Raw genomic sequence first — 132,500 nt, forward strand, 5'->3', positions numbered from 1 at the left:
CTGACACAGATACTGATACAGATACTGACACAGATACTGACACAGATACTGATACAGATACTGACACAGATACTGATACAGATACAGATACTGACACAGATACTGACACAGATACTGATACAGATACTGACACAGATACTGATACAGATACTGACACAGATACTGATACAGATACTGATACTGATACAGATACTGACACAGATATTGACACAGACACTGACACAGATACTGATACAGATACTGATACAGATACTGATACTGATACAGATACTGATACAGATACTGATACTGATACAGATACTGACACAGATACTGACACAAACACCTGCCTGGAGGTTAAAAACATAGAGACCCAGAAAACCTACAGAAAAAGAAGGAACAGCACATCAGAAATTAGCTCAATGTAAATGAAGAATCCATAGACTCTAACCACTTCTGGGGAAATTGGAAAACACTAAACAAACAACAACACAAAGAAGTATCTATCCAAAATTGGGATGTATGGGTAAACCACTTTTTCAATCTTTTTGGCTCTATAACAAAAAACTAACAGCAAAAACATATACATGATCAAATACAAATCTTAGAATCAACTATTAAAGACTACCAGAACCCACTGGATTCTCCAATTACCTTGAATGAGCTACAGGACAAAATAAAAACCCTCCAACCCAAAAAGGCATGTGGTGTTGATGGTATCCTCAATTAAATGATCAAATATACAGACAACAAATTCCAATTGGCTATACTAAAGCTCTTTATCATCCTTAGCTCTGGCATCTTCCCCAATATTTGGAACCAAGGACTGATCACGCCAATCCACAAAAATGGAGACAAATTTGACCCCAATAACTACCGTGGGATATGTAAAAATGTAATAAAATGTATGCACTCTACTGTAAGTCGCTCTGGATAAGAGCGTCTGCTAAATGACTAAAAAAAATGTAAATATGTGTCAACAGCAAACTTGGGAAAATCCTCTGCATTTTCATTAACAGCAGACTCGTACATTTCCTCAGTGAAAACATTGTACTGAGCAAATGTCATATTGGCTTTTTACCAAATTATCGTATGACAGACCACGTATTCACCCTGCACACCATAATTGACAAACAAACAAACCAAAACGAAAGCAAAGTCTTCTCAGGCTTTGTTAACTTCAAAAAACCCTTCAACTCAATTTGGCATGAGGGTCTGCTATACAAATTAATGGAAAGTGGTGTTGGGGGAAAAACATACGACATTATAAAATCCATGTACACAAATAACAATTTTGCAGTTAAAATAGGTAAAAACACACACACATTTCTCCCTGCAGGGCTGTGGGGTGAGACATGGATGCAGCTTAAGCCCCACCCTCTTCAACATCAACGAATTGGCAAGGGCACTAGAAAAGTCTGCAGCACCCGGCCTCACCCCACTAGAATCTGATGTTTAATGTCTACTGTTTTCTGATGATCTGGTGCTTCTGTCACCAACCAAGGAGGGCCTACAGCAGCACCTAGATCTTCTGCACAGATTCTGCCAGATCTGGGCCCTGACAGTAAATCTCAGTAAGACCAAAATAATGGTGTTTCAAAAAAGGTCCAGTCGCCAGGACCACAAATTCAAATTCCATACCAATTAGGATCTGGCTAAAAATACTTGAATCAGTTATAGAATCCATTGCCCTTTATGGTTGTGAGGTCTGAGGGTCCACTCACCAACCAAGAATTCACAAAACGGGACAAACACCAAATTGAGACTCTGCATGCAGAATTCTGCAAAAATATCCTCAGTGTACAATGTAAAACACCAAATAATGCATGCATATTTCATTCAGATTACACAGATCCACAAATAATTTGAAAACAAACCCGATTTTGATAAACTCCCATATCTACTGGGTGAAATACCACAGTGTAACATCACAGCAGCAAGATGTGTGACCTGTCACAAGAAAAGGGCAACCAGTGAAGAACAAACACCATTGTAAATACAACCCATATGTATGCTTATTTATTTTCCCTTTTGTACTTTAACCATTTGTACATCATTACAACACTATACAGTATATACATAATATGACATTTGAAATGTCTTTATTATTTTGGAACTTCTGTGAGTGTAATGTTTACTGTTAATTTGTATTGTTCATTTCACTTTCGTATATTATCTACTTCACTTGCTTTTGCAATGTTAATATATGTTTCTCATGCCAATAAAGCCCCTTGAATTTAATTGAATTGAATTGAATTGAGAGAGAGAGAGAGAGAGAGAGAGAGAGAGAGAGAGAGAGAGAGAGAGAGAGAGAGAGAGAGAGAGAGAGAGAGAGAGAGAGAGAGAGAGAAAGAGAGAGAGAGAGAGACAGACAGAGAGACAGAGACACAGAGAGACAGACAGAGATAAGGTGCCTCCCCTCCCTCTCTCCCTCTCTCTTTTTCCCTCCCTCCCTCCCTCCCTCCCTCTCCCTTCCTCCCTCTCTTTCCCTCCCTCCCTCTCTCTCTTTCCCTCCCTCTCTCCCTCCCTCTCTCTTCCCCTCTCCCTCTCTCTCTCTCCCTCCCTCTCTCTCCCTCCCTCTCCCTCTCTCTCTTCCCCTCTCTCTCCCTCCCTCCCTCCCTCCTCTCCTCCCCTTGGGGATGGGATGTTCTCAGCAGTTGTAAAGCAGGCTGGCGACTAGCAGACGGTCTGGCTCCACTGGCTGGCTGGGCATAGACACACAGCCAGACATTCTGTCATGGGCTTCACTTTCACTGGGCTCAGCTAAACAAGCTCCCCCAGCACCATACACACACACACACACACACGCCTATACACACACACACACACGCCTATACACACAGGCAGGCAGACAGACAGGGAGGCATGAACACACATACACACACACACAAACGCCTATACACACAGGCAGGCAGACAGGGAGGCATGAACACACAGAGACACACACACACACACACACACACACACACACACACATACAAACACTTCCTTCCCCGATGCCGGAACATGATACTGAACACAGGAGCTGTTTACTCTGTCCTACTTGTCCAAACACACATTGATTTACGAGGAGAGAGACACAGATAGGGCCTGACGGATGACAATGTATTTACTGTCAGACCCTACAGCAGATGTGTGTATTCTGACAGATGCTCATGCTGTGAGACTGCTTGGTGTGTATTACAGTAGCCTCCTATCCCTGCCTCCTTCCCTGCCTCCTTCCCTGCCTCCTATCCTTGCCTCCTATCCGTGCCTCCTATCCCTGCCTCCTATCCCTGCCTCCTATCCCTGCCTCCTATCCCTGCCTCCTATCCTTGCCTCCTATCCTTGCCTCCTATCCCTGCCTCCTATCCCTGCCTCCTATCCCTGCCTCCTATCCCTGCAATAGACACCTGAGACCAAACACACAAACACACTATGTCATGTTGTTTCAATCCACACAGAACGATTATTATTTTTCTGGAAATAAGTCTTATAAGATATACAGGTCTGTAATATAGTTAAGATGAATCAATTGATGGATCAATATAGATACAGTGGCGTCAATGATTTCTCTCTCTCTCTCTTTCTCTCTCTCTCTCTCTCTCTCTCTCTCTCTCTCTCTCTCTCTCTCTCTCTCTCTCTCTCTCTCTCTGTCTCTCACACACACTTTCTCCCTCTTTCCCTCTCCTCCCCTCTCTCTCTCCCCCTCTCTCTCTCCTTCTCTATCTCCCCCTCTCTTTCTCCCTCTCTCATCCTCTCTCTCTCCCCTGTCACTGCGTGGGGTGGTGTAACAGGAGAATGTGGCAGGCCTTCCCTAGACGGCTCCCTCTTCAGTTCTCCCTCACTAGGTAGAATTAGAGTACCACTAGTTCAACCCTGTCATTCTCCCTGACCATGATGGGTAGCTGTAGAAGTAGGTACAGGGTATATCTCTCAGCACTTCTACAGACAGTTTACTGTGATAACCACTCACCACCGCAGTATTACAATATACTAGAAGTCAATACAGGATATGTCTCTAGGGCTTGTGGTGAATGTGTATCTGCCTGACTAGTTCATATATGCTTAGTAGGCTTTACAGTAGTCGGCATCCATGGTTCTATAGACAGAGCTACCGGGTGTGCAGGACATTGTTTCAGCCCAACACTACCACCCCTGGTTTGATTTATTTGAAGGTTCATCTAGCATAGATTTAGGATACCCATAACCCATAATACAATATCTATTTCCAATTGAAAATGTCAGAAAAGGACCACTGTAGTACAGACCGAGATATGGAACCTAGGCCGGGATTCACTACGATCCACGTCAGATCTGCGTTATAGCGCGCTAAACAATTAAATGTAATTTCCGATTGAGCCGACTGTACAGAGCGCTGCGACATGAATTTAATCCCGGCCCTGTTTTTAGGACAATTATCACTCTCTGCTGCCATCTTGTGGATGAAGCAATGAACTACGTTATTGCTTCGATTTGTCTCATGGCGCATTCGCTCCGATTTCCTTCTCTGCCGTAGACTGTCTATCTACAATAGACTGCGTATTTTCCATTTGCAATAAAAGATAGAGAGAAATGACGCATGGTAGAGAGTGATGCTGCATGACCAAGTATAACACATGGATACAGAGACGTAAGTATCCTATGGCTAGCCTGATAAATCCAGCCTATGAGTGACAGGCCATCCATACTTCTTACTGGGCGTTGTCGGGCACACATGTAACCAAACAGTGATCCTAGGCGTTGTCAGGCACACATGTAACTACTCAGTGATCCTGTGGCTGGCTTTGATGGAGAGTACCCCACTGAGATTATTTCAGGGCCCTAAAGACATGATGACATGGGGGTGCCACACACACGCGTGCGCCCTGGGGCAGGAAGGGGGAGATAAATGAGACGAAGTGGCTTAGCCAAACAGAACAGCCTCGGGGGTAGATGTTCAACCCCAAACAGCCCCACCCGGGCTAACATCAGCATGTTTATAGAGGTTGGATGTGTTTGTTTACATTCCACTGCCCCTCGAATCACCTTTTGATGAAACCTATTAAGAGCAAAGGACCTTGGAAGAAGTCAATGCTCTGTGATGAAGTCGAGCATACGAATGCTAGCGTTGTGCTCACATCGATGTGTACCAAACAACCCTGCTTTTCAACCCATAGATGATCTGAAGACATTGTTACAGTCATTTCATGTTGTTGTTGGGGATATCTCAGTGTCAGAAAGCCTGTGTTTCTAACATTTGTTTTACAACGACCGACACAACAAGGACCAAACACCGGCTTACCAAAATGATTTTCTTAATGACATCTCCATTTGCTAAACTCTGGCAATATAATAAGGTCTCATATCTAAGAACAAAATTCTATGTTGCAGAAGAAGAAAAATGTCTTCCATTATATGACAATATGTGTGGAGGCTTATCGAATTGACTGAGAATAGCAATAATAACAGTGTTCCCAGTCATATTTCACAACCGCTGAAATACAACGGCAGCCCAGGGACGTTATTTGCATATTGTAGAGGGTGTGTGAATGGGCCTAGGAGAAATGATACAAAGCACAGAGAGAATCAATGGGCTGTGACCAGATGTGGTGTCATTTATGCATGTAATGTCTCAGATGGACCAAAGGCTTTAGATCATAGAAATACAGATGTGGGATTATTATTATACATGATATGAAGTTGAATGGTGTTTATGGTGCAGAGAGGGGCTTTTACAGAAGGTGAGGGGCCTGGAACTGCTACTCAAACGGTCTTTGTGTTGGCTGTACCTCGGTCTAGTTCGAGTCTAATGGCCTTTCATGTACAACCAAACAGTGCTAATGGTTCAAAATGGTAAGTATATACTTACTGCAGCGTTTCCCAATCCTGGTCCGGGGACCCCGAGAGGTGCAGAATCTTGTTTTTGCCTTAGCACTTAGTACTAATACAGCGGTAATGTCTGTTTTTAGACAAATACATACATTTTAACAATTGCAGCAATGAATGAATGAATGAATGACTGGGGACTTTAAGGAGGCTAAACAGTAGTTTTAAGTCTGTACGCGGTCTTACCTATAACCTACTGAGTCTACATGACAGAGGAAAATGTATTTTTAGACAGCAACCTTTCAAGAACGCATGTTGAGAGCTGCAGTATCCAACTTTAGCCACTGGGAGGCGCTAGAGGACCTCTCTTGTTGACACCACTGCAACTCCAGAGGACATTAACACAAAGCAAACTGAACGAGAAAAGGCATGTGTTGTAAAATAATAATAATGTCTCACCCACTTAAATGTTTGATTATTGATGATATCAGCTATCACAAAATGGAGGAATTGGAATATACAGTTTTGTTCAATACAGATTGGAGCAATTCATTTCTAACATATTATAATCATATATTTACACCAGATTATAACCTAAGCCTATTCATATAAAACGATGTCTCTTCCTCGTGTGTTGTGACTGAGAAAACTATGTTAATAAAAAAAAATATGAGGAATGTCTAATGTTGTTTTGCCACAGTATAAATTGCTTATTTAAAATAGGAGATTGAAAAATCATTGAACTATGCAAAAATAAGTACAACTAAACAGTGATACATTCAACTCTGGCTTCCTGGTTTTATTTGAGTCACAGTAAAATGAAACATGAAAAGCATAAAGAGCAGCCATATAGGATAAGTCCCCGTGTTGAAGGCGTGCCCCGTTAAAATACCTAACATGTGACTGATCCAGTTGTTGCGCAACAGAACACATTTTTTTCCCGTCAATCATTTATCTAGGCAGGTCAGTTAAGAACAAATTCTTATTTACAATGACAGCCTACCAGGGAACAGTGGGTTAACTGCCGTGTCCAGGGGCAAAACAAAACTTTTTTATCTTGTCAGCTCAGGGATTTGATAAAGGGTGACAACATCTCTCTTTCCTGACCACTATCAGAAACAGTGCTCTGTCCTACTCTATCTGAAACAACAGGAAATTAGCCCGCCACTCTGACCTCACCCGTATTGACCGACAGTCATGTTGGACATGAGTCATGTTATAGTTGGGAGTGCATCGTCAGCAGGACCATACATGGGGCTCTGTAGGACTCTGTGGGGCTCTGTAGGACTCTGTAGGACTCTGTGGGGCTCTGTAGGACTCTGTAGGACTCTGTGGGGCTCTGTAGGACTCTGTAGGACTGTAGGGCTCTGTAGGACTCTGTAGGACTCTGTGGGGCTCTGTAGGACTCTGTAGGACTCTGTGGGGCTCTGTAGGACTCTGTGGGGCTCTGTAGGACTCTGTAGGACTGTAGGAATCTGTAGGACTCTGTGGGGCTCTGTAGGACTCTGTAGGACTGTAGGACTCTGTGGGGCTCTGTAGGACTCTGTAGGGCTCTGTGGGGCTCTGTAGGACTCTGTGGGGCTCTGTAGGACTCTGTGGGGCTCTGTAGGACTCTGTAGGACTCTGTAGGACTGTAGGACTCTGTAGGACTCTGTAGGACTCTGTAGGACTCTGTAGGACTGGGAACTGGGGTATGACTGACTAATCCATAGCTGTGTGTGTGTGTGTGTGTGTGTGTGTGTGTGTGTGTGTGTGTGTGTGTGTGTGTGTGTGTGTGTGTGTGTGTGTGTGTGTGTGTGTGTGTGTGTGTGTGTGTGTGTGTGTGTGTGTGTGTGTGTGTGTGTGTGTGTGTAACTTGTCTGTCTGACTCAGGTGAACATTCACCTCACCCTCAACACATACAGTACTCCAGAACGGTCCTGTCAGCAGACTGAGATGAGCTCTGAGAGGACAGACTGAGATGAGCTCTGAGGGGACAGACTGAGATGAGCTCTGAGAGGACAGACTGAGATGAGCTCTGAGAGGACAGACTGAGATGAGCTCTGAGAGGACAGACTGAGATGAGCTCTGAGAGGACAGACTGAGATGAGCTCTGAGGGGACAGACTGAGATGAGCGCTGAGGGGACAGACTGAGATGAGCTCTGAGAGGACAGACTGAGATGAGCTCTGAGAGGACAGACTGAGATTAACTCTGATAGGACAGACTGAGAGGACAGACTGAGATGAGCTCTGAGAGGACAGACTGAGGGGACAGACTGAGATGAGCTCTGAGGGGACAGACTGAGATGAGCTCTGAGAGGACAGACTGAGATGAACTCTGAGAGGACAGACTGAGACGAACTCTGAGAGGACAGACTGAGAGGACAGACTGAGATGAGCTCTGAGAGGACAGACTGAGAGGACAGACTGAGATGAACTCTGAGGGGACAGACTGAGATGAGCTCTGAGAGGACAGACTGAGATGAACTCTGAGGGGACAGACTGAGATGAGCTCTGAGAGGACAGACTGAGATGAGCTCTGAGAGGACAGACTGAAATGAGCTCTGAGAGGACAGACTGAGATGAACTCTGAGAGGACAGACTGAGATGAGCTCTGAGAGGACAGACTGAGATGAGCTCTGAGGGGACAGACTGAGATGAGCTCTGAGAGGACAGACTGAGATGAGATCTGAGAGGACAGTGAGATGAGATCTGAGAGGACAGACTGAGATGAGCTCTGAGGACAGACTGAGATGAGCTCTGAGAGGACAGACTGAGATGAGATCTGAGAGGACAGACTGAGATGAGATCTGAGAGGACAGACTGAGATGAGCTCTGAGAGGACAGACTGATGAGCTCTGAGAGGACAGACTGAGATGAGCCTTGAGAGGACAGACTGAGATGAGCTCTGAGAGTACAGACTGAGATGAGCTCTGAGAGGACAGACTGAGATGAGCTCTGAGGGGACAGACTGAGATGAGCTCTGAGAGGACAGACTGAGATGAGCTCTGAGAGGACAGACTGAGATGAGCTCTGAGAGGACAGACTGAGATGAGCTCTGAGAGGACAGACTGAGATGAGCTCTGAGGGGACAGACTGAGATGAGCTCTGAGGGGACAGACTGAGATGAGCTCTGAGAGGACAGACTGAGATGAGCTCTGAGAGGACAGACTGAGATTAACTCTGATAGGACAGACTGAGAGGACAGACTGAGATGAGCTCTGAGAGGACAGACTGAGGGGACAGACTGAGATGAGCTCTGAGGGGACAGACTGAGATGAGCTCTGAGAGGACAGACTGAGATGAACTCTGAGAGGACAGACTGAGATGAACTCTGAGAGGACAGACTGAGAGGACAGACTGAGATGAGCTCTGAGAGGACAGACTGAGAGGACAGACTGAGATGAACTCTGAGAGGACAGACTGAGATTAACTCTGATAGGACAGACTGAGAGGACAGACTGAGATGAGCTCTGAGAGGACAGACTGAGGGGACAGACTGAGATGAGCTCTGAGGGGACAGACTGAGATGAGCTCTGAGAGGACAGACTGAGATGAACTCTGAGAGGACAGACTGAGATGAACTCTGAGAGGACAGACTGAGAGGACAGACTGAGATGAGCTCTGAGAGGACAGACTGAGATTAACTCTGATAGGACAGACTGAGAGGACAGACTGAGATGAGCTCTGAGAGGACAGACTGAGGGGACAGACTGAGATGAGCTCTGAGGGGACAGACTGAGATGAGCTCTGAGAGGACAGACTGAGATGAACTCTGAGAGGACAGACTGAGATGAACTCTGAGAGGACAGACTGAGAGGACAGACTGAGATGAGCTCTGAGAGGACAGACTGAGAGGACAGACTGAGATGAACTCTGAGGGGACAGACTGAGATGAGCTCTGAGAGGACAGACTGAGATGAGCTCTGAGAGGACAGACTGAGATGAGCTCTGAGAGGACAGACTGAGATGAGCTCTGAGAGGACAGACTGAGATGAGCTCTGAGAGGACAGACTGAGATGAGCTCTGAGAGGACAGACTGAGATGAGCTCTGAGGGGACAGACTGAGATGAGCTCTGAGGGGACAGACTGAGATGAGCTCTGAGAGGACAGACTGAGATGAGCTCTGAGAGGACAGACTGAGATTAACTCTGAGAGGACAGACTGAGAGGACAGACTGAGATGAGCTCTGAGAGGACAGACTGAGGGGACAGACTGAGATGAGCTCTGAGGGGACAGACTGAGATGAGCTCTGAGAGGACAGACTGAGAGGACAGACTGAGATGAGCTCTGAGAGGACAGACTGAGAGGACAGACTGAGATGAACTCTGAGGGGACAGACTGAGATGAGCTCTGAGAGGACAGACTGAGATGAAATCTGAGGGGACAGACTGAGATGAGCTCTGAGAGGACAGACGGAGATGAGCTCTGAGAGGACAGACTGAGATGAGCTCTGAGAGGACAGACTGAGATGAACTCTGAGAGGACAGACTGAGATGAGCTCTGAGAGGACAGACTGAGATGAGCTCTGAGGGGACAGACTGAGATGATCTCTGAGAGGACAGACTGAGATGAGATCTGAGAGGACAGACTGAGATGAGATCTGAGAGGACAGACTGAGATGAGCTCTGAGGACAGACTGAGATGAGCTCTGAGAGGACAGACTGAGATGAGATCTGAGAGGACAGACTGAGATGAGATCTGAGAAGACAGACTGAGATGAGCTCTGAGAGGACAGATTGATGAGCTCTGAGAGGACAGACTGAGATGAGCCTTGAGAGGACAGACTGAGATGAGCTCTGAGAGTACAGACTGAGATGAGCTCTGAGGGGACAGACTGAGATGAGCTCTGAGGGGACAGACTGAGATGAGCTCTGAGAGGACAGACTGAGATGAGCTCTGAGAGGACAGACTGAGATGAGCTCTGAGAGGACAGACTGAGATGAGATCTGAGAGGACAGACTGAGATGAGCTCTGAGAGGACAGACTGAGGGGACAGACTGAGATGAGCTCTGAGAGGACAGACTGAGAGGACAGACTGAGATGAACTCTGAGGGGACAGACTGAGATGAGCTCTGAGAGGACAGACTGAGATGAACTCTGAGGGGACAGACTGAGATGAGCTCTGAGAGGACAGACTGAGATGAGCTCTGAGAGGACAGACTGAGATGAGCTCTGAGAGGACAGACTGAGATGAGCTCTGAGAGGACAGACTGAGATGAGCTCTGAGGGGACAGACTGAGATGAGCTCTGAGAGGACAGACTGAGATGAGATCTGAGAGGACAGACTGAGATGAGCTCTGAGGGGACAGACTGAGATGAGCTCTGAGAGGACAGACTGAGATGAGCTCTGAGAGGACATACTGAGATGAGCTCTGAGAGGACAGACTGAGATGAACTCTGAGAGGACAGACTGAGATGAACTCTGAGAGGACAGACTGAGAGGACAGACTGAGATGAGCTCTGAGAGGACAGACTGAGGGGACGGACTGAGATGAGCTCTGAGGGGACAGACTGAGATGAGCTCTGAGAGGACAGACTGAGATGAACTCTGAGAGGACAGACTGAGATGAACTCTGAGAGGACAGACTGAGAGGACAGACTGAGATGAGCTCTGAGAGGACAGACTGAGATGAACTCTGAGGGGACAGACTGAGATGAGCTCTGAGAGGACAGACTGAGATGAGCTCTGAGAGGACAGACTGAGATGAGCTCTGAGAGGACAGACTGAGATGAACGCTGAGAGGACAGACTGAGATGAGCTCTGAGAGGACAGACTGAGATGAGCTCTGAGGGGACAGACTGAGATGAGCTCTGAGAGGACAGACTGAGATGAGATCTGAGAGGACAGACTGAGATGAGATCTGAGAGGACAGACTGAGATGAGCTCTGAGGGCACAGACTGAGATGAGCTCTGAGAGGACAGACTGAGATGAGATCTGAGAGGACAGACTGAGATGAGATCTGAGAGGACAGACTGAAATGAGCTCTGAGAGGACAGACTGATGAGCTCTGAGAGGACAGACTGAGATGAGCCTTGAGAGGACAGACTGAGATGAGCTCTGAGAGGACAGACTGAGATGAGCTCTGAGGGGACAGACTGAGATGAGCTCTGAGAGGACAGACTGAGATGAGCTCTGAGAGGACAGACTGAGATTAACTCTGAGAGGACAGACTGAGAGGACAGACTGAGATGAGCTCTGAGAGGACAGACTGAGGGGACAGACTGAGATGAGCTCTGAGGGGACAGACTGAGATGAGCTCTGAGAGGACAGACTGAGAGGACAGACTGAGATGAACTCTGAGGAGACAGACTGAGATGAGCTCTAAGAGGACAGACTGAGATGAACTCTGAGGGGACAGACTGAGATGAGCTCTGAGAGGACAGACTGAGATGAGCTCTGAGAGGACAGACTGAAATGAGCTCTGAGAGGACAGACTGAGATGAACTCTGAGAGGACAGACTGAGATGAGCTCTGAGAGGACAGACTGAGATGTGCTCTGAGGGGACAGACTGAGATGAGCTCTGAGAGGACAGACTGAGATGAGATCTGAGAGGACAGACTGAGATGAGATCTGAGAGGACAGACTGAGATGAGCTCTGAGGACAGACTGAGATGAGCTCTGAGAGGACAGACTGAGATGAGATCTGAGAGGACAGACTGAGATGAGATCTGAGAGGACAGACTGAGATGAGCTCTGAGAGGACAGACTGATGAGCTCTGAGAGGACAGACTGAGATGAGCCTTGAGAGGACAGACTGAGATGAGCTCTGAGAGTACAGACTGAGATGAGCTCTGAGGGGACAGACTGAGATGAGCTCTGAGGGGACAGACTGAGATGAGCTCTGAGGGGACAGACTGAGATGAGCTCTGAGGGGACAGACTGAGATGAGCTCTGAGGGACAGACTGAGATGAGCTCTGAGAGGACAGACTGAGATGAGCTCTGAGAGGACAGACTGAGATGAGCTCTGAGAGGACAGACTGAGATGAGCTCTGAGAGGACAGACTGAGATGAGCTCTGAGAGGACAGACTGAGATGAGCTCTGAGGGGACAGACTGAGATGAGCTCTGAGGGGACAGACTGAGATGAGCTCTGAGAGGACAGACTGAGATGAGCTCTGAGAGGACAGACTGAGATTAACTCTGAGAGGACAGACTGAGAGGACAGACTGAGATGAGCTCTGAGAGGACAGACTGAGGGGACAGACTGAGATGAGCTCTGAGGGGACAGACTGAGATGAGCTCTGAGAGGACAGACTGAGAGGACAGACTGAGATGAGCTCTGAGAGGACAGACTGAGAGGACAGACTGAGATGAACTCTGAGGGGACAGACTGAGATGAGCTCTGAGAGGACAGACTGAGATGAAATCTGAGGGGACAGACTGAGATGAGCTCTGAGAGGACAGACTGAGATGTGCTCTGAGGGGACAGACTGAGATGAGCTCTGAGAGGACAGACTGAGATGAGATCTGAGAGGACAGACTGAGATGAGATCTGAGAGGACAGACTGAGATGAGCTCTGAGGACAGACTGAGATGAGCTCTGAGAGGACAGACTGAGATGAGATCTGAGAGGACAGACTGAGATGAGATCTGAGAGGACAGACTGAGATGAGCTCTGAGAGGACAGACTGATGAGCTCTGAGAGGACAGACTGAGATGAGCCTTGAGAGGACAGACTGAGATGAGCTCTGAGAGGACAGACTGAGATGAGATCTGAGAGGACAGACTGAGATGAGATCTGAGAAGACAGACTGAGATGAGCTCTGAGAGGACAGATTGATGAGCTCTGAGAGGACAGACTGAGATGAGCCTTGAGAGGACAGACTGAGATGAGCTCTGAGAGTACAGACTGAGATGAGCTCTGAGGGGACAGACTGAGATGAGCTCTGAGGGGACAGACTGAGATGAGCTCTGAGAGGACAGACTGAGATGAGCTCTGAGAGGACAGACTGAGATGAGCTCTGAGAGGACAGACTGAGATGAGATCTGAGAGGACAGACTGAGATGAGCTCTGAGAGGACAGACTGAGATGAGCTCTGAGAGGACAGACTGAGAGGACAGACTGAGATGAACTCTGAGGGGACAGACTGAGATGAGCTCTGAGAGGACAGACTGAGATGAACTCTGAGGGGACAGACTGAGATGAGCTCTGAGAGGACAGACTGAGATGAGCTCTGAGAGGACAGACTGAGATGAGCTCTGAGAGGACAGACTGAGATGAGCTCTGAGGGGACAGACTGAGATGAGCTCTGAGAGGACAGACTGAGATGAGCTCTGAGAGGACAGACTGAGATTAACTCTGAGAGGACAGACTGAGAGGACAGACTGAGATGAGCTCTGAGAGGACAGACTGAGGGGACAGACTGAGATGAGCTCTGAGGGGACAGACTGAGATGAGCTCTGAGAGGACAGACTGAGAGGACAGACTGAGATGAGCTCTGAGAGGACAGACTGATGAGCTCTGAGAGGACAGACTGAGATGAGCCTTGAGAGGACAGACTGAGATGAGCTCTGAGAGTACAGACTGAGATGAGCTCTGAGAGGACAGACTGAGATTAACTCTGAGAGGACAGACTGAGAGGACAGACTGAGATGAGCTCTGAGAGGACAGACTGAGGGGACAGACTGAGATGAGCTCTGAGGGGACAGACTGAGATGAGCTCTGAGAGGACAGACTGAGAGGACAGACTGAGATGAGCTCTGAGAGGACAGACTGATGAGCTCTGAGAGGACAGACTGAGATGAGCCTTGAGAGGACAGACTGAGATGAGCTCTGAGAGTACAGACTGAGATGAGCTCTGAGGGGACAGACTGAGATGAGCTCTGAGGGGACAGACTGAGATGAGCTCTGAGGGGACAGACTGAGATGAGCTCTGAGAGGACAGACTGAGATGAGCTCTGAGAGGACAGACTGAGATTAACTCTGAGAGGACAGACTGAGAGGACAGACTGAGATGAGCTCTGAGAGGACAGACTGAGGGGACAGACTGAGATGAGCTCTGAGGGGACAGACTGAGATGAGCTCTGAGAGGACAGACTGAGAGGACAGACTGAGATGAGCTCTGAGAGGACAGACTGAGAGGACAGACTGAGATGAACTCTGAGGGGACAGACTGAGATGAGCTCTGAGAGGACAGACTGAGATGAAATCTGAGGGGACAGACTGAGATGAGCTCTGAGAGGACAGACTGAGATGAGCTCTGAGAGGACAGACTGAGATGAGCTCTGAGAGGACAGACTGAGATGAACTCTGAGAGGACAGACTGAGATGAGCTCTGAGAGGACAGACTGAGATGAGCTCTGAGGGGACAGACTGAGATGAGCTCTGAGAGGACAGACTGAGATGAGATCTGAGAGGACAGACTGAGATTAGATCTGAGAGGACAGACTGAGATGAGCTCTGAGGACAGACTGAGATGAGCTCTGAGAGGACAGACTGAGATGAGATCTGAGAGGACAGACTGAGATGAGATCTGAGAAGACAGACTGAGATGAGCTCTGAGAGGACAGACTGAGATGAGCTCTGAGAGGACAGACTGAGATGAGCTCTGAGAGGACAGACTGAGATGAGCTCTGAGAGGACAGACTGAGATGAGCTCTGAGGGGACAGACTGAGATGAGCTCTGAGAGGACAGACTGAGATGAGCTCTGAGAGGACAGACTGAGGGGACAGACTGAGATGAGCTCTGAGGGGACAGACTGAGATGAGCTCTGAGAGGACAGACTGAGAGGACAGACTGAGATGAGCTCTGAGAGGACAGACTGAGAGGACAGACTGAGATGAACTCTGAGGGGACAGACTGAGATGAGCTCTGAGAGGACAGACTGAGATGAAATCTGAGGGGACAGACTGAGATGAGCTCTGAGAGGACAGACTGAGATGAGCTCTGAGAGGACAGACTGAGATGAGCTCTGAGAGGACAGACTGAGATGAACTCTGAGAGGACAGACTGAGATGAGCTCTGAGAGGACAGACTGAGATGAGCTCTGAGGGGACAGACTGAGATGAGCTCTGAGAGGACAGACTGAGATGAGATCTGAGAGGACAGACTGAGATTAGATCTGAGAGGACAGACTGAGATGAGCTCTGAGGACAGACTGAGATGAGCTCTGAGAGGACAGACTGAGATGAGATCTGAGGGGACAGACTGAGATGAGCTCTGAGAGGACAGACTGAGATGAGCTCTGAGAGGACAGACTGAGATGAGCTCTGAGAGGACAGACTGAGATGAGATCTGAGGGGACAGACTGAGATGAGCTCTGAGAGGACAGACTGAGATGAGCTCTGAGAGGACAGACTGAGATGAGCTCTGAGGACAGACTGAGATGAGCTCTGAGGGGACAGACTGAGATGAGCTCTGAGAGGACAGACTGAGATGAGCTCTGAGAGGACAGACTGAGATGAGCTCTGAGGGGACAGACTGAGATGAGCTCTGAGAGGACAGACTGAGATGAGCTCTGAGAGGACAGACTGAGATGAGCTCTGAGAGGACAGACTGAGATGAGCTCTGAGGGGACAGACTGAGATGAGCTCTGAGAGGACAGACTGAGATGAGCTCTGAGAGGACAGACTGAGATTAACTCTGAGAGGACAGACTGAGAGGACAGACTGAGATGAGCTCTGAGAGGACAGACTGAGGGGACAGACTGAGATGAGCTCTGAGGGGACAGACTGAGATGAGCTCTGAGAGGACAGACTGAGAGGACAGACTGAGATGAGCTCTGAGAGGACAGACTGATGAGCTCTGAGAGGACAGACTGAGATGAGCCTTGAGAGGACAGACTGAGATGAGCTCTGAGAGTACAGACTGAGATGAGCTCTGAGAGGACAGACTGAGATTAACTCTGAGAGGACAGACTGAGAGGACAGACTGAGATGAGCTCTGAGAGGACAGACTGAGGGGACAGACTGAGATGAGCTCTGAGGGGACAGACTGAGATGAGCTCTGAGAGGACAGACTGAGAGGACAGACTGAGATGAGCTCTGAGAGGACAGACTGATGAGCTCTGAGAGGACAGACTGAGATGAGCCTTGAGAGGACAGACTGAGATGAGCTCTGAGAGTACAGACTGAGATGAGCTCTGAGGGGACAGACTGAGATGAGCTCTGAGGGGACAGACTGAGATGAGCTCTGAGGGGACAGACTGAGATGAGCTCTGAGAGGACAGACTGAGATGAGCTCTGAGAGGACAGACTGAGATTAACTCTGAGAGGACAGACTGAGAGGACAGACTGAGATGAGCTCTGAGAGGACAGACTGAGGGGACAGACTGAGATGAGCTCTGAGGGGACAGACTGAGATGAGCTCTGAGAGGACAGACTGAGAGGACAGACTGAGATGAGCTCTGAGAGGACAGACTGAGAGGACAGACTGAGATGAACTCTGAGGGGACAGACTGAGATGAGCTCTGAGAGGACAGACTGAGATGAAATCTGAGGGGACAGACTGAGATGAGCTCTGAGAGGACAGACTGAGATGAGCTCTGAGAGGACAGACTGAGATGAGCTCTGAGAGGACAGACTGAGATGAACTCTGAGAGGACAGACTGAGATGAGCTCTGAGAGGACAGACTGAGATGAGCTCTGAGGGGACAGACTGAGATGAGCTCTGAGAGGACAGACTGAGATGAGATCTGAGAGGACAGACTGAGATTAGATCTGAGAGGACAGACTGAGATGAGCTCTGAGGACAAACTGAGATGAGCTCTGAGAGGACAGACTGAGATGAGATCTGAGAGGACAGACTGAGATGAGATCTGAGAAGACAGACTGAGATGAGCTCTGAGAGGACAGATTGATGAGCTCTGAGAGGACAGACTGAGATGAGCCTTGAGAGGACAGACTGAGATGAGCTCTGAGAGTACAGACTGAGATGAGCTCTGAGGGGACAGACTGAGATGAGCTCTGAGGGGACAGACTGAGATGAGCTCTGAGAGGACAGACTGAGATGAGCTCTGAGAGGACAGACTGAGATGAGCTCTGAGAGGACAGACTGAGATGAGATCTGAGAGGACAGACTGAGATGAGCTCTGAGAGGACAGACTGAGATGAGCTCTGAGAGGACAGACTGAGAGACAGACTGAGATGAACTCTGAGGGGACAGACTGAGATGAGCTCTGAGAGGACAGACTGAGATGAACTCTGAGGGGACAGACTGAGATGAGCTCTGAGAGGACAGACTGAGATGAGCTCTGAGAGGACAGACTGAGATGAGCTCTGAGAGGACAGACTGAGATGAGCTCTGAGGGGACAGACTGAGATGAGCTCTGAGAGGACAGACTGAGATGAGCTCTGAGAGGACAGACTGAGATTAACTCTGAGAGGACAGACTGAGAGGACAGACTGAGATGAGCTCTGAGAGGACAGACTGAGGGGACAGACTGAGATGAGCTCTGAGGGGACAGACTGAGATGAGCTCTGAGAGGACAGACTGAGAGGACAGACTGAGATGAGCTCTGAGAGGACAGACTGATGAGCTCTGAGAGGACAGACTGAGATGAGCCTTGAGAGGACAGACTGAGATGAGCTCTGAGAGTACAGACTGAGATGAGCTCTGAGGGGACAGACTGAGATGAGCTCTGAGGGGACAGACTGAGATGAGCTCTGAGGGGACAGACTGAGATGAGCTCTGAGAGGACAGACTGAGATGAGCTCTGAGAGGACAGACTGAGATGAGCTCTGAGAGGACAGACTGAGATGAGCTCTGAGAGGACAGACTGAGATGAGCTCTGAGAGGACAGACTGAGATGAGCTCTGAGGGGACAGACTGAGATGAGCTCTGAGGGGACAGACTGAGATGAGCTCTGAGAGGACAGACTGAGATGAGCTCTGAGAGGACAGACTGAGATTAACTCTGAGAGGACAGACTGAGAGGACAGACTGAGATGAGCTCTGAGAGGACAGACTGAGGGGACAGACTGAGATGAGCTCTGAGGGGACAGACTGAGATGAGCTCTGAGAGGACAGACTGAGAGGACAGACTGAGATGAGCTCTGAGAGGACAGACTGAGAGGACAGACTGAGATGAACTCTGAGGGGACAGACTGAGATGAGCTCTGAGAGGACAGACTGAGATGACTCTGAGGGGACAGACTGAGATGAGCTCTGAGAGGACAGACTGAGATGAGCTCTGAGAGGACAGACTGAGATGAGCTCTGAGAGGACAGACTGAGATGAACTCTGAGAGGACAGACTGAGATGAGCTCTGAGAGGACAGACTGAGATGAGCTCTGAGGGGACAGACTGAGATGAGCTCTGAGAGGACAGACTGAGATGAGATCTGAGAGGACAGACTGAGATGAGATCTGAGAGGACAGACTGAGATGAGCTCTGAGGACAGACTGAGATGAGCTCTGAGAGGACAGACTGAGATGAGATCTGAGAGGACAGACTGAGATGGCTCTGGAGGACAGACGAGATGAGCTCTGAGGGACAGACTGAGATGAGCTCTGAGAGGACAGACTGAGATGAGCTCGGAGAGACAGACTGAGATGAGCTCTGAGGGACAGACTGAGAGAGCTCTGAGGGGGACAGACTGAGATGAGCTCTGAGAGGACAGACTGAGATGAGCTCTGAGAGGACAGACTGAGATGAGCTCTGAGAGGACAGACTGAGAGGAGATCTGAGAGGACAGACTGAGATGAGCTCTGAGAGGACAGACTGAGGGGACAGACTGAGATGAGCTCTGAGGAGGACAGACATGAGAGACAGACTGAGATGAACTCTGAGGGGGACAGACTGAGATGAGCTCTGAGAGGACAGACTGAGATGAACTCTGAGGGGACAGAGCTGAGATGAGCTCTGAGGGACAGACTGAGATGAGCTCTGAGAGGACAGACTGAGATGAGCTCTGAGAGGACAGACTGAGATGATCTCTGAGAGGACAGACTGAGATGAGCTCTGAGGGGACAGACTGAGATGACCTCTGAGAGGACAGACTGAGATGAGATCTGAGAGGACAGACTGAGATGAGCTCTGAGGGACAGACTGAGATGAGCTCTGAGAGGACAGACTGAGATGCGCTGAGAGGACAACTGAGATGAGCTCTGAGAGGACAGACTGAGATGTAACTCTGAGGGACAGATGAGATGAGACTCTGAGAGGGACAGACTGAGAGGACAGCTGAGATGAGCTCTGAGGAGGACAGACTGAGGGGACAGACTGAGATGAGCTCTGGGGGACAGACTGAGATGAGCTCTGAGAGGACAGACTGAGATGAGACTCTGAGAGGACAGACTGAGATGAGCTCTGAGAGGACAGCTGAGAGGACAGACTGAGATGAGCTCTGAGAGACAGACTGAGAGGACAGACTGAGATGAACTCTGGAGGGGACAGACTGAGATGAGCTCGAGAGGACAGACTGAGATGAACTCTGAGAGGACAGACTAGATGAGCTCTGAGAGGACAGACTGAGATGAGCTCGAGAGGACAGACTGAGATGAGCTCTGAGAGGACAGACTGAGATGAGCTCTGAGAGGACAGACATGAGATGAGCTCTGAGAGGACAGACTGAGATGAGATCTGAGGGGACAGACTGAGATGAGCTCTGAGAGGACAGACTGAGATGAGATCTGAGAGGACAGACTGAGATGAGATCTGAGAGGACAGACTGAGATGAGCTCTGAGGACAGACTGAGATGAGCTCTGAGGAGTGGACAGACTGAGATGAGATCTGAGAGGACAGACTGAGAGAGCTCTGAGAGGACAGACTGAGAATGAGCTCTGAGAGGACAGACTGAGATGAGCTCTGAGAGGACAGACTGAGATGAGTCTGAGAGGACAGACTGAGATGAGCTCTGAGAGGACAGACTGAGATGAGCTCTGAGAGCAGACTGAGATAACTCTGAGAGGAGAGAGAGACTGAGAGGACAGACTGAGATGAGCTCTGAGAGGACAGACTGAGAGGGACAGACTGAGATGAGCTCTGAGGGGACAGACTGAGGGGGCAGACTGAGATGAGCTCTGAGGGGACAGGAATGAGGAGCTCTGAGAGGACAGACTGAGAGGGACAGACTGAGATGAGCTCTGAGAGGACAGACTGAGAGGAAGACTGAGATGAACTCTGAGGGGACAGACTGAGATGAGCTTGAGAGGACAGACTGAGATGAACTCTGAGAGGACAGACTGAGATGAGCTCTGAGAGGGACAGACTGAGATGAGCTCTGAGAGGAAGACTGAGAGAGTTGAGAGGGACAGACTGAGAGAACTGAGAGAGACGAGATGAGCTCTGAGAGGACAGACTGAGATGAGTCTGAGAGGACAGACTGAGATGAGATCTGAAGGACAGACTGAGATGAGATCTGAGAGGACAGACTGAGAGAGCTTGAGGACAGACGAGAGAGCTCTGAGAGGACAGACTGAGATGAGATCTGAGAGGACAGACTGAGATGAGATCTGAGGAGACAGACTGAGATGAGCTCTGAGAGGACAGACTAGATGAGCTCTGAGAGAGAAGACTGAGATGAGCCTGAGAGACAGACTGAGATGAGCTCTGAGAGACAGACTGAGATGAGCTCTGAGGGGACAGACTGAGATGAGCTCTGAGGGGACAGACTGAGATGAGCTCTGAGAGGACAGACTGAGATGAGCTCTTGAGAGGACAGACTGAGATGAGATCTGAGAGGACAGACTGAGATGAGCTCTGAGGGGACAGACTGAGATGAGCTCTGAGAGGACAGACTGGAGAGCTGAGAGGACAGACTGAGATGAGCTCTGAGAGGACAGACTGAGATGAGCTCTGAGAGGACAGACTGAGATGGAGCTCTGAGAGGACAGACTGAGATGAGCTCTGAGAGGACAGACTGAGATGAGCTCTGAGGGACAGACTGAGATGAGCTCTGAGGGACAGACTGAGATGAGCTCTGAGAGGACAGACTGAGATGAGCTCTGAGAGAGGACAGACTGAGATGAGCTCTGAGAGGACAGACTGAGATGAGCTCTGAGAGGGACAGGACTGAGATGAACTCTGAGAGGACAGACTGAGATGAGCTCTGAGAGGACAGACTGAGATGAGCTCTGAGAGGACAGACTGAGATGAGCTCTGAGAGGACAGACTGAGATGAGACTTGCGGGGACAGACTGAGATGAGCTCTGAGAGGACAGACTGAGATGAGCTGAGAGGACAGACTGAGATGAGCTCTGAGAGGACAAGGACTGAGATGAGCTCTGAGAGGACAGACTGAGATGAGCTCTGAGAGGACAGACTGAGATGAGTCTGAGGGACAGACTGAGATGAGCTCTGAGAGGACAGACTGAGATGAGCTCTGAGAGGACAGACGAGACAAGCTGAGAGGACAGACTGAGATGAGCTCTGAGGAGGACAGACTGAGAGGACAGAGATGAGATGAGCTCTGAGAGGACAGACTGAGATGAGCTCTGAGAGGACAGACTGAGAGATTGAGCTCTGAGAGGGACAGACTGAGATGAGCTCTGAGAGGACCAGACTGAGATGAGCTCTGAGAGGACAGACTGAGATGAGTCTGAGAGGACAGACTGAGATGAGCTCTGAGAGAGACAGACTGAGATGAGCTCTGAGAGGACAGGACTGAGATGAAGCTCTGAGAGGACAGACTGAGATGAGCTCTGAGAGGACAGACTGAGATGAGCTCTGAGAGGACAGACTGAGATGAGCTCTGAGAGGACAGACTGAGATGAGCTCTGAGAGGGACAGACTGAGATGAGCTCTGAGAGGACAGACTGAGATGAGCTCTGAGAGGACAGACTGAGATGAGCTCTGAGAGGACAGACTGAGATGAGCTCTGAGAGGACAGACTGAGATGAGCTCTGAGAGGACAGACTGAGATGAGCTCTGAGAGGACAGACTGAGATGAGCTCTGAGAGGACAGACTGAGATGAGCTCTGAGAGGACAGACTGAGATGAGCTCTGAGAGGACAGACTGAGATGAGCTCTGAGGGGACAGACTGAGATGAGCTCTGAGAGGACAGACTGAGATGAGCTCTGAGAGGACAGACTGAGATGAGCTCTGAGAGGACAGACTGAGATGAGCTCTGAGAGGACAGACTGAGATGAGCTCTGAGAGGACAGACTGAGATGAGCTCTGAGAGGACAGACTGAGATGAGCTCTGAGAGGACAGACTGAGATGAGCTCTGAGAGGACAGACTGAGATGAGCTCTGAGAGGACAGACTGAGATGAGCTCTGAGAGGACAGACTGAGATGAGCTCTGAGAGGACAGACTGAGATGAGCTCTGAGAGGACAGACTGAGATGAGCTCTGAGAGGACAGACTGAGATGAGCTCTGAGAGGACAGACTGAGATGAGCCTTGAGAGGACAGACTGAGATGAGCTCTGAGAGGGACAGACTGAGATGAGCTCTGAGAGGACAGACTGAGATGAGCTCTGAGAGGACAGACTGAGATGAGCTCTGAGAGGACAGACTGAGATGAGCTCTGAGAGGACAGACTGAGATGAGCTCTGAGAGGACAGACTGAGATGAGCTCTGAGAGGACAGACTGAGACATCCTGGTCTAAAACAACACGGTGTTGCTGTGTGTGTATTACAGTAAATAGTATGTGGATGATGTGTACAGTCTAACACCTAAAGGTTGGGACACTGTTTACCTGGCAAGATGATGATTGAACTAGGTAACTGATCGTTGATGATTGATTATTTTACCTACGTAATAACCTAAATGTACCCATTCTTACTTCATACTTTCTTATATTAATAGGTCAATATTACATGATATAGGACCAACCACCAAACCAACAGAAGCATAACATGTTCTGGATGTTTCGTAATACTTTCAGTTCTGCAAACTGCTCAAGGCTTTACGACGGCCCATTACAGTAAAATTACCCCCCAACAGTTTTTATGGGTATTCATAGCCCAACACACCAAATTGCGCAACACTGTAAGTTTACAAATATTTGTTAGTCAAGAAGTATAAATTCCGTATTGCTTCCTGTACTGGAACGGATCGACTGGTGTAAACGATGAGTCAGTCACACCATCCTCATTATGCAGAGGTAAAGTGACTCCTTACTGAAATAAACAGAGAGAGGAGGGAGTGAACGACCGTGAGGCCTTGGAGAAAGAAGTGGGTGTACACCATGTGCTGCCTCAGACCTGGAGCTGTCAGATGCTGTGGAGAGATTGATGGCTTTTAGAGGGAGAAAACATCATGTCATACTATTGCCAAGGAGATTTGTGAAGACACTGCTTGACAGCTCTCAACAGTTCGCCCTGAGCCCCATCATGTCAGAAATGGACTGGAATAACAAGCTGTGGTGTCTCATACAGCTAGCTCATAAGCATACAAACACACACGCACGCACGCACATACAGACACACACACACACACACACACAGACCCACACATACAAACACAGACACACACACACACACACACACCAACACACACAGACACAGACACACACATACAAACACAGACACACACACACACAGCACATAACAGAAAACACACCCACAATAACACTAGCGTCAGCATCATAAACCTGAGATGGGGGTCAATGATCAAATGTTGGCATGGTAATATCACTGATGTTAGCTACGCTAGATACTAAACTTTTCACTATGAAACATCCTGGACACTGAGATAACATGCTCTAAAATCTATTTCCCGCTACATTGTTTAGTTACATGACGACAAAAGCGCTCTGGTTGTTGGAAAGCGGTTTTGGGCCTTTAGGGACTTTGATTCTGCGGAAGGCTTCAGTGTTTAATATGACAAGTAATGAAAGTTTGACAATATTTTGTCATTTGAAATGGAATAATGATGAAATGAAGTACTATACTTTTAGTTGAGTTGTTTGCAGCACAAACTTGATGTGATGTGTAAGCAAGCGATGCACACCAGAACAAAGAGGTTTTATCAGGTTAGCTCCAGTGTTTTCATCTAATCAGAGCAGCACAAAGACCCAGCTTCCTTTTATTCTGCCGTCTCATCCTGCTCTGGGACACCAGCTGACATAACACACACACCCGCCCCATCCTCATCCCCAAGTGTCCCCAGAGTCCAGTCCACCACAATGCCATTATCGTCCATCGGATTGTACATGGTCATTACCCATTCAGCTCTGCCGACGTGCCTTTTGTGCTGGGTAATTCTTCAGAGCATCCCCCTACCCTGCTCCCACCCCATCGCGCTCCCGTCTACTGCAGTCCATCTGTTGAGCCCATCCCCCACCCCCCATATCCATCCCCATACTCCAAACCAAAGCAGCTGTCTTGGCCGTCCCAGTCCCGGAGGGGATGAACAGGTGCCAGCCTAGTGTGGGACAGCTCTCTCTCTCTCTCTCTCTCTCTCTCTCTCTCTCTCTCTCTCTCTCTCTCTCTCTCTCTCTCTCTCTCTCTCTCTCTCTCTCTCTCTCTCTCTCTCTCTCTCTCTCTCTCTCTCTCTCTCTCTCTCTCTCTCTCTCTCTCTCTCTCTCTCTCTCTCTCTCTCTCTCTCTCTCTCTCTCTCTCTCTCTCTCTCTCTCTCTCTCTCTCTCTCTCTCTAGCCTGTCAATATAGCACATTACACAGTGCGTGCTGGGAGAAAGTAAGTGCTCTTATTATTGTCCATGCTGTCTCTAGCTTGGTTGTAACCACAGACCCGGAGGTGTTGCTGCTTCGCTGCAAACAGAGAAACAAAGAGGGCCTGCAACTGACTCCTGTGGGATACCCTTAAACACTTGAGCACATTTGGTTGTTACTACACACAAAAAAACAGATAAAACACATTGCTGGATGGTATGAGTTGTTGCTTATTTATTTCAGGTATGATCCATGTAATCAGGATAACTGATAACACAAAGATAATATTAAACAGATGTATTATTTAAAGGTGTAATCTGCAGTTCAAACAATAACAAAGTGGGACACCGCACCACTGATTTGGTGAATAGCTGAGGGATGAGTCTGGAGAAATGGAACCACTCTCAAATTCATAGACAGAGTTATGGACTGACCTTCCATGAGATCCTAATGACAGTTTCAACCATGTTTTAAGACTGTAGAGTGTTTGTTTACATTTACATTGTTTACCAACAAAGGAGTAAAAATAAGCTCATATTCTGATGGGCCTAGACAATTCATCTAAGCTCATAAGGCATTTATCAATTCTAATCTTCAAGAATCAATTGACATATATTATGAATTTAAAAGTCCAAAAAAGGATGTAGCAATCGCAGATTTCCCCTTAAAGAAGAAGAAGTCCAACAGTTTTACTGTGGAACTGGCTGTTATGTTGATAGAATTCTATTTATTAAAGGTTCGGAGGATCTTCTGACCGCAGGTTTGAAGGAAGAGGAGGACACGCCTTTAGCTGATGTAAAAATATACATTACCGTCTCAGGGAAATAGATCCAAGGGAAAGGGGCTGTCGTGCTGAGCTTTAAGGGAGCTGTATTTTTACAACAGGCTATGCAGTGTGTTAAGGGACGAAGACAAGTTGGACGCTGGTCAACACGCCAGTACACACACACTAAAATAGCAACAAGCGGGTCAATGTTACTATTCTTGGAAGACTGTGAACTGTCAATTGTTGGATTGATCAACGGTTGGAGCTTGGAGGAGATTAATCTGCACACGGACAGTTCTTTCTGTTTCTGATTCTAAGGAAAAAGTACAGACGACTGGTACAGTGATGAAGTTAATAGATATGACTAGAGAAAATGACAGTAGGCCGAATATAGCAAATGATTTGAAACACTTCAACCTTGAGAAATCACCCACTAATCCTCTCAGCGGTGCTGCTACTTACAGACAGTACCAGTCAAACGTTTGGACCCACTTACTCATTCAAGGGTTTTTCTTTATTTTTACTATTTTCTACATTGTAGAATAATAACACATATGGAATCATGTAGTAACCAAAAAAAGTGTTTAACACATCAAAATATATTTTATATTTGAGATTCTTCAAAGTAGCCAACCTTTGCCTTAATAACAGCTTTGCACACTCTTGGCATTCTCTCAACCAGCTTCATGAGGTAGTCACTTGGAATGCATTTCAATTAACAGGTGTGCCTTGTTAATACTTAATTTGTGGAATTTCTTTCCTTCTTAATGCGTTTGAGACAATCAGTTGTGTTGTGACGAGGTAGTGGTAGTATACAGAAGATAGCCCTATTTGGTAAAAGACCAAGTCCATATTATGGCAAGAACAGCTAAAATAAGCAAAGAGAAACGACAGTCCATCATTACTTTAAGACATGAAGGTCAGTCAATACTGAACATTTCAAGAACATTGAAAGTTTCTTCAAGTGCAGTCGCAAAAACCATCAAGTGCTATGATGAAACTGGCTCTGATGAGGACCGCCACAGGAAAGGAAGACCCAGAGTTACATCTCAAATCAAATCAAATCAAATTGTACTTGTCACATGCGCCGAATAGAACCTTACAGTGAAATGCTTACTTACAAGCCCTTAACCAACAATGCAGTTTTAAGAAAATCCCTAAAAAAGTAAGAGATAAGAATAACAAATAATTAAAGAGAAGCAGTAAATAACAATAGCGGGGCTTTATACAGGGTATTACAGTACAGAGTCAATGTGGAGGCTATATACAGGGTGTACCGGTACAGAGTCAATGTGGAAGCTATATACAGGGTATTACGGTACAGAGTCAACGTGGAGGCTATATACATGGTATTACGGTACAGAGTCAATGTGGAGGCTATATACAGGGTGTTATGGTACAGAGTCAATGTGGAGGCTATATACAGGGGGTACCGGTACAGAGTCAATGTGGAGGCTATATACAGGGGGTACCGGTACAGAGTCAATGTGGAGGCTATATACAGGGGGTACCGGTACAGAGTCAATGTGGAGGCTATATACAGGGGGTACCGGTACAGAGTCAATGTGGAGGCTATATACAGGGGGTACCGGTACAGAGTCAATGTGGAGGCTATATACAGGGGGGGGCAAGGCAAATAGTCTGGGTAGCCATTTGATTAGCTATTCAGGAGTCTTATGGCTTGGGGGTAGAAGCTGTTTAGAAGCCTCTTGGACCTAGACTGGGTGCTCTGGTTCCGCTTGTCATGCGGTAGCAGAGAGAACAGTCTATGATTAGGGTGGCTGGAGTCTGACAATTTTTAGGGCCTTCCTCTGACACCGCCTGGTATAGAGGTCCTGGATGGCAGGAAGCTTGGCCCCGGTGATGTACTGGGCCGTACGCACTTCCCTCTGTAGTGTCTTGTGGTCGGAGGCCGAGCAGTTGCCATACCAGGCAGTGATGCAACCCGTCAGGAAGCTCTCGATGGCGCAGCTGTAAAACCTTTTGAGGATCTGAGGACCCATGCCAAATCTACTGAGGGGGAATAGGTTTTGTCGTGCCCTCTTCACGACTGTCTTGGTGTGTTTGGACCATGTTAGTTTGTTGGTGATGTGGACACCAAGGAATTTGAAGCTCTCAATCTGCTCCACTACAACCCTGTCGATGAGAATGGGGGCGTGCTCGGACCTCCTTTTCCTGTAGTCCACAATCATCTCCTTTGTCTTGATCACGTTGAGGGAGACGTTGTTGTCGTGGCACCACACGGTCAGGTCTCTGACCTCCTCCCTATAGGCTGTCTCATCGTTGTCGGTGATCAGGCCTACCACTGTTGTGTCATCAGCAAACTTAATGATGGTGTTGGAGTCGTGCATAGCCGTGCAGTAATGAGTGAACAGGGAGTACAGGAGGGGACTGAGCATGCATCCCTGAGGGGCCCCCGTGTTGAGGATCACCGTGGCAGATGTGGTGAGGGTCGGTAACAACACCTGGGGGCGTCTCGTCAGGAAGTCCAGGATCCAGTTGCAGAGGGAGGTGTTTAGACCCAGGGTCCTTCGCTTAGTGATGAGCTTTGAGGGCACTATGGTGTTGAACGCTGAGCTGTAGTCAATGAATAGCATTCTCACATAGGTGTTTATTTTATCCAGGTGGGAAAGGGCAGTGTGGAGAGCAATAGAGATTACATCATCTCTGGATCTGTTGGTGCGGTATGCAAATTGGAGTGGACCTAGGGTTTCTGTGATAATGGTGTTGATGTGAGCCATGACCAGCCTTTCAAAGCATTTCATGGCTACAGATGTGATTGCTACGGGTCAGTAGTCATTTAGGCAGGTTACCTTAGTGTTCTTGGGCACAGGGACTATGGTGGTCTGCTTGAAACATGTTGGTGTTAGAGACTCAGACACGGAGAGGTTGAAAATGTCAGTGAAGACACTTGCCAGTTGGTCAGCGCATGCTCGGAGTACACGTCCTGGTAATCCGTCTGGCCCAGAGGCCTTGTGAATGTTGACCTGTTTAATGGTCTTACTCACATTAACTGTGGAGAGGGTGATCACACAGTCGTGCAGAACAGCTGATGTTCTCATGCTTGTTTCAGTGTTACTTGCCTCGAAGCGAGCATAGAAGTTATTTAGCTCGTCTAGTAGGCTTGTGTCACTGCGCAGCTCTCGGCTGTGCTTCCCTTTGTAGTCTGTAATAGTTTCCAAGCCTTGCCACATCCGACGAGTATCGGAGCCGGTGTAGTACGTTTCAATCTTAGTCCTGTATTCATGCTTTGCCTGTTTGATGGTTCGTTGGCGGGCATAGCGGGATTTCTTATAAACTTCCGGGTGAGAGTCCCGCTCCAGAAGATAAGTTCAGAGGATAAGTTCATCAGAGTTACCAGCCTCAGAAATTGCAGCCCAAATAAATGCTTCACAGAGTTCAAGTAACAGACCCATCTCAAAATCAACTATTCAGAGGAAACTGCGTGAATCAGGCCTTCATGGACAAATTGCTGCAAAGAAACCACTACTAAAGGACACCAGTAAGAAGAAGAGACTTGCTTGGACCACGAAACACGAGCAATGGACATTAGACCAGTGGAAATCTGTTGTTTGGTCTGAAGAGCCCAAATTTGCGAGTTTTGGTTCCAACCGCCGTGTCTTTGTGAGACGCAGAGTAGATGATCTCTGCATGTGTGGTTCCCACCATGAAGTATGGAGGAGGAGGTGTGATGGTGTGGTGGTGCTTTGCTGGTGACAGTGTCAGTGATTTATTTAGAATTCAAGTCACAGTTAACCAGCATGGCGACCACAGCATTCTGCAACGGTACGCCATCCCATCTGGTTTGCCGTTTAGTGGGACAATCATTTGTTTTTCAACAGGACAATGACCCAACACACCTCCAAGCTGTGTAAGGGCTATTTGACCAAGAAGGAGAGTAATGGAGTGTTGCATCAGATGACCTGGTCTGCACAATCACACAAACTCAACCCAATTGAGATGGTTTGGGATGAGTTGGAGCGCAGAGTGAAGGAAAAGCAGCCAACAAGTGCTCAGCATATGTGGGAACTCCTTCAAGACTGTTGGAAAAGCATTCCTCATGAAGCTTGTTGAGGGAATGCAAAGAGTGTGCAAAGCTGTCATCAAGGCAAAGGCTGGCCACTTTGAAGAATCTAAAATATTAAATATAATTTGATTTGTTGAACACTTTTTTGCTTACTTTATGATTCCATATGTGTTATTTCATAGTTTTGATGTCTTCACTATTATTCTAAAATGTAGAAAATAGTAGAAATAAAAATAAAAACCCTTGAATGAGTAGGTGTTTCCAACGTTTTGGCTGGTACTGTATATATCTGTATACAGTTGAAGTCAGAAGTTTACATACACTTAGGTTGGAGTCATTAAAACTCATTTTTCAACCACTCCCCAAATTTCTTGTTAACAAACAATTGTTTTGGCAAGTAGTTTAGGACATCTACTTTGTGCATGACACAAGTCATTTTTCCAGATATTGTTTACAGGCAGATTATTTATCTTATAATTCACTGTATCACAATTCCAGTGTGTCAGAAGTTTACATACACTAAGTTGACTGTGCCTTTAAACAGCTTGGAAAATTCCAGTCAAGGCTTTAGAAGCGTCTGATAGGCTACTTTACATAATTTGAGTCAATTGGAGTGGTACCTGTGGATGTATTTCAAGGCCTACCTTCAAACTCAGTGCCTCTTTGCTTGACATCATGGGAAAATCAAATGAAATCAGCCAAGACCTCAGAAAAAAACATTGTAGACCTCCACAAGTCTGGTTCATCCTTGGGAGCAATTTCCAAATGCCTGAAGGTACCACATTCATCTGTACAAACAATAGTACGCAAGTATTAACACCATGGGACCACGCAGCCGTCATACTGTGTCACGAATCCCGCCGAGGATGGTGCCTCTTCCTGTTCGGGCGGCGCTCGGCGGTCGTCGTCACCGGCCTACTAGCTGCCGTCGATTCTTTTCTTTTTGTTTCTGTTAGTTTGGGCTGATTGGGTGCACCTGTTTTGAGTTTAGTTTGGTGGGTAGGCTATTTAAGGGCAGGTAGCCCGCTGGCTTTTGTGCGGGCTTGTTTATCTGTTATTTGGTGTTGGATTGTGATGTGGATTTTATTATTTTCTCGGGACAGTTTAGTCCGGTGTTTTTGGACTCGTCTTTTCATGCGCCCGTGTGTTTAGGGCATGATCGTTTTCCCTGTCAATTGGAAAATAAATCCACTTTCTTGAAACCCTGCTCTCTGCGCTTGACTCCTCCACCCAGTACTCCTAGCAGCTCTGACATACTGCTCAGGAAGGGGACGCGTTCTGTCTCCTAGAGATGAACGTACTTTGATGCGAAAAGTGCAAATCAATCCCAGAACAACAGCAACGGACCTTGTGAAGATGCTGGAGGAAACAGGTACAAAAGTATCTATATCCACAGTAAAACAAGTCCTATATCGACATAACCTGAAAGGCCACTCAGCAAGGAAGAAGCCACTGCTCCAAAACCGCCATAAAAAAGCTAGACTACAGTTTGCAACTGCACATGGGGACAAAGATCGTACTTTTTGGAGAAATGTCCTCTGGTCTGATGAAACAAAAATAGAACTGTTTGGCCATAATGACCATCACAATGTTTGGAGGAAAAAGGGGGAGGCTTGCAAGCCGAAGAACACCATCCCAACCGTGAAGCACGGGGGTGGCAGCATCATGTTGTGGGGGTGCTTTGCTGCAGGAGGGACTGGTGCACTTCACAAAATAGGTGGCATCATGAGGCAGGAAAATGGTGTGGATATATTGAAGCAACATCTCAAGACATCAGTCAGAAAGTTAAAGCTTGGTCGCAAATGGGTCTTCCAAATGGACAATGACCCCAAGCATTCTTCCAAAATTCTGGCAAAATGGCTTAAGGACAAGGTATTGGAGTGGCCATCACAAAGCCCTGACATCAATCCTATAGAACATTTGTGGGCAGAATTTTAAAAGCATGTGTGAGCAAGAAGGCCTACAAACCTGACTCAGTTACACCAGCTCTGTCAGGAGGAATGGGTCAAAATTCACCCAACTTATTGTGGAAAGCTTGTGGAAGGCAACCCGAAACGTTTGACCCAAATTAAACAATATAAGGGCAATGCTACCAAATACTAATTGAGTGTATGTAAACTTCTGTGTGATGAATGTGATGAAAGAAATAAAAGCTGAAATAAATCATTCTCTCTACTATTACTCTGACATTTCACATTCTTAAAATAAAGTGGTGATCCTAACTGACCTAAGACAGGGAATTATTACTAGGATTAAATGTCAGAAATTGTGAAACTGAGTTTAAATGTATTTGGCTAAGGTGTATGTAAACTTCTGACTTCAACTGTATATCTGACCCTCGCTACCCCACTCTATGACTATTCTACACCCTTCACATGTGCGGGTGTGTGTGCTTGTGCGTGCGTATGTGTGTGTGCGTGTGTGTGCATGTGTGTGTGCGTGTGTGTGCGTGTGTGTGTGTGTGTGTGTGTGTGTGTGTGTGTGTGTGTGTGTGTGTGTGTGTGTGTGTGTGTGTGTGTGTGTGTGTGTGTGTGTGTGTGTGTGTGTGTGTGTGTGTGTGTGTGTGTGTGTGTGTGTGTGTGTGTGTGTGTGTGTGCGTGTGTGAGTACTGCCCATTAAATGTATCTTGCTTGAGCTAGGGTTATGTTAGCCTGGCCTCGACAAGCTGGGGCAGGTTGTGTGCATGCCTGCCTTCACCATACTACTTATAGCAACTAGTACATACTCACTTCACTACTACTGTTGGAGGCTGGGAGAAAGGAGAGATACTACTACTGGAGACTGGGAGAAAGGAGATATACTACTACTGGAGGCTGGGAGAAATGAGAGATACTACTACTGGAGGCTGGGAGAAAGGGGAGATACTACTACTGGAGGCTGGGAGAAAGGAGAGATACTACTACTGGAGGCTGGGAGAAAGGAGAGATACTACTACTGGAGACTGGTAGAAAGGAGAGATACTACTACTGGAGGCTGGGAGAAAGGAGAGATACTACTACTGGAGGCTGGGAGAAAGGAGAGATACTACTACTGGAGGCTGGGAGAAAGGAGAGATACTACTACTGGAGGCTGGGAGAAAGGAGAGATACTACTACTGGAGACTGGGAGAAAGGAGAGATACTACTGCTGGAGGCTGGGAGAAAGGAGAGATACTACTACTGGAGGCTGGGAGAAAGGAGAGCTACTACTACTGGAGGCTGGGAGAAAGGAGAGATACTACTACTGGAGACTGGGAGAAAGGAGAGCTACTACTGCTGGAGGCTGGGAGAAAGGAGAGATACTACTACTGGAGGCTGGGAGAAAGGAGAGATACTACTGCTGGAGGCTGGGAGAAAGGAGAGCTACTACTACTGGAGGCTGGGGGAAAGGAGATATACTACTGCTGGAGGCTGGGAGAAAGGAGAGATACTACTGTAAAGTCCATACCAGGGTGATGCATTACATGCTCAGTCTACACTGGTAAATCCCCGCCTCTACCCCTCCCCCCATTATCCTAAACACAATAACAACACTATACTATAGACCTACTCTCCTCTCTCTACACCCCCCCACCCCCCACAATATCAACTCTATACTATAGACCTACTCTCCTCTCTCTCTACACCCACCCCACAATATCAACACTATACTATAGACCTACTCTCCTCTCTCTACACCCCCCCCCCCCCCCCCCCCACAATACCAACAGTACACTACAGAACTATTCTCCTACATCTCTATACCCACATCTCCCCCCCCCCCCCCCCCCCCCCCCCCCCAGGCAAGCGGTACCGGAGCGCCAAGTCTGGAACCAAAAGGCTCCTGAACAGCTTCTACCCCCAATCCATAAGACTGCTGAACAGTTAATAATTTATCTACCATGACTATTTACATTGACCCTCTTTGTATTTGCACGGACTCTATGCACACTCACTGGACTATACCCACACACTCACACATACTACACTGACAATGCAACACACACACACACACACACACCCCGCTATTTATACTGATTGCCAAGTCACTTTTACCCCACCTACATGTACTGTACATATTACCTCAATCCCCTCCACTACCTCGTACCCCTGCACATTGACTGGGTACTGGTACTCCTTGTATATAGCCTCGTTATTACCTCCACTACCCCGTACCCCTCCACATTGACTGGGTACTGGTACTCCTTGTATATAGCCTCGTTATTACCTCCACTACCCCGTACCCCTCCACATTGACTGGGTACTGGTACTCCTTGTATATAGCCTCGTTATTACCTCCACTACCCTGTACCCCTCCACATTGACTGGGTACTGGTACTCCTTGTATATAGCCTCGTTATTACCTCCACTACCCCGTACCCCTCCACATTGACTGGGTACTGGTACTCCTTGTATATAGCCTCGTTATTACCTCCACTACCTCGTACCCCTCCACATTGACTGGGTACTGGTACTCCTTGTATATAGTGTCATTACTGTTGTTTTATTGTGTTACTATTTCCTTTTTGGCACATTTTTCTTACTGTTTAACTTTGCATTATTTGGAAAGGGCTTGTAAGTAAGCATCTCACAGTAAAAGTCTACACCTTTTGTTTTCGGCATGTGTGACAAATACAATTTGATTTGATTGCCACCGTCTTGTAGCAATCACAGTTTTAGGACTGTGTTCTACGGAGAGGAAAGTAGGACAGGTACTTCAGTGGTGTGTTGTGTGGATTCTGTCCAATCATCTGGAACACATTGGGAGTGGACCCCTTCAAATAGTTTCCCAAATGCTTAGACAAGAGCAAAGCCTCTCCTGAGTTCTGGACTGAAATATTGTTTATGTTATTTTTTTCTAATAATGAGCAGAGATTATACACTTTATGCAATATGCATAAGGTTGTTGTGTACAATGTCAGTTCTCATTGATGAAAGGAACCTTGTGATCTTCTATAGGCCTCTGTTTTATTAAGTGATGGTGCTGCATGCATTGTGGAATGTTACATAATGTATCAGACATGAGTGTTATGTGGAGTTTTTATCACAACTGTTGGCAATTGGCATGGGCGGGGACCAGGGACGGTGGGCCGGGCGAAAGGCAGGGCCCATGCAATGCAGATGCAGCACATTTTGGTCAGCTGCAGCCTACGGGCTTACACAGATCTACTTTGCAGTCTGAATGGGGAGTCTACGGAGGGTAGTCGTCCTGCGTTTGCATCTGAAGCAGATTTTTTAGTAGACTTCAGACGGAGCCTACGACGGCGGATGACTATGAACTTGGCCAAACTTCCTTGATAATCACACGTATACCAACGCGTGGGAAGCCATATTACATATTTTTTTATTCTATATCCTTAATCCAAAATGACGAATGTTCTTTGGTTTTCACCTACGGCTTTAATTTAGGCGAGGATGAAGAATGCATTTAGAATCGACTAGATCGAACTACGTTTCGCCGCGGAGTGTTACTGATTTTAATAGTGTGCAACAGTGTAGTGGTGCAGTGTGCGGTAATCACTGAGCAGGAGCTAGTCTGTGCGCTAAAATTGGTAGCTACAAATGAACTTTGTTTGTGCAGCATATGTGTGCATTTAACAAAGTCGTTGTTAAATCGCCCACTTAATTTTGTCCTTTGGATAGTTTTACATCTGTATCTTGCGAAACCAAGGACCACAGTACTGGAAGGACTTTACTGACCTCAAGATGTCAATTCTGCCTTTTACTCCCCCAATTGTGAAAAGGCTTTTGGGTTGGAAAAAAGGCGAACAGAACGGACAAGAGGAGAAATGGTGTGAAAAAGCTGTGAAAAGCCTGGTGAAGAAGTTGAAGAAAACAGGGCAACTGGATGAATTGGAAAAAGCCATCACGACACAGAATATCAACACGAAATGTATTACTATACCAAGGTAGGCGACTATAAACATACATTGCAATGTTTGCGCAAGAAATAGAATCGATTGAATGTGACAGTTTTCAAACACAAAACTGGCTAGGTAGTTAGGTTGGACTTTCCAATTGTAGCTTTCCCTTCCTCGCAAACAATTTGATATTGTAGCCATTGAATATTTCTCATTCAAGAATAGTTTGGCTTTTGGGCATCCTGCACAAACCATGGGTGGGTAACTAGCCAGCTAGCTAACGTTAGCTAGCTAGCTAACTGAACAAGTTATACAGTGAGCTGCCTCTTGTCTGCATCAGCATTCATAATACAGTAAACATAGCTAGGTAGCAAATTTAGCTAGCTTGCGAGCGTTGAATGTTTTGAGGGTTGCCCATGTACTGTTTTCAACAATCATCATTGCATGCCACTTTTGTTGCACAACGAATTCTAGTGCACTGTCCTAGTTAGCAAACTACACACTACGCTCGGTAGATATATTTATGATACGGAAAACGAGGCGAATCTGCATAGTGCAATAGACAGCTGTAAAATTCTAAACACAAATAGGTGACGAAGTTATATAATTTGGCCTTAATCTGGGGCGCTTTCTACTAGGGTGGTGCGTAGGCGAGACTGAATCATCGTTTTCGCCATGCAGTGCAATACATCCACTGCTGTCTTGACAGATTTCAACCCTTACACAGTACCCAAACGTACTCTCCTTGAAACCATCAATTAGGCCTAGTTCCTCAGCTGCATCCTTGTAAGCTTGTCATGTCACTGTAATGCTGAGAAGCTAGCATCTACTCACACCTCCTTGTCAGCTCAGTCAATGTGTTGTTTGTAAACTCATCCATGTTTATTGTTCAGAGAGCTTTCATGTCCTGTTTGGTTTATTTACAGCCACACTAGTATGTAATGCTTAAGTTTGGGTCACTTCTGTGACCCGACTGCTGTCGCTGTTATTTCAGAACCTCACAACAAAGCAGACCTGTGATTGGCTGAAACTTTCGTCAATGTCAGTGATGTTGTCCCTTGAATTTCAGCAGTTAATACACACGTTTTTCTTCTTATGTCTACAACAAAATAACATCTCACATCTTTATCAATGAATCGGCCTTCAAAATCCCATCTCCACTATTGTCTGACATGGACTGTGGGTTAGCAAGCTGCGCGGGCGGTGGTGTGGGCCGAAGTTGGATATATTTAGCTAATCAGACACTCCCACATTCTTGTTTGACCATCACAAGTGTTGTGCATTCTTCAGTCAATTGAATATCCTCTTAGCCAGGCTTGTAGCGCTGAAGATATCCGGCCCGGAAGTATAATATGCTAATATCTCCCTAATACCCTGGCTGTAGTGCAAAAGCCCTTGTCACAGACCAGTGTCATATAGTCAATGCTGGGACTGGAATGGGGAAAGCTGATCCTAGAGCAGTGCGTAGGGGGACTTCCTGCCCCTGAATAACGGCCCACATTGCCCGGGAGGTCTGTTCCTATTTATTCCCCTGTGGTGGGGCTGACAGCAGCTGCTTGCTCAGGCCTGTCGAGGTGGTCATGGGGGAGCTCTCCTGGCTGACACATGAATTCCCCAGCGCCTCATCATCACTATCCTCACAGCTGATGAGCTAGCTAAGCTACGGTAACTCACCACGCTCTCTGTACTGTGCGCCGGGTTTCACTGAGTCACAGCTGGCTTGATAGAGCTGATGGTGGTGGACTTGTATGGAACGGTAACATGTGTAGCCTATAGGACAGGTGTTTGTGAGGAGACCCTAATTGACAAATGAGAATTTAAAAATGTCTGTAAAATGTTGTCATATTGTTATATTCAATTGAGAATTGAACTCCCAGTAAATAGGCCTACTTTGAATCATTTACTATGAACAATGGTTATTACCCACTTAGGCTTTCTGTTTTTAGAGTAGGGCAGTTAATTCCAGATTGGCCCAAAATAAATATATGTATGATGTTTAGGATCCTTCTGAGATGAAATCTGTGGAAAGATCCATTGGGGAAAGTCTATACATGGGATTCCCCAGTAACACATCAGATCAAGGTACTCACTGATCTAGACCCCAAATCCTAAACCTGAGGAAGTTGAGCAACTGACCTACCAGATCTAGACCCCAAATCCTAAACCTGAGGAAGTTGAGCAACTGACCTACCAGAACTAGACCCCAAATCCTAAACCTGAGGAAGTTGAGCAACTGACCTACCAGATCTAGACCCCAAATCCTAAACCTGAGGAAGTTGAGCAACTGACCTACCAGATCTAGACCCCAAATCCTAAACCTGAGGAAGTTGAGCAACCGACCTACCAGATCTAGACCCCAAATCCTAAACCTGAGGAAGTTGAGCAACCGACCTACCAGATCTAGACCCCAAATCCTAAACCTGAGGAAGTTGAGCAACCGACCTACCAGATCTAGATCCTAAACCTGAGGAAGTTGCGCAACTGACCTGATCTAAATGAAGCACAATTATTTCATATTGAAACAGGAGCTGTGTTAAACACTAAAGCCTCGGTGCCCGGTGTGGATTTAGAGGCCCTGAGTTGTTAGATAACGTTTCAAATGGGTTTAACAGCAGCAATCTCCTCTAAGAAGCTGTGTAATCAGAGAGAATTCTAGCCTATAGCTGGCCTGGTGGGTCATGGCGTGTCATAGAGCACTTTTAGGCCTCATGATTCTTTTTTCCCTCCTGATTGTCTGAATACAAAACATCAAAATAATGATTTGTTTGTTTGGAAACCAGTAGTCTTATTTCCTGTTTACATTTTTCTTTTCTAAAATGTTGCGCAACAAATGGCAGTTTTCTACCCAGAGTTTGTCTTATTTTGTGGTGCAAACCTATTGCTCGGCATACTTCTTTGCCTCTACACTTTTGTGGTTTTGACAGTCATCTTTGCTTTTTAAATAATGGGTAGCTCTGAGAAGCTAGGGCTCTGGGCCAAATACATGTCTTAGTCATTCTGCAGTGTGTACTTATGGCTTTGTGATGGCTCTCACACTCTCTCGCCTGAGCAATGCTGATGGCACTGGCAGGAACTTCGGTATGAGAGGCCTGCTTCGAGGTCCACTTCCGCCTAAAACAAACATTCTTGCATCTGTCAAGTCATTTAAGAGTGACTTTCTCAGAGCCAGTGGAGGCGGCTGTTAAGTGACCGAGCCTGCTCTGTTTGAGTGGGGAGAAGACTAATGTTCTCTCCCTGTCTTTTTAAATGTGGTTTAGTGAACTGTAGGCTAGATGAGTCCCGTGACACGTGTGGCCTTCCTAAAGCAAAATGGACAACACTATCGTTTTCATGGGAGTCTCCCCTTTCCATAGTGGGGTCATATTAGTTTGTATCTCAAACAGTCCGGACGCTACAGACAGAAGTTGGCACATCGGCGGTACCGGCTTCAGACGAGTCCGTAGCTTGTGGGGGTCTTAGAGCAAAACGGAGAACACCATGGTGTTGGTGAGAGGCTCACCATAGTGGTCATATCAGTTATTAGGTCAAACTTTACGCTCGCTGTAAACGTTTAAGGATATCCCCTGGTCTGACAAACAGCACTGTAGCTCTGCCACTTTCCACCACAGATGCGGAAGGCCGACATGGAGGATGCAGTGTATTGAGATGCAGCCCATTGAAAACAAACAGCCATCCCTAGTTTAAACTGCCTGATTTTGATGGCGATGTTTTTATTATGTTAGATTTTTGCATCAACAATTTCGAGGTGGCAGGTAGCCTAGTGGTTAGAGAATTGGGCCAGTAACCAGCAGGTAGCCTAGTGGTTAGAGCATTGGGCCTGTAACCAGCAGGTAGCCTAGTGGTTAGAGCATTGGGCCTGTAACCAGCAGGTATGCTCCTGTAACCAGCAGGTAGCCTAGTGGTTAGAGCATTGGGCCAGTAACCAGCAGGTAGCCTAGTGGTTAGAGCATTGGGCCTGTAACCAGCAGGTAGCCTAGTGGTTAGAGCATTGGGCCTGTAACCAGCAGGTAGCCTAGTGATTAGAGCATTGGGCCTGTAACCAGCAGGTAGCCTAGTGGTTAGAGCATTGGGCCAGTAACCAGCAGGTAGCCTAGTGGTTAGAGCATTGGGCCAGTAACCAGCAGGTAGCCTAGTGGTTAGAACATTGGGCCAGTAACCAGCAGGTAGCCTAGTGGTTAGAGCATTGGGCCAGTAACCAGCAGGTAGCCTAGTGGTTAGAGCATTGGGCCAGTAACCAGCAGGTAGCCTAGTGGTTAGAGCATTGGGCCAGTAACCAGCAAGTATCCTAGTGGTTAGAGCATTGGGCCAGTAACCAGCAGGTAGCCTAGTGGTTAGAGCATTGGGCCTGTAACCAGCAGCTAGCCTAGTGGTTAGAGCATTGGGCCTGTAACCAGCAGCTAGCCTAGTGGTTAGAGCATTGGGCCTGTAACCAGCAGCTAGCCTAGTGGTTAGAGCATTGGGCCTGTAACAAGCAGGTAGCCTAGTGGTTAGAGCATTGGGCCAGTAACCAGCAGGTAGCCTAGTGGTTAGAGCATTGGGCCAGTAACCAGCAGGTAGCCTAGTGGTTAGAGCATTGGGCCAGTAACCAGCAGGTAGCCTAGTGGTTAGAGCATTGGGCCAGTAACCAGCAAGTATCCTAGTGGTTAGAGCATTGGGCCAGTAACCAGCAGGTAGCCTAGTGGTTAGAGCATTGGGCCTGTAACCAGCAGGTAGCCTAGTGGTTAGAGCATTGGGCCTGTAACCAGCAGGTAGCCTAGTGGTTAGAGCATTGGGCATGTAACCAGCAGGTAGCCTAGTGGTTAGAGCATTGGGCCTGTAACCAGCAGGTAGCCTAGTGGTTAGAGCATTGGGCCTGTAACCAGCAGGTAGCCTAGTGGTTAGAGCATTGGGCCAGTAACCAGCAGGTAGCCTAGTGGTTAGAGCATTGGGCCAGTAACCAGCAGGTAGCCTAGTGGTTAGAGCATTGGGCCAGTAACCAGCAGGTAGCCTAGTGGTTAGAGCATTGGGCCAGTAACCAGCAGGTAGCCTAGTGGTTAGAGCATTGGGCCAGTAACCAGCAGGTAGCCTAGTGGTTAGAGCATTGGGCCAGTAACCAGCAAGTATCCTAGTGGTTAGAGCATTGGGCCAGTAACCAGCAGGTAGCCTAGTGGTTAGAGCATTGGGCCAGTAACCGAAAGGTTGCTAGATCGAATCCCCGAGCTGACAAGGTAAAAATCTAGTTAAATAGTTAAATAATAAATATATAAAATCAACAGTTTTAAGGATTAGGAGGAAGACACTTCCAGAGTCAATTCCATCTCAGCGGCTGTCAATACATTAAAATGAATAAAATAGAATGGAATTGACAATCCTATTTGAAAATTAGGAGCAATTGTCAAATAGTTTCATGAGTTGACTATTTGAACTGGTCTTCCCTCTTGACCTGTCCCAAACTGTAGGCCTTTACTGTGGAGCAGAGCTGAGAGAGCAGAACTCTAACAGACGGCACAGAATTCTCTCTCTCACTCTTGGTTCGGGGCCAGGACCCGGGAGCAGCAGTCTGTCTTGTCCACACACGTCTCTCTGGCTGCAGGGCTGCAGTCTGGTGCCACCGACTCACACTGCAGCATGTTTGAGCATGAGAAACACAGTCCCTGAGTTTGTGTCTGGGTTAAGGGCCATTCTGGGACTTTGGCTAATATGCCTTATTTATTTACTGTGGTTTTGGTAAAGAGTATTGAGTATTGTTACTTAACCTGGTATCGGTATCGAAGTCAAAATTCTGGTATCGTGACTAGAGGTCGACCGATTATGATTTTTCAACGCCGATACAGATACCGATTATTGCAGGACAAAAACAGCCGATACCGATTAATCGGCCGATTTAAATAAAATTTAAAAAAATATATGTGTGTGTATATATATATATAATCATACACACACATACACATTTTTGTAATAATGACAATTGCAACAATACTGAATGAACAATGAACACTTATTTTAACTTAATATAATACATAAATAAAATCAATTTAGTCTCAAATAACATGAGAACATGTGTTAAAACGAACCACCAGCTTTCATGGGTCTTCAATATTCCCAGTTAAGAAGTTTTAGGTTGTAGTGCAGAAAGCAGAGCTTGTCTGCATGGTCCCCTGTCAGTCTGCTCCTCTGCGAAACACAGACCTTATTTGAAGTAGATCAAGACATTCTCTATGGAAGACATGAAAGGTAAAATAACGAAGGAACCCCTTTCAAGTTCAGCCGCAAGTTATTACAGGAATTATAACGCGTCGACTATTTCTCTCTAAACCATATACCTTTGACTAATCCGGAAACTATCACCTCGAAAACAAAACGTTTATTCCGTTCCGTATTTTATCTAACGGGTGGCATCCATGAGTCTAAATATTCCTGTTACGTTGCACAACCTTCAATGTTATGTCATAATTACGTAAAATTCTGGCAAATTAGTTCGCAAAGAGCCAGGCAGCCCAAACTGTTGCATATACCCTGACTCTGCGTGCAATGAACGCAAGAGAAATGACACAATTTCACCTTGTTAATATTGCCTGCTAACCTGGATTTCTTTTAGCTAAATATGCAGGTTTAAAAATATGTACTTGTGTATTGATTTTAAGAAAGGCATTGATGTTTATGGTTAAGTACACATTGGAGCAATGACAGTCATTGATTGATTGTTTTTTATAAGATAAGTTTAATGCTAGCTAGCAACTTACCTTAGCTTACTGCATTCGCGTAACAGGCAGGCTCCTCGTGGAGTGCAATGTAATCAGGTGTTAGAGCATTGGACTAGTTAACTGTAAGGTTGCAAGATTGGATCCCCCGAGCTGACAAGGTTAAAAAGCTGTCGTTCTGCCCTTCCTAGGCCGTCATTGAAAATAAGAGTGTGTTCTTAACTGACTTGCCTAGTTAAATAAAGATTAAATACAGGTGTAAAAAAAACAAAACAAAACAAATCGGCCCCCAAAAATACTGATTTACGATTTGTTATGAAAACTTGAAATCGGCCCTAATTAATCGGCCATTCCGATTAATCGGTCGACCTCTAATCGTGACAACACTAAGGGAGAGGAAGCGGGGAGAGAGAGACGGGAGAGGGAGCAGGAAGAACAGAGGGAGGAACTTGAGCTGATAACAAAATGATTAAACAGATTGGTTTCCCCACCACAAGTGGTCTACAGTGCTGTTGTACATCAATAGAAGTGTGGGTACTTAATTCAGAAGACACGGTATAACTCAAGTTGATCTGAATGAATATTCCCATGAAAGTGTTTGGGGGAGGGGAGGGGGTTACCTGCAGATCCGCAGCCTCTGACAAGTTAAAAAGCATTGGATTGTCGTCAACTTGGGCGAGAGTTTCATTCCACCATATAAGTCACATTGAGCTTGGCTTTATAATTTAAACTGCCCGCCCCCATTGCAAGAAGCGACATGCTCCAAAAACACTATACAACACGTCTCCTAGCCTCCCAGCATGCTTTCTTTTCGCTTACACTAAATAATAGAAAATATTTTTAAACCAAACTAAATCAAAAAGCATATCAGGTCTAAAAACTAACAAACAGATTTACGAATTAAAATCGAAAAATGAACAGTAAACTTGGCGCACACATGTAAAGTACTGAAAAATGTATATAAACACATGTAAAGTACTGAAAAATGTATATAAACACATGTAAAGTACTGAAAAATGTATATAAACACATGTAAAGTACTGAAAAATGTATATAAACACAACATGTAAAGTACTGAAAAATGTATATAAACACAACATGTAAAGTACTGAAAAATGTATATAAACACAACATGTAAAGTACTGAAACATGTAAAGTACTGAAAAATATATATATAAACACAACATGTAAAGTACTGAAAAATACAAGCGCATCATGTAAAGTGTTGGTTTCATGAGCTGAAATAAAATATCCCAGAAATTCTCCATACGCACAAAAAGCTTATTTCTCTCAAATGTTGTACACATTTGTTTACATCCCTGTTAGTGAGCATTTCTCCTTTGCCAAGATAATCCATCCACCTGACAGATGTGGCCTATCAAGGTCAATCATCCACCCAGACAGCTGATGAAACAGGAGTATTTCTGTCTGTAATAAAGCCCTTTTGTGGTGAAAAACTCATTCTGATTATCTGGGCCTGTCTCCACAGTGGGTTGGCCTATGGCTGTGCCCTTGCCCAATCAAGTGGCCGGTAGGTAGCCTAGTGGTTAGAGCACTGGGCTAGTAACCAAAAGGTTGCTAGATCGAACCCCAGAGCTGACAAGGTAAAAAAATCTGTCGTTCTGCCCCTGAACAAGGCAGTTCCTAGGCCGTCATTGTAAATAAGAATTTGTTCTTAAACTGAGTTGCCTAGTTAAATAAAGGTTCAATATTATTATTATTTTTAAATGTGACATCCAGATCAATGTATTTAAAGTGACTGATTTCCTTATATGAACGCTAAGTCAGTAAAATGGTTGAATGGTTGCGTTTAATATGTTTGTTCAGTATGGTGGTGCTGGTGGTTGTGGTTGTAGTCGTGGCCAATAGGACACAAAGCAGGCTTGTTGTCTGTGTGAGGAGGTAGTGTTCCTCTCCCCCACAGATAGTGGTCAGGCCAAGGCAGAGTAGAGCTTTCTCTCACTAATATAACCTAACTCCTGCTGCCTCCACACTGAGCAGCGGTTGCTAACCAAACAGCAGCCCACACCCTCCCCAAGGCCCCAGCAACCAGCCGCAGCACATTCCTCTGGGCTGACTAACCACGCCTCACACACACACACACACACACACACACACACACACACACACACACACACACACACACACACTCAGCGCATGGAGGGAGCGTGGAGACCACAATTGGGGCACTCGCACTTAATACCACGACCAGACTTGGCACAGCGCACACACACACAATACCCATGATGCCCTCTGCTTGGACACACATAAGCAGTCAACAAGCCGAACATGCAGATGACCCGGTGCCCACACACACTGGGGAGTCGTCACACAAACCCCTCCTGGTTCTGGATGAATGAGGTACGGTGATGGTACACGCTGGAGCTACCAGGCACAGCAGACAGGCAACACTGTGTCCATCTGTACCCATCTGCCAAGACTACACACACACACACACACAGACGGAGACACACACCGAAGGAACAGAAAGAGAGACGTCTCAGACAGCAGTATCCACTTTCTGTCAGACAAATCAAACAATGAGTTGAGCAGCCAGTGGTGATTACAGCACAGAGATGCCAGACACAGACAGACAAACTCTCAGTGAACCAGTGTGTATCACATCACTAGAGAACAATACAGTCTGGACTGTGACTCAGGTACCTGCTTTGAAATGTGTGGGTGTGTGTGAGGAGGAGACATTTTGATGGCTCTGAGGGGTCTGTCCCAGACAGATTGAGATTAAACACCTTTGTTGAGCGAGTCAACCAGTATGTGTGTCTCTGTCTGTTTGTTTTTAGTTGCAGTGCTCAGGCTAGTCTCTATGTCTGTTTGTTTTTAGTTGCAGTGCTCAGGCTAGTGTCTCTGTCTGTCTGTTTTTAGTTGCAGTGCTCAGGCTAGCGTCTCTGTCTGTTTGTTTTTAGTTGCAGTGCTCAGGCTAGTCTCTCTGTCTGTTTGTTTTAGTTGCAGTGCTCAGGCTAGTCTCTGTCTGTTTGTTTTTAGTTGCAGTGCTCAGGCTAGTGTCTCTGTCTGTTTGTTTTTAGTTGCAGTGCTCAGGCTTGTGTCTCTGTCTGTTTGTTTTTAGTTGCAGTGCTCAGGCTTGTGTCTCTGTCTGTTTGTTTTAGTTGCAGTGCTCAGGCTAGTGTTTCCTTGGCAATATTAGGTTAAGCATTAAGCAAAGGCCCTAAAGCAACATCCAGGGTGGTCTGCAACATCCAGGGTGGTCTGCAATACCTTTTATCAGTTGAAATCAAATGACGCACAACGTATTTTGGTCCAGGCTAGATCCTCCCTGCCTATCTAATGGTTGAACCTTTTTAACTTTCAGTTAGCGTTGCATCTTGGCTGAACGAACATTAGCCTTTTCCCCGTGTGTTTGATGTTGGTGTTGAGACCGCCCCAGACGCAGGCACACACACATTGTCTCTACTCCAGCTGTGCTCACTGAAACAGGATGTGTTTGCTGTTTTGAGCTGAGGGGAAGAGAGGAGATATCTAACTAGCTAGCAGGTGAATGACTGGCAGGGCAGGTGCACACACCCTTAGGATTTCCTCCGGACATGGAAGCTGTAAAGGTAGAGTTCAGGAAGTGTTTGGTATCATTTGCTTGCTGATACAGTGTCATTTACCAGGCTACCACTGACTGCATCCAGTCAGATTGGACACTTTGGCTGGCCACAAGCTTTTATAATGGGGCACAATGCTTGGAGGGTGGAGAGGAGAAGTAGTCGGGGCAGGGGGACAGACGGAGGGGGGGGGGCAGCAGACACTCTGAGCCGCCCTGATCTATTGAGACAGTCTGTCATTCTTTACCCCCCTTTTGTCCTGCTCTCTCTCTCCCTGCTCTCTCTCTCCCTGCTCTCTCTCTCTCTCTCCTTGCTCTCTCTCTCTCCTTGCTCTCTCTCTCTCCTTGCTCTCTCTCTCTCCTTGCTCTCTCTCTCTCCTTGCTCTCTCTCTCTCCTTGCTCTCTCTCTCTCTCTGCTCTCTCTCTCTCTCTCTCTGCTCTCTCTCTCTCTCTCTCTGCTCTCTCTCTCTCTCTCTCTCTCCTTGCTCTCTCTCTCTCTCTCTCTCTCCTTGCTCTCTCTCTCTCCTTGCTCTCTCTCTCTCCTTGCTCTCTCTCTCTCCTTGCTCTCTCTCTCTCTCCTTGCTCTCTCTCTCTCTCCTTGCTCTCTCTCTCTCTCCTTGCTCTCTCTCTCCTTGCTCTCTCTCTCCTTGCTCTCTCTCTCTGTCTCTCTGCTCTCTCCCTTCTCTCTCCTCTCTCTCTTCTCTTTCCCTGCTCTCGCTCTCTCTCTCTCTCGCTCTCTCTTTCTCTCCCTGCTCTCTCTCTCATATTTCTGTATAAGGACATGGCCATTCTGTTATTGTAGATCAGTGTCTGTAGTTAATGGACATTAGAGACAGGCAAGGTAGTCTTTGTTGTGTTGCGAGACTGTAGTTAGTCATTATGAGGCAGCAGAAATGGAATGTTTAGTCTAACTAGATTCTATATCAAACCATAGCCTTATAGGCTAGACCAACCGGGATTAGGATTATTAGTGAATAAACTGTCATTCATTTAAATATCTTAAATAAGTACAATGATGTAGCCTGGTGGATGTTTTTCTTCCAGTCAAACTTCCTTTTGACTCACTGTAGCAGTGTGCTGAGTGAGTTGAAGAAAGTTTTGGCCTTGGTCCACAGAGGTGTGTGTGTGTGTGTGTGTGTGTTCAGTGGCGCTTGGAGCACAGAACCGTAGCCAGTGTGTGACTGTTCGTGCTTCAAAGTGTTTGTTTTGCCCCCTCAGATTAGTGCAGCTCAGCCTGGGCCAGTCGGAGTCTCTGATCTGAGGCAGACGCACACACACACATCCTTCACACACACCCCACCAACCCCTTAAATCTGAGAACCCCCGCTCACACAACCAGCAGCAGCAGCTGTACCAACCCACAAATCTGGGCCCTTCTCCATACTACACAAACATAGACAACACACACAACAGCAGGCGACGTGGGTGAGGCAGGGGGATTTAGGGGGCAGGTCTCCCATCTCCTCCAGGGTTGTGAGGGGGCTCCGGGTCAGTCTCTGTTGGAGAGCCACAGAACCCTCCATCTCCTCCAGGGTTGTGAGGGGGCTCCGGGTCAGTCTCTGTTGGAGAGCCACAGAACCCTCCATCTCCTCCAGGGTTGTGAGGGGGCTCCGGGTCAGTCTCTGTTGGAGAGCCACAGAACCCTCCATCTCCTCCAGGGTTGTGAGGGGGCTCCGGGTCAGTCTCTGTTGGAGAGCCACAGAACCCTCCATCTCCTACAGGGTTGTGAGGGGGCTCCGGGTCAGTCTCTGTTGGAGAGCCACAGAACCCTCCATCTCCTCCAGGGTTGTGAGGGGGCTCCGGGTCAGTCTCTGTTGGAGAGCCACAGAACCCTCCATCTCCTCCAGGGTTGTGAGGGGGCTCCGGGTCAGTCTCTGTTGGAGAGCCACAGAACCCTCCACCCAGTTCCCCCAGAGCAAAATCAACGTATAACCCTTTCCCTTTTCACATCAGTTCAACAGCTACATTTACATGTCCACATTGTAAACACATTTCCTTTGTCACGCTTTAATCAAATGCCTGAATGCATTCTGCAAACGGTGGAACAGGCTACATCTGATAACACAACAACTTAGCTACAGTAGTTGGCTACTGACATTATCTAGCCAGCTGACCTCTGTAACTAGCCGGCAAGCTAGCGAGCAAAGCTAAAGGGATTGCAAACAGGTTAGAATAACTCTAGCCAATGCAACTTTTGTTGCCCTAGACCCGTCTTTTCAATGCTGTCTTCGTATTCTGATATAGGCCTAGCTGTATCGGAAGGGAACCGGGACTGCTGTGGGGCTAAACATGAATAACCATGCTCCTTTAGCTAAGCCTAGTGACTCACCGCTTCTCACTAGTTTTCCCCCTAGATACACTCTAGATAGGCTTTTGAAAGTAGGCTGGTTGGAAGGTCATGTACTTGTTTACCCAGTTTCTGTCACTGAAAGGATATGACTTCTGTATATGGCCTGTCCCCCCCCCCCCAGTGCGGTGGTGCTGAGAGTGTCAGTCAGTGTAACTAGCCTGAGTCACACAGCCATACCTAGGGCCTGGCAATAACTGTTCTGCTGTCCTGGAGCCATGGAGGGCTTGGACTCCGGATCCTTCCTGAACCCATTTGGTGTTTTCCATTACCCAGCACCCGAGCCATCTTTCATGTCTTGTCAGAGTTGTAGCCCACCACCACCACCACCGGCAGGGCATACAGGGTCAAAGCCATTCCTCCACTGCCATCCTGGAACATATTTGAAACACAACGCTCTCCACATACTCATAAAGCATTTGAAGAGTGTGAGGTCATCTGGGGCTCGGTATGGCCCCTCCAACAACATGGTAGTCGCTCAGGGACGGTGGCATGTTATGAATGGCTGGGGGTTGTTCTGGGCAACGTTTCACTCCTATCGCTGTGGTAAATGTCTTGAACAGTGACTCAGTGGCTGTATGTGAAGTTGTTGGCGTTTTTGTCTAGGGCTTGTTGTATGGTCCCTTCCTCCCTCCCTGGACTGTGAAAGTGGAATCCCTCACGTTAGAACAGCACATGAAGTCTGCGTCTGAATCTGTGTGTCTTGTGTTTCCTGGACCGGAGTTGGTCCAGACCAGAAAGCTGTTGCGCGGGTGCAGTGATGAGAGTAGTGTCCCAGTGAAGGACTGAGTCAGGGAATGAGAATGGGCAATTCCAAGGTAACGGAATTATGCAGAGACTCCGATTTTTTCATTTTAAAATGTATTCCAAACAAAAACGATTGATTTTCAAAGTTTAACAAACCATACAATTCTATGCACAAAGACTACTTTTAACAATTACCATAGTAAATAAAACTAAAAACATTTACTGGAAATAACGGTAAAATCTCCCTCTGGTTTATTCTGTTACCAAACGTTGTATCTGCACAGTTCTGCTGTAAATGTGGTTTTGCCACACACCGTAATAGTTTTGGTAAATAGGATGTTTTTGTCTGTTCCATGTTCAGTGTCAACCCCCAGCCTAAACCCCAAAGGAAAACACCCACTGTAGAGCATGGGCCTGAGACGCAGTTATATCACCTCAGCCCAGTCTGTACACACACACACACACACACACACCCCTACACACACACACACACACACACACACACCCCTACACACACACACACACACACACACACACACACCCCTCCCCCCTAAACCTGGGTTCCCTATTTCTATTACATTTCAATACATTTCAAAACAATTATTCTGATAACTAAAGGTTATCTAGTTAGTTTAAAAAACAATTATTCTGATAACTAAAGGTTATCTAGTTAGTTTAAAAAACAATTATTCTGATAACCTTTAGTTATCTAGTTAGTTTAAAAAACAACTAGTAGTTGAATATTGGGATGTATTTGATACACTTTTTGAAAATACTACACTGACTCATAGACGCCCAAGCCTAACCTTAAAACCCCTTAACCCATAACCCTAAAACTATACCGAACTCCTAAACCTACCTGTACCCCATAGCCTTAATTATAACCCTAAAACTATACCGAACTCCTAAACCTACCTGTACCCCATAGCCTTAATTACAACCCTAAAACTATACCGAACTCCTAAACCTACCTGTACCCCATAGCCTTAATTACAACCCTAAAACTATACCGAACTCCTAAACCTACCTGTACCCCATAGCCTTAATTATAACCCTAAAACTATACCGAACTCCTAAACCTACCTGTACCCCATAGCCTTAATTATAACCCTAAAACTATACCGAACTCCTAAACCTACCTGTACCCCATAGCCTTAATTATAACCCTAAAACTATACCGAACTCCTAAACCTACCTGTACCCCATAGCCTTAATTATAACCCTAAAACGATACCGAACTCCTAAACCTACCTGTACCCCATAGCCTTAATTATAACCCTAAAACTATACCGAACTCCTAAACCTACCTGTACCCCATAGCCTTAATTATAACCCTAAAACTATACCGAACTCCTAAACCTACCTGTACCCCATAGCCTTAATTACAACCCTAAAACTATACCGAACTCCTAAACCTACCTGTACCCCATAGCCTTAATTATAACCCTAAAACTATACCGAACTCCTAAACCTACCTGTACCCCATAGCCTTAATTATAACCCTTATTTTAACCTTAAATGTAACCCCTAAGCCTAAAATAGCATTTTTCCTCGTGTGGACCGGAAAAATGTCCCCACTTATCCAAATTTTCCTTGTTTTACTATCCTTGTGAGGACTTCTGGTACCCACAAGGATAGTTAAACACACACACACACACACACACACACACACACACACACACAGAACACGAGAGAGTGAGCTGAGCTAACCCAGCCCCCCATTAACCTTAATTCTTTATGATGGCCACAGGACTCACTGATGTGCAAAGCCCCAGGAAATGGCTGCTCGTTTACGGGCTGTGGCAACAGCAACCCACTGACTCCTTTTCAGCCAATTGGGGCTCATAAAAGGGGGCCTTGCCCTGTGCCATGCGCTGTGTGAAATAACTTTTTTGTTTAATAAGAACCGGAGGATGTGTTTGAGTAGAACCGAGAGCTCGTCGGGATAGAGAACTGAATGCTCTGTGTGACAATGCGATTTCTGATTAGGGACTGTATGTTATAGATTTTCTGCTGTTGGATACACACACAGGTTTTCACGGTTTAATTATTTAGTTTGGTTTAAGGCAACATTGTTGAATCCCAACCCCCCCACACACACACACACAAACACACCTGTCCTCCACCACCACACACAGGGGGATTCTGCTTGTAACACCCCCCCCTCCCCTTTCTCAAAATGCCAAGACAGTGAAAAGCCGCTATGAAATATTAAAGGCCCTGATGTTTTCCCTCCGGAGGCACAGTAGTTGGCTGAGACTAACACACACGCGCTCAGTCTGGCTGAGTACAACTGAAGGCTCCTCCAATCACATTACAGCATGGAGCCTTGGTACGGTGAGGTCACTGGTTAGCCGGCCAGACTCCTCGTTGCTCCGCTGAGACTCTCCTGCTGACGTACAGGCTTCTAAAGAGCTTAATGGGGGACCAGGTTGAACCCTAACAGGGAAAAAAATAGAGGTTGACCGATTATGATTTTTCAACGCCGATACCGATTTATTGGAGGACCAAAAAAAGCCGATACCGATTAATTGGCATATTTTATATATATTTGTAATAATGACCAATGAACACATATTTTAACTTAATATAATGCATAAATAAAATCAATTTAGTCTCAAATATATAATGAAACATGTTCAATTTGGTTTAAATAATGCAAAAACAGTGTTGGAGAAAAAAGTAAAATTGCAATATGTGCCATGTAAAAAAAATAAAACTTAAAAAAAATAAAAAGCTAACGTTTAAGTTCCTTGCTCAGAACATGAGAACATATGGAAGCTGGTGATTCTTCAATATTCACAGTTAAGAAGTTTTAGGTTGTAGTTATTATAGGACTATTTCTCTCTATACCATTTGTATTTCATATACCTTTGACTATTGGATGTTCTTATAGGCACTATAGTATTGCCAGCCTAATCTCGGGAGTTGATATGCTTGAAGTCATAAACAGCGCTGTGCTTCAAGCATTGCTAAGAGCTGCTGGCAAACGCAGGAAAATGCTGTTTGAATGAATGCTTACGAGCCTGCTGCTGCCTACCACCGCTCAGTCAGGCTGTTCTATCAAATATCAAATCATAGACTTAATTATAATATAATAAACACACAGAAATACAAGCCAATCATTAATATGGTCAAATCCGGAAACTATCATTTCGAAAACAAAACGTTTTATTCAGTGAAATGCTGAACCGTTCCGTATTTTATCTAACGGGTGGCATCCCTAAGTCTAAATATTGCTGTTACATTGTACAACCTTCAATGTTATGTCATAATTATGTACAATTAATTACGGTCTTTGTTAGGAAGAAATGGTCTTCACACAGTTTGCAACGAGCAAAACTGCTGCATATACCCTGACTCTGCTTGCACAGAACGCAAGAGACACAGGTTAAAAAAATATATACTTGTGTATTGATTTTAAGAAAGGCATTGATGTTTATGATTAGGTACATTGGTGCAGCGATTCATCACCCATTTGGTGAAGTTGAAGTAGGCTGGGATTCGATGATAAATTAACAGGGACCGCATTGATTATATGCAACGCAGGACAAGCTAGTTAACCTAGTAATATCATCAACCATGTGTAGTTAACTAGTGACTATGTGAAGATTGATTGTTTTTTATAAGATAAGTTTAATGCTAGCTAGCAACTTACCTTGGCTCCTTGCAGCCACCAGGTCCTTTTGATGCTGCACTCGGGGTAACAGGTGGTCAGCCTGCCACGCAGTCACCTCGTGGATTGCAATGTAATCGGCCATAATCGGCGTCCAAAAATGCCGATCACCGATTGTTATGAAAACTTGAAATCGGCCCAAATTAATCGGCCATGCCGATTTTAATTGGTCGACCTCTAAAAAAACATCACCAGATTCACAGAGAATATATTACATAGGATGACGAAACAATACTCCAAACCGCAGCTCCATACTTTATTTATTTTATTTTTTATTTAACCTTTATTTAACCAGGAAGGGCTCATTGAGATTTAAAATCTCTTTTTCAAGAGCGTCCTGGCCAAGATAGGCAGCACCAAGTCATTACAAAAAATTACAGACAGACAACATGAAAAACTACAAGTAATCTAGTAAAAACCATTCATGAATTCACAAGAGTATAACAATATCAAAAACAGCAAATTAAAAACATTGACAGGTCAGGGAATCAGCCTCAAAATCCTTCATCAGTGATTTAAAAACACCAATCGGGACAAGTTCTTCCAGTTTAAAATTATTTTGTAAGGTGTTCCAAGACGATGGCGCAGAGTACATAAAAGACCTTTTACCAAATTCAGTTCGGACATTTGGAACAGTTAGCAGGATAAAGTCCAGTGAACGAAGAGAGTACCCACCACATTTCTGAACAATAAAAATGCCCAAATAAAAAGGTAGTAAACCCAAAATGGCTTTGTAAATAAAAGTATACCAGTGACTGAGCCTACGAGTGACTAGAGAAGGCCAGCCAACCCTGGTATACAAAGTGCAGTGGTGCGTAAGGGTTTTGCAGTTTAAAATAAATCTCAAAGTGCCATGGTAAAGAGTGTCAATTGATCTCAAACACTGAGCGGAAGCATTCATATATAAAATATCCCCATAGTCTAGTAAAGGCATAAATGTAGCTGATACTAGCCTCCTTCTAGCTTCAAAAGAAAAACAGGCCTTATTCCTAAAATAAAATTCCAATTTCAGCTTCAATTTTTTTGTAAGTTGTTGAATATGCAATTTAAAAGAGAGGCCGTCATCAATTAGAATTCCAAGATATTTGTATGAGGTTACAACCTCAATCTCCTTGCCCTGACAGGTAGTAACAGGTGAAAGGTTCAGAGGTCTATTTCTTGCATTAGAAAACACCATTAGTTTAGTTTTGTCAGTATTGAGGATAAGCTTCAATTGACACAAGGTATGTTGAACAGTATAAAAAGCAGTTTGCAAGTTCTGGAAAGCTTTTGTAAGAGATGAGGCACAACAGTAAATAACAGTATCATCAGCATAAAAATGAAGTTGTGCATTTTGGACATTTCTGTCTAAATCATTTATATAAATAGTGAATAAGAGAGGACCAAGTACAGAGCCCTGGGGCACACCATTCAGGACAGACAATTTAACAGACATAAGCCCATCAAATTGAGTGCACTGAGTTCTATCAGACAGATAGTTAGCAAACCATGCAACTGCATGCTCCGAAAGACCTACACTCAACAATCTCTGCCTTAGTATAGCATGATCAACTGTATCAAAAGCCTTAGAGAGATCAATAAAAAGTGAGACACAGTGCTGTTTTTTGTCAAGGGCTTCAGTGATATCATTTAAAACCTTCATGGCTGCTGTAATTGTGCTATACTTCTTCCTGAAGCCCGATTGGTACATTGATAAAATAGAGTTAGTAAATAAAAACTCTTTTAGCTGTTCACTTACAAGGGTTTCAAGTATTTTCACCAGGGGTGACAGCTTTGAGATTGGCCTATAATTATTTAAAAGAGTTGGATCTCCCCCTTTTAAAAGTGGTAGGACAAATGCTGATTTCCAGATCTTTGGAATTTCATTACATTCCAGGGTTAGATTGAACAGATATGTAAGTGGTTCAGCTATGAAATCAGCTGCCAGATTTAAAAAGCAGGGATCCAAAAGATCAGGACCTGCAGGCTTTCTTTGATCTAAGGATTTCAGGGCTTTATGTACCACCTGCACTGAGAATGGCAGAAAGCTAAAAGTTTGACCAGCTCTCACTGGTTCATCCACACAGGGTTGTACAGAGACAGAGGACACTGGTTCATCCACACAGGGTTGTACAGAGACAGAGGACACTGAATCAAACAGCCTACCAGATGATACAAAGTGCTCATTGAAACAATTCAGCATTTCAGTTTTGTCATATATAGCAACAGAGTCCTTCAAAACACATGACGGTAATTCATTAACATTACTGTTACCAGACATAGACTTAATAGCATTCCAAAACTTTCTAGGGTCATTCAGGTTATCAGTGGTAACAGACATAAAATATTCAGACTTGGCCTTCCTGAGAAGAAAAGAACACTTGTTTCTTAACTGCCTAAAAATAAGCCAATCAGCATCAGAACAAGATTTCCTTGCTTTAGCCCAGGCTAGATTACGGTCGTGAATAATACAAGACAGCTCAGAAGAAAACCATGGATTATCCCGCCCTTTAACCCTGAACCTGCGGAATGGTGCATGTTTGTTTACTATTTGGAAAAACCCATCATGAAAGAATTTCCAGGCAGTTTCCACATCAGGGATAAGCTCAATCTTGCTCCAGTCAAAATAAAACAAATCATGAAAGAAAGCCTGCTCATTAAAACACTTCAAATTTCTCTTACGAATAAAACGTGGATTTGTCTTTGGAACCTTAGTATTTCTAACAGCAACAACAGCACAATGGTCACTTAAATCATTACAAAAAACACCAACCGCAGAATATTTATGTGGAACATTTGTCAATATCAAATCAATCAGGGTAGATTTATCTGGGCATTTAAGATTTGGGCGAGTGGGTGAATTAATCAACTGGGTAAGATTCATAGAATTACAAAACATTTTTAAATCATCAGACACCGGCTTTAACCAACACCAGTTGAGATCACCAATCAAGATCATTTCACTGTAAAGAAGTTTAGACATAAGGTGCGTCAAAGAAGAAAATGCATCACCGAGAGCAGAGGGGGGTCTATAACAGCCAATCACAGTTATAGAGAGGCCCTTTGAAACCTCAATATTCAAAGCAAGAAATTCCAACTGTTTACAAATAGTTTCAGACTTTGCCACACTTACATGGAATTTAGATTTTACATATATAGCCACACCCCCACCTTTCTTAACCCGATCTGTGCGATAAACATTGTAACCACTTATACAAATATCCTTATCAAAAATTGACTTGCTGAGCCAGGTTTCAGAAAACACAATTACATCAGCATCAGTTGATTTAGCCCAAATCCTAACCCCATCAATTTTTGACAACAGGCTGCGTACATTTAAATGAAAAATACCAAAACCAGATCTTGATTTAAAATCAGAGGGGGTTTGGAGACATTGCATATCAGGGCCAGGGTTAGGTTGCACGTTACCTGATATCAACAACAGAATAATAACTAAGCACCTCTGTTTAATAACCTTGCACGGCTTCTCTTTTTTAAGAGACCTACTGCAAGCGAATTCTACAAGTGAGTTTCCAGACAATACAAAACAGTCATTTAAAACCATTAGACTTTGGTAGTGACACATTCGTACTGTTCACATCATGCCACAAATGCATCGGCACTTGGACGAGTGGACCGAGTGAAAAAGAGCGAGTTCCTGCAGACAAAATATCTAATGGACGCGAGAGTACATTGTCAGATGTACTCACCCTGCGACAATGTTCGTTTTCTCCAGAGTTCAGTAAAGTCAGTGCACAAAGCAATACCACGTAAATTGTCATTTTCTCTGACCAAAAAACAAGAGGCCAACGATACTACTTGTTAAATATAGAGAATTGATAGTGTATACTGGTTGTTGGATTGTCATAGGGTCCTTGGGTATCTTTTGAAATAAGAAATGGATTCTTCATGTCTTACTCATTTGTAGGAAGAAGTTTGGTCCAAATTGGATGTTGGGTATTATATTTGCTGAATATTATCTGAATCCTATAAATTCAAATGGCCAATTTGGTTGCAATCAATTAGCTAAATTTCTCTGCGATAAAATGTCAACAAAATGTTTCAGGAATGGCAATCTTATCTGTTTCTAACTACAGAAACTATTTCAGACCAATCTGAGATGGTGGGTGTCATGGCAGGCTGAAATGACATGAAATGACCTAATGTTCTCATCGTTTGCTTTGGACCGTCAGCAGGATAATGTCTCTTTACCAAGATGATAATAATTCAACTCAGAATTTCAACCATGTAATTGTAACCAGAGAATTAACAGTTAAGTTACAAAAAAAGGTGAAATTCAGTCGTGATGAATCAGCTGCACGTTTCCTAACCCCCACCACAAGTTCTCCTACTAATAACAAGCTGAAAGCCATGTGTAGCTTCTCCTTTACACTTCCTGTCTCTGAGTTAGTGATATCATTGCCACTTATTATTATTATTAGAGCTAAAACCCTTATCACACAGCTCTGACCCATGACAATAAGGGGTTGTATTAAACCAAACATTCACAAGCTGTGGTGTGACTGCTGTGTAGTTTGATTTTATACACCGTGAAGATGTCTTTCTGACTGTCTGAAATTCTATGAAGGAACATTTTTGATTCCATTGGTAATGGTTTGAATGTTTACATGGTTATAATGGAATCATTTTTGTTCAGTTCAAGAGTGCAGGCTGTTTACCCTACATGTACCCTGGCTGAGTGGTCTACATGTTTCACTGACAACAGATGGCCATGGGGAGAAACCCTGTCAGTATTGTAACCTAGTAACTGGTCTTCTGTGGCCTAGACAGCCTCCCTCTGCTACTGGGATCCTAAATCAGGGTGCATCAGAATGAGACAGCAACATGAGCATATTTAATACATGTTATATAGTCAGCCCAGGGATGGGCAACTGCCCCCCCTTCTATAATATCTATCTATCGGTTGAAGTTGGAAGTTTACATACACTTAGGTTGGAGTCACTAGTTTTTCAACCACTCCACAAATTTCTTGTAAACAAACTATAGTTTTGGCAAAAATTGTAGACCTCCACAAGTCTGGTTCATCCTTGGGAGCAATTTCCAAACGCCTGAAGGTACCACATTCATCTGTACAAACAATAGTACACAAGTATAAACACCATGGAACCATGCAGCCGTCATACCGCTCAGGAAGGAGATGTGTTCTGTCTCCTAGAGATGAACGTACTTTGGTGCGAAAAGTGTAAATCATTCCCAGAACAACAGCAAAGGACTTTGTGAAGATGCTGGAGGGAACAGGTACAAAAGTATCTATATCCACAGTAAAACGAGTCCTATATCGACATAACCTGAAAGGCCGCTCAGCAAGGAAGAAGCCACTGCAACAAAAACCGCCATAAAAAAGCCAGACTACGGTTTGCAACTGCACATGGGGACAAAGATCGTACTTTTTGGAGAAATGTCCTCTGTTCTGATGAAACAAAAATAGAACTGTTTGTCCATAATGATCATCATTATGTTTGGAGGAAAAAGTGGGAGGCTTGCAAGTCAAAGAACACCATCCCAACCGTGAAGCACGGGGGTGGCAGCATCATATTGTGGGGGTGCTTTGCTGCAGGAGGGACTGGTGCACTTCACAAAATAGATAGCATCATGAGGGAGGAAAATTATGTGGATATATTGAAGCAACATCTCAAGACATCAGTCAGGAAGATTAAGCTTGGTCGCAAATGTGTCTTCCAAATGGACAATGACCCCAAGCATACTTCCAAAGTTGTGGCAAAATGGCTTAAGGACAACAAAGTCAAGGTATTTGAGTGGCCATCACAAAGCCTTGACCTCAATCCCATAGAACATTTGTGTGCAGAACTGAAAAAGTGTGTGCGAGCAAGGAGGCCTACAAACCTGACTCAGGTACACCAGCTCTGTCAGGAGGAAAATTCACCCAACTTATTGTGGGAAGCTTGTGGAAGGCTACCCAAAACGTTTGACCCAAGTTAAACAATTTAAAGGCAATGCTACCAAATACTAATTGAGTGTATGTAAACTTCTGACCCACTGGGAATGTGAGGAAAGAAATAAAAGCTGAAATAAATCATTCTCCTTTCTATTATTCTGACATTTCACATTCTTAAAATGAAGTGGTGATCCTAACTGACCTAATACAGGGAAGTTTTACTAGGATTAAATGTCAGGAATTGTGGATAAACTGAGTTTAAATGTATTTGGATAAGGTGTGTGTAAACTTCCGACTTCAACTGTATGTACTACATTACTAAAGGTATGTGGAAACCTGCTAGTCCAACATCTCATTCCAAAATCATGGGCATTAATATGGAGTTGTTCCCCCCCTTTGCTGCTGTAATAGCCTCCACTCTTCTGGGAAGGCTTTCCACTAGATGTTGGTACATTGCTGCAGGGACTTACTTTCATTCAGCCACGAGCATTAGTTAGGTCGGGCACTGATGTTGGGCGTTTAGATCTGGCTCGCAGTCGGTGTTCCAATTCATCCCAAAGGTGTTCGATGGGGTTGAGGTCAGGGCTCTGTGCAGGCCAGTCAAGTTCTTCCACGCCGATCTCGACAAACCATTTCTGTATGGACATCACTTTGTGCACAGGGGCATGCTGAAACAGGAAAGGCCCTTCCACAAAGTTGGGAGCACAGAATCGTCTAGAATATTATTGTATGCTGTAGCATTAAGATTTCCCTTCACTGGAACTAATGGGCCTGGCCCAAACCATGAAAAACAGCCCCAGACCATTATTCCTCCTCCACCAAACTTTACAGTTGGCAGGTAGCGTTTTCCTGGCATCCGCCAAACCCAGATTCGTCCGTCGGACTGCCAGATGGTGAAGCTTGTTCTCTGGAGTGATGAGTTTCCACTGCTTCATTGTCCAATGGCGGTGAGCTTTACACCACTCCAGCTGACGCTTGACATTGCTCATGGTGATCTTAGGCTTGTGTGCGGCTGCTCGGCCATGGAAACACATTTCATGTAGTGTATAAAATTGCACACTCTTCTATATAATTGTGGGTGGGGGTGGGGGCGCTTTAAAGTGTTTAGCTCTCAAGGTGAAATGTTTTTGCCTATACTCAGTGTATGGGGTGTGATCTTCTCTGTACACTCGCAGTCGTGAGATTGTGAACTTACCTTTTTGGAGTTGGTCTGCTTGGCCATTTTGAAGAACAGCAAACTATTCAAGCAATGTGCCAAAAGGCAAAACAGTTGATGAACTTATAACTCCAAAGCAGTAACAACAAAACAAACCTCTCTCTGTCTCTGCCAGGTCCCTGGATGGACGGTTACAGGTGTCCCACAGGAAGGGCCTCCCCCACGTCATCTACTGCCGCCTGTGGCGCTGGCCCGACCTGCAGTCCCACCACGAGCTGCGGGCCGTGGAGCTCTGTGAGTACGCCTTCCACACCAAGAAGGATGAGGTGTGTGTCAACCCCTACCACTACCAGAGGGTGGAGACGCCAGGTACGGACAACTGTCCCCTTTCATTAAAAACCACATGATGTTCAATGAGCTTCACCTCAATAGCATGTATTGCACATCTTGTAAATGTATTGGCTCTGTGACTACTAGTTTGACAGGTGTGAGAGGCTCAGCTCTTTTATGTTTTCACAAATGACAGTTGAGGCTATCTATACCTTTTGGTGTGTTAGAGAAACAATGCACTGTATCTGTGCATTTGTGTTCTTTGTGTTTCTGTCTGTGTGTGTGATGTCTAATTGTGTTCTTTGTGTTTCTGTCTGTGTGTGTGGTGTCTAATTGTGTTCTTTGTGTTTCTGTCTGTGTGTGTGGTGTCTAATTGTGTTCTTTGTGTTTCTGTCTGTGTGATACATGTCTAATTGTGTTCTTTGTGTTTCTGTCTGTGTGTGTGGTGTATAATTGTGTTTGTGTGTCTGTCTGTGTGTGGTGTCTAATTGTGTTCTTTGTGTTTCTGTCTGTGTGTGATGTCTAATTGTGTTCTTTGTGTTTCTGTCTGTGTGTGATGTATAATTGTGTTTCTGTCTAATTGTGTTCTTTGTTTCTGTCTGTGTGGTGTCTAATTGTGTTTCTGTGTGTGATGTCTAATTGTGTTCTTTGTGTTGCTGTCTGTGTGTGATGTCTAATTGTGTTCTTTGTGTTGCTGTCTGTGTGGTGTATAATTGTGTTTCTGTCTGTGTGTGGTGTCTAATTGTGTTGCTGTCTGTGTGGTGTATAATTGTGTTCTTTGTGTTTCTGTCTGTGTGTGTGATGTCTAATTGTGTTCTTTGTGTTGCTGTCTGTGTGTGTGGTGTCTAATTGTGTTCTTTGTGTTTCTGTCTGTGTGTGGTGTCTAATTGTGTTCTTTGTGTTTCTGTCTGTGTGGTGTCTAATTGTGTTCTTTGTGTTTCTGTCTGTGTGTGATGTCTAATTGTATTCTTTGTGTTTCTGTCTGTGTGTGGTGTCTAATTGTGTTCTTTGTGTTTCTGTCTGTGTGTGATGTCTAATTGTATTCTTTGTGTTTCTGTCTGTGTGTGGTGTCTAATTGTGTTCTTTGTGTTGCTGTCTGTGTGTGATGTCTAATTGTGTTCTTTGTGTTTCTGTCTGTGTGTGATGTCTAATTGTGTTCTTTGTGTTGCTGTCTGTGTGTGATGTCTAATTGTATTCTTTGTGTTTCTGTCTGTGTGGTGTCTAATTGTGTTCTTTGTGTTTCTGTCTGTGTGTGGTGTCTAATTGTGTTTCTGTCTAATTGTGTTCTTTGTTTCTGTCTGTGTGTGGTGTATAATTGTGTTTCTGTCTAATTGTGTTCTTTGTTTCTGTCTGTGTGGTGTCTAATTGTGTTTCTGTGTGTGATGTCTAATTGTGTTCTTTGTGTTGCTGTCTGTGTGTGATGTCTAATTGTGTTCTTTGTGTTTCTGTCTGTGTGTGGTGTATAATTGTGTTTCTGTCTGTGTGTGGTGTCTAATTGTGTTGCTGTCTGTGTGTGGTGTATAATTGTGTTTCTGTCTAATTGTGTTCTTTGTTTCTGTCTGTGGTGTATAATTGAGTTCTTTGTGTTGCTGTCTGTGTGGTGTATAATTGTGTTCTTTGTGTTGCTGTCTGTGTGGTGTATAATTGTGTTCTTTGTGTTTCTGTCTGTGTGTGTGGTGTCTAATTGTGTTCTTTGTGTTTCTGTCTGTGTGTGATGTCTAATTGTATTCTTTGTGTTTCTGTCTGTGTGTGGTGTCTAATTGTGTTTCTGTCTAATTGTGTTCTTTGTTTCTGTCTGTGTGTGGTGTATAATTGTGTTTCTGTCTAATTGTGTTCTTTGTTTCTGTCTGTGTGGTGTCTAATTGTGTTTCTGTGTGTGATGTCTAATTGTGTTCTTTGTGTTGCTGTCTGTGTGTGATGTCTAATTGTGTTCTTTGTGTTGCTGTCTGTGTGTGGTGTATAATTGTGTTTCTGTCTGTGTGTGGTGTCTAATTGTGTTGCTGTCTGTGTGTGGTGTATAATTGTGTTTCTGTCTAATTGTGTTCTTTGTTTCTGTCTGTGTGGTGTATAATTGAGTTCTTTGTGTTGCTGTCTGTGTGGTGTATAATTGTGTTCTTTGTGTTTCTGTCTGTGTGTGTGATGTCTAATTGAGTTCTTTGTGTTGCTGTCTGTGTGGTGTATAATTGTGTTCTTTGTGTTTCTGTCTGTGTGGTGTATAATTGAGTTCTTTGTGTTTCTGTCTGTGTGGTGTATAATTGTGTTCTTTGTGTTTCTGTCTGTGTGGTGTCTAATTGTGTTCTTTGTGTTGCTGTCTGTGTGTGATACATGTCTAATTGTGTTTCTGTCTGTGTGTGGTGTATAATTGTGTTCTTTGTGTTTCTGTCTGTGTGTGGTGTATAATTGTGTTCTTTGTGTTGCTGTCTGTGTGGTGTCTAATTGTGTTCTTTGTGTTGCTGTCTGTGTGTGATACATGTCTAATTGTGTTTCTGTCTGTGTGTGGTGTATAATTGTGTTTCTGTCTGTGTGTGGTGTCTAATTGTGTTCTTTGTGTTGCTGTCTGTGTGTGTGATGTCTAATTGTATTCTTTGTGTTTCTGTCTGTGTGTGGTGTCTAATTGTGTTCTTTGTGTTTCTGTCTGTGTGTGGTGTCTAATTGTATTCTTTGTGTTTCTGTCTGTGTGGTGTATAATTGAGTTCTTTGTGTTTCTGTCTGTGTGTGATGTCTAATTGTATTCTTTGTGTTTCTGTCTGTGTGTGATGTCTAATTGTGTTATTTGTGTTTCTGTCTGTGTGTGGTGTCTAATTGTGTTCTTTGTTTCTGTCTGTGTGGTGTATAATTGTGTTTCTGTCTAATTGTGTTCTTTGTTTCTGTCTGTGTGGTGTATAATTGTGTTTCTGTCTAATTGTGTTCTTTGTTTCTGTCTGTGTGGTGTATAATTGTGTTTCTGTCTAATTGTGTTCTTTGTGTTGCTGTCTGTGTGGTGTATAATTGAGTTCTTTGTGTTTCTGTCTGTGTGTGGTGTCTAATTGTGTTCTTTGTGTTGCTGTCTGTGTGTGATACATGTCTAATTGTGTTTCTGTCTGTGTGTGGTGTCTAATTGTGTTGCTGTCTGTGTGGTGTCTAATTGAGTTCTTTGTGTTGCTGTCTGTGTGGTGTATAATTGAGTTCTTTGTGTTTCTGTCTGTGTGTGGTGTATAATTGAGTTCTTTGTGTTGCTGTCTGTGTGGTGTATAATTGAGTTCTTTGTGTTTCTGTCTGTGTGTGATGTATAATTGTGTTCTTTGTGTTTCTGTCTGTGTGTGATGTCTAATTGTGTTATTTGTGTTTCTGTCTGTGTGTGGTGTCTAATTGTGTTCTTTGTTTCTGTCTGTGTGGTGTATAATTGTGTTTCTGTCTAATTGTGTTCTTTGTTTCTGTCTGTGTGGTGTATAATTGTGTTTCTGTCTAATTGTGTTCTTTGTTTCTGTCTGTGTGGTGTATAATTGTGTTTCTGTCTAATTGTGTTCTTTGTGTTGCTGTCTGTGTGGTGTATAATTGAGTTCTTTGTGTTTCTGTCTGTGTGTGGTGTCTAATTGTGTTCTTTGTGTTGCTGTCTGTGTGTGATACATGTCTAATTGTGTTTCTGTCTGTGTGTGGTGTCTAATTGTGTTGCTGTCTGTGTGGTGTCTAATTGAGTTCTTTGTGTTGCTGTCTGTGTGGTGTATAATTGAGTTCTTTGTGTTTCTGTCTGTGTGTGGTGTATAATTGAGTTCTTTGTGTTGCTGTCTGTGTGGTGTATAATTGAGTTCTTTGTGTTTCTGTCTGTGTGTGGTGTATAATTGTGTTCTTTGTGTTTCTGTCTGTGTGTGGTGTCTAATTGTGTTCTTTGTGTTGCTGTCTGTGTGTGATGTCTAATTGTGTTCTTTGTGTTGCTGTCTGTGTGTGTGGTGTATAATTGAGTTATTTGTGTTTCTGTCTGTGTGTGATGTCTAATTGTGTTCTTTGTGTTGCTGTCTGTGTGGTGTATAATTGTGTTCTTTGTGTTTCTGTCTGTGTGTGGTATCTAATTGTGTTCTTTGTGTTTCTGTCTGTGTGTGGTGTCTAATTGTGTTCTTTGTGTTGCTGTCTGTGTGGTGTCTAATTGTGTGTCTGCAGTGCTGCCTCCTGTGCTGGTTCCCAGACACACAGAGATCCCCAGTGAGTTTCCTCCTCTGGACGACTACAGCCACTCCATCCCAGAGAACACCAACTTCCCCGCCGGCATCGAGCCACAGAGCAACTACATACCAGGTGACATATCAGTCATGTAACTAGTGAGACAAGTCTACATACCAGGTGACATATCAGTCATATAACTAGTGAGATAAGTCTACATACCAGGTGACATATCAGTCATATAACTAGTGAGACAAGTCTACATACCAGGTGACATATCAGTCATATAACTAGTGAGACAAGTCTACATACCAGGTGACATATCAGTCATATAACTAGTGAGACAAGTCTACATACCAGGTGACATATCAGTCATATTACTAGTGAGATCAGTCTACATACCAGGTGACATATCAGTCATATAACTAGTGAGACCAGTCTACATACCAGGTGACATATCAGTCATAACTAGTGAGACAAGTCTACATACCAGGTGACATATCAGTCATATAACTAGTGAGACAAGTCTACATACCAGGTGACATATCAGTCATATAACTAGTGAGACCAGTCTACATACCAGGTGACATATCAGTCATATAACTAGTGAGACAAGTCTACATACCAGGTGACATATCAGTCATAACTAGTGAGACAAGTCTACATACCAGGTGACATATCAGTCATGTAACTAGTGAGACAAGTCTACATACCAGGTGACATATCAGTCATAACTAGTGAGACAAGTCTACATACCAGGTGACATATCAGTCATATAACTAGTGAGACAAGTCTACATATCAGGTGACATATCAGTCATAACTAGTGAGACAAGTCTACATACCAGGTGACATATCAGTCATATAACTAGTGAGACAAGTCTACATACCAGGTGACATATCAGTCATAACTAATGATACAAGTCTACATACCAGGTGACATATCAGTCATATAACTAGTTAGACAAGTGTACATACCAGGTGACATATCAGTCATATTACTAGTGAGACAAGTGTACATACCAGGTGACATATCAGTAATATAACTAGTGAGACCAGTCTACATACCAGGTGATATATCAGTCTGATAACTAGTGAGACAAGTGTACATACCAGGTGACATCAGTCATATAACTAGTGAGACCAGTCTACATACCAGGTGACATATCAGTCATATAACTAGTGAGACCAGTCTACATACCAGGTGACATATCAGTCATATAACTAGTGAGACAAGTCTACATACCAGGTGACATATCAGTCATATTACTAGTGAGACCAGTCTACATACCAGGTGACATATCAGTCATATTACTAGTGAGACCAGTGGTAAAGGGGGTGAAACTAGTCCTCACACAGATTCCTAGAGCAGGTGAGACCAGTCAGGATTTCTGAAGCATGTTATAGAAAAGTCTTACAGTGGGCGAGACTGGTTTAAGTGAGACAAGTTTAAAATGAGTGGAAGGTCGGTGAGAAAAGTCTTAAAACAAGTTAAAACCCCGTTCAACCGGACAAGACAGGTGAGTAGGGGAGACTGGCCAAGAGTTTGCAATGCATGACCTTGTTTCACACAGCTGAGTGTCTGGGATTTGGTCTTGTCTGCCCACTCTCACACAGTCTAGTTGTGACAGCCAAGGGTTTTTATCCAGACACTTTTCCTTCAGTTCTCCTCCTTCCTTCTCAGTGAGTTTGGGTGACGGCCACCTAGACCCCTCTCCTTCCTTCTCTGTGAGTTTGGGTGACGGCCACCTAGACCCCTCTCCTTCCTTCTCAGTGAGTTTGGGTGACGGCCACCTAGACCCCTCTCCTTCCTTCTCAGTGAGTTTGGGTGACGGCCACCTAGACCCCTCTCCTTCCTTCTCAGTGAGTTTGGGTGACGGCCACCTAGACCCCTCTCCTTCCTTCTCAGTGAGTTTGGGTGACGGCCACCTAGACCCCTCTCCTTCCTTCTCAGTGAGTTTGGGCGACGGCCACCTAGACCCCTCTCCTTCCTTCTCAGTGAGTTTGGGTGACGGCCACCTAGACCCCTCTCCTTCCTTCTCAGTGAGTTTGGGTGACGGCCACCTAGACCCCTCTCCTTCCTTCTCTGTGAGTTTGGGTGACGGCCACCTAGACCCCTCTCCTTCCTTCTCTGTGAGTTTGGGTGACGGCCACCTAGACCCCTCTCCTTCCTTCTCAGTGAGTTTGGGTGACGGCCACCTAGACCCCTCTCCTTCCTTCTCAGTGAGTTTGGGTGACGGCCACCTAGACCCCTCTCCTTCCTTCTCAGTGAGTTTGGGTGACGGCCACCTAGACCCCTCTCCTTCCTTCTCAGTGAGTTTGGGCGACGGCCACCTAGACCCCTCTCCTTCCTTCTCAGTGAGTTTGGGTGACGGCCACCTAGACCCCTCTCCTTCCTTCTCAGTGAGTTTGGGTGACGGCCACCTAGACCCCTCTCCTTCCTTCTCTGTGAGTTTGGGTGACGGCCACCTAGACCCCTCTCCTTCCTTCTCTGTGAGTTTGGGTGACGGCCACCTAGACCCCTCTCCTTCCTTCTCTGTGAGTTTGGGTGACGGCCACCTAGACCCCTCTCCTTCCTTCTCTGTGAGTTTGGGTGACGGCCACCTAGACCCCTCTCCTTCCTTCTCTGTGAGTTTGGGTGACGGCCACCTAGACCCCTCTCCTTCCTTCTCTGTGAGTTTGGGTGACGGCCACCTAGACCCCTCTCCTTCCTTCTCTGTGAGTTTGGGTGACGGCCACCTAGACCCCTCTCCTTCCTTCTCTGTGAGTTTGGGTGACGGCCACCTAGACCCCTCTCCTTCCTTCTCTGTGAGTTTGGGTGACGGCCACCTAGACCCCTCTCCTTCCTTCTCTGTGAGTTTGGGTGACGGCCACCTAGACCCCTCTCCTTCCTTCTCAGTGAGTTTGGGTGACGGCCACCTAGACCCCTCTCCTTCCTTCTCTGTGAGTTTGGGTGACGGCCACCTAGACCCCTCTCCTTCCTTCTCTGTGAGTTTGGGTGACGGCCACCTAGACCCCTCTCCTTCCTTCTCTGTGAGTTTGGGTGACGGCCACCTAGACCCCTCTCCTTCCTTCTCTGTGAGTTTGGGTGACGGCCACCTAGACCCCTCTCCTTCCTTCTCTGTGAGTTTGGGTGACGGCCACCTAGACCCCTCTCCTTCCTTCTCTGTGAGTTTGGGTGACGGCCACCTAGACCCCTCTCCTTCCTTCTCTGTGAGTTTGGGTGACGGCCACCTAGACCCCTCTCCTTCCTTCTCTGTGAGTTTGGGTGACGGCCACCTAGACCCCTCTCCTTCCTTCTCTGTGAGTTTGGGTGACGGCCACCTAGACCCCTCTCCTTCCTTCTCTGTGAGTTTGGGTGACGGCCACCTAGACCCCTCTCCTTCCTTCTCTGTGAGTTTGGGCGACGGCCACCTAGACCCCTCTCCTTCCTTCTCTGTGAGTTTGGGCGACGGCCACCTAGACCCCTCTCCTTCCTTCTCTGTGAGTTTGGGCGACGGCCACCTAGACCCCTCTCCTTCCTTCTCTGTGAGTTTGGGCGACGGCCACCTAGACCCCTCTCCTTCCTTCTCTGTGAGTTTGGGCGACGGCCACCTAGACCCCTCTCCTTCCTTCTCTGTGAGTTTGGGCGACGGCCACCTAGACCCCTCTCCTTCCTTCTCTGTGAGTTTGGGCGACGGCCACCTAGACCCCTCTCCTTCCTTCTCTGTGAGTTTGGGCGACGGCCACCTAGACCCCTCTCCTTCCTTCTCTGTGAGTTTGGGCGACGGCCACCTAGACCCCTCTCCTTCCTTCTCTGTGAGTTTGGGCGACGGCCACCTAGACCCCTCTCCTTCCTTCTCTGTGAGTTTGGGCGACGGCCACCTAGACCCCTCTCCTTCCTTCTCTGTGAGTTTGGGCGACGGCCACCTAGACCCCTCTCCTTCCTTCTCTGTGAGTTTGGGCGACGGCCACCTAGACCCCTCTCCTTCCTTCTCTGTGAGTTTGGGCGACGGCCACCTAGACCCCTCTCCTTCCTTCTCTGTGAGTTTGGGCGACGGCCACCTAGACCCCTCTCCTTCCTTCTCTGTGAGTTTGGGCGACGGCCACCTAGACCCCTCTCCTTCCTTCTCTGTGAGTTTGGGCGACGGCCACCTAGACCCCTCTCCTTCCTTCTCTGTGAGTTTGGGCGACGGCCACCTAGACCCCTCTCCTTCCTTCTCTGTGAGTTTGGGCGACGGCCACCTAGACCCCTCTCCTTCCTTCTCGGTGAGTTTGGGCGACGGCCACCTAGACCCCTCTCCTTCCTTCTCGGTGAGTTTGGGCGACGGCCACCTAGACCCCTCTCCTTCCTTCTCGGTGAGTTTGGGCGACGGCCACCTAGACCCCTCTCCTTCCTTCTCGGTGAGTTTGGGCGACGGCCACCTAGACCCCTCTCCTTCCTTCTCGGTGAGTTTGGGCGACGGCCACCTAGACCCCTCTCCTTCCTTCTCGGTGAGTTTGGGCGACGGCCACCTAGACCCCTCTCCTTCCTTCTCGGTGAGTTTGGGCGACGGCCACCTAGACTCCTCTCCTTCCTTCTCGGTGAGTTTGGATGACGGCCACCTAGACCCCTCTCCTTCAGACAGACTCTAGCAGAGGTGTGAGCTACATCAGCAGACCGGATGAACAGTTGCCAAACACACACACTGAGTCCAGAGGAGGTGGGCAGCCTCTGCCTGGCACAAATGGTGGCTTGAGAGGCCGTCAGAAGCAGACACTGCCTCATGGAGACCAGACCAGCACATGATCTGTTACTACCTCTGGAGGACAAGTAGAACTAACTCAGTCAATACATTCAGCCTGTCGAGAGTAGAACTAACTCAGTCAATACATTCAGCCTGTCAGGAGTAGAACTAACTCAGTCAATACATTCAGCCTGTCGGGAGTAGAACTAACTCAGTCAATACATTCAGCCTGTCTGGAGTAGAACTAACTCAGTCAGTATATTCAGCCTGTCAGGAGTAGAACTAACTCAGTCAATACATTCAGCCTGTCGGGAGTAGAACTAACTCAGTCAATACATTCAGCCTGTCTGGAGTAGAACTAACTCAGTCAGTATATTCAGCCTGTCAGGAGTAGAACTAACTCAGTCAATACATTCAGCCTGTCGGGAGTAGAACTAACTCAGTCAATACATTCAGCCTGTCAGGAGTAGAACCAACTCAGTCAATACATTCAGCCTGTCAGGAGTAGAACCAACTCAGTCAATACATTCAGCCTGTCAGGAGTAGAACTAACTCAGTCAATACATTCAGCCTGTTTTCTACTGGGTTCCTCTTCCCTGAATAAAATCATTGGCTGCGAGCGCGATGATGAAGGGCGTTGTTAATATGCATATGTGGAGCAGTGTAGGGGCCTTTGGTTGGTAGGTTCCTTCTAACACGTACCAATCATTGTTGACTCTATTTGCTGTGGTTTACTAATGGTGTGTGTGTTTCAGAGACTCCTCCACCTGGCTATCTCAGTGAAGATGGGGAGACCAGTGATCACCTGATGAACCACAGCATGGACACCAGTTCACCTAACCTGTCACCAAACCCAGTGTCTCCAACACACAGCAATTTAGGTAAGCGTTAGGACTGGGTATGGCCAGGGACCTCACAATACAATATTATCACCATACGTAGGTGCTGATTCTGTATGTATTGCGATTCAATACTGCAATTTGATACTCCCAACATATTGCTCACCAAATGTCTGCTGCAGAGAGATGAGGGCATGAGAATGTATTGTTTGTTGGTGCAGTTACCTCGAACAAAACACACAAAAAACAATTGCTAGCTGGTTGTCTTTTTGGGGATGTTTATTTGTGAGATTGAGACACTGTGTGTGTGTGTGTGCGCGCTAACTAGCGGACAAGCGTTGCACCGCAGCCCTCCCTCGGGAAGCCAGTCCACTGCTCCGTACTGTAACAGAGGAAACCCGGTCTGCTCATGAAAGGCCTTTGTGTCGGTCCCATCTGAGCCCAGAGTGACTCAGTCAGCCCACACTGACATCAATATCCTGTTGTTTATTAAATCACTGTTTCTGGCCCAAGCTACTATAGAAACAACAAATAGACTGGGCCTTCACATGGACACAGACAGTTCACTGTACTTCAAATAGACCGGGCCTTCACATGGACACAGACAGTTCACTGTACTTCAAATAGACCGGGCCTTCACATGGACACAGACAGTTCACTGTACTTCAAATAGACAGACAGTTCACTGTACTTCAAATAGACTGGGCCTTAACATGGGCCCAGACAGTTCACTGTACTTCAAATAGACTGGGCCTTCACATGGGCCCAGACAGTTCACTGTACTTCAAATAGACTGGGCCTTAACATGGGCCTAGACAGTTCACTGTACTTCAAATAGACTGAGCCTTCACATGGGCCCAGACAGTTCACTGTACTTCAAATAGACCGGGCCTTCACATGGGCCCAGACAGTTCACTGTACTTCAAATAGACCGGGCCTTCACATGGGCCCAGACAGTTCACTGTACTTCAAATAGACCGGGCCTTCACATGGGCCCAGACAGTTCACTGTACTTCAAAGGTAAATGTTGGAAGTAGTTAGAATGGAAAAGTAAAAATAAATCTTTGCTGTTACGAGAACTGTGCAAGCGTTTGCCGAATGTTAACGGAACCCTGTAATTTTCCGTTGTCTCCACTGTCGCCGCGTGAGGGCTGAGTTCCCACATTTCTGGGTTGTGCTTCTGGGAACTGGCAGACTTTGTCCTTTTTGTTTTTCTCCCTCTTTTCTTTTTCCATATTCCATCTTTATATCCTCTACTCCCCTGGCTCTGTTGTTATCTCTCTCTTCAGTCTCCCTCCATCTTTATATCCTCTACTTCCCTGGCTCTGTTGTTATCTCTCTCTTCAGTCTCCCTCCATCTTTATGTCCTCTACTTCCCTGGCTCTGCTGTTATCTCTCTCTTCAGTCTCCCTCCATCTTTATGTCCTCTACTTCCCTGGCTCTGCTGTTATCTCTCTCTTCAGTCTCCCTCCATCTTTATATCCTCTACTTCCCTGGCTCTGCTGTTATCTCCCTCCATCTTTATCTCTAGCTATGTCTTTATCCTCACTTCTGTTTCCCTTTTTCTTCCCTCTATCTTTACATTGTATCCCTCTTTCTCTACCTTTCCTCCTGTCCTTACCCACCTCTCTCTCTCTCTCTCTCTCTCTCTCTCTCCTCCCTCCTGTCCTTACCCACCTCTCTCTCTCTCTCTCTCTCTCTCTCTCTCTCTCTCTCTCTCTCTCTCTCTCTCTCTCTCTCTCTCTCTCTCTCTCTCTCTCTCTCTCTCTCTCTCTCTCTCTCTCTCCTCCCTCCTGTCCTTACCCACCTCTCTCTCTCTCCTCCCTCCTGTCCTTACCCACCTCTCTCTCTCTCCTCCCTCCTGTCCTTACCCACCTCTCTCTCTCTCCTCCCTCCTGTCCTTACCCACCTCTCTCTCTCTCCTCCCTCCTGTCCTTACCCACCTCTCTCTCTCTCCTCCCTCCTGTCCTTACCCACCTCTCTCTCCTCCTCCCTCCTGTCCTTACCCACCTCTCTCTCCTCCTCCCTCCTGTCCTTACCCACCTCTCTCTCCTCCTCCCTCCTGTCCTTACCCACCTCTCTCTCCTCCTCCCTCCTGTCCTTACCCACCTCTCTCTCTCTGTCTGTTCTGTCTGTTCTGTCTGTGTGTGTGCCTGTTCTGTCTGTCTGTCTGTCTGTCTGTCTGTCTGTCTGTGTGCCTGTGTGCCTGTTCTGTCTGTGTGCCTGTTCTGTCTGTGTGCCTGTTCTGTCTCTGTCTGTCTGTCTGTCTGTGTGTGTGCCTGTTCTGTCTGTCTGTCTGTCTGTCTGTCTGTGTGTGTGCCTGTTCTGTCTGTCTGTCTGTCTGTCTGTGTGTGTGCCTGTTCTGTCTGTCTGTCTGTGTGCCTGTTCTGTCTGTCTGTCTGTGTGCCTGTTCTGTCTGTGTGCCTGTTCTGTCTGTCTGTCTGTGTGCCTGTTCTGTCTGTCTGTCTGTGTGTGTGCCTGTTCTGTCTGTCTGTCTGTGTGTGTGCCTGTTCTGTCTGTCTGTCTGTCTGTGTGCCTGTTCTGTCTGTCTGTGTGCCTGTTCTGTCTGTGTGCCTGTTCTGTCTGTCTGTCTGTGTGCCTGTTCTGTCTGTGTGCCTGTTCTGTCTGTCTGTGTGCCTGTTCTGTCTGTCTGTTCTGTCTGTCTGTCTGTCTGTTCTGTCTGTTCTGTCTGTCTGTCTGTCTGTCTGTCTGTCTGTCTGTCTGTCTGTCTGTCTGTCTGTGTGCCTGTTCTGTCTGTCTGTCTGTCTGTGTGTGTGCCTGTTCTGTCTGTCTGTCTGTCTGTGTGTGTGCCTGTTCTGTCTGTCTGTCTGTCTGTCTGTGTGTGTGCCTGTTCTGTCTGTCTGTCTGTGTGTGTGCCTGTTCTGTCTGTCTGTCTGTCTGTCTGTCTGTGTGCCTGTTCTGTCTGTCTGTGTGCCTGTTCTGTCTGTCTGTCTGTCTGTCTGTCTGTGTGCCTGTTCTGTCTGTGTGCCTGTTCTGTCTGTGTGCCTGTTCTGTCTGTGTGCCTGTTCTGTCTGTGTGCCTGTTCTGTCTGTCTGTCTGTGTGCCTGTTCTGTCTGTGTGCCTGTTCTGTCTGTCTGTCTGTCTGTCTGTGTGTGTGCCTGTTCTGTCTGTCTGTCTGTCTGTCTGTCTGTCTGTCTGTCTGTCTGTCTGTCTGTCTGTGTGTGTGCCTGTTCTGTCTGTCTGTCTGTGTGTGTGCCTGTTCTGTCTGTCTGTCTGTGTGTGTGCCTGTTCTGTCTGTCTGTCTGTGTGTGTGCCTGTTCTGTCTGTCTGTCTGTCTGTGTGCCTGTTCTGTCTGTGTGCCTGTTCTGTCTGTCTGTGTGCCTGTTCTGTCTGTCTGTCTGTGTGCCTGTTCTGTCTGTGTGCCTGTTCTGTCTGTGTGCCTGTTCTGTCTGTCTGTTCTGTCTGTCTGTCTGTCTGTCTGTCTGTCTGTCTGTCTGTCTGTCTGTCTGTCTGTCTGTCTGTGTGTGTGCCTGTTCTGTCTTTTACTCTGTTAAATATAATTGATCGTTTACATGAAAGAAGCAATCCAAAGTTGCCAAAGCAATACAGTACAAGTCTCTCGTTCACACTGTGAATAGTCCCATATAGATGATCTTGGTAAAGGTTAAGGGTTAGTAATTCAACATCCTACAAAGCATCCTACTTGGGACTATCTAAATAAAGTGTCTCTCCTCTGTCTGTCAGACCTACAGCCTGTGATGTACTGTGAACCAGCCTTCTGGTGTTCTATCTCCTACTACGAGCTGAACCAGCGGGTGGGCGAGACCTTCCACGCCTCCCAGCCGTCCCTCACCGTGGACGGCTTCACCGACCCCTCCAACTCAGAGCGCTTCTGCCTGGGCCTCCTCTCCAACGTTAACCGTACCGCCGCTGTGGAGCTGACACGCAGACACATCGGTACTGACACCTGATACTAGGTCATTGACATGAGGGGAAAGTGAAATGGAACAGCTTTGTTAGATGGGATAACTGGTCAACTTTAGGAGTACCCCTACTTCCAACCTGAACCACCTGTACTGGCCACACATGGTAGCACCTTGAAACAGAATTCTGTTTACAAGGTCATTCACACCAAAGTACAGAGAAAGAGAGATGTCTTATTAGCCAATACCTTAGGTCGGGGGGTTTGGGCCTTAGGTCGGGGGGTTTGGGCCTTAGGTCGGGGGGTTTGGGCCTTAGGTCGGGGGGTGGGGCCTTAGGTCGGGGGGTGGGGCCTTAGGTCGGCGGGTGGGCAAATAGATTCACACCGCGGGACGATTTTTGTCAGAGAATGGTCAAGGAGCCAGAACATAATTATAATATTTTGTACACTGCTAAGCCCAAAATGAGATTGTTATTTTCAAATACAATAATTTCATACCTTGATTACAGTGAGACACTGAGGGGGGAAATACTTGGGAACAAGTTTCCTAAATACAGTGCATTCTGAAAGTATTCAGACATCTTGACTTTTTCCACATTTTGTTACGTTACAGCCATATTCTAAAATGGATTCAATTACACACAGCACCCCATAATGACCAAGCAAAAACAGGTGTTAGAAATGTTTGCAAATGTATAAAAAAATTAAAAACAAATACCTTATTTACATAAGTATTCAGACCCTTTGCTATGAGACTCGAAATTGAGCTCAGGGGTATCCTGTTTCCATTGATCATCCTTGAGATGTTTCTACAACTTGATTGAAGTCCACCTGTGGTAAAGTCAATTAATTGGACATGATTTGAAAAGGCACACACACCTGTCTATATAAGGTCCCACAGTTGACAGTGCATGTCAGGGCAAAAACCAAGCCATGAGGCACAGATCTGGGGAAGGGTACCAAAAAAATGCCTACAGCATTGAAGGTCCCCAAGAACACAGTGGCCTCCATCATTCTTAAATGGAAGAAGTTTGGAACCGCCAAGACTCATCCTAGAGCTGGCCGCCCGGCCAAACCGAGCAATTGGGGGAGAAGGGCCTTGGTCAGGGAGGTGACCAAGAACCCGATGGTCACTCAGACAGAGCTCCAGAGTTCCTCTGTGGAGATGGATGTCCTTCTGGAAGGTTCTCCCATCTCTGCAGCACTCCACCAATCAGGCCTTTATGGTAGAGTGGCCAGACAGAAGCCACTCCTCAGTAAAAGGCACATGACAGCCAGCTTGGAGTTTACCTAAAGGCACCTAAAGGACTCTCAGACCATGTTCAACTAGATTCTCTGGTCTGATGAAACCAAGGTTGAACTCTTTGGTCTGAATGCCAAGCATCACGTCTGGAGGAAACCTGGCACTATCCCTACGGTGAAGCATGGTGGTGGCAGCATCATGCTGTGTGGTTGTTTTTCAGCTGCAGGGACTGGGAGACTAGTCAGGATCTAGGGAAAGATGAACAGAGCAAAGTACAGAGATCCTTGATTAAAACCTGCTCCAGAGCGCTCAGGACCTCGACTAGGGAAAAGGTTCACTTTCCAACAGGACAACGACCCTAAGCACACAGCCAAGACAACGCAGGAGTGGCTTTGGGACAAGTCTCTATGTCCTTGAGTGGCCCAGCCAAGGCTGGACTTGAACCCGATCAAACATCTCTGGAGAGACCTGAAAATGGCTGTGCAGCGACGCTCTTCATCCAACCTGACAGAGCTTGAGAGGATCTGCAGAGAAGAATAGGAGAAACTCCCCAAATACAGGTGTGCCAAGCTTGTAGCGTCATACCCAAGAAGGATCGAGGCTGTAATCGCTGCTGAAGGTGCTTCAACAAAGTACTGAGTAAAGGGTCTGAATACTTGTGTAAATGTGATATTTCATTTTTCTATTTTTAATACATTTACAAAAATGTAAAATTAAAAATGTTGCTTTCTCATTATAGGTTATTGTGTGTAGATTGATGAGGGGGGTATTTAATCCATTTTAGAATAAGGCTGTAACGTAACAAAATGTGGGAAAAGTCAAGGGGTCTGAATACTTTCCGAATGCACTGTATTTAGGTATACATCACATGTTCATTATCATCAATGTTCAGAATTGAATGGACGTCTGTGTGTACACATCAGGGGTGGTTCTGGTCCTAGACTGATGGTTCTCTGTATGTCTGCAGGCAGAGGGGTGCGTTTGTACTATATTGGAGGAGAGGTGTTTGCAGAGTGCCTCAGCGACAGTGCCATCTTCGTCCAGAGTCCCAACTGTAACCAGCGTTATGGCTGGCACCCCGCCACGGTCTGCAAGATCCCCCCAGGTGAGAGCTGAGAAGGGGGGGGGGGGGTGGGTGACAAAGAGAGCGAGACAAAAGGTTGAGACACAGCAGGTTAATTTCCACAATGACTGGCGTACTGTAGTTACTCACCAACACACGTACGACACACACACACCTCATTGATTGTGTCTTGACGGTAACGGTTGTCGGACGGTTGTGTGACGGTTCTGTAGGCTGCAACCTGAAGATCTTTAACAACCAGGAGTTTGCTGCCCTGCTGGCCCAGTCGGTGAACCAGGGCTTCGAGGCCGTCTACCAGCTCACCAGGATGTGCACCATCCGCATGAGCTTCGTCAAGGGCTGGGGAGCAGAGTACAGGTAACGCACAGTCCACAGCGATCCGCACGCTCTCATTAAGGTTTCATGTATTCAACAAGAGTCAACCCTGTCAGTAGTTGATACCATGCTCCTACCTGATTAGCTGACTAGTTGATTCAGGTGAGACGGTACAGGAATGGAGAAACTATGTAGATGGCTGAGGGGTCCAGGGTTAAGTAACAACTATGGGATGGCTGAGGGGTGCAGGGTTAAGTAACAACTATGTGGGATGGCTGAGGGGTGCAGGGTTAAGTAACAACTATGTGGGATGGCTGAGGGGTGCAGGGTTAAGTAACAACTATGTGGGATGGCTGAGGGGTGCAGGGTTAAGTAACAACTATGTGGGATGGCTGAGGGGTGCAGGGTTAAGTAACAACTATGGGATGGCTGAGGGGTGCAGGGTTAAGTAACAACTATGTGGGATGGCTGAGGGGTGCAGGGTTAAGTAACAACTATGTGGGATGGCTGAGGGGTGCAGGGTTAAGTAACAACTATGTGGGATGGCTGAGGGGTGCGGGGTTAAGTAACAACTATGTGGGATGGCTGAGGGGTGCAGGGTTAAGTAACAACTATGTGGGATGGTTGAGGGGTGCAGGGTTAAGTAACAACTATGTGGGATGGCTGAGGGGTCCAGGGTTAAGTAACAACTATGTAGATGGCTGAGGGGTCCAGGGTTAAGTAACAACTATGTGGGATGGCTGAAGGGTGCTGGGTTAAGTAACACCGCTTCTCGTTGTCGTCATCAACTAAACCACCCCACAGATTATCAGAAGGTGCTGATTGGTCTACCCATATGGTGGGTGGAAGGGCTCAGATGGTTTGAATGTGGTCGTGGCCAGACTGTATCCGTGTAGTGAAACAGAACGTAAGCTCATGTGATCTGGATGGATTGTACCAGGCTAGTGTCTCCCCTCTCTTCTCCATAGAAACAGGTCTGTTTCACCCAAACACACATGTGCTGCGTCAAAGGGAGCTGTCAGTCCCCCGTCCCCCCCCTTCTCATCCTCTTCTCCATGCTGTAGTCTGACTCATCTGCTCGGAGAAGAGAGGGGAGAGCCCTCAGGGGCTTCTGTACTGTTAGTCAGTGATTGCTTTCCACCGGGGAGATCCCCAGTGTGTGTGCGCACACATGTGGAGACACTTAGGTGCAGAGTCTCTCTCTTTCTCTCGCTCTCTCTCTCATTGAATCTCAATGATTCCTGTGGGGTCATACGATTACTCAGCTTATAACCTGTCCACAATCTGAAATGTATGTACACTGAGTAAAAATATAAACGCAACAAGTAAAGTATTGGTCCCATGTTTCATGAGCTGAAACAAAATATCCCAGAAATGTTCCATAATTACAAAAACCTTATTTCTCTCAAATTTGGTAACATCCCTGTTGGTGAGCATTTCTCCTTTGCCAAGATAATCCATCCACCTGACAGGTCGGACATATCAAGAAGCTGATTAAACAGCATGGTCATTACACAGGTGCACCTTGTGCTGGGTAAAGTAAAAGGCCACTCTAAAATGTGCAGTTGTGTCATACAACACAATGCCACAGATGTCTCGTGTTTTGAGGGAGCGTGTAATTGGCATGCTGACTGCAGGAATGTCCACCAGAGCTGTTGCCAGAGAATTTAATGTTAATTTCTCTACCATAAACCGCCTCCAATGTCGTTTTAGAGAATTTGGCTGTACGTCCATCTGGCCTCAAGACCACGTGTATGGCGTCGTGTGGGCAAGCGGTTTGCTGATGTCAGCATTGTGAACAGAGTACCCTGTGGTGGAGTTATGGTATGGGGCAGGCATAAACTACGGAAAACAAACACAATTGCAATTTATCGATTGCAATTTGAATGCACAGAGATACCGTGACGAGATCCTGAGGCCCATTGTTGTGCCACTCATGTTTCAGCATGATAATGCACAGCCCCATGTCGCAAGGATCTGTACACCATTCCTGGAGGCTGAAAATGTCCCAGTTCTTCCATGGTCTGCATACTCACCAGACATGTAACCCGTTGAGCATGTTTGGGATGCTCTGGATCGACATATGACAGGGTGTTCCAGCTCTCGCCAATATCCAGCAACTTCACACAGCCATTGAAGAGGAGTGGGACAACATGCCACAGGCCACAATCAACAGCCTGATCAACTCTATGTGAAGGAGATGTGTCACGCTGCAAATGGTCCCACCAGATACTGACTGGTTCTCTGATCCACGCCCCTACCTTTTTTTTAAGGTATCTGTGACCTACCGATGTTTATCTGTATTCCCAGTCATGTGAAATCCATAGAACTGTAACTCAGTAAAATCTTTGAAATTATTGCATGTTGCATTTATATTTTTGTTCAGTGTATCTTTATACCTACAAAAACAATCCATTCTATCCCCTATCACACTTTCTGGTAAAAACTCTAAACGGTAGCAGAGACAGTCTGGGATATTAAATAGAACACCCTGATAGGTTCTTGTATACAGTGGCTCATGCAGAAGTCTGATGGTAGCAGAGACAGTCTGGGATATTAAATAGAACACCCTGATAGGTTCTTGTGTACAGTGGCTCATGCAGAAGTCGGTCCCTACACACTAGACACCTTTCAAGTCCTTGCCTCCCCCTCTGTATTCCTAGAACAATAAGTATTCATCTATTGTGATCACAGCTACCCACCTCTCGTCTCCTCCTCCTCTTCTTCTCCTCCTCCTCTTCTTCTCCTCTTCTTCTCCTCCCCCTCTTCTTCTCCTCCCCCTCTCTTCTTCTCCTCCTCCTCCTTCTCTCCTCTTCTTCTCCTCCCCCTCTCTTCTTCTCCTCCTTCTCTCCTCCTTCTTCTTCTCCTCCTCCTCTCTTCTCCTCTATAAAGATGAAGTGCTCTGACAGACAGAGCTGCTGTCTTGATGTATCATTCACCACTGTGTACCGTGCTGGAGATTGGCTGCTAGTAGTTGTCTGGCCTGGCAGACACACAGTGAGAGAAGCAGGAGTTTGTCTGTTAGTAGTATTCTGGCCTGGCAGACACACAGTGAGAGAAGCAGGAGTTTGGCTGTTAGTAGTATTCTGGCCTGGCAGACACACAGTGAGAGAAGCAGGAGTTTGGCTGTTAGTAGTTCTCTGGCCTGGCAGACACACAGTGAGAGAAGCAGGAGTTTGGCTGTTAGTAGTATTCTGGCCTGGCAGACACACAGTGAGAGAAGCAGGAGTTTGGCTGTTAGTAGTTCTCTGGCCTGGCAGACACACAGTGAGAGAAGCAGGAGTTTGGCTGTTAGTAGTATTCTGGCCTGGCAGACACACAGTGAGAGAAGCAGGAGTTTGGCTGTTAGTAGTATTCTGGCCTGGCAGACACACAGTGAGAGAAGCAGGAGTTTGGCTGTTAGTAGTTCTCTGGCCTGGCAGACACACAGTGAGGGAAGCAGGAGTTTGGCTGTTAGTAGTTCTCTGGCCTGGCAGACACACAGTGAGAGAAGCAGGAGTTTGGCTGTTAGTAGTTCTCTGGCCTGGCAGACACACAGTGAGAGAAGCAGGAGTTTGGCTGTTAGTAGTATTCTGGCCTGGCAGACACACAGTGAGAGAAGCAGGAGTTTGGCTGTTAGTAGTATTCTGGCCTGGCAGACACACAGTGAGAGAAGCAGGAGTTTGGCTGTTAGTAGTATTCTGGCCTGGCAGACACACAGTGAGAGAAGCAGGAGTTTGGCTGTTAGTAGTTCTCTGGCCTGGCAGACACACAGTGAGGGAAGCAGGAGTTTGGCTGTTAGTAGTTCTCTGGCCTGGCAGACACACAGTGAGGGAAGCAGGAGTTTGGCTGTTAGTAGTTCTCTGGCCTGGCAGACACACAGTGAGAGAAGCAGGAGTTTGGCTGTTAGTAGTATTCTGGCCTGGCAGACACACAGTGAGAGAAGCAGGAGTTTGGCTGTTAGTAGTATTCTGGCCTGGCAGACACACAGTGAGAGAAGCAGGAGTTTGGCTGTTAGTAGTATTCTGGCCTGGCAGACACACAGTGAGAGAAGCAGGAGTTTGGCTGTTAGTAGTATTTTGGCCTGGCAGACACACAGTGAGGGAAGCAGGAGTTTGGCTGTTAGTAGTATTCTGGCCTGGCAGACACACAGTGAGAGAAGCAGGAGTTTGGCTGTTAGTAGTTCTCTGGCCTGGCAGACACACAGTGAGAGAAGCAGGAGTTTGGCTGTTAGTAGTTCTCTGGCCTGGCAGACACACAGTGAGAGAAGCAGGAGTTTGGCTGTTAGTAGTATTCTGGCCTGGCAGACACACAGTGAGAGAAGCAGGAGTTTGGCTGTTAGTAGTATTCTGGCCTGGCAGACACACAGTGAGAGAAGCAGGAGTTTGGCTGTTAGTAGTTCTCTGGCCTGGCAGACACACAGTGAGAGAAGCAGGAGTTTGGCTGTTAGTAGTTCTCTGGCCTGGCAGACACACAGTGAGAGAAGCAGGAGTTTGGCTGTTAGTAGTATTCTGGCCTGGCAGACACACAGTGAGAGAAGCAGGAGTTTGGCTGTTAGTAGTATTCTGGCCTGGCAGACACACAGTGAGAGAAGCAGGAGTTTGGCTGTTAGTAGTTGTCTGGCCTGGCAGACACACAGTGAGAGAAGCAGGAGTTTGGCTGTTAGTAGTTCTCTGGCCTGGCAGACACACAGTGAGAGAAGCAGGAGTTTGGCTGTTAGTAGTTCTCTGGCCTGGCAGACACACAGTGAGAGAAGCAGGAGTTTGGCTGTTAGTAGTTCTCTGGCCTGGCAGACACACAGTGAGAGAAGCAGGAGTTTGGCTGTTATTAGTTCTCTGGCCTGGCAGACACACAGTGAGAGAAGCAGGAGTTTGGCTGTTAGTAGTTCTCTGGCCTGGCAGACACACAGTGAGAGAAGCAGGAGTTTGGCTGTTAGTAGTTCTCTGGCCTGGCAGACACACAGTGAGAGAAGCAGGAGTTTGGCTGTTAGTAGTATTCTGGCCTGGCAGACACACAGTGAGAGAAGCAGGAGTTTGGCTGTTAGTAGTTCTCTGGCCTGGCAGACACACAGTGAGAGAAGCAGGAGTTTGGCTGTTAGTAGTTCTCTAGCCTGGCAGACACACAGTGAGAGAAGCAGGAGTTTGGCTGTTAGTAGTTCTCTGGCCTGGCAGACACACAGTGAGAGAAGCAGGAGTTTGGCTGTGAGTAGTTTTCTGGCCTGGCAGACACACAGTGAGAGAAGCAGGAGTTTGGCTGTTAGTAGTATTCTGGCCTGGCAGACACACAGTGAGAGAAGCAGGAGTTTGGCTGTTAGTAGTTCTCTGGCCTGGCAGACACACAGTGAGAGAAGCAGGAGTTTGGCTGTTAGTAGTATTCTGGCCTGGCAGACACACAGTGAGAGAAGCAGGAGTTTGGCTGTTAGTAGTTCTCTGGCCTGGCAGACACACAGTGAGGGAAGCAGGAGTTTGGCTGTTAGTAGTTCTCTGGCCTGGCAGACACACAGTGAGAGAAGCAGGAGTTTGGCTGTTAGTAGTTCTCTGGCCTGGCAGACACACAGTGAGAGAAGCAGGAGTTTGGCTGTTAGTAGTATTCTGGCCTGGCAGACACACAGTGAGAGAAGCAGGAGTTTGGCTGTTAGTAGTATTCTGGCCTGGCAGACACACAGTGAGAGAAGCAGGAGTTTGGCTGTTAGTAGTATTCTGGCCTGGCAGACACACAGTGAGAGAAGCAGGAGTTTGGCTGTTAGTAGTATTTTGGCCTGGCAGACACACAGTGAGGGAAGCAGGAGTTTGGCTGTTAGTAGTATTCTGGCCTGGCAGACACACAGTGAGAGAAGCAGGAGTTTGGCTGTTAGTAGTATTCTGGCCTGGCAGACACACAGTGAGAGAAGCAGGAGTTTGGCTGTTAGTAGTTCTCTGGCCTGGCAGACACACAGTGAGGGAAGCAGGAGTTTGGCTGTTAGTAGTTCTCTGGCCTGGCAGACACACAGTGAGAGAAGCAGGAGTTTGGCTGTTAGTAGTTCTCTGGCCTGGCAGACACACAGTGAGAGAAGCAGGAGTTTGGCTGTTAGTAGTATTCTGGCCTGGCAGACACACAGTGAGAGAAGCAGGAGTTTGGCTGTTAGTAGTATTCTGGCCTGGCAGACACACAGTGAGAGAAGCAGGAGTTTGGCTGTTAGTAGTATTCTGGCCTGGCAGACACACAGTGAGAGAAGCAGGAGTTTGGCTGTTAGTAGTATTTTGGCCTGGCAGACACACAGTGAGGGAAGCAGGAGTTTGGCTGTTAGTAGTATTCTGGCCTGGCAGACACACAGTGAGAGAAGCAGGAGTTTGGCTGTTAGTAGTTCTCTGGCCTGGCAGACACACAGTGAGAGAAGCAGGAGTTTGGCTGTTAGTAGTTCTCTGGCCTGGCAGACACACAGTGAGAGAAGCAGGAGTTTGGCTGTTAGTAGTATTCTGGCCTGGCAGACACACAGTGAGAGAAGCAGGAGTTTGGCTGTTAGTAGTATTCTGGCCTGGCAGACACACAGTGAGAGAAGCAGGAGTTTGGCTGTTAGTAGTTCTCTGGCCTGGCAGACACACAGTGAGAGAAGCAGGAGTTTGGCTGTTAGTAGTTCTCTGGCCTGGCAGACACACAGTGAGAGAAGCAGGAGTTTGGCTGTTAGTAGTATTCTGGCCTGGCAGACACACAGTGAGAGAAGCAGGAGTTTGGCTGTTAGTAGTATTCTGGCCTGGCAGACACACAGTGAGAGAAGCAGGAGTTTGGCTGTTAGTAGTTGTCTGGCCTGGCAGACACACAGTGAGAGAAGCAGGAGTTTGGCTGTTAGTAGTTCTCTGGCCTGGCAGACACACAGTGAGAGAAGCAGGAGTTTGGCTGTTAGTAGTTCTCTGGCCTGGCAGACACACAGTGAGAGAAGCAGGAGTTTGGCTGTTAGTAGTTGTCTGGCCTGGCAGACACACAGTGAGAGAAGCAGGAGTTTGGCTGTTAGTAGTTCTCTGGCCTGGCAGACACAGTGAGAGAAGCAGGAGTTTGGCTGTTATTAGTTCTCTGGCCTGGCAGACACACAGTGAGAGAAGCAGGAGTTTGGCTGTTAGTAGTTCTCTGGCCTGGCAGACACACAGTGAGAGAAGCAGGAGTTTGGCTGTTAGTAGTTCTCTGGCCTGGCAGACACACAGTGAGAGAAGCAGGAGTATGGCTGTTAGTAGTATTCTGGCCTGGCAGACACACAGTGAGAGAAGCAGGAGTTTGGCTGTTAGTAGTTCTCTGGCCTGGCAGACACACAGTGAGAGAAGCAGGAGTTTGGCTGTTAGTAGTTCTCTAGCCTGGCAGACACACAGTGAGAGAAGCAGGAGTTTGGCTGTTAGTAGTTCTCTGGCCTGGCAGACACACAGTGAGAGAAGCAGGAGTTTGGCTGTTAGTAGTATTCTGGCCTGGCAGACACACAGTGAGAGAAGCAGGAGTTTGGCTGTTAGTAGTTCTCTGGCCTGGCAGACACACAGTGAGAGAAGCAGGAGTTTGGCTGTTAGTAGTATTCTGGCCTGGCAGACACACAGTGAGAGAAGCAGGAGTTTGGCTGTTAGTAGTTCTCTGGCCTGGCAGACACACAGTGAGAGAAGCAGGAGTTTGGCTGTTAGTAGTTCTCTGGCCTGGCAGACACACAGTGAGAGAAGCAGGAGTTTGGCTGTTAGTAGTATTCTGGCCTGGCAGACACACAGTGAGAGAAGCAGGAGTTTGGCTGTTAGTAGTATTCTGGCCTGGCAGACACACAGTGAGAGAAGCAGGAGTTTGGCTGTTAGTAGTATTCTGGCCTGGCAGACACACAGTGAGAGAAGCAGGAGTTTGGCTGTTAGTAGTTCTCTGGCCTGGCAGACACACAGTGAGAGAAGCAGGAGTTTGGCTGTTAGTAGTATTCTGGCCTGGCAGACACACAGTGAGAGAAGCAGGAGTTTGGCTGTTAGTAGTTCTCTGGCCTGGCAGACACACAGTGAGAGAAGCAGGAGTTTGGCTGTTAGTAGTATTCTGGCCTGGCAGACACACAGTGAGAGAAGCAGGAGTTTGGCTGTTAGTAGTATTCTGGCCTGGCAGACACACAGTGAGAGAAGCAGGAGTTTGGCTGTTAGTAGTTGTCTGGCCTGGCAGACACACAGTGAGAGAAGCAGGAGTTTGGCTGTTAGTAGTTCTCTGGCCTGGCAGACACACAGTGAGAGAAGCAGGAGTTTGGCTGTTAGTAGTTCTCTGGCCTGGCAGACACACAGTGAGAGAAGCAGGAGTTTGGCTGTTAGTAGTATTCTGGCCTGGCAGACACACAGTGAGAGAAGCAGGAGTTTGGCTGTTAGTAGTTCTCTGGCCTGGCAGACACACAGTGAGAGAAGCAGGAGTTTGGCTGTTAGTAGTATTCTGGCCTGGCAGACACACAGTGAGAGAAGCAGGAGTTTGGCTGTTAGTAGTATTCTGGCCTGGCAGACACACAGTGAGAGAAGCAGGAGTTTGGCTGTTAGTAGTTCTCTGGCCTGGCAGACACACAGTGAGGGAAGCAGGAGTTTGGCTGTTAGTAGTTCTCTGGCCTGGCAGACACACAGTGAGAGAAGCAGGAGTTTGGCTGTTAGTAGTTCTCTGGCCTGGCAGACACACAGTGAGAGAAGCAGGAGTTTGGCTGTTAGTAGTATTCTGGCCTGGCAGACACACAGTGAGAGAAGCAGGAGTTTGGCTGTTAGTAGTATTCTGGCCTGGCAGACACACAGTGAGAGAAGCAGGAGTTTGGCTGTTAGTAGTATTCTGGCCTGGCAGACACACAGTGAGAGAAGCAGGAGTTTGGCTGTTAGTAGTTCTCTGGCCTGGCAGACACACAGTGAGAGAAGCAGGAGTTTGGCTGTTAGTAGTTCTCTGGCCTGGCAGACACACAGTGAGAGAAGCAGGAGTTTGGCTGTTAGTAGTATTCTGGCCTGGCAGACACACAGTGAGAGAAGCAGGAGTTTGGCTGTTAGTAGTATTCTGGCCTGGCAGACACACAGTGAGAGAAGCAGGAGTTTGGCTGTTAGTAGTTCTCTGGCCTGGCAGACACACAGTGAGAGAAGCAGGAGTTTGGCTGTTAGTAGTTCTCTGGCCTGGCAGACACACAGTGAGAGAAGCAGGAGTTTGGCTGTTAGTAGTATTCTGGCCTGGCAGACACACAGTGAGAGAAGCAGGAGTTTGGCTGTTAGTAGTTGTCTGGCCTGGCAGACACACAGTGAGAGAAGCAGGAGTTTGGCTGTTAGTAGTTCTCTGGCCTGGCAGACACACAGTGAGAGAAGCAGGAGTTTGGCTGTTAGTAGTTCTCTGGCCTGGCAGACACACAGTGAGAGAAGCAGGAGTTTGGCTGTTAGTAGTTCTCTGGCCTGGCAGACACACAGTGAGAGAAGCAGGAGTTTGGCTGTTAGTAGTTCTCTGGCCTGGCAGACACAGTGAGAGAAGCAGGAGTTTGGCTGTTAGTAGTTCTCTGGCCTGGCAGACACACAGTGAGAGAAGCAGGAGTTTGGCTGTTAGTAGTTCTCTGGCCTGGCAGACACACAGTGAGAGAAGCAGGAGTTTGGCTGTTAGTAGTTCTCTGGCCTGGCAGACACACAGTGAGAGAAGCAGGAGTTTGGCTGTTAGTAGTATTCTGGCCTGGCAGACACACAGTGAGAGAAGCAGGAGTTTGGCTGTTAGTAGTTCTCTGGCCTGGCAGACACACAGTGAGAGAAGCAGGAGTTTGGCTGTTAGTAGTTCTCTAGCCTGGCAGACACACAGTGAGAGAAGCAGGAGTTTGGCTGTTAGTAGTTCTCTGGCCTGGCAGACACACAGTGAGAGAAGCAGGAGTTTGGCTGTGAGTAGTTTTCTGGCCTGGCAGACACACAGTGAGAGAAGCAGGAGTTTGGCTGTTAGTAGTATTCTGGCCTGGCAGACACACAGTGAGGGAAGCAGGAGTTTGGCTGTTAGTAGTTGTCTGGCCTGGCAGACACACAGTGAGAGAAGCAGGAGTTTGGCTGTTAGTAGTTCTCTGGCCTGGCAGACACACAGTGAGAGAAGCAGGAGTTTGGCTGTTAGTAGTTCTCTGGCCTGGCAGACACACAGTGAGAGAAGCAGGAGTTTGGCTGTTAGTAGTTCTCTGGCCTGGCAGACACACAGTGAGAGAAGCAGGAGTTTGGCTGTTAGTAGTTCTCTGGCCTGGCAGACACACAGTGAGAGAAGCAGGAGTTTGGCTGTTAGTAGTATTCTGGCCTGGCAGACACACAGTGAGAGAAGCAGGAGTTTGGCTGTTAGTAGTTCTCTGGCCTGGCAGACACACAGTGAGAGAAGCAGGAGTTTGGCTGTTAGTAGTTCTCTAGCCTGGCAGACACACAGTGAGAGAAGCAGGAGTTTGGCTGTTAGTAGTTCTCTGGCCTGGCAGACACACAGTGAGAGAAGCAGGAGTTTGGCTGTGAGTAGTTTTCTGGCCTGGCAGACACACAGTGAGAGAAGCAGGAGTTTGGCTGTTAGTAGTTCTCTGGCCTGGCAGACACACAGTGAGAGAAGCAGGAGTTTGTCTGTTAGTAGTATTCTGGCCTGGCAGACACACAGTGAGGGGGTTTAATGTCAAGGAGACGTGGGGGAACCGGGAGGAGAGGGATTGAGATCAATAGCCCAAGCCGGTCTGAAGTGGCTACTTTTATTTCAACTGTTTCTCCCAAGTGCCAGGACGCCAAGGGAACGTGAGGGGGAGAATGGAAACAAAATAATTCAATATTTTCTCTTGTTTTAATCTACTGATGGTTTCCTTTTTAGTCACTGCCCAGCTATGCTTCTTTTTCCCCTGTGCAAGTCCTCACTCAAATATTTAGTTGTAATGAACTATTCATGCGCATGCTGTAGGTACAGTTGTACAGCCGTTTTCCATCAGCAGCCATTGATAAAGTTGACATGTGTTTCCACAATAAGAAAAAGAGCAGCTCAGCCCAGCGCACACAGGGCTGAGACAGAGAGGGAGTTGTGTAAGGGGGATGGAATGCTGGAAAGAGGGGGAGGGTAGAGCGGGGCAGGCTGGAGGCACGGAGGGAGGCAGGCTGGAGGCACGGAGGGAGGCAGGCTGGAGGCACGGAGGGAGGCAGGCTGGAGGCACGGAGGGAGGCAGGCTGGAGGCACGGAGGGAGGGAGGCAGGCTGGAGGCACGGAGGGAGGGAGGCAGGCTGGAGGCACGGAGGGAGGGAGGCAGGCTGGAGGCACGGAGGGAGGGAGGCAGGCTGGAGGCACGGAGGGAGGGAGGCAGGCTGGAGGCACGGAGGGAGGGAGGCAGGCTGGAGGCACGGAGGGAGGCTGGAGGGAGGGAGGCACGGCGGGAGGCTGGAGGGAGGGAGGCACGGCGGGAGGCTGGAGGGAGGGAGGCACGGAGGGAGGCTGGAGGGAGGGAGGCACGGAGGGAGGCTGGAGGGAGGCACGGAGGCTGGAGACGCTGGAGGGAGGGAGGCTGGAGACGCTGGAGGGAGGGAGGCTGGAGACGCTGGAGGGAGGGAGGCTGGAGACGCTGGAGGGAGGGAGGCTGGAGGCAGGCAGGCTGGAGGCACGGCGGGAGGCAGGCAGGCAGGCTGGAGGCACGGCGGGAGGCAGGCAGGCAGGCTGGAGGCAGGCAGGCTGGAGGCAGGCAGGCTGGAGGCAGGCAGGCTGGAGGCAGGCAGGCTGGAGGCAGGCAGGCTGGAGGCACGGCGGGAGGCAGGCAGGCAGGCTGGAGGCACGGCGGGAGGCACAGCGGGCAGGCTGGAGGCACGGCGGGAGGCAGGCAGGCTGGAGGCAGGCAGGCTGGAGGCACGGCGGGAGGGAGGGAGGCACGGAGGCTGGAGGGAGGCACGGAGGCTGGAGGGAGGCACGGAGGCTGGAGGGAGGCGGAAGGGGGATGGAGAGAGGGAGGCGGAAGAGGGAGGGAGTGGGGCGCAATGCTTCTGTCCCAGGGTGGGACGTCATGTGCTCTCATTGTCCCTTCAGACACAGCCCACTGTTGACTTTTATCACTGTAGTATTACTGCCCAGTCTACACTAGCCTGGTTCCAGATCACTGTAGTATTACTGCCCAGTCTACACTAGCCTGGTTCCAGATCACTGTAGTATTACTGCCCAGTCTACACTAGCCTGGTTCCAGATCACTGTAGTATTACTGCCCAGTCTACACTAGCCTGGTTCCAGATCACTGTAGTATTACTGCCCAGTCTACACTAGCCTGGTTCCAGATCACTGTAGTATTACTGCCCAGTCTACGCTAGCCTGGTTCCAGATCACTGTAGTATTACTGCCCAGTCTACACTAGCCTGGTTCCAGATCACTGTAGTGTTACTGCCCAGTCTACACTAGCCTGGTTCCAGATCACTGTAGTGTTACTGCCCAGTCTACACTAGCCTGGTTCCAGATCACTGTAGTATTACTGCCCAGTCTACACTAGCCTGGTTCCAGATCACTGTAGTATTACTGCCCAGTCTACGCTAGCCTGGTTCCAGATCACTGTAGTATTACTGCCCAGTCTACGCTAGCCTGGTTCCAGATCACTGTAGTATTACTGCCCAGTCTACGCTAGCCTGGTTCCAGATCTAAGGGGTTGGCAAAACAGCGCAGACATCTCGACCAGTCTATTTCTTCGGGATCGGTGTCCCTTCCATGGGACGGTTGAGCTAACGTAGGCTAATGCGAATAGCATGAGGTTGTAAGTAACAAGAAGATTTCCCTGGACAGACATGATATTGGCAGGAAGCTTAAATTCTTGTTAATCCAACTGCACTGTTCAATTTACAATAGCTATTACAGTGAATGAATACCATGCTATTGTTTAAGGAGAGTGCACAGTTTTGAACATGAAAAGTTATTAATGAACAAATCCAACCCTCGTCTGAGACATACTCTCCCCAACCCTCGTCTGAGACATTTGGGCAGTCTTGACTCAAAATTTTGAACAGAAACGCAATGGTTCATTGTATCAGTCTATAACTTTGCACATACACTGCTGCCAACTAGTGGCCAAAATATAAATTGCAGCTGGGCTGGAATAATACATTATGGCCTTTCTCTTGCATTTCAAAGATGATGGTACAAAAAAAACAAAAGAAAGGTTGTTCTTTTCTTTGTATTATCTTTTACCAGATCTATTGTGTTATATTCTCCTACATTTCTTTCACATTTCCACAAACTTCAAAGTGTTTCCTTTCAAATGGTACCAATAACATGCATATCCTTGCTTTAGGGCCTGAGTTACAGGCAGTTAGATTTGGGTATCATTTTGGCGAAAATGGGCGGTTCCTCCTCCCACTGAAAAGGATCTGCTTGGAGTTGTATGATATATTTAAGCAATAAGGCACAAGGGGGTGTGGTATATGGCCAATATACCAAAGTTAAGGGCTGTTCTTATGCAAGTCTTATTCACAAACTCACAAACTGTGTTGAAAATGGATGAGTCTTTGTCACTGTCATACAGGTAGAAGATCCTAGTTGATTGTGTACTGCAGTGAACTATCCTCTGTCTCTTATGTCTCCTCCTCCTCTTCGGTCTCTCTACCCAGGCGACAGACCGTGACCAGCACCCCTTGTTGGATCGAGCTGCACCTCAACGGCCCCCTGCAGTGGCTGGACAAGGTGCTCATGCAAATGGGTTCCCCTAGCATCCGCTGCTCCAGCGTGTCGTAGGAATACTCTTCCCACCCTCTCTGTCACAGCACCAGTGAATAAAACAGACTAGAGACCATAGACACATCAACTAACCCTCGTCTGAGACATACTCTCCCCAACCCTCGTCTGCGACATACTCTCCCCAACCCTCGTCTGCGACATACTCTCCCCAACCCTCGTCTGCGACATACTCTCCCCAACCCTCGTCTGAGACATACTCTCCCCAACCCTCGTCTGAGACATACTCTCCCAAACCCTCGTCTGCGACATACTCTCCCCAACCCTCGTCTGAGACATACTCTCCCCAACCCTCGTCTGCGACATACTCTCCCCAACCCTCGTCTGCGACATACTCTCCCCAACCCTCGTCTGAGACATACTCTCCCCAACCCTCGTCTGCGACATGCTCTCCCCAACCCTCGTCTGCGACATGCTCTCCCCAACCCTCGTCTGCGACATGCTCTCCCCAACCCTCGTCTGCGACATGCTCTCCCCAACCCTCGTCTGCGACATGCTCTCCCCAACCCTCGTCTGCGACACACCAACTGACAGCACTTTTTTTAACGTTTTTTAAAAACATGTTTGTGGCAAAAGGGGGCGTGTGCATTAAAACAGGACGGCGTTGTTATCGCCTCTGTCATAGCCGTTTTTTTTATTGAACATGTTTATATGTCGGCATCTAGTGCCAACACCGCTGTAGTATGGGAGATTTTAAGGCATGAGATTCCTCCATTTTCTTTTCTGTTTTTGTTATCATTGTGTAGTTAGTTGTACATATGTTTATGTAGCGGTGCAAGATATTTACTAGATTGGGTATTTTCGGAATGATGAGTGATACTGCTTTTTACATAGCATGCTAGAAGAACATGAAGTTTTACACATTTCAGTGGAGTTTGTTTCTATGGTTAGGTGTTTTTTTTTCGTTGTCTTTTTGTTACAAATTTGTTAGCTGATTGAAAATATATGAATTTGTCGTCATGAAATATGTTCCTCCCTTGCCACTTCTGAGTAGTGTGTAAAGGGAAATCTAGTAAGAAGCTTTTAGGCGAGGTCAATGTTCTGTCTGTCCATTCCTCTGGGCGGGTTTCCCATGTTCTCTAGTTTGTCCCGGAACAGTGCAGATCGTGTTTGTGATCCGTCTTTTTGGAAGCGCGCCAAATCTCTTTCCCGCACAGAGACCATTGGGTTGTGGATTTGAACTGTCACCCAGATATCCTCTGACTGTCTGAGGAGTTTGACATAGCAGTGTATTTCTCAATACATCTGAAACTGTGGTTTGATTATCCATAGCATTTGACAAAATTAGAACTTTACAAAAATTGTTTTTTGTATTTTACCCCCTTTTTCTTCGCAATTTCGTGATATCCAATTGCGATCTTGTGTCATCGCTGCAACTCCCCAACGGGCTCGGGAGAGGCGTAGGTCGAGCCGTACATCCTCGGAAACATGACACGCCAAGCCGCACTTCTTAACACCCGCCCACTTAACCCGGAAGCCGACTGCACCAATGTGTCGGAGAAAACACTGTTCAACTGACGACTGAAGTCAGCCTGCAGGCGACCGGCCCGCCACTAGGAGTTGCTAGAGCGCGATGAGGCAAATAAAGCCCCACCGGCCAAACACTCCCCTAACCCGGATAACGCTGGGCCAATTGTGCACTGCCCTATGAGACTCACGGTCACAGTCGTTTGTGACACTGCCTGGGATCGAACCCAGGTCTGCAGTGACGTCTCAAGCCTTAGACCGCTGAGCGACTCGGGAGGCCTTGACACAAACTTTTGTCATGGCAATGGTCGTGTTGAGCGACGTTGCCCCTGCATTTTACAAGAAATCTCAAAGTCTGGGAATAGTTGATCCAATCATTTATATAGGCAAACATACTTCAAGGGGCAATTCTTAGTGTCCATTTTGGAGAAGTGACTGACTGCTTATGGGCATTGCAGAGTGTTGCCAGTCAACTGTTGTTCTCAGAAACTAGGATGAAGCTCAGTATCCTGGACTGTAGATACAGGAGTGTTCCTTCCTCATCTCTATTTTACTACAGAAGTGTAATGTTCTGTATTTTGTAATGAAACGCCATGCAAGACTGTATGGTGCTTATGTGAAAACCCTGAGAGATGCACTATCACTTGTTAAAAGCTAGCTAGTCTGATCTCTCTCTCACACACACACACACACACACACACACACCAGTTGCCATGCCCCCGTCCTTGGCTGATACTCGTCTCAATCTGCACATTTTCTAGGACTCCATGGTTTCCCCTGGAAGTGATAACTGTGGGTAAGAGTTGAACCTGTACTAAGGTCTGTAGTATTAGTGTTTCATCACCGTTTCGTTGATGTAGTACTCACTCAGATCCAGCAGGGGGTGCTACTCTCACAGCCAAAAAACACATGTGTATATACATCTAGAAAAAGTCAAATGCATGCTTATTTTCACACTCGTCCCCTTTCTTTTGTAATGTAGATTCTATTTTGCTACCAAGTATTTTTGTAGAAAGGGGATGGTATAGCATTATATGCTCTGCTCCTGATGTCGTGACGGCGATGGAGACATACTGCTGTCAGGTGGAGAGGACAATGTTTTGGGGAAAGCAGATTTTGTTTTGTTAATTTTTTTTTTAAGGGAAATGTTAGCCCGACCCTGGCAATGTACATAGTAGGACCAAGTCCCCTTTCTGTCAGTCAGTACTTTCTTGAATACTCTACTCCTCTTATGAAATGCAGGATTTTAAGCCTTCTTACTGTGTGCGTGGAAGTGTATTAGTGTGTGTGTCTATGAATATGACCATTGTGGTCCTGATGGTTTTGGGCTAGAGGAGGACAGAAGGGAAGTAGGGGGGAGATCAGATCTCCCTGTAATGACCGACAGCACCGCTTATTATTACAATCCCCACACTGAAGACTGCACTGTCCGGAATGGCACCCTATTCCCTACATAGTGCACTACTACCCATAGGGCGCTGGTCAAAAGTAGTGCACTACTACCCATAGGGCGCTGGTCAAAAGTAGTGCACTAAGTGCCATTCCAGATGCAGCCCATTTATCTTTATTAGAAGTGGTCTGGGTTTTGGGTGTTTCCATTCCCATCTTACTGTATGGGGGTGCTTGGTAGAGGTGGAGGGAATTGAACCATGGTCTCTTACAGCACTTAGTTACTTAAGTGCGTTGACCAAGCGCAAGCTTCTGTCTTGACGCTAACCCAACGGTGATAACTGCTAGCCGTTATCGTTACAGTGATGCTAACCCAACGGTGCTAGCTGTTAACATTAGTGATGCTAACCCAACGGTGCTAACTGCTAGCAGTTAACATTACAGTGATGCTAACCCAACGGTGCTAACTGCTAGCCGTTATCATTATAGTGATGCTAACCCAACGGTGTTAGCTGTTGACATTAGTGATGCTAACCCAACGACGCGAACTGCTAGCAGTTAACATTACATTGATGCTAAGCCAACGGTGCTAGCCGTTAACATTAGTGATGCTAACCCAACGGTGCTATCCGTTAACATTACAGTGACACAGAGCAGTGTGTATGAGGTTATACTGTATCACTGTTTTTCACTGCTCTCCATGTACATTGTCCTACAAGGACATTTCAGAAAAAGTAGTATCTACCAATCTGGAGAAAGAGATTTGCTCTTTGTAAAGCTGTCCCCAAGTGTCCAGGTGAACTGAACCCAAATTCACCGTCCTATAGGACCATTGAAAATCCAATGGTACATGCATTTACCTGATAGAATATATTTTATTAGCAAAGAAATGTTTTTAATCTGCTCTTCAAGTTGTATTGCTTGTTCTTGTTTCCACCCGTACTATTCTGTGTGTATTAGTTGTTTGTCCTTTTTATGCTCCCAAATCTTTTAATGTCATTTTGTATAAATATATATCCTTATTTTTTTCTTTGCATAGGAAATGTTGTCGAAATGATGCATCATACTTGTGTCTGTTATTGTTGGTCTTTTAATAAAAAATACATATCTCAAATGTTTCCGGTGTAGCCTATTATCATTTAATTAGCTAGGACAAATCCCTTTTTATACCAAGTCAATACATTTAATGCTGCTATATGTGACTTTTTGGGGGTGCCCCGATCAAATTCACATAGTAATATGAGTTATAGATCAGTCATTGTCATGGAAAGCAAGTCTAAGTAGCGGTAGATCGGTTCTGTGCTCGATATTTCTATGCTTCCCTTAAGTTAGAGTTTTTTCCTCTTTTGCTTTAGGTTTAGTACACCAGGTTCAAACAGCAGGAAATACAATCTGTTTGGTTATGGAAAAGAGATTTCACAGCGGTTTAGATGGTACAATGATTATCTACACTACTTGCTTATTTTGTCACATAAACTGAAATTAGGAAAACTATTAGAATTTTAGCAACCAGGAAATGCCGGAGCGATTTTCTGCGTATTCGCACACCAAAAAGTTTTTTTTAATGTATATTTTCTTGCTTTTTACAGATATTTTTGCTGTCGACCTTTTGTTACGTTCTCTGTGTCCAGGCAGCAGTTATCTAGATGGAGTGAGACGGATGTGAGTAATGATCGGTAGGTATTCTCCATGTTTTAGGTTGGCTGACATTATTTCAGCCACATCACATATACATACTGTAGGGATAACTACTGTAAGAGGGGAAATGGATGGGACACATTATGCTCGAAAGCTGTTCAGAAATCAAGTCATAAAACCAATAGAATAATGTTATTTTAATGCTGTTTTTCAGAGTTCTCTTTTAACAATTTACAAATGATCTACTGTGTGAATTGTTTGAACACTTATTGTATTCTCTGAGGTAAAATCTGGATAGTACAATGATCCATGACTTCATGTTCTGCACTTTAGTTCATATTGTACTGTACTTTGAGGACCTATAGTTGTTCAACCAAACGCTCTAAGACAGTCCCTGGTGTAAAGCATAAAGCGCTTACCTGGATAGTTTATAACCCAGGGGTCTTCAACAGGTCGATGGTGAGCCTTACCTGGATAGTTTATAACCCAGGGGTCTTCAACAGGTCGATGGTGAGCCTTACCTGGATAGTTTATAACCCAGGGGTCTTCAACAGGTCGATGGTGAGCCTTACCTGGATAGTTTATAACCCAGGGGTCTTCAACAGGTTGATGGTGAGCCTTACCTGGATAGTTTATAACCCAGGGGTCTTCAACAGGTCGATGGTGAGCCTTACCTGGATAGTTTATAACCCAGGGGTCTTCAACAGGTTGATGGTGAGCCTTACCTGGCTAGTTTATAACCCAGGGGTCTTCAACAGGTTGATGGTGAGCCTTACCTGGCTAGTTTATAACCCAGGGGTCTTCAACAGGTCGATGGTGAGCCTTACCTGGATAGTTTATAACCCAGGGGTCTTCAACAGGTTGATGGTGAGCCTTACCTGGATAGTTTATAACCCAGGGGTCTTCAACAGGTTGATGGTGAGCCTTACCTGGATAGTTTATAACCCAGGGGTCTTCAACAGGTCGATGGTGAGCCTTACCTGGATAGTTTATAACCCAGGGGTCTTCAACAGGTCGATGGTGAGCCTTACCTGGATAGTTTATAACCCAGGGGTCTTCAACAGGTTGATGGTGAGCCTTACCTGGATAGTTTATAACCCAGGGGTCTTCAACAGGTCGATGGTGAGCCTTACCTGGATAGTTTATAACCCAGGGGTCTTCAACAGGTTGATGGTGAGCCTTACCTGGCTAGTTTATAACCCAGGGGTCTTCAACAGGTTGATGGTGAGCCTTACCTGGCTAGTTTATAACCCAGGGGTCTTCAACAGGTCGATGGTGAGCCTTACCTGGATAGTTTATAACCCAGGGGTCTTCAACAGGTCGATGGTGAGCCTTACCTGGATAGTTTATAACCCAGGGGTCTTCAACAGGTCGATGGTGAGCCTTACCTGGATAGTTTATAACCCAGGGGTCTTCAACAGGTCGATGGTGAGCTACCAGTAGCTCGCAGCACACACAAAATATGTGGACACCCCTTTGAATTGGTGGATTCGGCTATTTCGGCCACACCCGTTGCTGACAGGTATATAAAATCGAGCACACAGCCATGCAATCTCCATAGACAAAAATTGGCAGTGGAATGGCCTTACCGAAGAGCTCCGTGGCTTTCAACGTGGCACCGTCATAGGATGCCACCTTTCCAACAAGTCAGTTCGTCAAATTTCTGCCCTGCTAGAGCTGCCCCGGTCAACTGTAAACGTCTAGGAGCAACAACGGCTCAGCCGTGAATTGATAGGACACAAGCTCACAGAATGGGACCGCTGAAGCGCATAGTGTGTAAAAATCGTCTGTCCTCGGTTGCAACACTCACTACCAAGTTCCAAACTGCCTCTAGAAGCAACGTCAGCACACTACCTGTTAGTTGGGAGTTTCATGAAATGGGTTTCATTGGACTCTGGTGCAGTGTAAACGTGTTCTCTGGAGTGATGAAACACGCTTCACAATCTGGCAGGCCAAATCTGGGTTTGGCGGTTGCCAGGAGAACACTACCTGCCCTAATGCATAGTGCCAACTAAAGTTTTGGGAAGGAGGAATAATGGTCTGTTTTTCATGGTTTGGTCCAGGCCCCTTAGTTCCAGTGAAGGTAAATCTTAACGCTACAGAATACAATGACTTTCTAGACGATTCTATGCTTCCAACTTTGTGGCAACAGTTTGGGGAAGGCCCTTTCCTGTTTCAGCATTACAATGCCACAGTGCACAATGCGAGGTCCATACAGAAATGGTTCGTCAAGGTCGGTGTGGAAGAACTTGACATGCCTGCACAGAGCCCTGAACTCAACCCCATCGAACACCTTTGGGATGAATTGGAACAACGACTGCGAGCCAGGCCTAATCGCCCAACATTAGTGCCCGATCTCACTAATGCGCTTGTGGCTGAATGGAAGCAAGTCCCCGCAGCAATGTTCCAACATCTAGTGGAAAGCCTTCCCAGAAGAGTGGAGGCTGTTATAGCAGCAAAGGGGGGACCAATTCCATATTAATGCCTATGATTTTGAAATGAGATGTTCGACTAAGAGATGTCCACATACTTTTGGTCATGTAGTGTATGAGTAGCTCGCCAAACAATTCTGAAAGTACATACATGTTTTCCACCGCAAACGGCAATAAACAAATCTCCCAATTTATCAGACACAGCAGCTCCAAGCTACTATCTAACCAACACAACCGTGACATGATTCCACCCCTGTTAGCCACTATTGGTTTAAAAAGACAAACCTATCACCATATCTGTCAATTAATTTCCATCAATATTGCCTGTCTGTCTGTGTGCTGCATGTGTTTGTCTATCACTCCGTGTTGATGTGATAACTGTCTTGTGGGTTGAAATGTTTTCCCCAAAACCTTCTCGATTACATGTTAACTGCAAAGTAGGCTTACCTGGCAGAAGTATATCATGAGTAAGTATCAATCAATCAATCAAATTTCTTTATAAAGACCTTTTTACATCAGCCGATGTCACAAAATGCTGTACAGAAGCAATGCAGGTGTAGAAGCACGGTGGCTATGAAAAACTCCCTAGAAAGGCAGGAACCTAGGAAGAAACCTAGAGAGGAACCAGGCTATGAGGGGTGGCCAGTCCTCTTCTGGCTGTGCCAAGTGGAGATTATTACAGTAAAAAATTATAATGTTAAGAGTGGAAAAGCAAAAAAACATCTAAAACCAGGAAAAATAAAACAGAACTATTTGGGAAAACAGAATTTGGGAGCAGGTATATTGACAGAAAACACAGTGCACTACTTTCTCTTGTACACTAAGGACATGGGGAAGAGTTGCAGGTGAGAAGAGAAGAATGGGCCTATTTGAAAGCTAGAAATAAAATTGTACCTTGTGACATTGTTTCATTTTTTTTAAAGTATCTCTCATGCTAGAAAAGGTTGGAGACCCCTGTTCTAACCACTTTGCTTTGGGCACTGAATCCATTGGTGCACTGAAACCTCCATTGTATCCATACACTGACCTCCAAAAGACTACTATGACAAGTGGAGCTACCCCAGAGAGGGAGGGAGAAGAAACTCTTGGCTAGTTCCTCTGTTAGTTTGGGGATAGCCGGGCCCTGGTTGGTGAGTAATCTGACGCTCCTCTGGGCTGCAGACTTGAACAGAACCACTAATTACAGGCTTGCAGCCCAACGCGAGCTGTTTCGCTCTCCATGTTTCACCATTGCTAGGTAACGGCTAATATAAACCATTCCCACGTCTGTGAGAATCACAGCTCCGGCCACTGCGACATAAAGACGGGCTTTGTTCAGACGCCCGTGGGGCAAGGAGAACCTGCTGTCACTTCAGGAACCACCCCACCCACTGACACAACAGACAATGGGCTTAAGGGTGGAGATTTAGGTCCAGATTGACATTCCTATTACACTTCAAAAAAGCCTGTCAGATTTTTCAGACCTCAAAAGTCTTATGTTGAGATGCATATGTCCCAGGCCAGTCAATGTCTCAGCAGGCCAGAATGGGAAAGATATCACCATGTCTTATTCAGATAGTTAGGCCTATGCTTATTTCTACTAGTGTTTACATTTGAGTCATTTAGGAGACTTTGTTATCCAGAGCCACTTACAGGATCAATTAGGGTCAAGTGCCTTGCTCAAGGCCACATCAACAGATTTCACCTAGTCAGCTCGGGGATTCAATCCAGCAACCTTTTGGTTACTCGCCCAACCGCTAGGCTACCTGCCACTAGCAGTCACAGACATTCTCACAGACATATACCCTATGAAATGATTGCTGACTCATTGTTGTTAATGTCTTATGTTGTTGTGATGTCTTTTTGACCTTTGTGTCTTGATGAGTCTCGTCTCAGACTGTCTCTACTTGTATTCATTCAGCGTCACACTTCACCTCATTACCAGGCTGAGCCTCCAACCCTTTAGAGCAGGTACACATGTAGATGGCCTTGGCTACGTCTTCAGTTGAGATGTATATTATTATGCTGCTTTACTAGTGTATACACCCGTATGTTACACTAGTGTATACACCCGTATGTTACACTAGTGTATACACCCGTATGTTACACTAGTGTATACACCCTTATGTTACACTAGTGTATACACCCGTATGTTACACTAGTGTATACACCCGTATGTTACACTAGTGTATACACCCGTATGTTACACTAGTGTATACACCCGTATGTTACACTAGTGTATACACCCGTATGTTACACTAGTGTATACACCCGTATGTTACACTAGTGTATACACCCGTATGTTACACTAGTGTATACACCCGTATGTTACACTAGTGTATACACCCGTATGTTACACTAGTGTATACACCCGTATGTTACACTAGGGAAATTGTGTTTCCATAGCTAGGGCTGACAGTGAGGACTTGTGAAGAGCAGAATCCACAACCTCTGCATCATCAAAACAGTTGCTTTGTGAGAAGGTGTTAAAGTCCACAGTTAGCCATTGTTATATAGCTGAAAAGTACCAGTTGATCGACTTTGGTCGGTCCACTGTGAGAGCAGGTCCGCTGGAGCCATGGCCCAGTGAGTCCGGGGTTCCGGCCCGCGTAAATGAAACAAAGTCTGAGCCTTTTGGGCCACTACTCTTCTTTAATAATGAACAATGGTTTGGGGGGAAATCTACAACACAGGGGGTCTATGAATCATTGATTGAGCTCTGTCTCTATATAGCTTGTAACTTTGGTTTTGTGGATTGACCCAGTTTGTCTACACTTTCCATCATATTTTGACTTTGAATGCTTGTTTTGACGTCATGACTGCTGCTTTGCAACTGGGCACTAGCTTATCTCCAGACAACTAAGGCACTCATGTTTTTCTAGTAACTCTAGACATGTTTATGGAAGTTATGAGGAAATACTTTATGGCAACCACAAATTTGTTGCAGCAAATCCCCATGAACCGTAGAGATGCTACAGTCACATACTAGTCATAGACAGTCAGAGATCCTAATGAATGGGAGAGATGCTACAGTCACTTACTAGTCATAGACAGAGTTCCTAATGAACGAGAGAGATGGTACAATCACACAGTCAGAGATCCTAATGAACAGGAAAGATGTTAGTCAGAAATCCTAATGAACGGGAGAGATGCTAGTCACATCTGAACTGGAGAGATGTTACATTCATAGACAGTCAGAGATCCTAATGAACGGGAGAGATGTTACATTCATAGATAGTCAGGGATCCTAATGAACGGGAGAGATGCTACAGTCACATCTAGTCATAGACAGAGATCCTAATGAACAGGAGAGCTGCTGGGGCGGCAGGTAGCCTAGTGGTTAGAGCGTTGGGCCAGTAGGCAAAAAGTTGCTGGATCGAATCCCCGAGCTGACAAGGTAAAAATCTGTTGTTCTGCCCTTGAACAAGGCATTTAACCCACTGTTCCCCGGTAGGCCGTCATTGTAAATAAGAATTTGTTCTTAACTGACTTGCCTAGTTAAATAAATGTTAAATTAAAACTTTTTTTTGAAACGCTACAGTCACATCTAGTCATAGAGAGTCAGATGAACAGGAGAGATGCTACAGTCACATCTAGTCATGGAGAGTCAGATGAACGGGAGAGATGCTACAGTCACATCTAGTCATGGAGAGTCAGAGATCCTAATGAACGGGAGAGATGCTACAGTCACATCTAGTCATAGAGAGTCAGAGATCCTAATGAACGGGAGAGATGCTACAGTCACATCTAGTCATAGAGAGTCAGAGATCCTAATGAACGGGAGAGATGCTACAGTCACATCTAGTCATAGAACAATCAGAGATCCTAATGAATGGGAGAGAGCCACTACAGTCACATCTAGTCATAGACAGAGATCCTAATGAACGGGAGAGAGACGCTACAGTCACATACTAGCCATAGACAGTCATAGACTCTTCTAAGCTGAGAAGTAATGGTGATGTAGACCTATAGGAATTGGTTAGGGATATTCATGAGATAGAAGGAAAGTGAAGGAATTTCCTTCAGATCGCAAACTGGTCAGAGAGAACTGTTGGTTCTTCGGTCCCATTTTAAACAACTGTCTACATTTAAAGGCTTTATATAGCATACATAAATATATAGCCTACATAAAGGCCCCATAACCACAGTATTGCCAGGAGCACAGCAGGTGTAACTGTCATGTCACGCTAGAAATGTACCTGCCATGTCGTGACAACGTGTAGAAGAACATGTAAATAAATATAGAGGTGAAGATAAAGACCACTGTCTTAATTTATCCTGGTCAGTTTACTGACAGCATGTTAATAGCTTAGCTTAGCATTAACAGACCGCTGTCTTAATTTATCCTGGTCAGTTTACTGACTGCATGTTATTAGCTTAGCTTAGCATAAACAGACCACTGTCTTAATTTATCCTGTTCAATTTACTGACTGCATGTTATTAGCTTAGCATAAACAGACCCCTGTCTTAATTTATCCTGTTCAATTTACTGACTGCATGTTATTAGCTTAGCTTAGCATAAACAGACCACTGTCTTAATCTATCCTGGTCAGTTTACTGACTGCATGTTATTAGCTTAGCTTAGCATAAACAGACCCCTGTCTTAATTTATCCTGGTCAGTTTACTGACTGCATGTTATTAGCTTAGCATAAACAGACCCCTGTCTTAATTTATCCTGTTCAATTTACTGACTGCATGTTATTAGCTTAGCATAAACAGACCCCTGTCTTAATTTATCCTGTTCAATTTACTGACTGCATGTTATTAGCTTAGCTTAGCATAAACAGACCACTGTCTTAATTTATCCTGGTCAGTTTACTGACTGCATGTTATTAGCTTAGCTTAGCATAAACAGACCCCTGTCTTAATTTATCCTGTTCAATTTACTGACTGCATGTTATTAGCTTAGCTTAGCATAAACAGACCACTGTCTTAATTTATCCTGTTCAATTTACTGACTGCATCTTATTAGCTTAACTTAGCATAAACAGACCCCTCTCTTAATTTATCCTGTTCAATTTACTGACTGCATGTTATTAGCTTAGCTTAGCATAAACAGACCACTGTCTTCATTTATCCTGTTCAATTTACTGACTGCGTGTTATTAGCTTAGCATAAACAGACCACTGTCTTCATTTATCCTGTTCAATTTACTGACTGCATGTTATTAGCTTAGCTTAGCATAAACATGCCGTTGTCTTAATTTAACCAGGACATGTAAAACCCCCTTCAAATGGCAACACCAAACCAGGACCTGTAATTATTTATCCTGGTTTGGTGTTGCCAGTTGAAGGGGATTCAAACCCTTCAGCAATTGCATCTTAATTAACTTGTGTTATGTCACTCTTTTAGAAGCACAGCTGTTTTGGGGACATTGATACGGTGTGTGGGTAATGTCCCATTTGGCTATGCATCCTACATAAGGAGTTGTTACGTAACAATGCTTCTCCTTTCCCTTTAGTGGGCAAGATGGATTTTTCCTCAAATCCTCTTCACTTATCCAGTCAGTTCAGATCCATGAGGACAATAGTCCTCCTCAGAAATGTATCTACCGTCTCTGACTGGCTGCGTCACGTCTTCCTGTTATTCTAAACATTGAATTATTACACCCTCTGTCGGCATGTGGTTGAATTGCATTGACACTGGCATACGTCGCAAATGACACCCTATTCCCTATATAGTGCACTACCTTTGACCAGAATCTATGGGCCCTATTCCCAGCTACTTTTAACCAGAGTCTATGGGCCCTGGTCATAATGTAGTGCACTATATAGGGAATAGGGTACCGTTTGGGATGTGCGTTTGGCGTAGTCCGTACCGTAAACAAACCTCTAGCCACAAACCCCAAATGACGCACTGCCCAGCCAATGACGTTACAGTGGTGACACTGGACATCATGTCAGATTACTGAACGAGGGAAAATGCCGATTTCGCTGAGACAAGGAAGCAGCAACAACCGTCCTTACGTTCTAATTTTGTAAAAGACAAATTGGTCAAAAACTGGCGTAGCCCTTATTCGTTAGTGTTTTTTGGCCCAATATTTGTATGGAGTAGATCACTACTATTGTAGTGATCTAAATGACATTTTTGTAATTTAGCAGTCCCTCTTATCCAGAGCGACTAACAATTAGTGCATTCATCTTAAGATAACTAGGTTAGCTAGTTATAGTCATATTATAATATTTGCTGATCATTTGTGAGTCTGGATAATTAATTATGGCATTTTTGTCAATATTCAAACTGAAGACGTTACCCCAGGATGGTGGTAGAGTTTTGACGATCATCACACCACCTCCTTAACTGTAGTAAATTCAACATCGCCATCTACTGGCTATACTGCTGAAGCAAAGTCAAATGAGAGATGACTAACATTGGACCATAGTATTGTTTTCTCACTTTATATCATACAGTACATTAGATGAAGTATTAAATGCACTGTATGTCCCTTAATGAGCATTAATACATACAGTGGTAAAGTACTTCAGTAAAAATTGTTTAAAGTACTACTTAAGTATTTTTCTGGGTATCTCTACTTTACTATTTATATTTTTTGCCAACGTTTACTTTTAATTCTCTACATTCCTAAAGAAAATAATGTACTTTTTACTCCTTACATTTTTCCTGACACCCAATTCACACACAAGAGAACATCCCTACTGCCTCTGATCTGGCGGACTCACTAAACACAAATGCTTTGTTTGTAAATTATGTCTGAGTGTTGGAGTGTGCCCCTGACTATCTGTAAATTTTTAAAAAACAAGAAAACCGTGCCGTCTTGGTTTGCTTAATATATGGAATTTTTAAATGGTTTATACTTGTACTTTTGATACCTAAGTACATTTAAAACCAAGTACTTTTAGACTTTTACTCAAGCAGTATTTTACTAGGTGACTTTCACTTTTACTTGAGTCATTTTCTATTAAGCTATCTTTACTTTTACTCAAGTATGACAATTGAGTACTTGTTCCACCAATGAATACATATCATAATATGTTATGAATCTCAAGTCACTGCAACTCATGTATTTCAGCTAGAACAATGCATGTTGATTCCAAAAAACATTCACACAGTTGCTGAATATCATCCGTCCAAAATATGGTCCTTCCGTATACCGATGGAATAAAAGGTCAACTAAACTGATTTATCACGTCATTACTTTATATTCAGTCATTATTTATTTGGACAATAAAAATAAACGAATGGACCAAAGCAAAATATCCACCATATATTGTACAGCATCTGAAATGACATTATTTATCGTAACCATCTTAGTGAGACCGCACTTGAACACTTGCGTGGTTTGTGCTACACATGAGTAATTGTTTAGGTTATGTATAGCCTCTGGGCATGTTATTAGAACAAAAACACGACACACACACACACACACACACACGACAAACCTATTCCTTTAACGTTATGAATTTCTTCATTGCAGACTATCGACGTTCTGCCTCTTCATCTCCGCTAAGTGTATCGCATCAATACTGACTTGTATTCATCCTCCGGGGGCTAGTTGATTAGAAATTATTACACAAATTATTACAGCTAATGGAGATGAATGGAGTGTTATTACACAGTGATGGACTGCCTCTCCCCAACCTGCCCCATTACCAGATCTGTAGCAGCCCATGTCTATACTGGGTTGGTAGTCTATGACCAGATCTGTAGCAGCCCCATGTCTATACTGGGTTGCTAGTCTATGATCAGAGCTGTAGCAGGCCTATGTCTATACTGGGTTGGTAGTCTATGATCAGAGCTGTAGCAGCCCCATGTCTATACTGGGTTGCTAGTCTATGATCAGAGCTGTAGCAGCCCTATGTCTATACTGGTTTGGTAGTCTATGATCAGAGCTGTAGCAGCCCCATGTCTATACTGGGTTGCTAGTCTATGATCAGATCTGTAGCAGCCCTATGTCTATACTGGGTTGGTAGTCTATGATCAGAGCTGTAGCAGCCCCATGTCTATACTGGGTTGCTAGTCTATGACCAGATCTGTAGCAGCCCATGTCTATATTGGGTTGGTAGTCTATGATCAGATCTGTAGCAGCCCCATGTCTATACTGGGTTGCTAGTCTATGATCAGAGCTGTAGCAGCCCATGTCTATACTGGGTTGGTAGTCTATGATCAGATCTGTAGCAGCCCCATGTCTATACTGGGTTGGTAGTCTATGATCAGATCTGTAGCAGCCCCATGTCTATACTGGGTTGGTAGTCTATGATCAGATCTGTAGCAGCCCATGTCTATACTGGGTTGGTAGTCTATGATCAGATCTGTAGCAGCCCCATGTCTATACTGGGTTGGTAGTCTATGATCAGAGCTGTAGCAGCCCCATGTCTATACTGGGTTGGTAGTCTATGATCAGAGCTGTAGCAGCCCCATGTCTATACTGGGTTGGTAGTCTATGATCAGATCTGTAGCAGCCCCATGTCTATACTGGGTTGGTAGTCTATGATCAGATCTGTAGCAGCCCCATGTCTATACTGGGTTGGTAGTCTATGATCAGAGCTGTAGCAGCCCATGTCTATACTGGGTTGGTAGTCTATGACCAGATCTGTAGCAGCCCCATGTCTATACTGGGTTGGTAATCTATGATCAGAGCTGTAGCAGCCCATGTCTATACTGGGTTGGTAGTCTATGACCAGATCTGTAGCAGCCCCATGTCTATACTGGGTTGGTAGTCTATGATCAGAGCTGTAGCAGCCCATGTCTATACTGGGTTGGTAGTCTATGATCAGAGCTGTAGCAGCCCCATGTCTATACTGGGTTGGTAGTCTATGATCAGAGCTGTAGCAGCCCCATGTCTATACTGGGTTGGTAGTCTATGATCAGAGCTGTAGCAGCCCATGTCTATACTGGGTTGGTAGTCTATGACCAGATCTGTAGCAGCCCCATGTCTATACTGGGTTGGTAGTCTATGATCAGATCTGTAGCAGCCCCATGTCTATATTGGGTTGGTAGTCTATGATCAGATCTGTAGCAGCCCCATGTCTATACTGGGTTGCTAGTCTATGATCAGAGCTGTAGCAGCCCCATGTCTATATTGGGTTGCTAGTCTATGATCAGAGCTGTAGCAGCCCCATGTCTATACTGGGTTGCTAGTCTATGATCAGAGCTGTAGCAGCCCCATGTCTATACTGGGTTGGTAGTCTATGACTTCATCTGTGGTGGAGAGTGATGGGAGAGGCCTAAATGAACAGATGACTGCAGTCAGCCTCGTCTCCACAAAAAGATGGGCCGACGTGAAGGTCACTACGGCGCAGGTGATGACAGTGAGAACATTTGTTAGTAAACAAATTAATCTTCTGAAAGGTCACCATTTGTTTCACGCTGTCTTCTTCCCCCTCCCTCTGTCACCCTCCTCCCCTCTTCCTCCTCCCTTCCTCCACTCTTCGTTAACTTATCTCTCTGTACCGTGAGTTTGTCATGAGGAAAGCAGCTGTCACTTCCGGGTCTTTGTTCCGTCTGCCAGCCAGGGCAAAACGCAGATTGTAGCATTATCAGCATTCGGCAGAAGTCGCCACCAACCTGATTGCTCCTCCATGGGCGGCTGGTTTACAGCTGTCTCCGGACAGAAGCGAGTACCTGGCCTTGCATGCCAACGAAGACGGGCGTCAGCTTCCCCAACTGGCGCCCACTGGCCCTCTGCCCGATCGCCATCCACGCCGCGCCTACCGTGCAAGCCAGCGCTCGTCCTCCTCTGTCAGCCGTGCCAGCGAGGAGGCTGTCACCCTTCCACTACTACAGGGCTTTTCTCTCCAACAACATTCAGAAGCACCTGGCCAGTGCTTCTGTTCCGTTTGAAAACTCTGCAGCTGAGAAATGTAAAAGTATGCAGAAATTAGGAGCGGTTGTGGGATGTTGTTTGTCTAGGCGGCAGCCTGAGGATCTTTAACTGTTTCACTCCTCAAAGCAGTTTTTTTAATGCTTGGCGCCAGGCTGGGATTTGTTATAGTTGTCTACTCCGAATGTGTGTGTGACCCTCAAACATCCAGGCATGAGAGAAACACGTCCATATTGAATATAGCAAGACACTTTCCTACTGCATATTTAAGTGTGTTGTGAGTATGAATGGTTTAACACAGAACCCTGAAAGAGACAGTATGAACGGTGTAACACAGAGCCCTGAAAGAGACAGTATGATCGGTGTAACACAGAGCCCTGAAAGAGACAGTATGATCGGTGTAACACAGAACCCTGAAAGAGACAGTATGAACGGTGTAACACAGAGCCCTGAAAGAGACAGTATGATCGGTGTAACACAGAGCCCTGAAAGAGACAGTATGATCGGTGTAACACAGAACCCTGAAAGAGACAGTATGATCGGTGTAACACAGAACCCTGAAAGAGACAGTATGATCGGTGTAACACAGAACCCTGAAAGAGACAGTATGATCGGTGTAACACAGAACCCTGAAAGAGACAGTATGATCGGTGTAACACAGAACCCTGAAAGAGACAGTATGATCGGTGTAACACAGAACCCTGAAAGAGACAGTATGATCGGTGTAACACAGAACCCTGAAAGAGACAGTATGAACGGTGTAACACAGAACCCTGAAAGAGACAGTATGAACGGTGTAACACAGAACCCTGAAAGAGACAGTATGATCGGTGTAACACAGAACCCTGAAAGAGACAGTATGAACGGTGTAACACAGAACCCCGAAAGAGACAGTATGAAAGGTTTAACACAGAACCCTGAAAGAGACAGTATGAATGGTTTAACACAGAACCCTGAAAGAGACAGTATGATCGGTGTAACACAGAACCCTGAAAGAGACAGTATGATCGGTGTAACACAGAACCCTGAAAGAGACAGTATGATCGGTGTAACACAGAACCCTGAAAGAGACAGTATGAACGGTGTAACACAGAACCCTGAAAGAGACAGTATGAATGGTTTAACACAGAACCCTGAAAGAGACAGTATGAATGGTTTAACACAGAACCCTGAAAGAGACAGTATGATCGGTGTAACACAGAACCCTGAAAGAGACAGTATGAACGGTGTAACACAGAACCCTGAAAGAGACAGTATGATCGGTGTAACACAGAACCCTGAAAGAGACAGTATGAACGGTGTAACACAGAACCCTGAAAGAGACAGTATGAAAGGTTTAACACAGAACCCTGAAAGAGACAGTATGAATGGTTTAACACAGAACCCTGAAAGAGACAGTATGATCGGTGTAACACAGAACCCTGAAAGAGACAGTATGAACGGTGTAACACAGAACCCTGAAAGAGACAGTATGAACGGTTTAACACAGAACCCTGAAAGAGACAGTATGATCGGTGTAACACAGAACCCTGAAAGAGACAGTATGAACGGTGTAACACAGAACCCTGAAAGAGACAGTATGATCGGTGTAACACAGAACCCTGAAAGAGACAGTATGAATGGTTTAACACAGAACCCTGAAAGAGACAGTATGATCGCTGTAACACAGAACCCTGAAAGAGAGAGAGCTGAGAAAGACGAGGTAAAAGAGAGCAGGAGGAACGAATGAAAAGGGAGCGCGTAAAAAATCTTTACTGACATGAGCACGCTGTCACTGCTCTGATTAATGGCTGGCCGTGTCCTTGCCTGGTGGAAAGGTGTAGTGAGAGCACAGGCACTGACCTGAAACTAATAACATTGGACTGGAACAAGCCATCCAACCTGAGTTTGCATGCTCTGTACTCTTGTATGTACTAGATGTGGTGAGAGGAAGGTACGACCACAGAGACCTGTAGCAGGTCGTCATGTCCCTATCAAGGCCTTTGACCTGGAGGCAGGGTAGAAGGTCATCGTGTCCCTATCAAGGCCTTTGACCTGGAGGCAGGGTAGAAGGTCACCGTGTCTCTATCAAGACCTTTGACCTGGAGGCAGGGTAGAAGGTCATCATGTCCCTATCAAGACCTTTGACCTGGAGGCAGGGTAGCAGGTCATCCTGTCCCTATCAAGGCCTTTGACCTGGAGCCAGGGTAGCAGGTCATCATGTCCCTATCAAGGCCTTTGACCTGGAGCCAGGGTAGAGGGTCATCATGTCCCTATCAAGACCTTTGACCTGGAGCCAGGGTAGCAGGTCACCATGTCTCTATCAAGGCCTTTGACCTGGAGCCAGGGTAGCAGGTCATCATGTCTCTATCAAGGCCTTTGACCTGGAGCCAGGGTAGCAGGTCATCATGTCCCTATCAAGGCCTTTGACCTGGAGCCAGGGTAGAGGGTCATCATGTCCCTATCAAGACCTTTGACCTGGAGCCAGGGTAGCAGGTCACCATGTCTCTATCAAGGCCTTTGACCTGGAGCCAGGGTAGCAGGTCATCATGTCCCTATCAAGGCCTTTGACCTGGAGCCAGGGTAGAAGGTCATCCTGTCCCTATCAAGGCCTTTGACCTGGAGCCAGGGTAGAAGGTCATCCTGTCCCTATCAAGGCCTTTGACCTGGAGCCAGGGTAGAAGGTCATCATGTCCCTATCAAGACCTTTGACCTGGAGCCAGGGTAGCAGGTCACCATGTCTCTATCAAGGCCTTTGACCTGGAGCCAGGGTAGAAGGTCATCATGTCCCTATCAAGGCCTTTGACCTGGAGCCAGGGTAGCAGGTCACCATGTCTCTATCAAGGCCTTTGACCTGGAGCCAGGGTAGAAGGTCATCCTGTCCCTATCAAGGCCTTTGACCTGGAGCCAGGGTAGAAGGTCATCATGTCCCTATCAAGGCCTTTGACCTGGAGCCAGGGTAGCAGGTCACCATGTCTCTATCAAGGCCTTTGACCTGGAGCCAGGGTAGAAGGTCATCCTGTCCCTATCAAGGCCTTTGACCTGGAGCCAGGGTAGAAGGTCATCATGTCCCTATCAAGGCCTTTGAACTCACTTCCCAGCTAGCACATTTGGTTCCTTGGAAGTTGTGGGAACATATGTTTTTGGTTCCAAATTGGTTGTTGGAACGAAGCCATACATTTCCTGACCGGTAAACTTTTACTTTTTTAAATGTTCTGAGAACAGAATACATGTTTTGCCTGTTCTGGGAACGTTTATTCTTAGGTTCCAGGGAGGTTCTGAATTTTTATTCTGGTTCCAGGGAGGTTCCAAGAACGTTTTACTCTGGTTCCTTGAAAGTTTTTCTTGGAGGTTTTATTAACGCTCTGAGAATGGAAATTAGGTTATTTGGAGGTTTTTGAATTACTTCCTTAAAACTTTGACTGAATGTTTCAATATGACTTTTGAAAACACTGCTAGCTTATTTTGGGTTAACTTTTTTTAAACCCCAAGCACAGATAGGACACACAGATTAGCCATGAATCATGCAAATCACGTTATTGTACACGGCATCAGTGAGATTCAAACTTATAATCTTCTGTTTTCTATCCATGGAATTAGTCCACAACACCAACAGGATGGAGTTAGCATGCCATGTTTTTGATTAGTCTAGTCAAACAGACCCCATTTCAAAGGAAAGTAGCATTCATTAAGATCAGGTGTGGCCAATTAGAGGACGCGGCAACACACCTGAACACACTTAACAAGATAAAGGATCGAGAGAGTTTGTTGACGCAAAGAACAGAATATATATGTTTTTAAATAACATTCTTAGACCGTTCTCTGAATGTTACTAAATGTCTTGTTTTTTTAATGGAAAGTTTTCTTAACGTTCTTTGAACAATTTGAGAACATGACTTTAAATAGAACCATGAGGAAACCTGTAGGAAATGTTATGCTGAAGTACTGAAATTCCCACAAAAGAACGTTGTTTCTTAACGTTCTCTGAACTATTTGAGAACATTCCCAATGTCAAACAATTTAGAGAACATTCCTAGAATATTACCGAAATTGAAATGAAATGTAACCATGTTTAAACTTTTTAAATGTGCTGAGAATGTTCCAAAGCCAAGCAACTATCCTGCACCATTACCAGAAAGTTGTAGGAAGTTTGTATACAAAATAACCATAATAACCGCTCTCACCAAGCTCTAAGAAACATATGGTTCTCAGAACGTTATGTGCTAGCTGGGTTGTTTTAGGTCTGACCTCAGATCTGCTGTTTTGTTGACATGGGGTAGTAAAGGTAAAGTATACTGTATACCAGGGCTATTCAAATCTTACCCTGTGAGGTCCGAACTGCTACTGGTTTTCTGTTCCACCTGACAACCTGGTGTCCCAGGTCCAAACCAGGGACCGATTAGAGGGATAGAATGAACGAAAGCACTGGCTTCCATGTCCAGATTTAGAAAATGAGGGTTGTACAGTTGAAGTCTGAAGTTTACATACAACGTGGCCAAATACATTTAAACTCAGTTTTTCACAATTCCTGACATTTTTAATCCTGGTAAAAATTCCCATGTCTCAGGTCAGTTAGGATCACCACTTTATTTTAAGAATGTGAAATGTCAGAATAATAGTAGAGAATGATTTATTTCAGCTTTTATTTCTTTCATCACATTCCCAGTAGGTCAGAAGTTTACATACACTCAATTAGTATTTGGTAGTATTGCCTTTAAGTTGTTTAACTTGGGTCAAACGTTTTGTGTCACCTTCCACAAACTTCCTACAATAAGTTGGGTGAATTTTGGCCCATTCCTCTTGACAGAGATGGTGTAACTGAGTCAGGTTTGTAGGCCTCCTTGATCGCACACGCTTTTTTAGTTCTGCCCACAAAATGTCTATGGGATTGAGGTCAGGGCTTTGTGATGGCCACTCCAATACCTTGTTGACCTTAAGCCATTTTGCAAGAACTTTGGAAGTATGCTTGGGGTCATGTCCATTTGGAAGACCCATTTGCGACCAAGCTTTAACTTCCTAACTGATGTCTTGAGATGTTGCTTCAATATATCCACATACTTCTCCTGCAGCAGAGCACCCCCACAACATGATGCTGCCACCCCCATGCTTCACGGTTGGGATGGTGTTCTTCGGCTTGCAAGCTTCCCCCTTTTTCCTCCAAACATAAGGATGGTCCTTATGGCCAAACAGTTCTATTTTTGTTTCATCAGACCAGAGGACATTTCTCCACAAAGTATGATCTTTGTCCCCATGTGCAGTTGCAAACCGTAGTCTGGCTTTTTATGGCGGTTTTGGAGTAGTGGCTTCTTCCTTGTTGAGCGGCCTTTCAGGTTATGTCGATATAGGACTCGTTTTACTGTGGATATAGATACTTTTGTACCTGTTCCCTCCAGCACCTTCACAAGGTCCTTTGCTGTTGTTCTGGGATTGATTCGCACTTTTCGCACCAAAGTACGCTCATCTCTAGGAGACAGAACGCGTCTCCTTCCTGAGTGGTATGACGGCTGTGTGGTCCCATGTGTTTACACTTGCGTACTATTATTTGTACAGATGAACGTGGCACCTTCAGGCATTTGGAAATTGCTCCCAAGGATGAACCAGACTTGTGGAGGTCTACAATTTTTTGGCTGATTTCTTTTGATTTTCCCATGATGTCAAGCAAAGAGGCACTGAGTTTGAAGGTAGGTCTTGAAATTCATCCACAGATACACCTCCAATTTACTCAAATGATGTCAATGAACCTATCAGAAGCTTCTAAAGCCATGATATCATTTTCTGGAATTTTCCAAGCTGTTTAAAGGCACAGTCAACTTTGTGTATGTAAACTTCTGACGCACTGGAATTGTGATACAGTGAAATAATCTGTCTGTAAACAATTGTTGGAAAAATTACTTGTGTCATGCACAAAGTAGATGTCCTAACCGACTTGCCAAAACTATAATTTGTTAACAAGAAATTTGTGGAGTGGTTGAAAAACGAGTTTTAATGACTCCAACCTAAGTGTATATAACACAGATGTCAAACTCATTCCACGGGGGGCCGAGTGTCTGCGGGTTTTCGCTCCTCCCTTGTACTTGATTGATGAATTAACATCACTAATTAGTTAGGAACTCCCCACACCTGGTTGTCTAGGGCTTTATTGAAAGGAAAAACCAAAAACCTGCAGACACTAGGCCCTCCGTGGAATGAGTTTGACACCCCTGGTATATAAACTTCCGACCTCAACTGTATATTGTGTCCATTGGGTTTCTGTTTCTTCTTCTGTTTCTTAGCTCAGATGTGGTTTTGGTCATGATGGTTGAGGTAAACAGGACTGAAAAATAGGCTGCCCGAAGAGCATAGTAATCATGGTCCCACTTTAAACTGAAGCATTTATAGTTGTAGTTGGTTTAAACTTTAAAGGGGGAATGTTGTGGTTGTTACACATGGACAGTCATCTTGTTCAGTGTCAATACTTGTAGCTGTTTTTCATCTAGCTATTACAACAGTAAGCGACACCATACAACACCACCCAAAGCACATTTGCTTTTTTTATTTTCGGTAATTATATTTTTATTCAAGTTTTATATTCAGGTTTGGCCTCCGTTGTGAACAATATACGCATAACACTACAACATGAGACACTCATAGGACTGCTTCTGAGGCTGCATGACACCATAACACATTAGAAAATATTACACGTTTTGCCTTTCAAACAATTTCAAATAAAACCACAGAGGTTTCTTCAACTCATTTGTTAGTCCAACATTTGCCAAAAAATCCTTCCCGCCGTGCCTGTATTGCTGAGGGGGACAGGAAGCCAACAGCTGGGCCATAATGGAGCTCTCAGGCACTTGTTCTCCCATGTAGAGCCAGCCCCTATCTGTTCACTACCAGATGTTCCATGGTTTCCTTCCAAATCAACGCAGGGAATACACGCACACGCACACACGCGCACACACACACACACACACACACACACACACACACACACACACACACACACACACACACACACACACACACACACCAGACATTCAATTGATGATTACAGAGTGACGGCGAGGTTAATTGCTGGTTTGGTGTTATTACCTTGTGAGGTCCTGTTACTAATTTATGCTGTGTTATTGTTATTTTAAGTCAGATTGGTGGTGAGGGGCGGGGATACAGAATCTGGTGATAGGTGAACCTGTTCCTCAGCCCGACTGAATGAAAACCAACAGATCAGAGGCTCTTGACTCTGACACTGTGGATGTGCTTCAAAAGGACAGTGTGGCGTTGAGAGTGAAGTGGTTATCTGTGGATGTGCTTCAATAGGACAGTGTGGCGTTGAGAGTGAAGTGGTTATAACCACTTCACTCTCAACGTCACACTGTCCTATTGAAGCACATCCACAGATAACCACTTCACTCTCAACGCCACACTGTCCTATTGAAGCACATCCACAGATAACCACTTCACTCTCAACGTCACACTGTCCTATTGAAGCACATCCACAGATAACAAAGCCACACTGTCCTATTGAAGCACATCCACAGATAACCACTTCACTCTCAACGCCACACTGTCCTATTGAAGCACATCCACAGATAACCACTTCACTCTCAAAGCCACACTGTCCTATTGAAGCACATCCACAGATAACCACTTCACTCTCAACGTCACACTGTCCTATTGAAGCACATCCACAGATAACAAAGCCACACTGTCCTATTGAAGCACATCCACAGATAACCACTTCACTCTCAACGCCACACTGTCCTATTGAAGCACATCCACAGATAACCACTTCACTCTCAACGCCACACTGTCCTATTGAAGCACATCCACAGTTATCTGTCGACATGTACAGTACAAAAACAAAACTGAAACAAACCATTGAAGGTGAGATAGACAATAAGCCATCAGTGTCCTGTTCCCTGCCTCTCTCACCAGACCCCCTAACTACATTGGGTTGGCAGTTTTAAACACCCCATCCCCACCATCATCACTACAGTAACGATTAACCATGACAGGCTGCAGTCTACGGGGAGCACATGTAGCTCTGCTGTGGTCCCCTGTGGGGATGTTATGGGAGAATGTTGGTCCAGTACAACCACTGGAGCTTCCTACAGTAGACCTCAGGGATGACTGGGTCTGAAACAGAGAAACAGAGAGAATAGTAGGTGGACTCAGGACAGACTGGGAGAATTCTATCTCCCATAGGAGGTATGGTGTATGGTGTAAACCACCAAAGCTGCCTCCCTTCTAGAATACCGGCCTCCCTTCTAGACTACCAGCCTCCCTTCTAGACTACCAGCCTCCCTTCTAGACTACCAGCCTCCATTCTTTTTTAATTTAACCTTTATTTAACGAGGCAAGTCAGTTAAGAACAAATCCTTATTTACAATGATGGCCTAGGAACAGTGGGTTTTTACCTTGTCAGCTCAAGGATTTGATCTAGCAACCTTTCAGTTACTGGCCCAATGCTCTAACCACTAAACTACAGGCCTCCCTTCTAGACTACCAGCCTCCCCTCCAGACTACCTGTCTCCCTTCTAGACTACCAGCCTCCCCTCTAGACTACCTGTCTCCTTTCTAGACTACCTGTCTCCCTTCTAGACTACCAGCCTCCCCTCTAGACTACCTGTCTCCTTTCTAGACTACCTGTCTCCCTTCTAGACTACCAGCCTCCCCTCTAGACTACCTGTCTCCTTTCTAGACTACCTGTCTCCTTTCTAGACTACCTGTCTCCCTTCTAGACTACCAGCCTCCCCTCCAGACTACCTGTCTCCCTTCTAGATTACCAGCCTCCCCTCCAGACTACCTGTCTCCCTTCTAGATTACCAGCCTCCCCTCCAGACTACCTGTCTTCCTTCTAGATTACCAGCCTCCCCTCCAGACTACCTGTCTCCCTTCTAGACTACCAGCCTCCCCTCTAGACTACCTGTCTCCTTTCTAGACTACCTGTCTCCTTTCTAGACTACCTGTCTCCCTTCTAGACTACCAGCCTCCCCTCCAGACTACCTGTCTCCCTTCTAGATTACCAGCATCCCCTCCAGACTACCTGTCTCCCTTCTAGATTACCAGCCTCCCCTCCAGACTACCTGTCTCCCTTCCAGACTACCTGTCTCCCTTCCAGACTACCTGTCTCCCTTCCAGACTACCTGTCTCCCTTCCAGACTACCTGTCTCCCTTCAAGACTACCTGTCTCCCTTCTAGACTACCAGCCTCCCCTCCAGACTACCTGTCTCCCTTCTAGACTACCAGCCTCCCCTCCAGACTACCTGTCTCCCTTCTAGATTACCAGCCTCCCCTCCAGACTACCTGTCTCCCTTCTAGATTACCAGCCTCCCCTCCAGACTACCTGTCTCCCTTCTAGATTACCAGCCTCCCCTCCAGACTACCTGTCTCCATTCTAGACTACCTGTCTCCCTTCTAAACTACCAGTGTTATCATGTCCTGGAACGTGCACAGTCTGCACAGCATTTGATCTATATCTCTTGGCTCGTGCGCACTCTCCAGGATGGCGCTCACGCTCAGGTGAGCAGCATCAGTACAGGCCCCAGGGCTCAATGGATGTAGCACCTGGAGAATTACCTCAGCACGGGAAAGGTGAACTCAGCCCGCATGCTGTCTCCACACACACATAAATGTATGTAGGTATGGAACACACACGCTCACACACAGATCAAATCAAATCAAGCTTTATTTATACAACCCATTTCAAACATGGAATGCTACGCAATGTGCTTCACAAACACACCCATACACTTCTCTTTTACACACATGCAGAGAGAGGGAGGGAGAGAGGGAGGGAAAGAGGGAGGGAAAGAGGGAGGGAAAGAGGGAAAGAGGGAAAGAGGGAGAGAGGGAGAGAGAGAGAGATGCAAGTATTTGACCTCAACAGCCATTAAAAATGTAACATTTATTTGTGGTATGTGTTTGATATGCAAAATGCCATAGTGTGTTGCATGGCATGAAGACAGCATATTATATTAGTCACCTGTCACTGGTTTAAAATGGACAGTAAAACCACTCCCCTGTCAAAGCTGTCATCTGCAGTTTGGAACCATCTCCAGGAACATAGATTGCTTTTTAATTAGTGCTCACTGTGTGTGTGTGTGTGTGTGTGTGTGTGTGTGTGTGTGTGTGTGTGTGTGTGTGTGTGTGTGTGTGTGTGTGTGTGTGTGTGTGTGTGTGTGTGTGTTTGAAAACATTCCTACGCCGATAATTACATCCTCTAATCTACCCCTTGCCAGTAGCATCATGTAGCTGACTAATTGAATTAATTGAGAGTAGATGTTTCTAAGTATGTAATTGATTTAATTAATATAATTCATGCTTTGCTCATTCCTGTTAAAGCCGAAGAGAGACAAGACCAGTTCTGTTTCTTTTGCATTCATTGCGACTTGATGAATGTCCCGTTCTGTCACTGATCAATGTACGTCTTGAGTCCAAACATCTGCCAACCAAATGGAAACTCATTGGGTCTTGCATGCTGTAACTCCACTACTCACTCTCTCTCTCTCTCTCTCTCTCTCTCTCTCTCTCTCTCTCTCTCTCTCTCTCTCTCTCTCTCTCTCTCTCTCTCTCTCTCTCTCTCTCTCTCTGTCTCTCTGTCTCTCTGTCTCTCTCTCTCTCTCTGTCTCTCTCTCTGTCTCTCTCTCTGTCTCTCTCTCTGTCTCTCTCTCTGTCTCTCTCTCTCTCTCTCTCTCTCTCTCTCTCTCTCTCTCTCTCTCTCTCTCTCTCTCTCTCTCTCTCTCTCTCTCATCACCAACCCACCACCATTACTGACGCATCTCAACTCTTTTATTGAGAGTGGGGATATCATGGCCCGCTTGTCTTATTCAAATTGGACACGGCGGGGACCGGTCTCTCTTCATGATGAGGGTGATAATGCAAGAGCCTCTTTGCTTCAAACACCATTTAATTTGGAGATTAGGCAAATAAAAGTCATTACACACCCTCTCTTTCAACCGCAGGCTGGGGTGATTTGGGTGTAATGCCCCCTCATTCATGTGAAATGAACTATAAAGGACTTGGGTTGTGTATGGCTGCTTTTCAACATCTCCACTTTCCCTTGTTCTATCTTCATGGGACAACACTGATCAGCTGGCTCCAATTTCTTTAGTTGTTTTTGATGGGACTCGATATTGCTATCAGGCAAGATCAAACTGGCTCAAGTCCTGCACTAGTTTTAATCAAATGTGCAGTCAGAATGATGAGCTACATTGACTGAAATTATTTAGTTCTAATTACAAACAGATGGGAGTCTTTATTTGCACCAAGGGCGACTGAACAAGGGAAATGCTGTGTGAACAAGAATAATTAAGGAGTTGGGAACAGTGTTTTTTTGTTTTTTTTGTCGTTTGGGTTTAAATAATCAACACTTTTATGTTAATTTAATCTCATTTAATTATATACTTACAGAATGTTTTTCAAACGGTAATGTATCCACCTCCAAGGCTTGAGGTTGTGAGTAGCACACATATTTACTATTTATTTACTGGGGCCTTAAATTGTTTGTTTTATAGAGTAGAACTACACACCGGTGCGTAACGGAAGTTCTCTCTCTACCTGCTGAGTGTTCTGCCACCTCCCGGGCAGCTCCCCGGGTTGCCCCTAGTAACTTGTCAAGTGAATCCTACTGTTTTACGCTTCTGGTTGCCGTTCTTCTTATTTGCATAATGTATGGATGATAACTCTTGAACGTATGCATAGAAATAGGCCTCCCGCAACGAGACGCCGGTGAGAGAAAAATGTATCCTTCTAGATGATATTGTCACACTATAAGATGTTTATCTTTCAGGCTTCACAGAAGTATATTGCACTTGTCGTAAGCCTACATTGGAAATGATGCAGACAATTACATTGATGGAAGCTACAATCTATCTGCAATATTAAAGCTGATCTGCACCCTAAAAAAAACAAAAACATAATAATTGTATTTATTTTTTATAGAATCTTAATCTGTCCTTAATCTGAGGTAATTTCTGGACATTACTGCTTTCCATTTAGGGGACCCCTTTTGGCACTAGAGCACAGAGGCTAAGGTTCCGTACAACCTCTTTAAACGAGCCAAGAGCAAGTTTGTTTACAACGTCATAAGTAAGCTATTGTTTTTATGGTTTACAATCATTCGTTGACACTGCAGCCCTAACTATGGTGCTTGATTAAAGGTACTGGAAGTAGAATTCATACACAGGTCTTCCATTTTACTGCAGTGGGCTAAATCAGGGCTAAATCACACAGTGGGCTAAATCACAGTGTTTCTTGGTAGTCTTAAACAAATCTACTTTGTTTGAAACAGAATGATACACCTCACACACATGGTTATGGGCTTAAACAAGATAAAGACACCTGTGCCATGTCAGATATTGAGTTTAAACGTATTCAATTTTGGGAATCACTTAGAAACACCGGATTTTCTGCGGATTTTTAAAATAATGTTTATTAATTATAAAATGATGAAAAATATGAATAACATTCCACCCATGAGGCCACTAGGTCATTTGACTGCAGGACAGTGCTACACCATCACAGGTCTTCCAGTAAAGTTAAAGCATCTATACATAGCCTCACAAGATGGACTTTGTAAACATTTCTTCAAGCCCTGTGCAGTTCACCTGATAAACTGTAGAGGTCACTGCAACCTGGATTTACATTGAGACCTGATTAAAACACACTCTCTGACAAGGTCTGGATTTACATTGAGACCTGATTAAAACACTCTGACAAGATTTACTGTCGTCATCTGATTCTGGAACTTTGGTCATTTTAGATCAGCATGGTTGCACCTCAAATAAAATACCCGACCAAAATATTCAACTAAACCACCCAAATTAAAACATTTCAATCATCAAAATAGCTTGTGCTTTCTTCTTCAACCCAACTGTTCTTTTATGTGAACAGCTTGTATTTCTACCCTGTCTGATTCAGCTGACTTCAAAATAAGTTTTGCTTTATTTATGCCGTTGGCTTTTTTTTTTTATGCATGACATTTTTGCTGAGGGTAAAAAAAAGTAACCCCCCTTATCTTCTCTATATTTATCCAATAGATTTTAGGGCTGCTTTGCTTTGACGTGAAACTATGCCAGAAGTGTCACTTAGACGAATCACTGTTAGCCCAGGCTGGCATAGCGTCATCCCCGCGACAGAAGGGAGAATTCCGCATGGATCAAATAAATACAGCTGTGAAGTAATTAGTTGTATTCCCAAGGAGCCCATTGCCGACACGCTAAAGATGGCAGCGATTGGCTAGCTTACCCGCTAGCAGCTTTGATCAATTTAAAACAGCAACCAGGAAGTGGCTGGGTTACAACCCAGGTGGCTATTAATGACATCACTGTTGCGTGTTGGCTACAAGCTAATAGATTTAAGCCATGAGATCGGTCTATGAGAGGGAAAACAATCCTTGTCAGCTGGTTATGGAGATGATGGTGTGCTTCCTTCAGGGATAGTTGAAGCACATTATAAATGCACCTCATTTTATGCATAACTAGCAATATCCGCTGATTACTTGCTATGAGTCAATGAAATAGGGTACATTTATATTTTGTGCCAACTATCCCTTTAAAGGGGCATTTTACGTCATTTCTTTTACGCCACTATTTTTTTAAATGTCGTCTTCATTCGTCCACTTGATTCAATACCTCTAAATTGTGTAAGTCAACATTCAAGTTTTCAAAAATATATATTATATATCTCTTTCAGTCTCCTGACGGACAAAATCAAGCGAGAGTGAAACCGGTCATGATAATGTGTAAATGCATTATGATATAGGTCAGAGAATCCACCAGAAGTTTAATACATATTCGTTTTGCCTTTAAATGTGTCAAAGGCATCGATAGAGCTAACGTAACCTTAGTTCCATGTTGGGCCAACCTATCTGGCTGATGTAAAACCAACCTATCTGGCTGATGTAAAACCAACCTATCTGGCTGATGTAAAACCAACCTATCTGGCTGATGTAAAACCAACCTATCTGGCTGATGTAAAACCAACCTATCTGGCTGATGTAAAACCAACCTATCTGGCTGATGTAAAACCAACCTATCTGGCTGATGTAAAACCCACGCCACTGAAATATGTTTTTGGGACAACAAACGTCTTCATGTGACTAATGTTGTTGTAGCTCACATCGAAGCATATGGGTTTCGACATAACAAGGACATGGAAATAGCCATTTTAAAGCATGAGTGGTACTGTACACTAGTAAAAACCTCATCCTTCAATAATCAGACCATGCTTTGATCTGTTGTAATAACCTTCATTCCAAATAGACCTTCCAAATGAACCCCCTCAAATTCACCAAGACAAGGAGGGGTATATTTCTCCACACAATACTGCAGCGACATGTAATGCTGCATCCGCACGAAATGGGAAGCTGCTGTTTTGCCCCCCGCAATTACAGTCCCCTTCAGAAACGGGGGTATTTATGCCTAGCAGTTAGCCATGCATTGATTTAATATGTTTCTAATCAGGACATACAGCTTCAGGGCCTAAAATGTTAATTTTTCTTCCTGCTTACAAAGTAGCCTTTGATTTTCTGTCATGCCCATAATGACTGTGTTTTGCCACTAGATAGGAGAGCTTTGTGTCGTCTAATTACGAGGTAATCATCGCCGTAGCACGTTGTGTTCACCTTTTTGTCTTTACTCGGCAGCACCCATCTCGCTGCCCGGGAGGCCGTGGCCGTAGCGCCAAACTATTAGCTCCTGTTCTAATTCACACTGTGACACTGTGAAGAACGGTGTGTGTGTGTGTGTGTGTGTGTGTGTGTGTGTGTGTGTGTGTGTGTGTGTGTGTGTGTGTGTGTGTGTGTGTGTGTGTGTGTGTGTGTGTGTGTGTGTGTGTGTGTGTGTGTGTGTGTGTGTGTGTGTGTGTGTGTGTGTGTGTGTGTGTGTGCGTGCGTGTGTGAGAGAGAGGGGGAGAGAGACTGTAATTGTTGTGGTATCAGTGCTGTTAATTACTGGAGTAAACGGTTCAACTACTGCCAGAGCTCTTTGTGGTGGCTGAGGGGGCGGCAGAGAGGGGTGGAAAATTGGGTTTTTACCATCTGGGGACCCGGAGAGAGGGAAGAGAGCGGGAGACCAGTGGCATAGAAGGGTCCAATCGGTGGCTAGAGCCTGAGGGCCCGGGGTCCATATGGAGCCAGCACTTTGCCTACGCTTTATTGCACACCTAGCTGTTTTAATCAATGGCAAGCCTGTTCACCAAGCCTGGAGCTTCAGAGGTTGTTCCTCAGAGTCACACTAGCTCTACTTTACACGGCTCTCCCTCCTTCTCCTCCGCTTTCTCCTCCCGTAACTTAATGACTGCACTGCACTTCTGGACCACCTGGGGTTTCTCTGTTGACTTCAGAGCTGGATGGGTGTAGATGGGGAGACGTTTGCCTTTGTGTTGTAGACCAGAATGTTCCATTTGGGAACTGAGATTTCACATGAGTGAGTCAGGAAATGGAGGCTAGGGTCATAGACATATCCCCACTCAAACTTTCTCTCCCTGTATCACAGCGAGGGTTGTCAAATTCCTGGGAGCTTTCAATGAATTCCCTGGTTTTGCAGAAGTCCTGGTTTGAGGATTTTGGATTTCATGCTTATTTTCCTTGGGAAAACCTAGGAATTTTTTGGAAGTTCCTGGAATTTTGCAACCCTAATCACAACAGGACAGTTACAGCACTGCACTGGGAAGTGAACACTAACTGTTTTGGCATCAAGCCCTTAGAATCAAGCACCATTGCTGTTCTGATCCATCTGAACACTTTCTTTGTTAATAGGTTTGAGGAGCCATTTTGGATGGTGTTGATGACATCATAAACCCCTGGACCAGCTGTAGTCTCTCTCGGTCCTCTTCGGAAGCCCACATTAGCTCTGAGTGTTAGTTGTTATGGTCCCCCTCAGACCGCCGTGTGTATGGAGTGTGTTACGGTGTGTGTGGGGCCCCTGCCAAGCAGCAGGCTGTGTGCATATTGTTTAATTATTGCCTGTGCTGGGGGCCCCAGCGTGAACTAAGGCTCTGAGAACAACACACAATAACCTATGTGGGATGAGAAAGAGGAAATAAAACCCACTTCCTCCAGCTCTCACATCTTTCTCTGTCTCTCTCACATCTTTCTCTGTCTCTCTCTCTCTCTCTCTCTCTATTTCTTTCTTTCTTTCCTTCTCTCTCTTTTTTCTTTCTCTCTTTCCTTCTTTCTTTCTTACTTTCTCTCTCTTTCTTTCTCTCTCTCTCTCTTTCTTTCTCTCTCTCTCTCTCTCTCTCTCTCTCTCTCTCTCTCTCTCTCTCTCTTTCTTTCTTTCTTTCTTTCTTTCTTTCTCTCTCTCTCTCTCTCTTCCGTTGTCTCTTTCTTTCTCTTTCTTTCTTTCTTTCTCTCTTTCTTTCTTTCTCTCTCTCTCTCTTTCTTTCTTTCTTTCTTTCTTTCTTTCTTTCTTTCTTTCTCTCTCTCTCTCTCTTCCGTTGTCTCTTTCTCTCTCTCTTTCTTTCTTTCGCTCTCTCTTTCTTTCTCTCTCTCTCTCTCTCTCTCTCTTCCTTTCTCTCTTTCTTTCTTTCTCTCTCTCTCTTTTTTTTCTCTCTCTCTATCTCTTTCTTTCGCTCTCTCTCTCTTTCTTTCTTTCTTTCTTTCTTTCTCTCTTTTTTTCTTTGTCTCTTTCTTTCTCTCTCTCTCTCTCTCTTTCTTTCTCTCTCTCTCTCTCTCTTTCTTTCTTTCTCTCTCTCTCTCTTTCTTTCTTTCTTTCTTTCTCTCTCTCTCTCTCTCTTTCTCTCTCTTTCTTTCGTTCTCTCTCTTTCTTTCTCTCTCTCTTTCTTTCTTTCTTTCTTTCTTTCTCTCTCTCTCTCTCTCTCTTTCTTTCTTTCTTTCTTTCTTTCGCTCTCTCTTTCTTTCTTTCTCTCTCTCTTCCTTTCTCTCTTTCTTTCTTTCTTTCTTTCTCTCTCTCTCTTTTTTTCTTTCTCTCTCTCTCTCTTTCTTTCTCTCTCTTTCTTTCTTTCTCTCTCTCTCTTTCTTTCTTTCTCTCCCTCTCTTTCGTTCTCTCTCTCTCTCTTTCTTTCTCTCTTTCTTTCTTTCTTTCTTTCTTTCTTTCTTTCTTTCTTTCTCTCTCTCTCTCTCTCTCTCTCTCTCTCTCTCTCTCTCTCTCTCTCTCTCTCTCTCTCTCTCTCTCTCTCTTCCGTTGTCTCTTTCTTTCTTTCTTTCGCTCTCTCTCTCTTTCTTTCTCTCTCTTTCTTCTTTTTTCTTTGTCTCTTTCTCTCTCTCTTTCTTTCTTTATTTCGCTCTCTCTTTCTTTCTTTCTTTCTTTCTTTCTCTCTCTCTTCCTTTGTCTCTTTCTTTCTCTCTCTCTCTCTTTCTCTCTTTTTCTCTCTCTCTCTTTCTCTCCTTCTTTCTCGCTCTCTTTTTTTCACTATATTTCATGCTCTCCTTCTTTTTCTCTCTCTCTCTCTTCCTTTCTCTCTTTCTTTCTCTTTCTCTCTTTCTTTCTCTCTTTCTTTCTTTCTTTCTTTCGCTCTCTCTTCCTTTCTTTCTTTCTTTCTTTCTTTCTTTCTTTCTTTCTCTCTCTCTTCCTTTCTCTCTTTCTTTATTTCTTTCGCTCTCTCTTCCTTTCTTTCTTTCTTTATTTCTTTCGCTCTCTCTTCCTTTCTTTCTTTCTTTCTTTCTTTCTTTCTTTCTTTCTTTCTTTCTCTCTCTCTTCCTTTCTCTCTTTCTTTCTTTCTTTCTCTCTCTTTCTTTCTCTCTCTTTCTTTCTTTCTTTCTTTCTCTTTCTTTCTTTCTCTCTTTCTTTCTTTCTTTCTTTATTCTATTTGTTTGTCTATCTGTCCGTCTTTCTTTTCTCTCTGTCTGTGTGTGTGTGTGTTTGTGTGTGTGTGTATTCATGCAGGGATCACACTCAGCATCTCTGTGTTGTATAGCACAGTCCGTATGGTATAAACCAGGCTGTTTAACCTGAAGTAAATCATATCAATTGCCCTAGCTCTGGCCTATTTCCCATTGCTGAAGTGCTGTGGTGTCCATTTAATGTGGGCGTCCCCAGAACAGTTTTTCCCACACCGCTGTGTGTTTTATGGCTCGTGAAACAGGCCAGGGCAGTATCCAGGGTGTGACCTCTAGCTGTAACTGCCTTAACATTACACCAGGGCAATCTCATCTGTGGACATTTTTACAGTAACATATTTTTATTCTAAGAGTTGAATTAGGAACATTGCTGTAGAGAGGTCCTGAGACAGACAGCTTCATGTCAGTGCTAGCTTGCCATTGCACAATGCTCAACCAACAGTAATTCTGGTGAACTACTGTATATACTGTACGTTAAGAGTTAAATAGGCCTGATGACTATCATAACTGTCTCTATAGAAATCACAATACCTCGTCTTCTCATTCATCCAACTATTGAACTCAATAGCAGCTTGGCATTCCACTGTCACATTACTCACAAAGCCAGGTCGACAACGGAGTGAATTCTGTGCTTGTATAGATTACAGTCCTCTTCTCTGTCTGTTGCATTTGTGATTAAATTCAGCAAGCTGCTGGTCTCTGTGTCCAGCCACCCTCAATTACCATCTAGGGAGAGTGTCTCGGAAAGCTTAACACAGCAATTAACAACATAATTAAGTGCCAAAGCCATTGTGGCGTTTCTCCAGCCTAGGAACAAGAGCAGCATTGATCAGAAGGATTGCCAGTTGGCCCCTGATTGATCGCACAGATTGATTGGCTTGCATAGGCATTCGTCAACGAAGAACGGGGGGAGAGAGTGTGTGTGTGTGTGTGTGTGTGTGTGTGTGTGTGTGTGTGTGTGTGTGTGTGTGTGTGTGTGTGTGTGTGTGTGTGTGTGTGTGTGTGTGTGTGTGTGTGTGTGTGTGTGTGTGTGTGTGTGTGTGTGTGTTTAAGATGTCAAACTGCTGTGTGACACACTGATAATGACCTGTCACACACTGCCTGGTCTCTCCCTGTTCAAGCAGCCACCCCTGGATCTGTGACACACGTCTGGTGTCAATCACACACACATACACATACACTCGTGCACCACACAAACACACACTCACTCACTCTTAAAGGCCTCAGGACCACATCTGAATTTTAAGTAACATCTGCAGTCCATTTATTCTAAATAGACTTGTGACAAGGTTGTGTCCCAACACTACTGACTCTAACCAACATCAACACTACTGACTCTAACCAACATCACTACTGACTCTAACCAACATCAACACTGACTCTAACCAACATCAATACTGACTCTAACCAACATCACTACTGACTCTAACCAACATCAATACTGACTATAACCAACATCATCACTACTGACTCTAACCAACATCACTACTGACTCTAACCAACATCACTACTGACTCTAACCAACATCAATACTGACTCTACCCAACATCATCACTACTGACTCTAACCAACATCAACACTACTGACTCTAACCAACATCAATACTGACTCTAACCAACATCAATACTGACTCTAACCAACATCACTACTGACTCTAACCAACATCAACACTACTGACTCTAACCAACATCACTACTGACTCTAACCAACATCACTACTGACTCTAACCAACATCACTACTGACTCTGACCAACATCAATACTGACTCTAACCAACATCACTACTGACTCTAACCAACATCACCACTGACTCTAACCAACATCACTACTGACTCTGACCAACATCACTACTGACTCTAACCAACATCACTACTGACTCTAACCAACATCACCACTGACTCTAACCAACATCACTACTGACTCTGACCAACATCACTACTGACTCTGACCAACATCACTACTGACTCTAACCAACATCAATACTGACTCTGACCAACATCACTACTGACTCTAACCAACATCACTACTGACTCTAACCAACATCACCACTGACTCTAACCAACATCACTACTGACTCTGACCAACATCACTACTGACTCTAACCAACATCACTACTGACTCTAACCAACATCAATACTGACTCTAACCAACATCAATACTGACTCTAACCAACATCAATACTGACTCTAACCAACATCAATACTGACTCTGACCAACATCACTACTGACTCTGACCATCAACACTACTGACTCTAACCAACATCAATACTGACTCTAACCAACATCAATACTGACTCCGACCAACATCAATACTGACTCTAACCAACATCACTACTGACTCTAACCAACATCACTACTGACTCTAACCAACATCACTACTGACTCTAACCAACATCAACACTACTGACTCTAACCAACATCAATACTGACTCTAACCAACATCACTACTGACTCTAACCAACATCAATACTGACTCTGACTCTAACCAACATCACTACTGACTCTAACCAACATCACTACTGACTCTAACCAACATCAATACTGACTCTGACTCTAACCAACATCAATACTGACTCTAACCAACATCAATACTGACTCTAACCAACATCAATACTGACTCTAACCAACATCAATACTGACTCTAACCAACATCAATACTGACTCTAACCAACATCAATACTGACTCTAACCAACATCAATACTGACTTTAACCAACATCAATACTGACTTTAACCAACATCAATACTGACTCTAACCAACATCACTACTGACTCTAACCAACATCACTACTGACTCTAACCAATATCAATACTGACTCTAACCAACATCAATACTGACTCTAACCAACATCAATACTGACTCTAACCAACATCACTACTGACTCTAACCAACATGAATACTGACTCTGACTCTAACCAACATCAATACTGACTCTAACCAACATCAATACTGACTCTAACCAACATCAATACTGACTCTAACCAACATCAATACTGACTCTAACCAACATCAATACTGACTCTAACCAACATCAATACTGACTCTAACCAACATCAATACTGACTTTAACCAACATCAATACTGACTCTAACCAACATCACTACTGACTCTAACCAACATCACTACTGACTCTAACCAATATCAATACTGACTCTAACCAACATCAATACTGACTCTAACCAACATCAATACTGACTCTAACCAACATCAATACTGACTCTAACCAACATCAATACTGACTCTGACTCTAACCAACATCACTACTGACTCTAACCAACATCAATACTGACTCTAACCAACATCACTACTGACTCTAACCAACATCAATACTGACTCTAACCAACATCACTACTGACTCTAACCAACATCAATACTGACTCTAACCAACATCAATACTGACTCTAACCAACATCAATACTGACTCTAACCAACATCAATACTGACTCTAACCAATATCAATACTGACTCTAACCAACATCACTACTGACTCTAACCAACATCAATACTGACTCTGACTCTAACCAACATCACTACTGACTCTAACCAACATCAATACTGACTCTAACCAACATCAATACTGACTCTAACCAACATCAATACTGACTCTAACCAACATCAACACTACTGACTCTAACCAACATCACTACTGACTCTAACCAACATCAACACTACTGACTCTAACCAACATCAATACTGACTCTAACCAACATCACTACTGACTCTAACCAACATCAATACTGACTCTGACTCTAACCAACATCACTACTGACTCTAACCAACATCACTACTGACTCTAACCAACATCACTACTGACTCTAACCAACATCAATACTGACTCTAACCAACATCAATACTGACTCTAACCAACATCAATACTGACTCTAACCAACATCAATACTGACTTTAACCAACATCACTACTGACTCTAACCAACATCAATACTGACTCTAACCAATATCAATACTGACTCTAACCAATATCAATACTGACTCTAACCAACATCAATACTGACTCTAACCAACATCAATACTGACTCTAACCAACATCAATACTGACTCTAACCAACATCACTACTGACTCTAACCAACATCACTACTGACTCTAACCAACATCACTACTGACTCTAACCAACATCACTACTGACTCTAACCAACATCACTACTGACTCTAACCAACATCACTACTGACTCTAACCAACATCACTACTGACTCTAACCAACATCAATACTGACTCTAACCAATATCAATACTGACTCTAACCAACATCACTACTGACTCTAACCAACATCACTACTGACTCTGACTCTAACCAACATCACTACTGACTCTAACCAACATCAATACTGACTCTAACCAACATGAATACTGACTCTAACCAACATCAATACTGACTCTAACCAACATCAATACTGACTCTGACTCTAACCAACATCACTACTGACTCTAACCAACATCAATACTGACTCTAACCAACATCACTACTGACTCTAACCAACATCAATACTGACTCTAACCAACATCAATACTGACTCTAACCAACATCACTACTGACTCTAACCAACATCAATACTGACTCTAACCAACATCAACACTACTGACTCTAACCAACATCACTACTGACTCTAACCAACATCACTACTGACTCCGACCAACATCAATACTGACTCTAACCAACATCACTACTGACTCTAACCAACATCAATACTGACTCTAACCAACATCAACACTACTGACTCTAACCAACATCAACACTACTGACTCTAACCAACATCAACACTACTGACTCTAACCAACATCAATACTGACTCTAACCAACATCACTACTGACTCTAACCAACATCAATACTGACTCTAACCAACATCAACACTACTGACTCTAACCAACATCAACACTACTGACTCTAACCAACATCAACACTACTGACTCTAACCAACATCAATACTGACTCTAACCAACATCAATACTGACTCTAACCAACATCAACACTACTGACTCTAACCAACATCAATACTGACTCTAACCAACATCAATACTGACTCTAACCAACATCAATACTGACTCTAACCAACATCACTACTGACTCTAACCAACATCACTACTGACTCTAACCAACATCAACACTACTGACTCTAACCAACATCAACACTACTGACTCTAACCAACATCACTACTGACTCTAACCAACATCACTACTGACTCTAACCAACATCAATACTGACTCTAACCAACATCACTACTGACTCTAACCAACATCACTACTGACTCTGACCAACATCACTACTGACTCTGACCAACATCACTACTGACTCTAACCAACATCACTACTGACTCTAACCAACATCACTACTGACTCTAACCAACATCACTACTGACTCTAACCAACATCACTACTGACTCTAACCAACATCAATACTGACTCTGACCAACATCACTACTGACTCTAACCAACATCACTACTGACTCTAACCAACATCAATACTGACTCTAACCAACATCACTACTGACTCTAACCAACATCACTACTGACTCTAACCAACATCACTACTGACTCTAACCAACATCACTACTGACTCTGACCAACATCACTACTGACTCTGACCAACATCACTACTGACTCTGACCAACATCACTACTGACTCTAACCAACATCACTACTGACTCTAACCAACATCACTACTGACTCTAACCAACATCACTACTGACTCTAACCAACATCAATACTGACTCTAACCAACATCACTACTGACTCTAACCAACATCACTACTGACTCTGACCAACATCAATACTGACTCTGACCAACATCACTACTGACTCTAACCAACATCAATACTGACTCTAACCAACATCAATACTGACTCTAACCAACATCAATACTGACTCTAACCAACATCAATACTGACTCTAACCAACATCACTACTGACTCTAACCAACATCAATACGGACTCTAAGCAACATCCACACATGAGCTTCCATTGCATCTAAAATGGCATTACCATTGCAGTCTTTGTATTGCACGTTGAGTTGACTTTGAGGATGGTGTATGTGGTTTTGAATCTATGCGTGGTGACTGTGGTAGATATTGCTAATGGTACAGAAAAAATCTATTCCACTGCAGGTCCCTTAAATTATTTAACAGATGCAAAAGCAGCATTAAGTCAAAGTGTTGCTGGTATCATTTATCGCAGTACACATTCATGATAATATGTTGACGCCAAGGGAAAATGACAACATTCACTACATTGGAGGCTCCCCCCCCCCCCCCCCACACACACACACACATACACACACACACAGTTACACACACACACACACACACAGTTACACACACATACACACACACACACACACACACACACACACACACACACACACACACACACACACACACACACACACACAGTTACACACACACACACACACACACACACACACACACACACACACACACACACACAGGTACACACACACACACACACACACCGCCCCTCTAGCCAGTAGTCCCCAGGGAGCAGTTCCATTGAGTAGGTAGCAGCAGGGCAGGACCAGAGGATATGTGGGGAGGGAGGGAGGTGGTAAGACAGCAAATAAACTGCCATGTCTTATTGTGTCAATAAACTAATTCCCCTTTAAAGGCCTGACCTCTGACCTCTGCTAGCCCAACCAATTGAGGAGTGTGTCGGGGCCATGAGGTGATAACAAATGTCTTGAGGGGTGGGGGGGGTTACTGGGAATGGGATACTGGGGTGGACTCATTTCAAACAGGACCAGTTTGAACAGTTCACAGAGGTGAAATTGTATAATTTATTTTTTGTCATCTAGACTACTTGGCCTGCTCACGAAGCCCCGTCCGGTCTGAAAATTCATTGAATTCTTATAAGATCCTTATAAGGCATGGTGGTTTGTTGATTGATTTAAAATAGGATATTAACCATGTAAGCACCTAGCAATACACTGAAAACTGAAAGTCAACATATTCAACAGAATCTGGCTTTACCAAAACCAAGATATGAGACACAAAGACTGAGAGAACAAGAGATCTAAAATAATTCCCCCATCGCAATCTCTTCCCCATCCCTCTCTTCCCCCATCCCTCTCTCTTTCCGTCCCTCTCTTCTCTTCTCCCATCCCTCTCTCTTTCTCTCCCTGTCTTCCCCATCCCTCCCTCTTTCTCTCCCTCTCTTCTCCCATCCCTCTCTCTTTCTCTCCCTCTCTTCTCCCATCCCTCTCTCTTTCTCTCCCTCTCTTCTCCCATCCCTCTCTTCCCCATCCCTCTCTCTTTGCCTCCCTCTCTTCCCCATCCATCTCTCTTCCCCATCCCTCTCTCTTTCCCCCCCTCTTCCCCATCCCTCTCTCTTTCGCTCCCTCTCTTCCCCATCCCTCTCTCTTTCCCTCCCTCTCTCTCTCTCCCTCTCTTTCCCTCCCTCTCTTCTCCCATCCCTCTCTCTTTCCCTCCCTCTCTCTTTCTCTCCCTCTCTTCCCCATTCCTCTCTCTTTCCCTCCCTCTCTTCTCCCATCCCTCTCTCGTCCCCATCCCTCTGTATTTTTCTCCCTCTCTCCCCCATCCCCCTCTCTTCTCCCATCCATCTCTCTTCCCCATCCCTCTCTCTTTCTCTCCCTCTCTTCCCCATCCCTCTCTCTTCCCCATCCCTCTCTCTTTCTCTCCCTCTCTTCCCCATCCCTCTCTCTTTCGCTCCCTCTCTTCCCCATCCCTCTCTCTTTCTCTCCCTCTCTTCCCCATCCCTCTCTCTTTCGCTCCCTCTCTTCCCCATCCCTCTCTCTTTCTCTCCCTCTCTTCCCCATCCCTCTCTCTTTCTCTCCCTCTCTTCCCCATCCCTCTCTCTTTCTCTCCCTCTCTTCCCCATCCCTCTCTCTTTCGCTCCCTCTCTTCCCCATCCCTCTCTCTTTCGCTCCCTCTCTTCCCCATCCCTCTCTCTTTCGCTCCCTCTCTTCCCCATC

The 132,500-nt window shown here is 45.6% G+C and overlaps 1 protein-coding gene across 1 annotated transcript; it reads left to right on the top strand.

The window, feature by feature from the left end:
• The first annotated feature begins 35,183 nt into the window (after positions 1 to 35,183).
• On the top strand, positions 35,184 to 91,639 carry smad3a (SMAD family member 3a). The gene is made up of 8 exons (XM_038996124.1): positions 35,184 to 35,910; positions 60,105 to 60,298; positions 64,394 to 64,528; positions 69,854 to 69,979; positions 73,643 to 73,855; positions 76,031 to 76,168; positions 76,360 to 76,504; positions 89,971 to 91,639. Exons 1-8 carry the CDS (start codon positions 35,708 to 35,710, stop codon positions 90,092 to 90,094), a joined length of 1,278 nt encoding a protein of 425 aa, XP_038852052.1. The 5' UTR covers positions 35,184 to 35,707; the 3' UTR covers positions 90,095 to 91,639.
• The last annotated feature ends 40,861 nt before the right edge of the window (positions 91,640 to 132,500 follow it).

Source organism: Salvelinus namaycush, chromosome 1 (genome assembly GCF_016432855.1).
Source record: "Salvelinus namaycush isolate Seneca chromosome 1, SaNama_1.0, whole genome shotgun sequence".
Lineage (NCBI taxonomy): Eukaryota > Metazoa > Chordata > Actinopteri > Salmoniformes > Salmonidae > Salvelinus > Salvelinus namaycush.

What these genes read in the sequence shown, in the direction of transcription:
- smad3a (XM_038996124.1), top strand. Translation starts at nt 35,708, where the DNA reads ATGTCAATTCTGCCTTTTACTCCCCCAATTGTGAAAAGGCTTTTGGGT. An exon ending in AAATGTATTACTATACCAAG is followed by an intron (nt 35,911 to 60,104) that starts GTAGGCGACTAT and finishes TGTCTCTGCCAG; the next exon opens with GTCCCTGGATGGACGGTTAC. An exon ending in TCCAACACACAGCAATTTAG is followed by an intron (nt 69,980 to 73,642) that starts GTAAGCGTTAGG and finishes TCTGTCTGTCAG; the next exon opens with ACCTACAGCCTGTGATGTAC.